The 121896-nt window shown below is 45.6% G+C and overlaps 2 protein-coding genes across 7 annotated transcripts; one reads left to right on the forward strand and one right to left on the reverse strand.

Moving 5' to 3' along the window:
* Positions 1 to 9268: 9268 nt before the first annotated feature.
* CTBP2 (C-terminal binding protein 2) lies at positions 9269 to 48556 on the forward strand. Its single transcript, XM_082855065.1, has 9 exons — positions 9269 to 11096; positions 34398 to 34552; positions 34913 to 35057; positions 39987 to 40193; positions 43703 to 43917; positions 44394 to 44533; positions 45043 to 45170; positions 45603 to 45720; positions 47659 to 48556. The coding sequence occupies exons 1-9, from the start codon at positions 9425 to 9427 to the stop codon at positions 47837 to 47839; spliced, it is 2961 nt and encodes a 986-aa protein (XP_082711191.1). The 5' UTR covers positions 9269 to 9424; the 3' UTR covers positions 47840 to 48556.
* Positions 47867 to 117543, reverse strand: ZRANB1 (zinc finger RANBP2-type containing 1). Of its 6 annotated transcripts, none has more exons than XR_014326760.1 (11): positions 96437 to 97325; positions 94273 to 95123; positions 73985 to 74172; positions 68064 to 68217; positions 65835 to 65906; positions 63131 to 63329; positions 55812 to 55932; positions 54159 to 54288; positions 53824 to 54053; positions 49798 to 52653; positions 47867 to 49185 (listed from the first exon to the last, which is right to left on the reverse strand). XR_014326760.1 is itself a non-coding variant. In XM_082855066.1 (11 exons), the coding sequence occupies exons 2-11, from the start codon at positions 96475 to 96477 to the stop codon at positions 52435 to 52437; spliced, it is 2205 nt and encodes a 734-aa protein (XP_082711192.1). In that variant the 5' UTR covers positions 96478 to 96611; positions 117371 to 117442; the 3' UTR covers positions 48691 to 52434. The 6 variants fall into 6 exon arrangements, 4 of the variants coding, with proteins under 4 accessions (XP_082711192.1, XP_082711194.1, XP_082711195.1 ...); XR_014326761.1 differs by having other exon boundaries at positions 47867 to 48464; positions 49070 to 52653; XM_082855066.1 differs by adding an exon at positions 117371 to 117442 and having other exon boundaries at positions 48691 to 52653; positions 96437 to 96611.
* Between the last annotated feature and the right edge of the window lie 4353 nt (positions 117544 to 121896).

A 121896-nucleotide genomic window follows, 5' to 3' on the forward strand; every position in this document is an offset into this window, starting at 1 on the left:
AAACCTTCCACAGCGGCCCTTGGGGTCTCTTCCTTCTGAACCGCAGTCCCCTTGTGACCCGGCCCATCAATCTTCATGTGCCCAGAATCTATCTGCACCTTTGCGCCTCTAAGGGGATGTTTCTGCTCGAGATTAAGCAAAGTATAGAGGATAGCTTCGCTTCTCGCCACCCAAAGTCTTCGGGACTCCATCCAACTCCGTTAGAATAATGGTCTTTCAAGCTGACTTAAAAGCCAGATGTTTTTCTTAAAGCAATCCTTCTGTTTTGATATTTGTAATTTGTTCTCTGATCTTTCCTGATGCCTAATATCAAATAATCCTAGAGTGCTGTTGTGTGAAGGTTTTGTGGAGCAGAGTCTGCGGATAGACTGGTCAGACCAAATTGCAGTCTCTTCTTTTTGTTTTATAATGTAGGTCTTGGTTTTCCCCTGTGTTTAGTTTGCTGGCATAATTGAAATATTGCATTTATGAAATGCACCAGTCAGAGAGTTTTAATACGTAACTGCATCATGGCAGAGCTGGTTTGATTTGCCCCAAGTATTTGTTGGCCAGAGAAGAGGGCTTGCTATCCCTCATCACTGCGAAAGTAACCCAGAAAAGCATTTTCTGGAGCCTAGGTTTGTAGAACTGTAATATACCACAGTGGGCTTGCTGATGACTTTTTGTTACAACACCTTATTGTGTGTTATGGTACAATACATCACTAAACACCATTCTTTCCTGTTGCTTTTGAAAACGTAATTTGGAAAAAAAGTAGATATTTCATCTTCATTTTGCTTGAATGTCTCATATGTGTGGAAAAAAGGTCCTGAGGATTATATCAGCTGAGCTGTAGTCAGTCCCCTTCATCACATAATTCAGGAGAGGACTTCTTTCCTCTGCAGGAAAAAAAGAAATGGTATGAAACTCCTTTTAAATAAACAGTCGAATTCAGCATTCCTTACCTTTGGGATGTTCTTATGAGAACAGAGAATAAGAGGCGGTGAGGAAGATGGGCGGGTTGGTTGGATGGATGTGGGAGAAATAGAGGCCAACCTCTATTGTCTATTAAATTGTCTAATAAACCGGTGTCTATTAAACACGTAGTTATAAATCCTGGGAATCTTTGTCCCCAAGAGGACGAGAAAAGTCAGAAAATGCTGCAGGGATGAGGTGGAAGAAAACTTTTTTCCCAGTGTCACTGTGCTCTTCTTAGTGGGATGAGCTCGCCATTGTGAAAGTACATCTCAGTGGACCGTTCCCCCAAGAAAGTTCATTCATGGTCCCAGAATATTCAAGAAGCAGAGATGTTGTCTAAGAGCTTCTAGGTCGTCGAGGTGGTGGAAGTGGTGAGGGTGTCCAGGCCAGCTGTGTGCTCCCTGCAGGGAGGACTGGGGTGGGGGGCGGATCTCATTGCCTGGCTCACACCCATCAGAGCCCACAGGGCAGGACTGACCTGTATTTCCCCACGGGAAGAGCATAATCTGTAGACTCAGGCCAGGATCATTTTGTCTTTTATTTGTGTGCTTTTTGTTTCACCCGTCTTAAAAAAAAATGCATTATAGAATCACTACTTGTTTTGTTTTTTAAAGCACTCGGAGCACCTTACCACGAAACAGCGTTGAGATCATCTATAGGCAGTCCACAATTATTTCTAATAAATGTCTTTAAATAGCCCCAAAATGTAGATCTTAAAAATGGGATTCATGATGTTGCTATACATTATAATTATATGTTTGGATGAGGCAATTATGTACATTTCCAGTAATTACGTGATTAGTGATAATTACATTAGCTATGTAAATATACAATAGTCAACCAGACATGACTTAAAACTCTGTAGTATAAATGAATATAATGAAGCTGTCGTGCTCAGGTAAAGGATCAGAAAAGGCGGGGGGACGGTCATGTTGAAACTTCGTAGACATTGTTTGTGAGGGAGAAATATCAGGCCCTGGTTTTAAGATAAATCTGGAGAGCGGCGCCTCCCCTGGGGTTCCCGCTGCCACCTAAGGACTGGGCCCATCGAGCACCCACACCCGGCCCTCAGCTTTCTGCACATGAGAGTCAGGTTCCAGGTTGTATTATTTCTCCATTGTTCCTCATCTGTGAAATGCAGATTTAAGCTACTCTTTGCACTTGTGGACTTGCCGATGGGCTCTCGCCTCGGTTGGTGGATTTTTTTAAACTCCCCACATTTTTAAAAGCAGCCTGTTAAGGCAGCTCTGTTTCCACTTTGGGGTTTGGGGTGTGGTGACTTTAGTCCATGGCCGGGTGTGGGTGTTTGTCAGTGTCTGGGTTTTGTTTTGCAGCTGTTGCTCTGGCTCTCGCGCCCACCGGGGAGGGTCACGCTCTCCCCCAGGTGGGCGACACCTGTCTCTGTGCCCCTGGGGATCACGCCTCCCGAGTGTGAGCTGCCTGCCTTTGCTCAGGGTGCGTTTCATTTTGGTCATTTGCAACTTTGAGGAAAGAGGTCTGCTCCAGGCCTGACGAACGCCTCACAGGGTTCCAGCACCTCCAGGCCAAGCCTCCTTTGTCAGAGTAGGTCTGAGGACAGCAAAGTGACCTGGCTTTGCAGAGCTGGAGGCCTGCAAATGGTGCCCCACATGCATTCAGAGGCTGTCCCACACAGCTCAACCTAATCACAAGTGTTTGGGGTGACCGTGATGCCAGAACTCCAAGATGTGCTTTGCTGCCAGCTTCCCGCCCTCTGATCCCTTTTCCAGAACCTTACAAATGACAGGCGTGGAGTGAGCCTCCTGTCCTGACTGACTTACACTCAGCTCACCAAACCATTATTTGATGAGCGTCCTGAACATTGAGGGACTCCCTTGCTCTAGAGCTCAGGCATGCCCTCCGTCTCCAGAGAGGCCTCGGGTGGCCCTTTTGAAATGCGGGCTCCCCTTTCAGGTCCGGGGAGTAACCTCCTGGGTACCAGTAGTGGGGCTGTGCAGTAGCCGGGGGAGCATGTTCTGGACATCGCTGTGCACCTGCTCGCCGCCGTCTCCACACTTTCTGTCCTTCTTGCGTGGACAGCAGAGGGGCTGGAACACCCATCAGCTTGTTTCTCAAGTCCTGGGAAACAAGAGGGTCCTCCCTTCCTGTTCGCACTCTGGAATGGGTGAAACAGACAGCGAGGACGATCAGTCCTTTCTCGTCCTCAGAAGGTCTTTAAAGCCTGTCTTCTTACTGTACAATCAGGGCCCCGGGTGAGAAACAGCGCTGCGGGCCGGGACAGTGTGGGTCCCTGCCAGGCAGTGTCGGACGTTGGGGGCTGTTGTCTTCCTCTGCTGTCTCTGCTCAATGCCCACTGTGCCCAAGTCCTTGCAAGTGAGGGGCTGTGCTTGCTTCAGCCTGGACCTGGGCTCAGAGGCTGGGGCGGCCGTGGGTCGGGGCTCCCTGGTGATCGTGTGCACCTCTCTGTCCTTTTCTCCATCACAACATACTCTCCTTGAGGGCGAAGACTGGCTGTTGCCACCAAGTCCTGTTCCTCGTACAGAGTCCTGTTCAACAGGTCAGTTTTTCCAACCCGTGGGTCAAACAAATGAGCTCATGGTGAACGCAAGAAGGACGCGCCAGGAGGGGCCAGGGCTCTGCCACCTTAGCCAGAAAACCATGGGATGCCTCTGCAGGTGGATTCATTCCGTGGATTATCTGGTACTCTTGCCTTTGATAGGTGGCAGATTTCTTTGGACTGGGGACAGAGTGACAGCGGGGGGGACTGAGGAAGCGTCCTGGAGGTGGGTTATTTGAGCTGGACCCTGGCGGGTGGAAATGACTGGGGCCTCAACCAAGGTGAGAGGAAGCCATTCCTGATACTCAGAACCCGACAGAGATGAGGAGTCATAACACAGGAGTGTGTTGGGGTGAGAGTGGCAACGTCAAGGGGAGTCGGGTCACCTGAGATGCTGAGACTTTGCAGGAAGAGCTGTTATTGGAGGGAAGCAGAGGTCACTGAGCACCAGCCTGAGGCGGACTTTGTGCCAGGTGCTGTCAAGGATCCAGGAAAGCCTTTGCAGGTAGATGCTGCCCTGTGCTTTGCCCAGGCCCTGCGTCCGACCTGGGGTCTCAGCTCACACTTTCTGCTTCACTGGCACTTTCAAAACATGCCAAAGAAGGGACTTTTTAATCCCATAACATGTGGAAATCAAGCCTGATTTTCATAACGCGGCTCTCACTAAGTTTTATCATCCAGTCAAGAAACCAAGTCAGGAGCGATGCGCAAGCCTTTGTTTTCGCTGAAAATGGCTAAATCGTGAGTTACGGGAGGCCTGGGGCTGTTCAGAGGGCAGCTCATTGGGTTGCAAGGCCCCACCTCGCAGCTTGGGTTTTCTCTGGAGGGCTGTGCTGATAATGTAAATTATCCAGGTGGGAAATTAGGAGCCCAAATCCTGCATCCAAGAGCCTGTGATGCCGCGTCAATCCTGGGATGCCTGAAATGTCTGGTCGGTTACGGTAATGTTGTCTCTGTACTCACGTCACTTAGACGGAGGCTGTCTTAAAGCCTGCCAGACCCTATTTGCTGTTTTGCTAGTGTACTTGGGGTTTGTGTCCCCCTCTCTGATTCAGACTAGCCAAGTAAGTTGCTTTGGTAGGGGACACTGTGGGGACAGAAGGAAAGAAAACTTTTTTAAAGGCAGAAAGCTGTTTTTAAACATAAATTCTAAAGCACTTGACAGAAACAAAAACCCAACACAGCCTGTACATATTTAAAAGTAGGAAGTGGGATGTCATGGGCCTATTTTGGGCCGTCTCTGCCGGAAAGCAGAGTGTAACCCACTAACCTCAGCAGTGTCCCCCAGGAGATGCTGCCCCGTGGGGGGCAGAGGGCGAGCGCACTGCAGCGGCCTCGTCCTGGCAAACAGCAGGCGCAGGGAGGCATCTCGGGGGCTTTCTTATTTCCGCCTTTGCTTTCAGAGCTGCCTTGGGCTCCTGGCCCCAAGGACTGAAGAGCCAGGGGATGGAAAGCCTCAGGCTAGCGTTGGTCCGGCACGGGGAAGGCCGGCCAAGTAATGCTCCAGAGCCTCCTCCTAAGAAGGGGTGAACATCGCTTGCCGCCAGGCCGGCGGAAACGGCACAGCTGTCAGGGGCCAGGCAGTCAGACCCAGTGACCTTCATGGGAGTCTGGCCTTGAGATTCGCTGAGTCCACCATATGCCTGATGGTTGTTGTTGTTGTTGTTATTTTCTTTGTTTTAAAGAAAGAAGTGAGGACTAGACCCCAGAGCAGTCCTTCTATTTCCCATTCTTTTCAAGCAATTTCCCAGGTCACCGTGTTGATCAGAACATGACATGCTTGTGGGCAGTCTGCCCGAGGACTGCTCGGTGGAAGGGGTGAGAGTCGTCCGCCTCCTGGATTTCCTTCCCTGCTTTTCTGGAACTGTCTAGGTCATCTCAGAGTTTTCAGGTCTCTACAGTCGTGAACTGATGCCTCATGTTGCCCGGGGAATTCAACAGTCGGCTTTGAGGGGTGTTGCTTATAGCCTTGAGGTTCCTGTTCAGACGATTCTATAGGATCAGCTTTACCTTGGGTTTATTTTGTCTGCAAGAGAATTTGGATTCGCCTGTTCCTCAGTTTTCAGAAGGTGGCTCTTTCCTTTATGCAATTTTCTGTAGTGAGACTCTTTGCAGGATTAAAAAGTTAAGTCTGAGAGACTCATTAATCTTTCAGATATTGGTCCCATCTCGCTTTATTTAGTCAACATGAGAGTTTTCAGAAAATCAGCCCTTTCCTAAAGACTGTGCATGAGCTTTAAAAAATAAAAAAAAAAAAATCCGCCAGAGTGTTTAGAAAAGTGCAAGTCCAGTTACAGGTGTTTTTACCTAACACAGGAAAACATCTGTCATAATATTTGGCGGATTGCAAAGCTGAGGCTGCGTGAGTTTGGGTGGCTTCCAAGCAGAATGGGTCGGAAATTGATGGAAACGAACCTGGGCCTCCTCGTTCTGGGGTGGAGGGTGACGCCTCCCTGAAGCTTCTTCTGCTCACTGCTGTTCTGCCCCTGGCATTACACCTTCGCACCTTCTCAAAAACCTGCTCCTTGTTTCTTGGGGGCCATGGGGTATGCATGCTCTTAGGTAGTCCTGCTGAAGTGGAGGGCTCGAACTGCTTCAGGTCATCCATAATCTGGGTGAGTTACCAACAGCTACCCCGCGGCAAAAAGATTCGGCACAGATAACTTCTGAAGGGACATGTCTGCACCACAAGTGGCGTTCTGTAGCATTAACGCCACCCCATGTTGTGTTTCTTTATGACAGGAAGGAAGAAGAAGGAAGCATGGAGATGGTATAATACCGATGACGCCTTAGGCTGGTGCCGTCTGTTGGCTCAAGTCTGGGGGCCCTGACTCTGGCGAGGGCCCACTGCGCCTCGTTTCGAGAAGTTGAGGCAGTTGTCTGTTTAGGAGTTACTTTCTGATACTCAAGTGGCTAATTTTATAAGTGACATTTATATTTGGGGTTTTGGGGAACCTTAGGAAAATAACAGAATTACTTTGTTAAAGAGGTTCCCCTTGTCCAGCACCAGCAGGACTGTTACCCCAGGTCGGTGCGGGGAATTCCAGAAAGCAGAGCGTTGGCTTTTGGAGTTTGAGCTGGGTCCTGTGCACCGTGGCCCTGGGCCGGGTACCCAAGCTCTGCATCCCAGCACCTGGGATGTGACATAATCACTCCTGCCTGTAGAATCGTTTATGGGCAAAACACCCAGCATGAGGCTGGGTACAGACTGAACAAATGTTGAAGCCCTCTAATGAGGGTCTTGTAAGGAAAAGAGGATGTCAAAGATGCCCTGTTTTCTGGTCACCTCGAAGGGTCAGGCAGGACCGCTGCAGCCCTTCCTGCCCAGCTAGCTGTGTTCTCTGACCAGTGGTGGAAGGAGGGAGGTGGCAGGGAAAGCGACAATGGGATGGAACCCCCACTAGGAGGCCTCAAAGGCCGCTCTTGGCCAAAAGAGCCAAGACCGGGAGAGGGGCTGACAAGGCAGCGTGGGCTGGAGCTGCCGGAGGGGTCATCAGGTCAGTGTCTTTTCTGGGGTGAAGGTGTGTCCCGCCTGATGCGTACACCAGGCTTGTTTTCACACAGTCTTGTCTGCTTGTCGTCCTTCTTAGAAGGGTTACCGCCGAGACTGCCCCATCTTCCTCCACCCTCCCTTTTCCGGAGGGGAGGAAGCTGCGCCTGGCTCTGAACAGTGCCCCAAAGAGAAAACCCGTCTGCCCAACAGAGCCTGGAAGGGATCTGCTGTAACCAGATAGTGCTGTTTCCATTGAGTTTGGGGCTCTAACGTTTTCCTGTCCTTTTTGATGTATCTTCTAAGTGGACACATCCTCAGGCTCTTGGTGAGATGTGTAAATATTGTCTTGTTCGTGGCCAGGCCCGTTGCCTCTGTCTCCTCTGCCCGGGCCTTTCAGCCCATGATGGCAAATGTGCCAGCAGAGGCATTAGAGAAATTGGCACCGGCAGGCTGCTTTCATACGTGGAAACCCAGCGTTTTGCAGTGTGGCTCGTTCATTTTTCTCTTTTTTTCCTGTCATGCATCCTAGGAGACGGAGGGGACTGGGGGAGGATTTGAGTCTCTTTGCCATCTGCCAGGGCTTTTTCCCAGTTCACTTGAGGCCCTATTGGCATTTTTGGGTCAGAAATAGAGGCCATGGTTTGTGTTCAAGCAGCAGACTGGGGTCCCTGTGCTGTGTCCCCCAGCAGCGCCTGGGCCATTTCCTCAGTAGTCAGTTGGAGGTCACAGAGCTCTGGCTTTTGGGGACCAGTGCTCTTTGGGGAGTAACATTGGTTTAAACAGAGCTTGTCCCAAAGTTTAATATATGTATTGCTCAGGATGAGGGGGCACTGCCCTTTTAAACTGTCTTGCGTTACCGTGTGCCTCTAGTTCCCAGAAATGGATTTCTGCCCACTTTCCTCTTCACAGTAAATTTTCAGTATTGCTCATTCAAAAAAAAAATTTTCTTTTTTAAACAGTTAATTCTCTTTAGCTGAAGATTCTAGTTGCATCTTAGTTTGAGGGACGTATGGGTGAAGACGAAACACTCAAGTTTAAGGGCTGCAAATATGCAAATTGTCCCATTTTTTTTTAACGTTCTAACTGCACACAGCCCTTGTAGCCTCACGATTCCCAGCTTTTGTTTCCGTTGTGAATTCTTTGTCGTGGAACCTGCAGGTGGAAGATCCCGGTCCAGTCTGTGGTGGTGCTTCTCGGGGACCTGCCTGTATGTTTAAGAAAATATTTTAATGCTCCTGTGTGGAGCTTCCCTTTATCTAAGTAACTGCTGTTCTTTGCATTATTGCACCTGAAGTCCCCGGAGGGCTATGTAAAGTCTTAATCTATGGGAACATGGAAAATGATCCGCGAGATCTGAGCCAGGCCAAGCTTGCTAGAATTCTGCTTTCCTTGCAGACAGATTTAAACGAAGACACGCCTCAAATGCAGCCTCCTCCCTCCCAGCTTTGCTTCATAATGTTGGGGTCTAGTTGTTGACCTCTGTTGCAGTCTTACAATGATAAATTCTAGATTACACGCATGGGTTGTTGTTCTGTCACCGTTGTTGTTTTTCCGGGCAGTATGAAAGGATCCGTGTTTTACGATAATACGGTAAAGAATCCATTTGGACTCGAGCAATGTAATAACTCGTTTGATTCGTAACCAGAGTCATCTCAGAGCCAGATTTCAATATTGGCAAAGCGTCGGGCTGCAGACCTGGCCCATCTCTTGGGGAATCTCATGCTCTAGAACTGTGCAAGACTTTTTCTTTTTATCCCGCCTGCCTGTTCACATTTAATTTGTTCTTAGCCGTGTGCAATGGATTAACGTTTCATCAGGGTAGATTAAGAGTGAATCGACATTAAAGCAGTCTTTTTCTATTTTCCTCCTGTCACTGTCAGGCGATCAGAGGCGGTGGGGGCACCTTCGGGAGGGGGAGGGAGTACTCGTCCAAAAAGTGCCCTGGTGAGGACGGGGGAGATAAGCCGGAGCTTCAGTGTGAACATAAGTCCCAGTTGCGGGTCGAGAGGCCTGGTTGGAGCCCGCAGCCGGTTTCATCAGTCTAACGAGATGTCACATGGAACAAAAGCTTTCGGGGTTTTATTTAGCTCCTAATCCGCACGCTGAGAGAGCCGCGGTCCATGTGAGCGCACCAGCCGGGAGGGGGGCCCGGCGGGCTGGATGCAGCCTCCTTTCTGGGACTGAGCCGTAAAGAAAAGACCTCTGGCGCTACCATTGGAGAGTGAGGCAAAGTTACCGTGAGTGTTGTGTTTTGTCTACTAAGGTTTCGGAGGATTAATAATTTAGGCCATACTTTGAAATAGAAAACCCACAGTTGGTTGTCCCTGCTGTCTTGGAAGGGATAGAATACAGCCGGGTCTGGGTTTGATGTACGTAATTGAAGATTCGTAAAGAAAGGCTTCCTCCTCTGCCTTGGCCGTAGTCATTTTTTTTTTCCAATGCCGGTTCCCAGCAGGCATATAAATATCGGTCGATCTCAGAGCTGGGATGCTGCCGGGTGGTACGAGGGCCCCTGGGAGATCGCTGAGGCTCTGGGGAGGAGAAGCTCCCTGACGGACAGAGGCGGAGAGGGACCTTGGTACGAGCGGCCGAACCCTGGGCTGCAGGATGTCACCATGCCCGGGGCCGCCGAGCCCTGCCGCTACCGGGAGGCCTTCTACAACTCGGTGGCCGGAAGGAAGAGCTCTGTTCCCGACTTTGCCTTTTACGACAGCAGACAGGCGGTGATGTCAGCTCGCAGGGCCCTGCTGCCGCGGGATTACTACAGCGACCCGGCCGGAGCCGCCCGGGCCCCCAGAGAGCCTCAGCACCATCACGACCCGGGAGCTGGCCAGCCGCTGCCCGGTTATGGAGCGCTGGGCAGCAGGATGACATGGGAGCCAGTGCAAGGCCGAGCCCCTGTCCTGCAGGACACCGGTCACCTGTACCGGGATCCCGGAGGTAAAATGATCCCTCAGGGACAGCGATCGCAGAGCGAGGCCCCATTGCCTGCGCGGTACTCGGGGGAGCTGGCCGACAGCAGGTTTGGGGCGGAGGCGCCCGCCTACCCTGCCAGCCAGGTCTACAGCGATGTGGGCGAGAGGCCTATGGATTCCGCCACCGCTGCCAGGCAGGCGGCCCCCACGTGCCTGGTCGTGGACCCTGGAGCGGCTGCTGCTTCCGATGCCAGCCTGCGAACAGCCCCGGGCGCCCTGAACCGAGGCTACGGACCTGCCCGGGAAAGCGTCTACCCCAGGACGCCTTATGAGAATTGCGAGGCCGACCTGTCCGCCTACCGGGGGCCCGGCGGCAACAAGAGGAGTGCGATGCCCGAGTTCCTGGCCTTCCTGAGGGCGGAGGGCGTGGCCGAGGCCACGCTGGTGGCCCTGCTGCAGCAGGGCTTCGACTCCCCGGCCGTCCTGTCCACAATGGAGGATGCAGACATCAAGTGTGTGGCGCCCAACCTGGGCCAGGCCCGCGTCCTGAGCCGTCTGGCCAGCAGCTGCAGGACGGAGATGCAGCTGCGCAGGCAGGGCCGGGGAGGCTCCCTGCCCCGGACGCGCTCCAGCAGCTTGAGCCACCGAAGCGAGCTCCACAGTGACTTGTCTGGTCTGGACACCTCGGCCCTGCGGCCCCAGCCGGCGGGGCCCCTGCAGGCGACCTCCCCGCAAGCTGCAGACCCCACTCGCCGCCCCTCCAGCGCGCCATCCCAGCATCTCCTGGAGACCGCCGCTACCTACTCTGCCCCGGGGGTGGGCGCCCAAGTCCCCCACCTTCCCTCCAACTCTGGGTACAGCTCTCCCACCCCTTGCGCCCTGACAGCGCGGCTGGGCCCTACGTATCCCCTGCAGGCCGGGGTGGCCTTGACTAACCCGGGCCCCAGAACTGCCTACTCCACAGCGTACACGGTGCCCATGGAACTGCTGAAGCGGGAGCGTGGGGCGGTGGCGTCTCCCCTGCCTAGCTCCCACAGCAGCCCCCAGCTCCTGCGGAAGCCCAACCTCCCCCCGGAGCCCTCCACCCTGCTGCCGGCCAGCCAGAGCCTCCACACGCCCCACTCGCCCTACCAGAAGGTGGCCCGGCGGACGGGGGCCCCCATCATCGTGTCCACCATGCTTGCACCAGAACCAAGTAATGCACCCCCTCCCTGCCTTTCCTCATTTGGGACGTGGAGGGGACAGTGGGGGCAGAGATTTGAGCACGGGACAGTAGGTCCTCGTGTTCCTGTTGCTCTCTGGCCAAGCCCGGAGAGACCAACCCTCCCCTGGACTTGCTCTCGCTTACACACACACTCTGGCGAACCGGGCGCCACGGCCAGCTCGCCAAGCGGCGAGCGTTCTTTTGGGTGAAATAGATTTGTGGTTCAGGCTGACCCACTGGGATGGCATTGCCTCCCCTTTTCTCTAGTTGAGCTCAAGCTGATTTGTGGATTTCCCTTTACAGTAAGGAAACACACTGTGTTTATGGGAGAAACCCAGAAATCATTCAGAACAGGATGAAACCCTCAGCTCACGAGCGGTGGCAGTTTCTCCAGTTCACGTTCAGTGGCTTTGGAGAAGGTGGGATATTTGTCCAACACCTCCCATAAATCGTTCATCGTTCACTTGCTGTTAGAAGTGCATTATAGCATGGAAACGCACCTCTGAAGGGTCTACACAGTATCAGAGGTAGAATTAATCGCTGCAGAGCTAAAAACGGGTGTGCTTCCAGAATTGTGTGTTAAACAAAGCAAGATGTTGAAAGCCCTTAGAACTCCCTGTTTCAGAAACAGACTTAGCCTCACATATTGGAAAACACGGTTGGGAATTCTGCTTACTTGTAGGGAAGAATATATTTCCAAGTTGAGGAAAGAGAGAAGGATCCTAGCTGTTCTCTTCAAAACACGAGACGAGTGTGATTGAATGCATGTGTTTCCCTGGGCGTCTGGATAAAGTTCCAGGTGGGCATCCTCCGAGCAACACTTAAGAATTTTTATTTCGACTCTGGAATCCTTCCTGGCCATTTAAGCTGTAAATCAACTTTCTTCCTTTCTTTCCCCCGTCCTCCCCAACATAGTTTAGAAAACTGAATCTTTTTTAAATGAATTTTTTTCCCCCTGAATAACTAGCATTATAGGGTGGAGATGGTGGGACGAAAATCGTGGTAAAAATAAGATGTACCTTTTTGAAAATACCCCTTAACTAGCCATGGGTGGGGGCTGGGAGCCTGATCCTGCAGCTCTGAGATACTGCATTAGGCTTATCTGTTACACTGGTGAAGCCGCTGATGATGTGGCGACTCATAGACTGAAATGGCTGTTGCTTTACATGCTGACCTCCGCACACGTTTCTTTCTTATTTCCAGAGGGACGCTGGTTGGATTTTTCTGTTGTCTCTCCCTGTAGATTGTGGTTTTGTCTCATGTGTGGATTTTCTTTTTAAGTCTTATCATAAAATTTATTTGACTTTTTTTTTTTTTAATCAGTGTGTGACAGGAGGAAAGTCAGACAATATTTCCCAGGCCCTGTGTCTTCCCCTTCACAGTCAAACATTCTTTCTTTGCAACCAACTAATTTGCATGGCGATGACATTTGTTGCTTCAGTAATTTCATCTGATAATGGCTGGGCTTGCAAAGCGGATCTGAAAACATATTCCTTAATTATGTGTTGCTAAGCAACGGGAGGGTTTGGTCATAATCACAGAAAGATTATCTCCACACTGAAGTCCTGGAAAGGTTTTGCTTAAGGAGGACCTGTTAAATTGCCTTCTTTTCTTCTCTTTTTCTGTTTATTTTGCACTGCCTTCTAACAAAAACAGTCGCTGTTATTTGGGTACGAGGGTGAGGGATCTTATTTAAGTTGTTTGGAGTGTGATTGTTAACACACGGTTTTGCAGACCGAGGGATATTGATTTTTGTTTCATTTGCATGGCAGCAAGCCAGTGCCAAGAAGTCTGCAGTCGGAAGTCTGCCAGCAACAAAATTTCTCTGTCAGATGATCTGTCCCGTAGCAGTGGTTCCTCTCATTCCTTCTCGAACGTTCAGTGTGTCATCATAGCCCTCCCCCGAAAACAGTGTGTCAGCGACCGGGGTAGGAGCTTGGCTTCCCCGGGAGCTTTGAGCCTGGGTACATGGCATTTTGTGTGGCAGATTTCCTGAAGTCAATAGCCAGATTGGGATCTGTCGGAACCTACAGTCCATAACATTCACGGTTAAGGAAACCACTGCAGACCTCGGGTCTAGAAACCTGAAGCTCACAGGGGCAGCCCTGCCGCTGCGGCTGCTGAGCTGAAACGGGAGACTGCGATCTTTAAATCCAGATCGAGCCGCCGTGGACATTTGCGGCACAACCAGCATGAATAAATCTTCATTCTGGTTTACGCTTAGCTCACGTGTTTCCCTCTGATCCGGAGGGGCAGGGGATGCCAGGAGTTGGGCTTATCTCCTCTCTCCCTTTGGAGTGGTGAGCTGAGTGTTTGCAGTGGGCGGGTTGTTTGTTTTTAAGTGCTTGGTTTTATTTTTATATGCTTTGGGTGTTTTAATTTTTTCATCTTTTGTACATTTTTAAAAGTGACTTTCCGTTTACAGTTATTACAAGATATTGGCTCTATTCCCTGTGTTGTACAGCGCACCCTGGAGTAGATATTTTAACTTATATTTGCTTTTCTCGGTCCATGAACTACCTGCTTCATCTTGGTTGGCGTTGTTGCTATAAATACCAGGCTCCTGTTTGCTAGTCCGTGGACCGGGCAGTGGAGGGTGACCAGGTGAGGATGGGCCCCAGGGCAGCCCCCAGCCCCCGTGATGCGGGATGAGTGGGGCCGCATGTCAGACCCACGGGAGTATCGGTACCCAGTGGACCTGCTGTCGTTTACACACTGACCTGCTCGACTGGGGCACAAGCTGCGGAACCTTCTGGCAGCGGCTCTAACCCAGCGATGCCCCCTCCCCCCCATGTCACATGGTGTTGACCCCGGCCAAGGATTTGCCGTCGCCCGAGTCCCCCCTGTGCTGGGTGCAGCCGGGTGCATCGCGTGAACAGTGCTGCAGCCATCTTCACGGTTTTGTCCTCCGCGAATACAGCGCCACACGTGGGCTGCAGGGGCCTCAGAGCTTCCAACGTGAGAGATGCAGCCCCAGCCCGCTCTCCTTCTGGCCCTTTTCAGTTTCCCTCCAGGCATTTTTCTCGATGAAGTACATCCGTGACCCCCATCTAGTTGCCGGGGGCACTGCCCAAAGACCCTTCAGGACAGGACAGGGCAGGGGTGTCTGCAGCCCATTTATACTGGGGGTGTGGGAGAGAGGCTGGTGGTGTCACAGTGTTATCTGTCACCAGAGCTGGTCACTTGCGTGGCAGTGTTGGATGTGATACTGATATCTTGGCACTGGTTCCCAGCACCGTGGGAGTGCGTGCCGGGTCTCCTGGGTAGGAAGTCCCATCAGAATCAGAAGGAGGATTGTTCCTGTCGGGCCCACGCACGCCTGGTGATTCTGCCCGTGTCCTTGCCTTTGGTTTTGAAGGTCCCTCTGCAACGAAGATCTGTGCTGGGGAATGGGGTCCAGACGATTCACTGGTTCTGAGGGTCATGACCCTCAAACCATCAGCCTGGAGGAGGCCACCATGAGGCCCCAGAGACACCCTCCCGCCAAGCCACCTGATCACACCCATTCCCCACCCCCAAAGCAGAGCCCGCCCAAGAAGGGTGGGCTCAGCCAGACCCCTGCCTGTCAGTATGTGGGGACCGTGCCCCTGAGCTGGCCCTGCAGAGCAACGGGGTGGTGACACCAGCTCTTCCGTTGTCAGGATCCTGCGGCCTGCCCAGGGAGACGTGTAAAGGAAGTAGACCTCTCCCGGGCTGCGGTCCAGGGCAGGGTTCCTGAGCACAGACCCCTGGGGGCTGGTCCCCTCAGCACTGCTCCAGCCCCTGCCGTGTTCTGGGCTTGGGGTCAGATGTTTGGTGCTCACAAGTGGATGCACCCCAGCCTGGGCTTCAGGTGCATCCCCCCCCCCACCCCCGCCCAGTTAATACATAAAAGAACAGTTACTGCAGTGTGAAACAAGGGCCAGGATAGGGACGCACGTTGCGCTGGGGCTAAGGGAGAGGACGCTGCCCAAACCAGCCCGAGGGTGGTTGTACGTGTAGGTGTAGCCCGAGAAGGCTGTCGCGGTCCTGGCTGTTGCCCAGTGACTCCCTGGAGCGGGCTTTCTTGAAGAGTGACGTACCTCCACGGTCAGGAAATCCTAGCCACGTGGAGCTGGCAGGGGACTCGTCCAGGGTCACCCAGCAGGACTCGCCGCCTCCTCTGGCCGGGGCCCCTCTCCCCAGCAGTCTCCCTTCCAGATGGAGCCCGGGAAGGAGCCACGTACTTCCAAGGTGCTGACAGCTAGGCCATTCCAAGTAAAACACCTGAAATAAGTCCAAGGTCGATAAAATCGACAGGCTTCTGGTTTGCTTTTGCACTTGGAGGGTCTTTCGGGCTGGCCGCTGGGTGCGGGTTTAGAGTCCAAGGTCGCCCTTTGCTTGGTTCACGCTTCTTCCCTTCCTCGCTCAGGGTGCCCCCCTTTGCTGGGCCAGCGTTGAAAGTGGTGCTTTTATCACTGTCATTGTTCCTTGGTTACTTCTCAGGCCGGGAGGCAGGACTCTGGCTTTGGCGCACTCGGCTCAGAGACCCTGGGCTTATCCCACAGCGATCTGTTCCTCAAAGCGGCCTGCTCTGACCTTTTGGGTGTGGACTTGGTCCTTCTGTCCATGGAGGACGGCATCTAGGTAAGCTGTGGCCTGGTGGCCTGGAGGCGTCCCAGCTGCTATCTGTGCCAGGGCAGAGGGCCACGCTGCCAGGCCTGAGTCACAGAAAAGCTTAACGGGCCTTTCACAGAACTGGGTATCTGGCCCCTTTGGTCAATTCGCCTCTTCTGTGGCACCCCACCCCTAACCCTGACGGCTCAGACCCCCTCTGCAGGGGTGTGTATCAGTGATCGTACAAGGAGTGTGATCTTTGGGACTTGCGTTTGGGCCCCAGTTCTCTGCCTAATAATCTGGGAATACCCCGCCCCTTACGGGTGAAATGGGCTCCCGGCCACTCGGAGGCTCTGAGGTCATTGTAGGTTTTCTGCCTAATGTGATGTGAGATGCAGAGAAGGTGGTTAATGAAGCTATTCCTTGCTGTGCTTTCCTGCGAGTTAGTTTAAAGGAACTGATCTGTGTTTTCTCAGAGGAAGATGGGGCTAAGACTGTTGCTGGACACCGGCCAGCTCTGCCCGAGCTCCCGTCACCAGACCCTCTTCGTGTGGCCTGAGCAGCACCAAGTTGCCCGGCACAGGCCGGCCATGCCCTCTCACCTCTGGATGGGCGTTGGGTCTCCCGGTTTTACAGAGTGGCTCTGAGTAATAGAGAGCGGGGCCGCACTGGCCTCTGCCTTCAGGAAGTGGACTGTCGGATGTGACATTGGTCTCTAGGTGACAGTTCTGTGTATTAGTATCTCTTTCCAACCCCAACTCCTCCAGGGATGATTGCCTCTCTGAAATGCTTAGAAGAGGTGGCAGTCTCGTCCACAGCGCCAGTTAGATTTTCCAGGGGACACAAGTGCCTGGGCCCGATGCACAGGTGGGGCGAGCCTTGGTGCATTTATCTGCCCAAGAAAAGGCAAAGGCAACAGACCCCCTCGCCACATTACTTCTTCACATGACCCTTGCCCTTGAGTGTCCAGTGTCCACTGGACACTGGGCTTCTCTAACTTACATTCTACTGGGTGGGCCTGGGTGGGCCATGGGGCCCAGGAAGCAAAACCCGAAGTCCTCACTGGCTTTTGGTATCAGACACCTGATTAGCAAACATTTTCTCCCATTCTGCAGTTGTCTTTCTACTTTCTTGATATTGTCCTTGAAGCACAGAAGTTTTCATTATCATGAAGTCCAGTTTATTTTTTTTCCCCCTCTGGTTGCTGTGGTTTTGGCGTCATCATCCAAGGTCATGAAGATTTGTGCCTCAGTTTTCTTGCTAAGAGTTTTGTGTAGTGTTAGCTCTTACATTTAGGTCCTTTTGAACCATCCTGAGTCGACTTGAATCTGGAGTAAGGTAGGGGTCCCACCGCATTCTGCTGCCCGCGGATACTCAGTTGTCCCAACACCGTTTTTAAAAGAGAAAAACCAACATATACTAACATGGAAGATTTTCAGGTGTTTGGAACCTATTTCTTGTCCCTAAGATTACACAAGGCAAGAATTCTGAAGCTATTTGACAGGCTCTTTGCTAGTACATGGGTTTTTTTAAGTTTAGGAAAGGGAAATAGTGCTTTAATCCGTAACTGATTAGCCCTCGTTAGCAATATAGAAGCTATGTTAACTCAAGTGCTGCTTAAGTTAATGTGCTGCTGGGTGCGTTTTACCCACCTCTGAGGCTGGCTTTCACAAAGGACTTTTTTAGTTGTTTTTCATGTAAAGGGGGAAAAAAACCCAAGACTGTGGACTTTTACTTGCTCCCTCCTGCTCAAGGAACAGGAAGGTACATGGCAGTTAAATTTAGCCAAACAGTGGTGCTCAGCCTATGAATAAAACACCCTTTGCCAAATTGTTCGGAGAGCATAAAATCAAACCTGTAAACACTCGTCCCCACTGAGAGGGTGGGCGGTTCCTGGGGATGCGATCTGAGTGCGGTCGAGAACTGATCCCAGGAAGAGTTTGCAAATGTGAGCGGAACAGCGTCTTGTTTAAACGTGGGAGAGCTGGGTGAGAAAATCTGGTGCAGAGTTTGTACTAGTAAATGAGGTCTCTGGGCTGTGCTCCCGGGGACGGGAGGAGAGCCCGAACTCACTCTGATGCCTGTGTTCCAAGCGCAGCTGTGTGCAGTGCTGGTGAGGCCGACGGGGAGCGAGTCCTCCCGATACTGGCTTGGTAGGAAAAGGTCGCCCCCCGCAGGGCTCAGAGGGAGCCCCTGGCCCCAAGTTGCCCCTGATACGCCTCTTGCTCTCTACCAGGACTGGGGCTGGAGAAGCCAGCCTTGAGCGCATCTAGGGCTTAACCAGCCCAATAAATAAGAAGAGTAAATGTCACCATTCTGCAGCATTTGACCACAGTTGTCTCATCTGAATTCCCAGGAAGACTGTAGACATTTCCCCTTTCAAGATGAAAATTCTGAGGCTCAGAGAGGTTAGCACTCTTCCCCAGGTCACACAGCAGGACAGGGATTTGGGGCCAGCCTGTCTGACTCCAAACTTGTGCTTGGTCGCTGTGTCATGATGAACCACTAAGCACAGCATGTTAGGACAGCATGGGAAATTCAGCAGTGGTATGAAGTCAGGGAAGGGCGGGGGACACCAGCCCATGCTGGAAACCAGGGTCCATGTCAGCAAGAGGAAGTGAAGAGGGTGATTCCAGAGTAGGCGTCCCAAGGTGCTCTGAGGCTCACTTCCCCAAGTGTGACATTGGGAAGATGGACCTACTTACCCCCTCAGAGAGCTCTGAGGACCACATCCCATGGGCTGGCCCAGGCTTTGCACATGGGTAAGCTCAGTGCTTGTGTGGCCCCAGGGGCACCTACTGGTGCTTGCCTGTCCCTAGCTGGTGCCCTGCAGGACTGCACTTGGCTCCATGCTGTTCTTTTGCAGAGCCAAGCCCCTTTCCTCTGTACTGTGCTGCCCCCTGGGAGAGTCAAGGAAATTAATTCTTCTGTGTGATTAAATGGAATGTAAAATGTTCTTTGGTCCTAAGAGGATTTAAGCCTGGCTATCAGGAAGAGCTCTAACACACACAAGGGTAAAACTGAGTGGATGGAAAAATAAGAACAGGAAAAGATGAAGCTGGGTGATAAGGCCAGAGCTCGGCACTCTGCAGCCCTGTGCACAAGGATAGGTGAGAATTTCACTCTGAGCTTCCTAGCAACCAAAGTAAAGAGGGAAATGAGATCTCTTGAAAGATTCACATTGCTCCTAAGATGGGACCAATGAGCCCTTTGCTCAAAAAAATCCTTTTTCTGAGCGATCACGAGCTGAATTTCTCCCGCCCTCAACAACATGTCCAAAGATTCAGCATCCGCTATAGATGTGCAGTGTTCCCTCCCCATCATGCTTCAACCTACACCCTCCCATTCACAGGCTCTACTACCTTGTGACAGCTTCCTGCATCTCATCTAAAAATTCTGTTAAAATTTTTACCAGGGCCTTATCCAGTCGAAGTTGATAAGCGCACGGTGCAGGCTTGGGGCCTGGCTGGGCTTCTCCTGCAGCAGACAGCTGACTGCCTTTCCAGGGTGTCTGCTGCTTCCTTGGCCCAGCCCTTGGTGGGCATTGCCAAGTCCACAGGGAAGTGGCGATTCTTCTCAGTTGAGGGGGCTCTGCCTGGGGAGCTGAATGCTCTCGCCAGCAGCCCAGCCTGAGCCGGTCCCTTCCCCCTCCATCTACGGTGCGTAAAGCTCACCTCTCAACCTAACCGGCTTTTCTGCTGGGGAGTTGGCTATTAAATGCTTTATATTTGAAGGAATAAATATGACTTCGTGATGGGTTCTAGTGTTTTCCTATGTACTGGGCTTTGAGCCTGGATCGCTTTAGACATAAAGTTACAGAGGAAAAGAGCAGGGCGGGGACGTCCAACCAGCTGTTGCACTTGGGAGAATTGGCTTCCTGGCTGCTCTGGGGCCTAAGGGCAGCACGCTTGGCCTCTGGCCCGCCGGACAGCAAGCCTGTTAAAGGGTCCTTAGGAGTCACTTTCCTTTTGGGTTTTAGAGCCACAGGAAAAACTAAGTTATCTGAAAGCCTTGCGCTTCTTCCGTCTCCATCCCGGCCTGGTGGCTGCCATAGCTAAGAAGCAGGGCGGTATTTTGTTTTTATGGGCCTTTGGTCCAGGCAGTACAGTTAGAAAAATAAGCCTGAGTGTGCGAGGCTCTTCCAGTGGCCTTTAGGGAGAAGGGCATCTTGTCTGTTCCTTAGCGGCCCTGGTGGAGTCGGTCCATCTGATTCCAGGTGGCTAGCCAACCAGAGAGGCAGCAGCCCAGGAGGGCTCAGGGCGTGGAGCACGCATAGGCCTACCTGCTCTCCTAGTGACGCGTGTGCTGTGGCCCCCTGTCGACCTTGGCCCGGCGAGCCTGGAGGGCCAGTGTTGTTCCACTGCTGCTTCCTGTGCTTTGGAAGGAAGGGCCCTTCCAGGCACCAAGAAGAGTGGGGTGTCCTCGGCTTGGTTGGGACCCCCTCCAAGGGGTTCCCTGGCCCCAGTCTGTCCCGACAGTGCTGAAGCCCACCTGCTGGGTGCCAGGCCCCTCCAAATGCTCACCTGGAGAGAGGTTGGGGCAGGTGATTTATGCTGTTAGTGGGTTGACTGCAGCCTCCACTGGTCCCACCAGCCCGGCACGAGCCCATCGCGAACAAGCTGGTGGCGCCCAGGCCAGCGTGTGGGCCTGCAGCACCTGCGTCTGCCCGACTCCTGGCATCCGTTTGTTCTTTTCTCATCTTTATTTCACTTTATTTGTCTTAAACATCCCCTTCTGTTGTTGCCATGGACACATTTTTAGAACTTGAGAAATAACTCAGGTGAAATACCCAGTGGCCTCCGCTGGCGGTCCCCATGCCGTGGGCAAGGCCTTCCTGGAAGTCCCCGAGGCTCAGAGGCTCAGCGCATCCCTTCTCAGCCCCCGGCCAGGGGGAGACACCAGTCTGGGCTGCTCGGCTTCCCCACCCAGTGTCGGGGCTCCAGGCAGGGCGCGGATTTCTGAACACCTCCCGCTTGGGGGAGGCTATGGGTGGAGAACAGACTTTGTGGGCCTCGCATGTGGTCCTTGGAGTTGCTGCTGAGTTTGGCGTTGATAAGAGAACCAGCGATTGCTCCCCCATCCAGGACGCTGCTCTCAGGGCGGCAAAGCACCGTCTCCTCTTCCGAGAGGAGACAGTGACCCAGCAGTGCCAGCACGGGTGGCTTTTCCTTTGGTGTCGGCCACACACTCACGAGGATGGTCTCCCACTGCGATGCCCTGGCGTCCGGTACCATTAATGAGCTAATTGTTAAATGAATCTCTGCGCAGTAACGGAAGAAGGTGGCCGAGGAGGCTGTCTGGGCAGGGCTCTGCGCGCAGGCCTAGCGAGATTGCCCAGCACTTGTGGTGAAGGGCGTGGACCGGGTTTTTCCCCAGGCTGATTGAAACCTCAAGGAAACAAACATGGTAACTCGCTACACACTGCGGGTGTTTTCTAGCAAGATGCTGCCGTGGGGAGCTCTGTCCTCTGACGAGGCCTGATGGCCCGACCGTCTCTGCAGTTACTGTTTAGAAGGGACAGACCGTGTCCTCCCTCCATCTAAGGTGGTGACTGGCTGTGAGAGGCCCATGACACCGAACAGCTGTGGGTCACCTGGGCCCCGGCCCTGTCTGGTCCACATGGCCCAGAGCTGGCCAAAGCTCAGGCCTCTGAGCTCACCCAGCCCCGAGGCCCTGAGGCTCCAGTGCCGCAGCCCTGCCTGGCCAGAGGCCACGCCAGGTTGCTCCTCATAAGGACGGTCCCGGAAGGCACGTGGAGTCCTGGCTTAATCCTTTCAGGGGCAGAGCAGAGGTCAAGGGCCAAGCTGACATCTTCTGGACCAGGTTTCTTATCAGCTGGGCCCCTGGGTGTAGCTGGGTCTTAGGACTTTACAAAGTGAGTGTGTGTCCCCGAGAGTGGCTGGGGGAGGGGCCGTGTACTCAGGGGTCACGTTCCCCCTGTGGGGGCTTTGACTTGCCTGCATGTAGCCTTCCCGTCTCCACGGTTCTGCGGGCTCCAGGGGCGAGCAGCAGACCGGAGGGGCTTGGGGTGGGCCCTGGGCGCGGCTCAGCTTGGGAGGAACGAGTGGAGGGTGGGGGGGCTTTGCTTCTTCCCTGGCGCCACAGGGTTACATTGCATGGCAGTTACCACCACAGCGATGGACCCTTAAGGCCTCAAAATCCAGAGTGACCCCCAAGGGAGAAGGTCCGTCTACCACGAGAGACAGCAACCGATGGTTCTTGACTTATGATTTATGAATTCCCAGCTGAGCATCTGTAATTGGTAGGCAAGCCAGTGCTGGGGTCAGAAGGGGCACCTGGAGACCTGCCTCAGCCTCCTGAGGTGAGAGCACCTGTCTGTCATCACAGTGGGTGGGTCCCAGGGCCGGGCAGGTGGCATCTGTCGCTCTGTCAGTGTCAGGCGGGTGCAGTTTGATCCCCAGGGAGATGTAGGAGTGGCATGTGATCGTCCGCGGTGAGCCCTGGGGTTGAGGCTGAGCCGCTGAGGTGAGACGGACCTGGCCCACCACGTGGTCACTCTGTGACCTTGGATGAGCTGCTCTCACCGCACAGTCTCTGCTTCCTCGTTGGCAGTACAGCAACAGCTCTCAAGGAGTTTGTCTAACACAGGGTTTGAATAAGTGCAAGAGAAGCACCCAGCGCAGCAGCCCTTCTAAACAGGCGAGAACCCACGGGACTGGCTTCACCTCTTCGTCCTGGTGCCCCGTGGACAGTGTCCTCATACCTGCTTGCCGTCTCCCAGCTACCCAAACCTGGGGTTGCCTGCGTGGGCGGGTTTGGGGTGTGTAGGTGATTGTATTGATGCAATGAAAGATTGCAAGTCAATTAAGGAGAAATGTCTGAGGGCAGCGGAGCCAGCTGCGTGACCTACTACTTTACATACAGCCTGAGGCTGGTCTCGGGTGTTTCCCAGCTCCCAGGCACGTCCCTGTTCATTCTGGTCTGGTTACTGTGGTGGAGGGACCCCTGGGCTGCAGAGAGCTGTTTTAATCTGCAGGTGACGCTGACCCAGAATCTCAGGGTTCCTGGCTCGTAAGCTGGGACCAGAGTGGAGCCGCCACCACGGGGGAAGGGCAGGCCCTGGACGCCCACCTCATGGCCAGTCTCCGCCTCCTGCTGTGGCGCTGGTGGCCAGTGGCTGGGGGTAAAGGTGGGCCCTGACCAAGGAGCAGTGGGTGAGCTTGGCTGGCTGAGCCCTATCTTCGGGTCAGTGCCCTTGAGGAACACTGAGACGCACAACGTTGAGGATCCTGTCAGTGAGTGGCCTGGGAGCCCCCTTTTGCCCTTGAGAAGTTCATGGCCTATTAGCTGTGGTCTAGGGCGAGGGCCTGAGGCTCCTCTCTTGGACAGGCTCAGAGGAGCTGCCATAAGGAAGGAGGGCCTGGGGAAGGCACAGGCCACTGGGGTGCCTTCTGACTCCTGGCAGTCCCGGTGGAGACAGGGCAGTCCCGTAAGAGAATGAGTGCCAGGGGATTCTATCGGAGCTGTTTGTTGGAAAGGAGGTGCAGAGCATGTGTGCTCCCGGCCAGAAGGGGCAGCCATGGTTGTCCCCCGCCCCAGGCATAAGCTACCGGTCACTTGCCCCTCCAGGGACTGTCCCCCTGTGTTGAGAAGCATGCAGAGGTGTGGCCTCACCTGGACGGGAAGCCAGTGGGTCCTCACACCTGGGGATCTGCTGTTCCCCAAGCCCAGAGCCTCCAGCCCTTGCACCCAGGCCACGTCCCTTTATCCCTCCTCCGGTTCTGCAGGGCCACCCATGTGAGGCTGGGCCTTTGAGGGAGAGCAGACCATATATCACGTTTCCCCCGAAGCAGAAGCAGGGCCGAGCGTCCTCAGCTGCTTTGAAATGTGTTCCTTGGCGGTGTATTTGCTTTTCGGTGACGCCCTGCATGTTTCTTTCTGGCCCGGTCAGTTGGGAGGGAAAGAACCTGGCCTGAGTGGGTGCTGTTTGCCCTGCCCCCAGTGGGAAGCACCAGCTTTCCAGACAACATCAGGCGCTTCTTCAGGGCAGAGGGGTTCACCAGGAACACAAGAGGCTCCCTTGGGACTCGGGAGGGTGAAGGAGCCCAAACACTGACGACCAGGAGCCACCCTGGAAATGGCGCATCCGCGCGGCACAGGGGGCGCGTGGGCTCCAGGCAAGCCCGCCCGGCCAGCGTGCAGGTGTCTAAGAGAATGGGTTTAATCAAGAGATAAAGGGTTCTGGTTTTGTTTTTAAGCTCTGCTGGGCAAAGGAAAAGTATCGCTCACTTATCTCTGTTCCGGTTCCCCGGTGTGGTACGGACCCTGCACCGTTCAGGCTGCCGGGACAGTTTCCCTGGGCAGCTCTAAGGAGTCAGTTAAAGTACAACAAATGCTTGTCTTTCTGGAGGTACAGAAGTTATACTTTTTTTTTTTTTTTTTTTTAACTAGATCATGTGCTTCCCACAAGTCTAGACCTCTGCTTAAAGGACACACCTCACGCGTGCACGCTGGGTTAGCAGTGTTCACCCAGCAAGCCTTGAGTGGGGAGGGGGCAGCGGCCGGGGCTCTTGGGAGCCTGGGAGCCAGCTGCCTGCTCGGCCGGCTCTCTGCCCAGCTCTTACCTGAGCTACATGGCCTGAGAGCATCTCACTTGGAGGCCGTGACTCGTTAAGATCCATGTTGTATTTAGGAAACTAATCTACTTGTCAGGGCGCTCTGTAGCCATCTGTGGACCGAGCCTCCAGCTGCTTCTGCAGAGAACACTAAAATCAGGGCTGAGGAGTGGCTTCAAACCAGCTGCCCCCCCGCCCCTGCCCCCATGGAGCACACCCAGCCTTCCGGGAGCCCCCTTAGCGTGGGTCACCCCCAACAGCCCAGCCCCTGGGTGCTCAGAGGGCCTGGTGAGGCCACATTTCCCCACACTTGTGTTCTTTCTTAATAGCTTTGTTGAGACGTATAACTCAAACGCCGCCTATACCATTCACTCAACGTGCCAGTGTTGTGGTGATTAGCGTATTCACAGCGGAGTAGGGGAGCCCGGCTTCCGAAGACCAAGTAGCATTCAAGTTGCGATAGTCGTAGTGAGGAGAGGGCTGCGTGTGCAGTGACCGCTGGGCCTCCTTCCTACCTGGCTGTAACACTCATCATGGGGGGCCTGTGGGCAGCGCCTGCACAGGAATACTTAAGAGGTAACTTGGGTTCTGCTCCAGACCACCACGATAAAGCAAACGTCGCAAATAAAGCAAGTTATACGAGCTTTTTGGTTTCCAGGTGCGTACACAAGTTCTGTCACACTATACTGTAGTCTGTAAAGTGTGCAACAGTGTTGTCTTCAAAAACAGTGTTCGCACCTTAATTTAAAAATATTCAGGAAATGGTGACAGTAGACTTACTCAACACGGGGTTACCACAAACCTTCAGTTTGTTTTAAAAAAAACAAAACAACAACGCGCTATCTGCAAAGTGCAATGAAACGAGATGTGCCAATAGTTGCTGATAACACACAGTGACGGCACGGCCATCTGCACTTTCGTTAAAAAATATTTCACTCCTTTTTATTCCCCAGTGCTGGTTTTAAGCCAGGTTGTTCTGTCTTCAACCTTTAATCCCGCTGTTTCTCTAGTACTTGACTTGGGGCTAGCGCTCAGTCAGGGTCGAGTGAAAGTTTCCTGCTGGGCAAGGTTCTAGATGGCTGGGTGTGTTGGCACTGCAGAGCTAAGGTTAGCTGGCCTGTGCCCACCCCTCGGGCGCCTCAGGAACCCTGTCACCTTCCCAGGCCTTGGTGCCCTACGTGCGGAGCGAAGAATAGAAAACTTCCTTCCAGAGAGGGAGAAACTGACACGAGACTCCCAGTGACCAGGCCGTATGATTCAGCATCAGATAGGGCTTCTAGGGTGTTCCAGGGGAGAGGAGCTGGGGGTTCATTCAGGAAAGTGAGGAGAGAGCTGTTTCAAAAGGCCACACCAGAATCCTGAAACCACAGTTGCCCAGGCCTTGGAGAAGGGCCCTTGCGAGTGCCGTGGGGAAGCAGCAGCCTAACCCATCACTGGGGGAGGGAGAGCGGGGCTCCAGCCCTGACATAAGGATGCCTGTGACAGTGAATTCATCATTACCGAACTGCCCGCAGCTTGATCCCTGCTCGGGGCACCTACCCTGCACAAGTCCATCCCCTCTGGGATCGCTCACCTTGATCTGTCCTGGCAAGGCCTGGGGCCAGGCCTCGGGGGGTTTCTGCGGCACTGGCGATGGGTCCCTGCTGGTGGAGGACAGGTGGGCTCACCGCCTTGGCCTGGCCTTGCTGGGCACGTCAGCTAGCTATTGCTTTGTGGCTTCCTGGCTTCTAGGCAGCTGAGCTCAGCTGGGACTGGCCTCCCCACCTCAGCTGGGACGGCTGGGCCCCAGCCCCAGGGTCCTTCCTCCCAGTGCCTCCCAGCTCCCAGCTAGTCTCAGGCTCCTGTGTGAATTCGGATGGTGTGACGCTGACCCCGGAGGCCCAGTCTTGGAAGAGGTGCCGCAGCACCTCTGTCACTCTGTGTAGGTCAGACTGAAGTACGAGGCCAGCACATTTCCTGGGGCTGGGGAGGTGGATCCCCCTCTTGGCGGGGGGAGCAGCAGAGTCACATTGGGAAGGGGGCAGGTGTCACAGGCCATCGGGAACAGTGCCAGGTACAGGTGAGGTCTTTGCTGTGAGGGGGTGGGTGCAAACCCAGGCAGCTGCCACAGAGCCGAGCCCCCCTCTGGGGTCCCTCTCCCCTTCCTCTCCAGAAGCCCACCCTTCTCAGCAGAACAGAGGGCTGTCCCGGAGTGACTGAGGAGGTCTGCGGTCTGCTTCTGGCTGCGGGGACCTTGTGTCCTTCCCCTGGGGCCTCCCTATGTCTCCCCGCTTCTTCCCATGCTCACAGTATTGGTGGAATGTGTGGAACATTGACCTTCACCTTCCTTTACCCATTCCAAGAGGAGGTTGAGCGCACTTAATTAAGCTTGGCCAGCAGATGTCAGCTAGCCTTGCAGGGCAGCCCTCAGGGCATTGTGGTCAACAGGGACTCTGAGGCCAAGAGTGCTGGGATCAATTAGTGATGCCTGCCATGAGCACAGAAGAAGAGTGGTTGTGTATCTGCATCCGTCGTCCAGGTTTGCTTTACTTCCTCCTCTTCCTCAGCCCTGAACACACCAAGGTTCATCATGGCCATTCAGCTCCAGCCTGCATTGAATTTCAGGATGTTCCAGTTTCACCTGGACTGTATTAGACAAGTTGACTTCCACATCTCGGCCCTGATTGAAACGGACTTCACGCTGATTCTGTTTTAATTTTAATTTAATTTTATTTTTTGGCTGTGCCGCGTGGTTTGTGAGATCTTAGTTCCCTGACCAGGGATTGAACCTGGGCCCCCGACAGTGAAAGTGCGGAGTCCTAACCACTGGACCGCCGGGGTATTCCCTCATGTTCCAGATTTGAAGTACCTTTTGAGGAGAGCTGTTTCTTCCATAAGCCAGATTCCCTGTGTGTTTAGAGGTCCCTGAGGGAGCATCCACGTCTGGTTCCTCTTTGGGTCCCTAGAACCAGGCCAGGCTCTCACATGTCAGAGCTTGGAGGTAAGGAATTGGGAAGGAATGAGGATGGGGTCTCAGGGTCCACTTGGAGAGGGCAGCCTCGGCCTACACAGCTGACGAGCAACTGGAAGCCCGTGGGCCGACGTCCGCTTCAGTAACTGCCCTTTACTTCCGCCCTGGCCAGGAAGCACGCTGTGATTCTATCAGGTCCTAAAGCCAGAAACTGCTCTGGGTCCTCAGCCTCCGGGCTGGAGGTACACTGTTCCTTGGTTATCACCTCCATCCCGAGACGTTTCTGCCCAAGATCCTGGGCCAGCAAGAAAAGGCTCAGTCCCCCTCGGGCCAGGCAGGGCACAGGCAGGAGGACACCTCCTGGAGCGGGGAGCTATTGGGTGCAAAACAAGACGTGAAAAGCGAGGCAACCTGAGAAAAATCGGGTTCTCTGCTGTGCGGGGGGAGCATATCTGCACTTGACCGAGTTTTCAAAACCAAACTGTGGCCTGGCCACATCCCAGATTGGCCCGGAGGTGTGGGAGGGAAGTGGACGCAGCTCTCTCGGCCTGGGAGAGCTGCCCAGGGGCACCGGAGAGAGGAGAGAGTTTGTCAAATGAAAAGGCAGATAGCAGTGTGGGAACAAAGATGAGATTTCCAACGGTAATTGCATTTTTTTTTTTAACCTTAAAATAGTGCCACACTTAGCACACATTTTTTTAAAAATATCTTTATTGGAGTTTAATTGCTTTACAATGGTGTGTTAGTTTCTGCTGTATAACAAAGCCAATCAGCTATACATATACATATGTCCCCATATCCCCTCCCTCTTGCGTCTCCCTCCCACCCTCCCTATCCCACCCCTCTAGGTGGTCACAGAGCACCGAGCTGATCTCCCCGTGCTATGCAGCTGCTTCCCACTAGCTATCTGTTTTACGTTTGGTAGTGTATATATGTCCATGCCACTCTCTCACTTCGTCCCAGCTTCCTCTCCCCCCGCCCCCCGCCCCCCGTGTCCTCACGTCCGTTCTCTACATCTGCCTCTTTACTCCTGCCCTGCCACTAGGTTCATCAGTACTGTTTTTTTAAGATTCCACATGTGTGTGAGCAGCACACATCTTAGTGCGAATCACTGCCTTGCGGCCGCTCTCTAGACCACCCATTCCCCTTCACCTGCTCACATCGTCCCTCCTGTGAAAGGCGAGGGGAGCTGCTGTGGGGTGGGCACCTCCCCGGGGTGTCTGGGACAGTCATTGCCTTCCCTCACTTTGCAGAACTGCTTTCTGAATCAACTCCAGCCAACTGCAGAACATTTGTTGTTGACAGTTTAGAGCAGTTTTTACAACATGGATAAACATGTTTGCAAAGCATGGGCGATGTCTCACCCCACCATGAGGCTCCGCAGCCTCCTTTCCCAGGCGGGATTCTGCCACCGCAGGCCCTGGGTGGTTGGGTAGACCCCTCAACACAGCCACGTTTCCGAGTTGAAAGCCGAGTCTCAGACAGGGGCTCATTTATGTCCCAAGGTCAGCATCTGGTTCCCGGTTTGGCCCCAGTCACGAGTTGCAGCTCTAGGTCATGGAAATGCAAGCCTGTGAAATATGCCGCTTATCGGACCCTAGATCTGGTTCTGTGTCTGGCCTTCTGTGGATCAGACTGCTGAGCCCAGCCAGTAAGGGTTGAGCTGTGCTGCTTTGCAGGAAGTGGCCTTTTAATTGGGGGAGCAGCTGCATTTGAGGGGAAGCTGTTCTTTGGGTGGCAGGAGACACGAGCAGACCCTTGGGAAGTGGTTCAGGCTAGAGGGCTGCCGCTGCGGGCCTGGTGTGTCCTTCCCTGCCCACTCCGGACCACACCGGGCCTTGTGTGGCTGCGTCTCCTTCTCCCCGCGTGGCCGCCTGCACGTGAGGATGGGAGCTGTGCACGCTGCCTTCCAGGCCACCGCGCTGGTCCTGGGAGCTGAGAATCCGTTTGATTGATTGCGTCCAGAGCCTCGTGCTAAGTGTGCAGGGCAGTTCGCCGTTTGTCTCGGGTCTTCCTAAGGCCCGCACGGGTCTCCCATCTGTGGACCTTTCCAGGTACTTGTTCTGGCGTCAGCTGTCCAGACGACTGGTGCCGCCCAGAGGATCCCGGCAGCTGCCTTTGGGCAGCAGTGAAGATCTTTGGGTGGACTTGGGCTGTGTGGTGGGAGGTCCTTTTCCCTCAGTGGTCCCAGCCCCACGTGTGTGTCCTTTGGGGGCCTCAAGGGGTCCCGCTGTACTTGGTCAGCCCCAGTCAGGTGAGCAAGGAGGTGACCCTGCACAGGTGTGGCCACCCGTACATGTGACCGTCATCCCGTTAGCGCAGCCAGCCTAGCATGGGGGTTTAGAGGCTGCTGTGGTGTTGGGATGCTTCATAAAATCTGGTCCATTGTTAAAAGAGGGCTCTCTGGGGACTTCCCTGGCGGTCCAGTAGTTAAGACTTTGCCTTCCAATGCGCAGGGGGTGCCGGTTCGATCCCTGGTCAGCGAGCTAAGATCCCACATGTCTCGTGGCCAAAAACCCAGAACATAAAAACAGAAGCAATATTGTAACACATTCAATAAAGACTTCAAAAATGGTCCACATCAAAAAAATCTTAAAAACAAAAACCCACAAAAAACCAAAGAGGCCTTTCTGCCTGCTGGGTCAGACACAGTTGTTGCAGCCACTTCCCCTTGGCGTAAAACTGCTCAGTAACTGAAATCTGAAAGCAGCAAAATCATGTCCCTGAGACAGTTCGGTTCTTGAGTTGCAAGCAACGGAAACCGACTCAGACCTTAGAAAATGACGCATGGTTCTGTAGGAAGGATGTCAGCTGAACTCACACGGTGTCCAGAAAGGCCAGAAAATGGGTCTCAGAAACACCACAGGGCAGCTTTGCGTGGCAGGAGTACGTCATCCCTTTTAGCCAACAGCGGCCCTTTCAGCCTGTGTCGCCTAGGGAAGGAGCAGTTCCAAGAAGAAATCTGGTGCTGTTATCCAGATAAGGTGGCATCAAGGCTGGATGGCCAAAAAGTTACCGAAGTCCTCCCTGGGGCCCACCCCTTTCCACCTTGGAATTCATGAGGCCTTTGCACTTGGCATTCACCGGACCGCTGGCCACTCTTAACAAAACTCCGGCATCTCAGCCCGGCGTCGTCTTTGTTTTCCACTGAGTGTGTCTAATTGCACAATTATTTGTGTGCAGCTGCAGCTCTAAGCAATACCAGGTCCGGGGCAGACGTCAGAGCTGGCCTGGAGCTGGGGCTCTGCGTCCCTGCTTGTGCCAAAGGGAGCCTGAAACCAGCAAGTAATTGACACCAGGGGAGTCGGCTGAGCTCTCTGCCCTGCAAAGTTAATGCTGGACAAGTTGTTGAAAGCAGTGCACTGGCACACTTTCCTAGGTGTGTCTAGTTGCAGCTGGAATTATTCTGAAATGGATAGACCGAGTTCATCAACGGAAAGGGGACTGTAGAAAGGGAACGGTCATTTTGACTACAGGGCCACCAGGACCCTCTGGCCCTCATTGGCAGGTGTTTCCTCGGACTCTGCGGGGTCCCTGGTGCTGTTTGAGGCAGTTCTCCTTGTTCCCTTAGCTGGTCTCCTTGACTGTAAAATGGGAATGAGATCAGCGTTGTGTGATTCTTACCAGGCTTGGAGTTTGTGGGGCTTGTTTCTTGGGGTCCTAGCAGTGTCTAGTAGTTGGCAGCCTCGCTTTCGATCACAGCCTCGTTTTGCATGACTTCTCATTAAACGTTGTGCCTTGCTTTTTTCCCTTAAATTCCCTTGACCGTAGAGGAAATAGGGCTTCTCCCTCCAGCCTGAGAGCCAGAGCCAGACCCTGAGTTGGTACCCCATTTTCCATAGTCTCTGAAAGGGTCATTTGCCATCTTAATACCTACAGCTCTTAATCCATAACGTGTCAATTCTGTTCTAATACACTAAAATGTTTTCAAATTGTTAGAAGCACTGAAGGATGTTGATTAACGTGAGGTGAGATAAAAAGTCGAATTGCAACTTCATCTTCCCAGCATTTCCTGGGGTCTTCTGGGTACCTCTGTCCCCGACTCCAGCAAGACTGTAGAGACAGAGGGTGCTGGGCACGGTGGCTTGAAAGTAATTGGATTCCAAGGTGTGCAGGTGGCTGAGCCCCTTCTGGAACTGAAGGAGCATGTATATACGGTATGGCTTCTTTCTTTGTAGAAGCAGACCTCGGCAGTGACCTGGCTAAGCTGTCTCTCATCCTCAGGGCTGGGGGTCTCACGTGGTCCCCGTAAAGCCCGGTCCTCAGCAGCCCCACACTATAGTCCCTGCACCTCATGCAAAACACCTGTGAATCTCGCCCACTCCCACCACCCACCGAGCTGTCCCCACTCAGCATCCTTCCCCAGCCTGAGCACCTCTGAGCAGCGTGATACCCGTTGTTTCTCCATCTCCTGCCTTACCATAAAGAGCTTGCAGCCGGTATCCAAGCTCAGGCCTCAGGAACCTTGGCGTCTTGTGGACCAGCCTCAGCTGCATTCTGCATGCCCAGCCTGAACGAGGGCAAAGGGTGGGTTTCACCAAAGAGAAAGGCGACCCAAGTCGGGGAGGGAGGCGATCGCTAGGCAACCCGGAGTTTGTTTCCCAGGTAACGGGATGCATGCATTGATGCTGTGGATGGACATGTTGTGGTGACGGCCCCTCAGCCTCTCCAGACGCCTGCCTTGTGCCCACTGTCGTTTTCCCATGTGGTTGCTTTTTAATTAACAACTCGGATTTCCAGTCGTGATCATGAACTTTAGAAACGTTGTCTGATTAACCCTCCTGCCAGCAACCCCCAGGGTGAAGTCGGGGTGTTGTCACCCTGTGGGAGGGGCAGCCCGGGGCAAGTGAGCACATCTGCTCACGGTGTCCCGAGAGGGCAGGCGTAGGAGCTTTAGTGCGTCGACCCCGAGTTGGCACCAGCCGCCCCACCTTCCTGCTGCTTCCTCCGGTGACGTACTTTCCACCTTGTGCCTCCATTTCCTCTTCTCTGAGGGGGACGGTGGTGCTGTCTCAAGGGTGAAGTGAGAAGATGGGACCCGTGCAAAATTACTGCTCCCCCCTTCTCCCTCCGTGGGGTCTCCGGGGCTCCTGTCTGAAGCTGTCAGCCTTGGTCTTTGGGGGAACCTTCTCCTGTGCACACAGCACCTCAGCTCTTGTGGACCTGTCGGGCAAAGCAGGATGCTAGCAGGGCACTCGCCAGCCCCCCAGCAGCCCGCCAGCCTTGGTGCCTGCGCCCCGCCTGCTGTGTGAGTTGAGGGCTGGTGAGGATGCGGGGTAGGGGACCCCTGTTCCCACTCAGGACAGAGAATGTTGAGGTTCAGCTTCACTTGGGGATCCAGGTCCTGAGGCGGCAGTGGGGCTTTGGCTGTCACTCGCGGGCTGGGAGGGCCCATGAGCACTTGCAAGGCCCAGCCTGGGGCCGCCCAGAGGTGGCCTGCCCGCCCCCGGCTGCCCCAGCCTGTTCTACTGAGGCCAGGACAAAAGCCTCTTCTCTGCTCCGCATTCAAAGAGATGCTTGTCCCCCGATGCCGCAGCTGTGGCGTGGGAGCGCGCCGTCTGGGGCGGCAGTCGTGCGGGCATGCGGCACTGAGTGTGGGCTCCAGTGGCACTGTGGCCACAGCACCAGACCGGGGGGCTCCTCTTTCAGCATCTAGCCCAAGCGTGTGGCTGACTGGGTCCCGAGCCCTGGTGGCTGAGGAGGTGCCCCATCCAGTCTCAGGGCTGCCACGTGGGGAGCCCTCCTTGCCAGCCGTTCTGAGCTGGGAGGCAGAGGTCCCGCAGATGAGTGTGCCGGCGGCTCCCGCTTTGGCCTGCAGGAGCGCGCTCAAGCCCAGTGGCCAAGGTGGCCCCAGAGGAGAAGATAAGTAGATTCCATGTGTGGGGAAGGAGACACAACGGGCTGAGCCGGGCCTGGTGCAGTGGCCACGATCAGAGTTTATCTGAACATCTGAAAACCCTCCCGTGCATGGAAAGCTGTCTTCTTGTGACTTGTGCTTTGTGACATCAAACACTTGTGATTTGATGAGAAAACGGGAGGTGCCCTGTCCTGGCCACCTCGGTGCTGCGGTTTCTCCCGAAGCCCAGGGGTGTTTCTCCCGAAGCCCAGGGCGGGGGGGTCATGGTGATTCAACATGGGGGCCAAACTCCAAGGCCTTCCCGTGCGAACTTGAAAGGAATGGTTTAGTGGAGGAGGAATTGCCCTGGGCTGGTGCGTGTGCCGCTCGTGTGCCCCTTGTGACGGGTCCCCACGGCGGAGGGCGGACACTCCTCCCTCGTCTGGGTTGGAGGCGCTGCAGCTGCGCTGGGCTGGAGAGCCAGCACTTAGGCAGCGTGGAGGGAGGCCCACCCCGGCCTTTCCCCACCGAGCTATGGGGTCGAGCATCCTTTGTCTCCATCAGAAGCACCGAGACGTGAGACGGCTCTGGCGGGTCCAGGCTGCCGGCAAACCATGCTTACTCTCTGGTCCTTTGAGAAATTCCATTTGGTCTTTTGAGTCCCCGGCAAGCCGCTTGGCCTCACACGCACACCTTCTCCAGCATCTTGGACTCGCTTCCTCTCCTCACCTGGCCCAGGTGAGAGGGCCCCTGAGCCGTGCCCAGGGCGCCTGTCCCCCCAGGGGTTTCCTCCAGGAAGCTCCCATGGGATGCTGGTGCCTCAGTTGTCCCGTTTCATTTTGCACCCTCTGGTGCCTGTGCGGAAGGGCAGTGGGAACAGGGAGGCACAGCGGAGGGAGGGGCCGAGAGGCGGAGCCTGCTCCAGCCTGGGGAGCCGTGGGCCAGGCCCCGCCTGTGTCCCAAAGGCCTCTGGGCCTTGGTGGTCTAGGGGCACACAGGTGGTGCTGTCCGTGGTGGCAGAGGCAGGTGTGGGCCTGACCGGGTCCCTGGGCCCGAGTTCCATGTGGCGGTAGAGCTTGCGCCGCAGCGCTGCCTGTTAGCTCCATGTGTGCTCGCGGATGGAGGCATCTCAGCTCCTGCGGCGAGGGAGCCGCACAGATGTTGCCGCTCAGTCTCCTTGGCTTGTCCCAGCATCCTCCCCGGAGGGGGAGGCACACGGACGGTGGGGTGCGGTACCTCACTGGGAAGCACGGCCGGTGCGGGAGGCCCGGCCCCTTGCTGCGCTGTGCTGCCCCGCTGTGTGTGGGACGGCCGCTTCCCTAACCCACCCCTCCCGTCCTGTCCCCACCTCCCAGGTATCCGCCCCCAGATCATGAACGGCCCCCTGCACCCGCGCCCCCTGGTGGCGCTGCTCGACGGCAGAGACTGCACCGTGGAGATGCCCATCCTGAAGGACCTGGCCACCGTGGCCTTCTGTGACGCACAGTCCACTCAGGAGATCCACGAGAAGGTGGGTCCCCTCCTCACCCCGCCCGCCGGTCTGGTCCCCCAGGTCGGGTGGCAGCAGCTGGCATTCCACGAGCAAGTGCTTGGTGCCGCTGCTGCCCTGATGGCCCCCCGCCTTTCCACCCTCAGGTCCCCGCTCGCCAGCCCCTATCACCTCCGTGGGCCTCCCTGACCACGCCTCCACTCCCCCCACTCCCCTGGCGTCACCGAGCAGGCCCCCGAGCACAGCCGGGGTGCCCTCGCCTGCGGGAAGCTGTCAACACCCAGGCCGCGTCCTAGCTGGCTCTTTTCCCGCTGGAATCCTCTGTTGCATGTTCAAGGGCAATGGGGGCCTCCAACCTGTGCTCTGCTCACCCCGTCACAGGTTTTAAATGAGGCTGTCGGCGCCATGATGTACCACACCATCACCCTCACCAGGGAGGACCTGGAGAAGTTCAAGGCCCTGAGAGTGATCGTGCGGATAGGCAGCGGCTACGACAACGTCGACATCAAGGCTGCAGGCGAGCTCGGTACGTGCCTGGCGGGTGCCCGTGAGTGCCCAGTAAGTGCGTGCTGGGGCAGAGACAGCAGAGCACACAGTGCCTGCTTCCAGCTGGAGGAAGGGGGTTGGTTTCAAAGGGAACCTAGCCAGGCACGCCTCCGAATACACAGGTAGAAGCGTCCTGCTGGGCTCAGAGGCCTCACCTTGGGACCTGCGGGGCTGGGCCGGGCTGTGTCGCTTGGGAAGGATGCTGAGCCAGACCAGCCCCAGGCCCTTCCCTGCAGAGGGGACGGTGAGTTGCCACACCTCTGTGTCGATCGGCCAGGACCCATCAACCTGGAATGAACTTGTGCTGGGTGCACAGCTCAGGGTTTCTGGGTCTCCTCCAATCCTGGGATGGTGCTGTCTCCCCAAGGGCTGCTGTCCACACAGGAACCTTCCTAGGTCAGGGCCAGTGCAGGTGGACCACTGCACAGCCCCTCCTGCCCATCCCTTGCCATTAGGGGTTTCCAGAGAAGAGCAGAGGCAGCAGATGGACACCCAAAGGCGGGGCTCCCGGCCACTTTCCAGACCCCGGGCCGCAGGCGCCCTGAGGCGGGGGGGCTTGGCGTGGCGGCCTCCCTGTCCCGGCACCTGGCGTGGGCTCTGAGTGTGTGGAGCGTTTGCAGAGGCTCAAGGGGCCACGTTTTGACAGCAGGAGTCCCCAGGCTGCCCTGCTGTCTTTGGAGGGGCCAGAAGGGTCCTTCTAGACTAGCCCCTCTCTGGTGACTGTCCTGCTGTTTTTGAAACATGCCGGCCCTGCAGCCAGTGTGTGGGGCTGTGATCTGCCTGGTGCCCTGCAGCCCTGAGGCTGAGAAGGGGTACCTCAAAATGGTCAGGAACCCAGGCCTTTATGCCCCTGCCTGCTCCCGCCCCAAGCCAGCCTCTCAGCCCCACGGAGCCAGTGCTCCAAAGGCAGGCCCAGTGTATGCAGTGCCCTGCCTGGGCAGCTCAGCACCCTACCTGAGTGTGAACACCCGCAAGCATGTGGTGTGACGGTTCCGGCCGCAGCCCAGGGCACCCCAGTGGGCTGCAGCCTTCCCCCCACCCCTTGAGGTCCCAGCCTGGGGGCTTGAGTGAGGGCTGCGGATTTGTTTTAGCAGTTAGTTCCCCTGCTTGCATCGGGGCTGCACCCAGTTCCTGAACCACGGGGTAAGTCCTGTGGGTGCGCGTGGCGGCGGGCGGGGGGCGGGGGCAGGCCTCAGGGGGCCTGTTCTGAGTGGCGCTGGGTCTGGTCTGATTCTTCGTGATGGTGCCGGGCTGCTCTGCAGAGCGGCGGGTGGCCTGGGAGTTGTGGCACGGCGGGTTGGGCTCGCCTCCCAGGTGAAGCCCACGGATAAGGCAGGAGGTGGTCATTGCCCCGCAGGTGCTGTTCTAACCCTCCCCTGTCCCCAGTGAGGTGCTGTGCAGTGGTGGTTCAGAAGATTGATCCTGGTTTTTCTGGGTCACCCCTGGCTGGTCTCCATCGTCTCACCCCCTTCCTTGGGGGGGGGTCGCTTGACCCTGTACAAGAGGAGAAGGGGTTATGACAGCGGTGGCTTCCCACGTGCACCCCAAGCCTTTGCTTCCAGCCTCAGCGTCACTCTGAGCCCCTCTCTGTCGCCACGGAGAACCTTGGGAGGATGCGAGTCTTCAGAAGCGTGTCTACTGTAAACTCAAATTCTCCAGTTTTCCCTGGCACTGAGAGGAATGTTTTTGTTTGGAAACAAATGTTCTTTGTGCTCTTGATAGAGCTGAAATCTCAAGTTCGAGCGGTGACAGAGAATGTGGCTCGACACCCCGGGGGGCTCGCGATCCTTTCCCTTCACCTACCTCCCGTCTCTGCAGCATCTGCCCCTCGTGACACCGCCACCCGCAATGTGTGTGACATTGGGCTTCCTTGCCAGGACCCGGCCACCTCTCTTGGGGGGCCAGGGAAGGGGGGATGCGGGGGGAGATGGGATTGGAGGTGCCCGCGAGGGAACGTCCCATCTCTGCAGTTGTAGAAGCTGCCTCGCGGGCAGACTCGGGACCCGGGTGGGGCGGCCGTGTCCCCAGAGTCCCCCCACAGAGGCCCGCCGGGGGCCTGCGATGTTGAAAGATGTAAACGGCATGTCCGCGGTGGCCTTTTCGTTGATCCTGGTCCAGTTTGATAAGGGAGCTGCTTCGGGGACATCTGCTGGGCCGTTCTGAAGGCAGTTTTCAAATGTGGGCTCTGCAGAAGGAAAATGGGCCCCTGTCCAGCCGTCCTTTGTCTCCAAATGCACTTCACAGCTCATTCGGTCAGCTGACCTGTAATGAGGACAAAAGAGCAGGTGGCTCAGGTCTCTGCCCCTCCTGATGACGTCCGGGCCCACGGCGTGTGTTCCTGGGAGGGCAGCTCCCCTCCAGCGTTCCCTGGAGCCCCGTCCTGAAGGCTTCGGGGCCCAGGGCACCTCGCCTCCGGCCCTGACATGATGGGCGAGGTGCTTCCTGTTCAGAGCAGGGAGGGGCTGTGGGCCGCCGGCCGCAGGCAAGGACAGCACCTGGGCAAGTAGAGGGGTCCTCCCCATCTGTAGTGTCACCCCAAGATCCAGGAGGAAGCAGTGGGAAGTTGGAAGGTTGCTGGAGAGAGCTAGGGCCCAGACTGAGCGCCGCGCACGGTCATTCCGTGAGCCTTTCTGGCCAAGCTTGTTAATCTGGCGTCCAGCCTGGTCCAGCTCAGAAGGCGTTAGAGCAAAGAGCAAAAGCGCCAGCTGAGGGGAAAAGCAGCTCAGCTCTTGGGCTCGGACTTCGGGTCCACGGGGGCTGCAGCCTTGCTCTGTGGGTGCCAGCAGCTTGTCCCCATGGCATTTGGAGAATCACCCTTAAGGTATGAAGAACAGATTAGGAGTTTCCCCTCAAGAGGGTGGTCAGGGCTATAGAGTTTCAGCCATCAGGGCAGGACATCTCAGGGGATGCCAGCAGCACCTCCTCCCAGGCCTTGGGGCACCCCACGCCCATGTATCCTCTTTCCCAGGCCTTGGGGCACCCCACGCCCATGTATCCTCTTTCCCAGGCCTTGGGGCACCCCAAGCCCATGTATCCGCTTTCCCAGACCTTGGTCTTGGGGCTCTCCACACAGGCACAAGAGCCAAGGAGCTAAATTTCAAAGTTCTAGTGCGAAGGCGGAGACATGGCCCCACTGCGGTCCCTCGTCCCGTGGGCGGGCTGGTGCGGTGCTTTATCTCTCGTGGACGCACAGATTCTCTCCTCCAGCCTCATCACATCTCGTCCCACCTCCCAGGGTGCAGGGGGGCCCCTGGGCCAGGGCAGTGGCTGCGTCTGCAGCAGAAGGTCCACACTGGGCTGTTCTGCTGCTGGACCTTCCCCCTGGGCTTCAGGCAGAACAGATCAAGCCCCACGAGGAATGGAAATTGTCCCAGCTGCCAAAAGATTTTCTTATACCACTGGCATCTGCCTCCGTCTATCCAGACTGTAGTAATCCTGACTTCTAGTCTAGCCCCAGATCCTGTGCTTGGTCATTTCAAATGAAGTGGGTGCTGCAAGACGACTGACTTGCAGCTCGTGGAAGGTTTGTCAGCCTGGATCTCAAAACCTCATCCCCTGGCAGGTGGGGCAGCACATGGATGCTTTCACCCTGGGGGCTGTGTGTCCTCCTGAAGGGGTCGCTGAGACCCTGGACCTCAGGGCAGCCCTCGTGGGGTGGCGACACAGCTGCTAGGAAGGGGTGCTCCACGCATTTGGTCCTGTTTTCTGTCCGGTGGAGCTGCAGGTGCTCTCTGCCCAGGCTCCTGACCCGAGAAGATAGAGGAATGCAGGCGCCTTACAGGTGGCCTGGCCCTGCATCCCTGGCTGTGACTCCGGGGGTCCCAAAAGGGACGTTTTGAGCTGGGCCAGCATATGCTCCCTGGACACCTACGTCCCTCCTTGGAAAGTGGCTGGACTGGCAGACCCCAGGCCTCGCCAGGGGAACGGGGCTGGATCTAGGCCCGCCGGCCCTCTGTGTGCCTGCCCCTCCCACATCTGGCAAACATTCTTCCCCAAAACACCCTCCCACTGAGGAAGGTCAGTGCCAGGGCCCTTCCTGCCTGAGACTTGGGGCAGTTCTCCCTGCAGTCCTCAGCTGCCGGCCTCCTGGTGCTGGGAAACGCTAGCCCTTCATCTCTATTCCTCACACAGAGTCTGAGGGATCATCTTCACCAGCTGTTCTCAGCCCTGAAAGCTCTTTCAGAAAGCAGGGCGGGCACCTGTCTGCTCTGTTGTCTGTCAGAGCGGGAGGGTGACTAGGGTCCACTGAGCAAATGTGGGGCTGGATTCAGACATCAGCTCCATCCTGTCCCAGCCCACGGGCCTGGAAGGTGTTAACTTTCTAATTCTTCTGTCTTGCCTTTAAAAAAAAAAAAAAAAAAAGAAGAAGTAATAACATGTTCATTGCATTAGACTCTTAAAATACCATAAAACAAAAGGCCGCTCTCCATTACCCCAGCCCCGGCCTGGGGGGAGGATCCAGGAGGTTGCATTGCAAAGAGCCTCTGGTTTCCTGGATCCCAGAGACCATCAGGAGGGGGCCCTACACGCTAGCTTCCTGGCGCTGGATGGGGATGGTGGACGGAGCTGGACCACCAGTCGCTTCCCAGGGACGTGGGGCCTGGAAGCACTGGGTGGGCCGGACATGGGGTCAGCAGGGGGCTGGGGGGTGAGCCAAGCCCCGGACAGAAGTCCTCCTGGGACGGCTACGGGGCTGGAGGTCCCTGGGCCTCAGAGCCAGACGGTCTGTGTCCTCTAGGTGACAAGCAGGCCTCAGAGACCCACACCTGCCCGGGGCCACACACATAGTCTGTGGCTGAATGGGCCACCTTTGCCACCCCTGCCCCTCAGCTGGGTGGACTGGGAGCCCTGGCGCTTCCCCACAGAACTTGGGGTTCTCATCCCAGCGCCTGGCTCTTGTCGTTTCCAGGGATCGCCGTATGCAACATCCCGTCCGCGGCAGTGGAAGAGACGGCCGACTCCACCATCTGCCACATTCTGAACCTGTACCGGCGGAACACGTGGCTGTACCAGGCGCTGCGGGAAGGCACGCGGGTGCAGAGCGTCGAGCAGATCCGGGAGGTTGCCTCGGGGGCAGCCCGCATCCGCGGGGAGACGCTGGGCCTCATTGGCTTCGGTACGTGCGCCTGCTCCGCAGGGACCACCTGGGGGAGGCAGGCCTGGCCCTGGAAGTCGGGGTGCGCTGCAGCTGTGCCTGTGGGAGGAGCTCGCTTGGGCCGGAGGAAGACCCTTGCCCTTCGCCGAGCTGCCTGGGGTGGGAGGTCAGAGGTCAAGACTGACCAGGGAACTCGCCCAGAGGTAAGATCTGGGCTGCTTCTGGAAGAATGGGTCTGACGTCGGCGGGACGGCGCCCCCAGGAAGGCGCCGTACTCCCTAACTGCCCTGGGTAGAGAGTGAGGAGCTGGTGGCTGAGTGGAGACCCAGGCAGTGGGCAAGGCCCACCTGCAGGCGCCAGGCGGGGGTGGCAGTGGAGTCGCTGAAGGATTTTTGCGCCAGAAGGTGGCGGGGTCAGGTCAGCAGCTTGGAAAGCTCCCCCAAGAGAGGGGGCATGGTAAGGCCTCCCTCTGCGGTGGCACGGTGGGCGGCCCCGGGAGCGCCTGGGGCAGGTTCCTCAGGAGGAGGTGCGCCGCGGTGGAAAGCGGCCTGGCTGCCACAGCTGTTGGCGGCACTGGGCCCCGAGTCGAGCCCGACTCGGCAAACGGGCCGACCTGGGCTTGCTCGTCGCTCAGCGGCTCCGCGACCTTGAGGACAGAGCTCGGCCTCTCTGCGTCAGTTTCTAATGTGTCAGTTGGGAACGAGTGTTACACGGTTGCTGCCTGGAAGCACACGGGTGCGTTGTGACTGCAGGGCTTGGCTTCCAGAAGGCCCCCCAAGCTGCCGGTCAGCCGCCAGCTTGGAGCTCTGTGTTTCCGAATAACTGAGGGCAGGACCTCTGGGACGGCCACAGTGCCTCCTTGTGCCGCAAGTTCCTGTCCAGGAGGCCCGGGTACCGGCTGGAACAAGTAGAAGGAGCTGGGCTTCTTCCAGGAGCGCACATCTTTCCAGCACCCGGGTGTGGGTGCTAAGAGCCCAGGTTTCAGGGGTGATCACACTCAGGGAGCTAATCCTTTCGCCAAAGAGTCTGTCTTCATTTTTCTGGAGTGGAAGATACAATATGACTCGAATGCCGGTGCTCTGTGAGCCGCAGCGCCCTCTGCTGGTGCCCGCGGGGCTTCCCACCGCTCTGGGAAGTGGGTCTTGGAGACGGTTCTTAGAACAACGTGCATTCTTAAGCCGATGCACAGGCCTCGCGTGGGCTCCGGCCAGGGTGCAGAGCCTCACCTTGCGAGTGGCCCGGCCACGTGGTAGACCACTTGTTTCCAGGGCGTCTGACCGCAGCCATCCCAGCAAGTTCTTACGGGGGACGTTTCTTCGGCTGCACCCTTTGCCATCCATCTTTTGAAGGCCGGTCCCGTGAACTCCAGCCCTGTTTACTCAAGACCGTAAGCCAAGCATTGCCACAGTCCCGGAGCCCCCCGGCACGCTAGGTTTTTCCTTGCTACCTTTCCTGGTCTCTCTGGAGCCTCCCAGAACTGTAGGCAGAGCTGAGGCAGGAGGCGGCATGGTCATACGCGGCCTCACGCCTCTGCTGCCGCCCTGACTGTTTGGGGCTGAAAGCGTCCGCTTGCCCAAGAGTCGGCCGAGAAGCAGCAGCAGAGCCCGGAGTGTGGAGCAAGTTCCTCCAAACCCAGTTCATGCTGCCGCGCAGGGGCCTGGACGGGGCGCTGTCGCGAGCTTGACCCCAGCCCGGGCTGGTGGTGGGTACTGCTCCAGGCCAGCCTCCGAGTTGGGAATAAGCATGAAAAATCTGAAGGGAAAGCGTGCCAACAGTGACAGTATTTTTATTTTATGCTTTTGTTTGTTTTTTGGTTTGTTTATTTTGCGGTACGTGGGCCTCTCCCGTTGCAGGGCACAGGCTCCAGACGCACAGGCTCAGCGGCCATAGCTCACGGGCCCAGCCGCTCCCCAGCATGTGGGATCCTCCCGGACCGGGGCACGAACCCGTGTCCCCTGCATCGGCAGGCGGACTCTCAACCACTGCGCCACCAGGGAAGCCTTATTTTGTCTTTTTAAGGCCAAGGCAATTAGGTTCTCCTCTCTGAGGCTGGGTTTTGATCAAGTCAGTAAGAGTATTTATCATCAGGTCTTGCAAAATTTAGTCAGGAAAACCCCATGGCTGAAGTAGAGCCAGTGGAAAGATGAGGGTTCGTGAATTTATGAAAAGCAGAGCCATGGGGAAGGCTCTGGTGACCGGCCGTGACTCCGCCCCGGGCACTGCCGCCGGGACCCCATCTCCTGTGAAAGTGTGTTAGGACGCGGGGGGGAAGGAGGGCAGCTAAAGGCCGGCAAAGCAGGGGGTGGCGGATGTGCTGGCGTTGGCCGTGAGCCCCAGCCGCCGCGTGGTGGGGGCGCTTGGTTCCGAACCTCGGGTACGTCAGAGGGGGGTCTTCGGGTCACTGCTGCCCTTCCCGCCCCTGCCGTCGTGCTGGCTCCTCTGCAGTGTGGCTGTACTTCCTGGCTCGCCGTGTCCAAGTGGTGACACTGAAGAGGGATGGCACGAGGGGTGTGACCACGGGCGACCCCGCAGCTGTCCCTCCTGATCAGAATGGCCTTATCAGAGCTTTGCCTCCAGACCATGGCGGTGGTGGAACTGCCGCCCATTTGGATTGCACTTTCAGCAGGAGGCGGTGGCGGTCCGCCACCCCACCGCCCTCCCACGGGCTTCCCTTCTTCCCTTCTTCCTCTTGCACATTTGAGTAATGGTTTTCGAGCCAGATTTATTCTGCGCTCTCCCCAAATCAGCCCCTCCAGGTATCATTCACATCATTTTGTGTTCAAGCTGAAAACTGCTCTGGGAAGCAAGAGGTGCCATCTATGGGGTCAGCGGGTTTGCGCAAATGACGGCCACTCAGGAGTCAGGGAAGCCTTCGCGTCCTGTTAGGCGACGTCACTGTCTAACTTGCTGGAGGCCTGACCCACGCTCCACGTGTGCTCAGAGCCCCACCTCTCAACCAGAGCACTTCCCCACATCCATCGGTGCTCAGTGGTCAGCTTCGATCACTGTTCATGAGCAAACCTGGTGGCAGTTACACAAGAGAACAGTCCCTGTTCGACACTGAGAGCAATAAAGAGATGAAGCTCAGGTTAAGAAGCCCACTATATCAGCAAACAAGTAGGGGAAAGAGAAATACGAAGGAGATGATATCGGTGATGGTTGGGAGCTGGCACGTGGAGTTCCCTAGATTGTTCTCTCTAGTTCTGTCTATGTTTGAAAATGCGCCTAATAGGAACCTGAAAACAAAACAACTACTCTGGTAGCAAGTACAGGTGAGAAGCGCTGCCCTGCTCACCCAGAAGCGTTGGCCCGGCTCCGGCCCCAGTGACCTGGGGAGAAGTGCTGGCCTCAGATGGCACCAAGCCCTGGGCGTTCGGTTCTCCCAGCACCACCACAGACTGGGTCCAACTGCCAGAAGTGCTGGAGGCAGCAGAGCTGCAGCTGGGCACCACGCAAGGTCCCGGCCTCGGGACGAGCGTCGGCAGGAGGCGCGGGGGCCTCGCTCACCTGGACGCTCTCTTTCTGCACAGGTCGCACGGGGCAGGCGGTTGCCGTTCGAGCCAAGGCCTTTGGATTCAGCGTCATATTTTATGACCCCTACTTGCAGGATGGGATAGAGCGGTCCCTGGGCGTGCAGAGGGTCTACACCCTGCAGGACTTACTGTATCAGAGCGACTGCGTCTCCTTGCACTGTAATCTCAACGAACATAACCACCACCTCATCAATGACTTTACTATAAAGCAGGTAAATTGAAATAAATGGTCTCAGACCCTGGAAAACGTCTGTCAAAACCAAAGGGGGAATGGGAAACGGTCCAGTGGACACACCAGTGAGCGGAGAAGAAAGTCCCCCGAGGCATCAGCAAGGAGCTGGGCGGGGGCCCCCTCCGTGAGATGGGCCGTGGTGAGCGGGGAGGGGCAGAACCCGGCCCAGGACCCAGCTCTGACCAGGCCTGGCCTCCAAGACAGCCAGTTGACAGGTCACGGCTCCCGCTGCCCCAGCTTGCAGCCCTCTCTCTCGGGGTCAGCGGGAGCGGCCCCCCGGCCCCCCGCTGTCACCGAGGCTCTGCGCTCCCTTCCCCCGCAGCCGCTGCGCGCGCATCAAACACCCAGACCCACTACCATCCACTGCCGCAGCTCCCTTCTTCAAACCTGGGTGCAGGCTCCTCCCAAGGCGGCAGCGGCGGCACCCGTTTACCAGCTTTTCCCTCCCCCTCGCAGATGAGGCAAGGAGCATTCCTAGTGAACGCGGCCCGCGGCGGACTGGTGGATGAGAAAGCCTTAGCCCAAGCCCTCAAGGAAGGCAGGATACGAGGGGCGGCCCTCGACGTGCACGAATCGGAGCCTTTCAGGCAGGTTTGGTAGCTCAGGGCTCGCACAGGAACTCGCAGGAGCCCCACTGTGACCTCGGGGCAGCTTCCCAGACGGGTCCTGGGTGGGCACCTGGAGACCAGGTTTACAGCCTCTGCTCTTCTAAGGTCTGTGCTGTATTCTCACCAAGTATAAAAGGGCCAGAAGTTCCCCCAAAGATGATCAGAAAGGGGACAGGCAGGAAGACAAATGGCGGTGAAGAGCAGGCTTTCCCCGTACTCTGGATTGCTCTGGTTGGAGGCAGGCTAGTCGGCCCTCCCTAGAATTGTCCCTTCTTTCCGAGTCCCTCGTGATGCCTGACGCTAATTAGTTTTATGAGTATGTTCTTACAGTCCCAACCCTTAGGAAACAGACTGCAGATGCCCCCCCCCCCCCGTGGTTTTATCTGTGTGGCTAGCATTCCACACGGCCAAGGGCTCCCTTTTGACGAGCAGGGCAGGGAGTGAGAGTGACGTGCGTGGTTTTCCTCATCTGCTGTGTGTTTTGTATACTCATCTAGCTTTGCTCAGGGTCCCCTGAAGGACGCACCGAATCTCATTTGTACACCCCACACGGCCTGGTACAGTGAGCAAGCCTCCCTGGAGATGAGGGAGGCGGCCGCCACCGAGATCCGCCGGGCCATCACAGGTGAGCCCTCCGCCACGCTGGCCGCCTCCGATCCCAGTGACGGACACGCGGAAGGGGGCGTGGGGCTTTGCTGCTGGCAGAGGTGGTCTCTAGGCGTCAAGTTGAAGAAATTCGGAATGAGTTGGGCCCCATTTCTTTCAGGGGAAACCAATTCCCTTTTGTATTAGCCAGTGCAAGTCTCGCAAACCTGGAAGGGGAGGGAGCCCCAGGGGGAGCCGTGGGCAGCTCCCTTCTGTTTGGCTGGAGCCCAGTGTGGTTCAGGCCCTGGAACAAGTCATATGTTGTGGAAATACAAGGGAGGGCCGGCCCTTGCTATCAAAGAGTAAGAGACTTGCATTGTAGCTTGTCCCCGCATAACAGAGAAGTATATAACATTTAAGTCACTGTGACCTTGAAAAATACATATGATTACTTTTAATCATCTTATTCCAGGTCGCATCCCAGAGAGCTTAAGAAACTGTGTGAACAAGGAATTCTTTGTCACAACAGCTCCCTGGTCAGTAATAGATCAGCAAGCAATTCATCCAGAGCTCAATGGTGCCACATACAGGTGAGGAGAGGAATGGGCTGAGCCCTGCTCCCTGGGGGAGGGCGGAGACGGGGGACCTGGGGACGTTAAGCCAACCTGAGCGCTAGTAAGAATTACACACTGTCCTCTCCTCTCAGTTCTTCCATTCCTCATTTCCGTGGAACAAACATAGTTTGGGGACAGAGCCGAGAATTGGAATTCCTATTTTAAAGGGGGTGCGGGGTACGGGTGGGTTGTGCATTCCCCAGCGGGTCTGAATCACTGTTCATTCCGAAGCCACTGGAAAACCAGAGGGTTTCTAGGTGAAAAGGTACAGAAAAGGTCATCAAGGAAGAGGGCCTGATTTTGTTTTCTAACTTGAACTTTCTGTCCAAGGAGAGCATTCTGGCCAAAGCCCAGTCCATTTGACCGGGGCGGGGGGCGGTGTCTTTGTTTCTCCGTGAAGCAGGAAGTTTGACCCCAGGGGCACGTGACAGTGACAGAGTTTGGGTGGGACTGAGGCAAGAGAGCCTGCACTGGGGACACGAGCCAGGACCCTTGGAAGGGACCAGGGGTTTTGTCTGTGGTAGTTTTCCATGGTTCTCTTCCCCCAGCTTGGCCGGTTGCAGGGAAATAGCTCCTCCCCCATAAAGGAGAGAAGCTGCAGCGTGGAATGCCAGAAGGGACCTTTTGTTCTGCTTACTCTGACCCAGGACTGCCCCACCTTGGCAGTACTGGGCCAGATGGCCCGCGCATTATAGGATGTATAGTGGCAGCCCTGGCCCCCACCCGCTAGATGCCGATAGCACCTCCCACTCCCAACGGTGACAACTAAAAACGCCCCCCAGACACTGCCCGAGATCCCTGGTTTTGAACCACTGCTCTAGGGGGCGATTAAATATAGTCTGTGTAAAAGGACCCATACATGAAAGCTCCTACTCTGGGCAAGGAAGCTAAGCGGTTTCTTCCCAAGTCACATGGCTTTATTTACATGCAGCATGTTCTATTAAAGTCCCACTTGTGTTTTACCCTCGTAAGCATTTTCAAGCATCACTTGGGCCCAGCCCAGCACCAGATTGGATTCCCCTGTTTGTCCATGTTGGCGGCCTACCCTTTAAGGGCCACATCCTAATTATTCCTCTAGACAGAGCAAGGCTCCTTGGCCCCTTGGAAAACTGCTTGTGCTGGAGGGTTGCAGCTCACAGGGTCCTGTTCATCAGAGTCCTCCTGGACAGTCCCTGACCAGCGTCACTGTAACAGGCCGAGACCCCGTCCCCTTTACCGCAAGTGTGAAGGGTTTGATAACTTGGAGAGGAAGGCTAATTCTGAAGCCCCTGCTTCATAAGTATGTTTTGTCCTCAGTGTTTAAATACACGAGTCACACCTGTGCATAATGTCCATGTGCTCGGGCGTGCGCGCGCACACAGCCATTCCTGTGCCTGCAGGATAAGATGAGGCCACGTTCAGGTGCCCTCCAGGTACCCTCAGAGGGCAGGCATCCTGCCCATCACCAGCTCACCATCTCCCCTGCTGCTGTCCTGTCCCCACCCACATCTCAGGTTACGGGAGCCGGTAACTAACCAGCCTAGGAAGTCACACTTCGCAAGCGTACTTCATGCCCTCTGTTAGGAAATCATTAAAGCCTTTGATATAACTGATGAATACTTTCTAACGCAGCCGGAAAACTTGGAATTTATTTTGTCCAAAACGTTTTCCAAATGCGACACGGTTTCCCCACACACGATTAATTAGTATAGTCTATTGCTGTTGCCTAAAAGCTACAAAATTAGTGCTTTGATTGGACTACCTAGGCTTTGTTGTTTATGAATTAGATGTCCATGTTTAACTTTACCATGTAGACTTCTCCTTGCTTTTGGAGGTAGGAGGTATGACAACCCACCCCATAAACAGAGCAAGAGCTTGGCAGCTTCTGGGGCCTGAACTTAACCGGCCCTTTCTCTTGTGCCCGCCCCTCCCTAGATACCCGCCAGGCATCGTGGGCGTGGCTCCGGGAGGACTTCCTGCAGCCATGGAAGGGATCATCCCCGGAGGCATCCCGGTAACCCACAACCTCCCCACGGTGGCACACCCTTCCCAAGCTCCCTCTCCCAACCAGCCCACAAAACACGGGGACAGTCGAGAGCACCCCAACGAGCAATAGCAGAGAGTGACGGAAGGTAACCATTCAGATACACCTGGGACCAAGAGACAGTGAAAAATAGATGAACTAAGAGAAAAGGAATCTGACAGTCTTTTTAACTGATTCTGGACATACGCATCATTGACGTTGCAGTGTTAAAACTACAAAGGAGCTCGAAGCCGAGACGTGGGAAAACTGAAGATGTCGTCTGCTTGTGGAAGCGCTGAAAAAGACTAGGACGTGATTTATTAACGACCAACTTCTGTTATTGTGTGTTAAGTTTTTCATCTGTGCATCAAATCACAAAGAATAAATAGATCTTTTTCCTTTATCAGTCCCTTGGACACAGCAGGTCCTGAACACCTTGCTCTAGAATGTTGCATCAGGAGTTCCAAACATCAAAATAAAAAATATTAAGAGGAAATCCCCATCCTATGACTCTAGTCCCTTCGGTCCACGGGGGCTGGTTACCTCTTTTGCTAATAGGAAGATTAAATTACTACAAAATGGGGAGAAAACTGTTTGCCTGTGTTAGACAACCGCGAGCATAGGATTGAAGACAGTACAGGCTCCTGTACAGAGAAGTCTCTCCCATCTGAACTGCATACTGAGCGGGCAAGTTGGTTGTGAGTTCAGTAAAAACCCTCTGATGATGCAAAAAAAAAAAAAAGTATTAAGTTTCACAAGCTGTTTGTACTCAAATATATTTTCTCAGTTTCAGATCCTCAGCTATTTTATTGAGTGGAAAGTCTTGAACTGAAAGGGTTCAAGAAGAATAATGTTGCATTTCCTTATGTCTCAGGAAACACTTTTTATGGTAACTTGTCAGATTGTCTATGAACAAACCCACTTTTTTAGACATTGATAAAGTCTTCTTTTCTTCACGTGATATTTTATACAAGAACACTTCAGGTGTGTTATTAGATGTGACTGATTTTAACAAATCCTATTAGATTTGTATCAACTAGTTACATGTTATATTCATAGTCTTTTGTGAATCATCGCCTTTTTGTTTAAAAGATGGCCTATTTTGAGCCTTTGTATAGGTACATTCCTGTTTTTGTGACAAAAAAAACCTTTAAAACTGTCCCAAACAGAAAAATAATGGCTATCAGAAATATGTTTTGTTTTAGTGTGAGTTACCGTTACTGTATTTGTTTATTGTAAAGGTGGACATTTAGCGTTCAGTGCAGTTTTCAATAAAAAGTAATAAAAATTTCTGTTAAGCTCTGAAATTCAAGTACAACTCACCAGTGTAAAAGTTCTCTCCTTGAGATGTTTAAAGGCAACTGCATTTTCAATTAGCCAGTTTCCCAACTCTTGTTATTCCGAGGGTCAAAGATTTACAGTACTTTTCTGTCATCTACCTATTCCATAACCAGACGCAAGAATGTTGATAATTACTTCATGTGATAGTTTAATTGAAAAAATCAAAACTTCACATAAGTCCATCCTTATCAAATCATGCCATCCCTAAGATGAAATAGTGGGTTAGAACTAAGTCAATTCAAGAAACAAAATTGGTCAAGTTTTAGAATTTTGATTTTAATTTACCCAAAAGCAAAATTATCTGGCTCAAGCATTAATGCAGGAAGGGAGGTGAATCTCAAAAAAAAAAATTTTTTAATGATATTTACAAAGAAATGTTGCAAATTAATTAACATCAGCCATTTCCATAGGTTAGGAACTTTCCATTGATTTTATGGGTCTTCCTTCTCAAATAGCATTAAACCCCTTACTACTAGCAGTATCTGCAAATGTCAGTCACGTCCAACAATTCCAGGTACCAAACTCCTTTTCAGCCGCCTCCCCCCACCCTTTCCCATTTAAAAAAAGAAGTCATGACAACTTAAAGCATCAACCTCCTCACTCATTTTAAGGTGGTGGTCCCATCCCAACTCTCCCATGAAAAATTACACTGAAACCACCTGACACGGATAGAGAGATCCTGGACAGAGATACAGCAAATGGTTACTGACCTATCACTCCGGGGAGCAAAGTGGCAGCTCAAGATCATCTTCACGACCACTTGTCAAACAGGCAATCAGTGAGGGGGTGACGTATGCACAAAAAGGAGACCCCCAACCGACTATGCACAGCAATAGTCCCTTAACACAGACTAAGTCTGTGACACGATGAGCCTAAAAACCAAAAACAAAAAGGCCCAAATCCATATGGTGTACTTGGGTTTTGACAGAAAACACCACCCTGTGTTCTCCCTCCCTAGAAAAAACCATAAAGTCCATACAGTTAAAGGCATTACTGTCCGGAGTCAACCAAAAGACATACAGTATCTGTCACCCTGCCATATATGATCTGAGAAAGGACTGCAAACTCTATCTTGGGACAACAGTTATGGCTGTTTGATAGTTCAAGAGCTTAACATAGCATTGATTCACCAAAATGTTGGCCTTTACCAGCCAATCTGCTGTGAAAACCATTTAAAGCCCCATCCCTGTCTGGAGCCTAAGAAATGGAGTCATATATATATATATATATATATATATAATTCTTTCCCACAGGGAAGAATGCTGTACCTGTTAAACTAGATGTGGTCAGGGTCACTGATCTATAAATAAATAAATAAAGAGGCACCTCAGGGGACACACCACACAGCAAACACAACACACGGAGGCTAAGGCTAAAGACCGAGCCTGCAGTTTTCTAAACAGCACTGACTGTAATGTAGACCGTAGCAACTAGATGCTTTTCCCTCAAACATTTCTCTTCGGATTCTTCAACTGGGAGAGCAGTTTTTGCTTAACAGCAACTAGAACAGGATGTCTGGCCACTAAAGAATTCTCTCCCTATATATGGAGAAAAGTTTATAGGGATGCTGTGCTATGTAATTAGAATGGCAGCCTTCTAAAAAATTAATTCTGTCCAAAATGAAAGCAAACCATAGAGTCAATGTGTAAGAAAACATTAACCATTTGAAACAGTAACATACACATTACATCAAAATTCATTCATATGGAATCAAATTGCAAATATTTTTCCTGCAAGTTGTAGCATGCAGCAAAAGCGATCATCCTGGGAACACGTTTCAAGGAGTGTTCAGAGAGGGAAGAAAGAACTAGAGAGATGACATCTCATAGGTAATTTTCTATTTTTAGTATTCCAGCATCAAATCTGAGGTTGTGCACATTTCAATAGCATCTAAACAGAACTTAGAAGAAAACAAGAAGTAAATATTTCAAGGTTTTCACAGCCTTTTCATCAAAGGGAAGGAAAAGTGTGAGTGAGTGAGTGTGTGTGTGTGTGTGTGTGTAGGGCTTCTTGCCAAATGCCTTGCCACATCAATAGTCTACAAAGTGCTTACCAGGACACTAAGTCTTTTTGTGTTCCTGAGATAGGTCTGAAATTTTTACCCAGTTTTGAATGTACACCTGAAGTGGTCAAATAATACTTTTTGTAGAAAGTTTTCCTACCTAAGATTATAGTCTTAACTTTAAATAAGAATGGCCACAATTAACCAACATGCACAAATTCTCAGACTACTCACTGAGAAATTCATTATACAATGCATTTACCACCTTACTGCGTTCTTAAATCTTTATTCTATACTGAACTGATATTCCCAATTAGCCCAAGCAAAGGCATGCCTTTCTAACACAATTTGCTTAAAGCAGAGTTGATGATAAAAGACAGTTAAGAATCCACAGACTCTATGCATGGCAACCTGGGAGAGTATAACATTGTCAACAGAGTCAAGTGGGCGAATTTCACACAATTCATTCAGTTACATACGAGTGGGCCGGCTCCCCCGAGCACCCCCCCGCCAGCACTCCCCTCACTTACATCCACCGAATAACTATTCACAAAGAGACTGCTGCCCAGAGTCTGGTAGAAGAAGCCCCATCTTAAGGGCACTCTTCCAAACAAATAAATACCTAAACACTGAAAAGGGGCATTATCAGAAACTTTTAAAAAGACAAAATAATAGAAACCAAAACCCTTTCCAAAACAAGGGAACGATGTCTATGCAAAGTTCACTCAATAAAAAATCCTTACTTTTCTTACAGTTTGTTCCTTAAAGATTTTATTTTATTTTATTGGGCACAACAGGAACTAAATTATTAATAAAAATAAAAGCTTGTTTTTATGTTTTGCTGTGGGTAATTTGTACAAAAAGTTTCCAAATCTCTAACGAGCTCTAGTGAGATATAATGTAAAACGGATCTTTTAAGATGCAAGTAGAATGCCAGGTTCTACTTAAAAAAGAATTATCTCAAAGGAACAAAGAGTGATCTGCCATGTGCTTTTGGAGGTGCCCATGCTGGAAAAAACTTCTCAATAATATGAAGATGCTGGTACAACTTTTCCTATTACACAACTTCTTACACAACCACATGCGTTACATTTATAGACAGATTTACAATTTGAAAGGAAAAAAGTTCTGTCTTAATAAAATTCATTTTTTACAAACTGTAGTCCAAAGTTCTGTCTCCTCACAGCAGATGCATCATCTCCACGGGGTGTGGATCAGAAAAACCCTTCCAAGCAGATCCTGCCAGATCTGCTTCATTCCATGCCGTGCACTCTGCCTGGAGCACCGCAGCAGCGTGGAGGTCACTACAGAGCTGGTACCTTGCTCTTCTGCTCTTTGATTATTTTCATTCATCTTCATCATCTTCGTCTTCCTCCCCATCAGACAGGGATGTACAAGGCCGGATCTGTCGGTAGCGGTCAAGCCATTTTTCTACCATTTGCGTGACCAGAGGGTGATTTCGCCGCCGGGAGCTCTTCTGCATGGCCACGAGAACTCCTCCCTCAGTCACACAGCAGTCCAGCCACTCCCTGAGCAGCTTTTCTTGCTGTTCCTCATTACCTAGCTTTTAGAGGAATGTGAAGAAGAGGGAAAATAACACAACAGATCACAGACTTGACAGGAAAAATTTAACAGAAACCTACAGCTGGTATGATTAATGAAAAAGGCCAGAGCAACGAAGTGTTTCAACATGGTTTCCACCTCTCATCAATTTTATGTTTAAAACCCAGTTTCCTGTGGTTAAATAGAAAAAAAATCTATGGGAAAATTCACAGAAAAACCTAGAGGGAAGAATAGCCTAGTAATAAGTTAATTTGTTTGATATAATAGCAAAAAGCAAATGTTATCTAATAAGCTGATCCTTGCAGCTTCAAACAGAACAAGGTAAGTTTACTCAGAAAGTTATGTATATAGGCTCAAGGAACAAAAATTATCTGAACTTTTTTCTTAATATCATGGTTATAAAAAGTTTATAATTATTACTAGTATATGAAATAAAAGACCAATAATTTTATAAGAATTTGGGCTGGAGCGCTCTTTTACACATTCTCGCCACCTCCCCTGCCTGGCGTGCACCACCTGCTCCCCCGCAGCTCCAGTGACCTCCCACCTGCTCCTGTTCCCACCACTGCCCAGGTATCGAGTCTCAACCGAGTTGCCAGTATTCCTCTTCTGGGCAAACTGGCTGTTGGCTCCCCAGCTTACCCAGAATAAAGCCAAAGATTTAAAAGACCGTTGATGACCCCATGCCACCCCTTAACCTCTCAGCCTCGTCTCTCCCCGCTTGCCCAATCCCCACAAACCACACTGGCTTGAACTTCCCTCTACCTACAACTCTCTTCCCCCAGATTCTGCAAGACTCCTTCCTCTTTCAGGTCTCAATTCAGGCGTCACCTCCTCAGTGATGCCTTACCTTGGGCCCCCGGTGGCCCCCTCATCCCCCCCTTTCCCCCTCACCCCATCTTTTTATCTCCTCAGCACTCAGCACTACCTGAGGGCTAGGACTTTGGTCTTCACTGCTTTATCTCTGCAGAACACATCCTACACAGCAATTCTGAAAAGATAAATTTCAAAGTCTGTCTGACCAGGATTTATAGAAAGTGACAATTACTACAACCTAGTTCAAAATTGTAAGTGGTAGTACAGATAATACCACACCTGAAAGACACACTAGGCTGGGTTCTGGTACAGTGCTGCTACTTTAAGTAATTAATACAAGAAACAGGCTTCTTACCTCCTGAGCAGAAAGGAAGTGCACATGGAGTAACTTCCTTTCACTGTCAACCAGAGGCAGAAATGTAATGGTGACATCGTCATCGGTGTTCAGGTTAGCACCAGCACCTCGGTTACCATAGCCATCATTTTCCATGGCAACCAAAGCAGAGAAGTGGCCCCTTGTATAGCCCAGAGCAATCGGACTTTTCCAACAAAAACTCTGTTCCCACAACAAAGGCAAATACACACCTGGAAAGAGGGAAGAAAGTCACAATGAGATTTTCAGGATGTGACTGCAATGTGCATTAAAATAATAAACAAGAAAGCTCCAAAATACTCATGATAATGGCTTACCTTGAAACCGAGTATATCCCAAAGTTTCTCCCCGGAAACTTTTATAATATTTTACTCCATAAACTATAATTGGTCGTCTAAGAATATGTGCAAGTACAAAAATGTGGGTCTGTTCCAAACTTGCTCCAGGCTGTACAGAACAAAATAAAAGAAAGCAAATTCTCTTTAAAACATTTATTACCACCCCGGAAAACTGATGTGTATAACACAATGCTACCCTCCTTCATTATTACACTACCTCAATTCATTTAAAAAATATAGTAATACTACTGTCCAACTAAAGAGTTTGATTCCTCAAATAGCAAAGTCCAATAAAAGAAATCTGCAAAGTTTATGTACAGGTATCCTTCATTATCCAAACTCAAGAACTGAACAGATTTGTTTAAATACTGATTTCAGAAACAAGAGATTCAGACAGCAAAGGAAGCTTGATTTATATAACTGCCTTCTGGCTAAGTTACTTGTGAAAGTACTACCTACAACAAGGTCCACCCGAAGTAAAAAGAACTTCGTTATTTCACACAAACATAAATGGCTGCAAATGGCTGCATCACCTAAGGCAAGAATATGCAACAGGTCTCCCTTCCCCCCATAATGATTCTGACAGCACCTTTACAGGAGGTACATGTCTCAGATGTAAAACAGTCACTGTGAACCCTGCCCAAATGACCCAAAGACAGAAGGTACTTCCCTCAGAGGGTACTAATGAATTATGATGCTTTCTGCAAAGAAAAGAAGTGGTTTGTTGTGCATATATTTGAAGTTTATAGTTAAGTATATTAATATGCTTCATAAAATAAAACTAGCATGAGTGTGAGGGACAGCCCTACACAATACATCTATAAAAGTTCATTCCCAAGTTAGTTAATCATTCCTGTCCACGGCACCTTCTCCTTGGCCTACGTCACGTGGACGGAGGCTCCTCACCTGGGGAGCCTTGTGAAGATCACAACTTGATCCTCAGGGGCCTGGCAGCTCAGCATCAGCACCCACCACTAGCACAGAGATCTTGAGGAAGTGTCCCCTCGGACACAGAATGGGAGCTAACCCGTAGGTAGGTAAAACAGGCATCAAGCCACCACTTCTTAAAATTTTTAATTTATTATTTTTTAAAATTTTTATTGGAGTATAGTTGATTTACAATGTTGTGTTAGTTTCTGCTGTACAGCAATGAGAATTGTTATACATATACCTATATCCACTCTTTTTTAGATTCTTTTCCCATATAGGTCATTACAGAGTATTGAGTAGAGTTCCCTGTGCTACACAGTAGGTCCTTATTAGCTATCTATTTTATATATAATAGCGTGTATATGTCAATCCCAAAAAGTCACCTGAGAGGACAATATAACTGAAGAGTAATCTGAGGAAATATTTAAGAGGTTAGAATCACCAAGTACAACTTTCATTTGGACAGTTTTTTAATCACTTAATATAAGAAACATGTTGCCCTCCCTGTGCTGCAGCGAGGACTTGCCTATGGTCCCAGAGCTGATAAACAGCAGTCACTAGAACCCAAGTCACCTGCTGCCAAGTCAAGCGCTCTTCCCTTCATGCCACACTGCCTCCAACATGGTCTTAGTGTAAACCAAGGCATTTAGACCAGCTGCCTCACTTTTCTCATAGGAGCAACATGCCCTGAAGCATTCTTACCTGACTAGCAAGAGAGAGTATAAATGCCCAGTCTTCTTGCCACTGTTCTTCTCTCAAGGAAAAATGTAAACCAAAGCTCTGAGAATACCAGGACTCCCAATCTTTCCAACGTGTATAAAACCTAAAAGCAACAGAGTAAAACAGAAGCCTTTCTATAAACAGTTCATTTAATGTTCCGATCATTTATTTAATGTAGTCTTTAAGCAATTCAAATGCAGAGATTAATAATTAATTTTACCTGGCTTGCAGTATATTTTTCCAATTAAAAATGCCTCCTTTCTGCTAGCAGACATCTTTTAACATATCCTCAGACATAATCTGATTCACCACCCACCAAATTTTCATCAAAACTACGAACACTAGTGATGAGAACGGTTGATTTCAATTGTCTACTATTGGTTTACGAATAAAAACTAAAAACACTCAAAATCATCTGAGAGGTTGGATAAAAATCAAAGACACTACATTTCTCCATTAATGAATAGTTATCCACTACTTGGTCACAGACTAGAAATAGCCCATGTGTTTATAAGAATATCAAAATCACTTCCTTGAGATTTCATTCATTAAATAAAATTATTTGATTATCACATGACAATTGAAATAAAAAATCACTGTAACTACAAGAACAATCCCTTCTTCATGCTTAATACCTGTTTAAATACTTCGGCCTAATAAATTATGAAGACTAAAAATCAAACTAGGCCACTGGTAGACTGAATTACTAAAAGCAAAACATTCTTTTTCTTTAGATCAAGTATACAAATAAAGCCGGATATAATTATGCTCAAAACTGTGATCCACTGTCTTACAAAACAAACCAGCAAAGACCTCTGAAGACATTTAACCTGTTTGTAACATTACATTCCTCTCACATGTAGTGAACTATCAGAAATCCCCAATACTTTTATGTATTTGAATTCTAGGTAAAAGAATCAAAAGATCAGAAAACATTCTTTTGCTGTTGTTGAAATGTTAAGGTATTAAATGTCTTAGTGTCACACGTTTCTTTAGAGTAACTTAATGCAGGGCTCCGTGAAAAGTAAATTAATATATTTTAGATTTAAAAAAGAAAGTTACGGAGGCTTAACTCTTGTTTGATTAGAAAAAAAACTTTTCTATGCCAGAGAACCATAGGTTTTCTCTTTTTAAATCAGGAATGTAAGTTTCAATGCCAAATGTTTAAAAATAAAATATGGGTATTCCTCTTTTAAAATACCTAAGATACACAGAAATATATTTCAATGCACCAATGACAAAATACATTGTTTTAATAAATTCGAGGAAAAATATCATGAAACACAGAAAGTTGCTGCAGTTAAGAAATTTCTTGGTTGCTGCCTAGGATCGTTTTATTGAATGAGACACCTAAATGTGCCAGAAATCAAATGATGACTTCACTCAAAACTCAAGAAGACTGCAGAAAAAGGCTGTTCAAATATATTTTAAAAATAAGCATGTTCAAATAATCACACCCACCACACAAAGACCTAAACACTCAAGCTACCTGGCTCACTGAAAACAGACAAGCAAACCAAATCCAGGAATACGAGGCCAAGCGGGACAGCAAGTTTGGCTTTAACACTGAGAAGTCACTTCGGGGCTTCCCTGGTGGTGCAGTGATTAAGAATCTACCTGCCAATGCAGGAGACACGTGTTTGAGCCCTGATCCAGGAAGATCCCACATGCCACAGAGCAACTAAGCCCGTGCACCACAACTACTGAGCCTGTGCTCTAGAGCCCGTGTGCCACAACTAATGAAGCCCGTAGCCCCCGCTCGCCACAACTAGAGAATGTCCACGAGCAGCAATGAAGAACCAATGCAGCCAAAAATAAATAAATTTATTTTTAAAAAAATCAATTCCACATTCATGGATGAATTCCACATTCAGTGCAATCTCTATCAAAATCTCAGAGGACTTTTCTGCAGAAGCTAGAACCTAAAATTTATCTAGAAATCCAAAGAATTCAGAATAGCAAAAAGAATCTTGAAAGAAGTAGTACAAAGTTGGAAGACTTATACTCCAGATTTCAAAACCTACCACAAAGCTACAATCATCAAGAAAGTCTAATGTCAGCATAAGGACAGACATACATATCAACAGGAAAAAATTGAGAGTCCAGAAATAAACTTTTACTTTTAAGGTAAAATACTTTTTGACAGAAGTACCAAGGCATTTGAATGGGAAAAAAAAATAAACAGTACTGGGACAACTGGATATCCATGCAAAACAGATGAGTTTAGATCTTTACCTCACACCTTCAATAAAAATTAGCTCAAAATGGGTCACAGACTTTAAATGTACAAGCTAAAACTATGGAATTCCTAAGTGAAAACACAGGAATAAAACTTTAAAATTTTAAATTTAAAAACTGTAAACAACTATAATAAGTATGCTAAGGGATCTAATGGAAAAAGAGAGCATGCAAGAACAGATGGGCAATGTAAGAAGAGAGATGGAAATCCTAAGAAAGAGCCAAAATGAAATGCTAGAGATCAAAAACGCCAACAGAAATGAAGAACATTTTTGATAGGCTTATAGTGGACTGGATACAGCTAAGCAAAGAACCTCATGAAGATACATCAATACAAACCTCCAAATCTAAAAAGCAAATATAACACACACAGAAAAAAAAAGTGAATTTCAAATAACCATGGGACAACTACAAAAGGTATAACATACAAATGTCAATAATAGAGGGAGAAAAAAGAAAGTAACGGAAGAAATATTTGAAACAATGACTGAGAATCTCACCAAATTAATGTCAGACACCATACCACAGATCCAGGAAGCTCAGAGAACACCAAGAAGGAAAAATGCCAGAAAAACTACACCTAGGCATATCATATTCAAACAACAGAAAATTAAAGAAAAAGGTCCTGAAAGAAGACAGAATATAAAAAACACCTACCTGGGACTTCCCTGGTGGTGCAGTGGTTAAGAATCTTCCTGGCAATGCAGGGAACACAGGTTCAAGCCCTGATCCAGGAAGATCCCACATGCCACAGAGCAACTAAGCCTGTGCGCCACAACTACTGAGCCTAAGCTCTAGAGCCCATGAGTCAGAACCACTGAGCCCGTGTGCTACAACTACTGAAGCCCGTGTGCCTAGAGTTCGTGCTCCACAAAAGAAAAGCCACTGCAATGAGAAACCTGCACAATGCAATGAAGAGTAGCTCCCGCTCGCGACAACTAGAGAAAGCCCACGCACAGCAACGCAGCCAAAAGTAAATAAATAAATAAATTTATTTTTAAAAACCCAAAAAACACCTGCCTATGCAGAAACAAAAGATAAGAATTATATCCGACTTCTCAGAAACCATGCAAGCAAGAAGAGAATGAAGTGAAATATTTTAAAAGTTGAGACAAAAAAAACACCAACCTAGAATTCTATATCCTGTGAAATGATCCTTCAAAAGTAAAAAAGAAATAAAGTCTTTCTCAAACAAACAAAAATGGAGGGAATTTGTTGCCAGAGACCCGGTTCACAAGAAATGTTAAAAGAAGTTCTTTAGAAAGAAGGAAAATAACATAGATCAAAAATTTTGATCTACATAAAAAAAGGAAGAGCATTAAGAAATAAATTGAAAATAAAATTAAAACTTTTATTTTTTATTCTTAATTGATCTAACAGATAATAGTTTATTCAAAATAATATTTGATTATGCATACTTATGTATATATATATAGTGTGTGTGTATGAACGTGCGAGCGTGTGTGCAGGTATGCGCTTATGTATGCTTACATATAAGTGAAATGAATGACAATAAAGATACAAGGGACAGAAAGGAGGAATTAGGATTATTTTGTTATTATGAGGTAATGACACAACCCATGAAGTGGTACAGTTTTATTTGAAAGCGGACTTGGATTATTTGTAAAAATATACTGCAAACTCTAGGGCAACCACTAATAAAAGTTAAAAAAATAAGTATAACTGATATGCTAAGAAAGTAGAGAAAATAGAATCATAAAATGCTCAACTAAAAACATGAAAGACAGGGGCTTCCCTGGTGGCGCAGTGGTTGAAAGTCCACCTGCCGATGCAGGGGACACGGGTTCGTGCCCCGGGTCCGGGAGGATCCCACATGCCGCAGAGCGGCTGGGCCCGTGAGCCATGGCCGCTGAGTCTGTGCTCCGCAACAGGACAGGCCACAACAGTGAGAAGCCCAAGTACCGCAAAAAAAAAAAAAAAAAAAAAAAAAACCCGAAAGAAAAAGAGTGAAAGACAAAAACAGGAACAAAGAACAGGGCAACAAATAGAAAACAGTTACAAACATGGAAGTTATGAATCCAACTATATCAATAATCACTTTGAATGTCAATGATCTAAATGTAATAATGCTGACAACATCAAATGCTGGCAAGGATATGGAGCAACAGGAATTCTCATTCATTGCTGGTGGGAATGCATAACAGTACTGCTACCTTGGAAGATTGATCAGCAGTTTCTCACAAAACTAAACACATACTCTTATTAGATAATCCAGCTATTATGAACTTTGGTGTTTACCCAAAGGAACTGAAAATCTATGAACACACAAAACCCTGCATATGGAAGTTCACAGCAGCTTTATTCATAACTGCCAAAACTTGCAAGCAAAGTGTCCTTCAGAATGGATAAAATTCATCCAGACAATGAAGTACTTTTCAGCATTACAAAGAAATGAGCTATGTAAGCCATGAAAAAACAGAGGAACCCTAAATGCACATTACGAAGTGAAAGCAGCTGATCTGAAATGGCTACATATTATATGACTCCAACCACATGACAGTGTGGAAAAGGCAAAAACAACAGAGACAGTAAAAAGACCAGTGGCTGCCAGAGTTAGGCAGGAGGAAAGGATGCAGTGGCAGAGCACAGAGGATTTTGGGGCATTGAAAATACTCTCTCTGATACTATAATTGTAATCCTCTGTTCAATACTATCTATATAATGGTGGACACATGTCATTACACATTTGTCCAAAATCGCAGAATGTATACTAAGATGAACCCTAATGTGAGCTATGGACTTTCGGTGATAAGAATATTGTCAGTGTCGGTTCATCACTTGTCACAAACATACCACTTTGTGGGGGATGTTTGTAATGGGCAGTTATGCGTGGGGGGACATGGCAAACAACGGTGCCTTCCTTTCCATTGTGCTGTGAACTAAAACTGCTCTCAACCAATTAAGGTCTAAAAATGTATACAGAGAGGCACAACAATAAGTTATCCAAAGCTGATACTTCTAAAAGAACTGATTTTTCACTGATTTTTCCCCCTATTTATATTAATTACTCCCATTTGGCTCTCTATTTGGATTGACATGTCAATCAAAGGCAAGTACAACATTCCATCTTGAGCACTTGAGCCGGATCAAATCATAGGCACCCAACAGAAGAGCACGGCTACCACCACAAAAAAAATGTCCTATCTTTAAGTGATAGGAGGAAGGGTTTAAATAAAAGAAAATTACTTTCTCAGTTCTCATTTAGATATTTTATGACTTAAAAAAAGTCTCATCCTACCTGACTTGGATTATGAGCAAAGGAAACCCTAGCAAAAAGCTGATTTAAAAGGAGACTGCACAAGTGATATACTGGCTGCTCCTCTCCTGACCTAGGACAGGGCCCTCTCATTCTACCTTCTAATAGTCATATAAGAGCCCAGTCAACAAACTTGTCACAACTCAAAATAGTCAACAATTTAATCGTTATTCAGTAAGGCTAATATATTTGACCCACATCACTGATGCCTTGAATCTACGGCAACAATGCTTCCTCTCTCCTCATTTGATAATCTTCATCCCCTCTCCACCCCAAGATAGTGAAAAGGATGTCTATGTGATCACTACAATCCTGGCAGCTCCCTATGCCTTAACTGTAAAACATCAGGTGAAGACCCTGTATGGCAGGGACTGGAGGAGGTGGCACCAAGGCACTCTTTATTGTAGAAAGCCTGTTCATACGCCAGCGAAGCATCCTTTTAGAACCAAGGCCTCCACTACCAAACGACCTGCCACAACAGCACTTACCAGTGGCTGCACTCATACAACCTAGGTCCTTCTCACTCTCAATAGCCATCTAGCCCATTTTCCACCTCAGATTATGGCAATCTTTTTCTTTTTCCCCCTACTTTCACATTAGACTTTTGAGACTTCAAATGACTCAAAACTAGAATTTCAGTCCTAATACAAATGTAAGTGACAACTCCAATCCAGAAGATTACCTACTGCCAGCTTTGAGAAACGGGTAGCATAAAGTTCCCAAACTATTAATAGCCACCAATGTCTTTTTCTTTTTAAAGCCCTCACAGCTAGGAAAAGTAGATATCACCTGCTGAAATTTACAGTACACTTTCAACCTTACAACAGGGTCAGAATATTACTGTCAGAGGAAAGGCTAGAGCTGCCTTTTAAAAAGGACTTATAAAATGGTAGACTTACCAAGGTCCAGATCTAGTTTCCAGGCTGAGCAGCTAGACCTCATCCACACCCAGAGGACAGATCTATCTTTCTAAGGGCAGAGTCACATTAACTAAACCTACAAGGCAAACCTGTAAAACCACAATATCCAAACCTGTAAAACCACAATATCCAAAAGTCAATGTTGATTTTCTTAGATGTGGTAATGAGGATGTGGTTGGGTAGGAGAATATCCTTGTTCTTAAAAGATGCATGCTGAAATACTGAAGGGTAAAGCACCAGGATGCCTACAATTAACTGGCAAAGGGGAGTGTTTAGGTACACAGAGATGGAGCACCTGTGGCAAAATGTTAACAATTAACAACTGGCCAATCCAATGAAGGAGATGTTGGCATCCCTTGCACTGATTTTTTTTTTTTTAACTTTTCTGTGGATTTGAAAATTTGCAAAATAAAACATGGTCTTAAGACTACCTGTCTCAGGAAGAAAAACTCGTAATACACAATCAATATAATCTCTTAAAGTTGAACAGAAATACGAAATCAAAGCTACTTTAAAATATGAGCACTGGAGCTGACCAAGACACGAAATACAGCGTATGTGTAGTTTAAAATTTTCCACTAGCAACACTAAAAATAAATAAACAGGTGAAACCAGAAAACTAAAAGATGAGCAAAGACCCTTCTATATTTAAGACACTCCTACAGCTTCCAATGTTTCTATTTTAAAGCTTAGCAAAAAGATATAAAAACCACTGAGATGTTCAAAGTGTCTCAGTGCCGAAAAACCAAAGGTTTTTCCCCCTAGCTTCCACAGAAAATATAACAGACAAAAAGTATCCCACCACTGTAAGGAAATGATTCAGCCAGTGTACTCCTGGATTCAAAAAGGGAAGGATGTCAGCTCACCAATGTGAACAGTCATGTAGGCTGTCATGCAGGGCTTTCCGAAGCACCGAGTCCTTGTCATAAATGCCCCAGGTAGCTTGTAGTACTGAATCAAGTAAGCAGTCTCCTGCAGTCCGGTTCCAAAGTGCATACAGTCGACTGTCCAAACGTGTAGCCAATTCCAAGGACCAGTTTATAATTGGAGATTCTTCTTCTAACTCTATATGAAGAATTTAAATAACATGTTCATATAAAACATTAATAAAGGAAATTGAAGATGATTCAAAGAAATGGGAAGATATCCCATGCTCTTGGATTGGAAAGAATTAATATTGTTAAAATGGCCACACTACCCAAAGCAATCTACAGATTTAACACAATCCCTATCAAATTACCCATGACATTTTTCACAGAACTAAAACAAATAATCCTAAAATTTACATGGAACCATAAAAGACCCAGGATTGCCAAAGCAATCCTGAGGAAGAAGAATAAAGCAGGAGGTCTAACCTTCCCAAACTTCAGACAATTACTACACTAATCAAAACAGCATGGTATTGGCACAAAAACAGACATATGGATCAATGGAACAGACAGAAAGTCCAGAAATAAACCCACACACCTATGGGCAATTAATCTTCAACAAAGGAAGCAAGAACATACAACGGGAAAAAGACAGTCTCTTCAGCAAGTAGTGTTGGGAAAGTTGGACAGATGCATGTAATAAAGTTAGAACACACTCTCACACCACACAAAAATAAACTCAAAATGACTTAAAAGACTCAAATACAAGACATCACACCATAAAACTTCTAGAAAACGACACAGGCAAAACATTCTCTGATATAAATCGTACCATTTTTTCCCTTAGGTCAGTCTCCCAAAGCAATAGAAATAAAAACAAAAATAAACAAATGGGACCTAATCAAATTTACAAGCTTTTACACAGCAAAGGAAACCATAAACAAAACAAAAAAACAACCTATGGAATGGGAGAAAATATTCGCAAATGATTTGACTGACAAGGGCTTAATTTCCAAAATATACAAACAGCTCATACAACTCAACAACAGAAAAACAAACAACCCAATTGAAAAATGGGCAGAAGACCTAAACAGACATTTCACCAAAGACATACACATGGCCAACAGGCACATGAAAAGGTGCTCAACATCACTAATTACTGGAGAAATGCAAATCAAAACTAGAATGAGATACCACCTCACACTGGTCAGAGTGGCCATTATTAAAAAGTCTACAAATAACAAATGCTGGAGAGGGTGTGGAGAAAAGGGAACCCTGCTATACTGTTGGTGGAAATGTAAGCTGGTACAGCCATTATGGAGAACAGTATGGAGATTCCTCAAAAAACTAAAAATAGAGTTGCCATATGATCCAGCAATCCCACCCCTGGACACATATCCAGACAAAACTATAATTCAAAAAGATAAATGCTCCCCTATGTTCAAAGCAGCACTACTCACAACAGCCAAGACATGGAAACAACCTAAATGTCCATCAACAGATGAATGGATAAAAAGATGTGGTACAATGGAATACAACTCAGCCATAAAAAAGAATGAAATAATGTCATTTGCAGCAACATGGATGGGCCTAGAGATTATCATACTAAGTGAAGTAAGTCAGAAAGAGAAATACAAATACCATATGATACCACTTATACGTGGAATCTAAAATACGACACAAATGAACTTATCTACAAAACAGAAACAGACACAGAGAACAGACTTGTGGTTGCTAATGGGGAAGGGGGGGTGGGAGTTTGGGGTAAGTAGATGCAAACTAGTATATACAGGACGGATAGATAACAAGGTCCTACTGTATAGCACAGGGAACTATATTCAATATCCTGTGATAAACCATAATGGAAAAGAACATAAAAAAGAATGTATGTATAACTGAATCACTTTGTTGTACAGCAGAAATTAACACAATATTGTAAATCAACTATACTTCAATATAAATAAGTAAATAAATAATGTTCATTTTCATGCTTCTGCAATTAAGAAATATTCAGTGGGGCTTCCCTGGTGGCGCAGTGGTTGAGAGTCCGCCTACCAATGTAGGGGACACGGGTTCGTGCCCCGGTCCGGGAAGATCCCACATGCCGCAGAGCGGCTGGGCCCGTGAGCCATGGCTGCTGAGCCTGTGCGTCCAGAGCCTGTGCTCCGCAACGGCAGAGGCCGCAACAGTGAGAGGCCCGCGTACCACAAAAAAAGAAAAAAAAAAAAGAAATATTCAGTGGAAGAACCTATTCTCTAGAAGTTAATAGATTTAGTATGTAATTTACTAATAAATTTATTTACTAATAAATTCTGATCAATTGAAATATAAACCTTTGAGTAGTTGAAACACCTTAAGGCTCTAGAATAATCACCTTAAGGCTCTAGAATAATTTACTCCATTTTTAAATTCTTCATGATTTTCTAAAAATTTTTAATATGAAAATATACTCATTCTAGAATAGGAAACAGATAACCAAGGTTTAAAAATGTTTATACCTTTATTCACTCTACCACAGTTAAGAGCTATGAATGAGCACTTCTAACAGCACAATACAACACTGTTCTTAAGGACTTTACATTTTCAATTTAAAGTAGAAATAAACTATGTTGACCATACACCAAACTATTCCAAACCTGACAAAGCAAAAAGTTTATTGAATCAATAAAAGATAAATTATACTCATTAATTCCATGCTTACCTTTTTGAACATCTCTATCAAGCACCTCATCAAATAATTTTTCTTGGACTGTTGGAGGCAAGTCTTCAATATCTACAAAGAAAAACCAGATTTAAAAAATCTTTACATGTCTCATAACTGAAAAAATTCGATGCCAGCATCTAACAGTAACCTCCTCTAAAATAACTGCCTTTCCACCGAAGGCTGTCGAATAGCTTCTTTTAAAAAACATGCATGTTATCTCGTGTGTGTGTGTGTATGAGGTGTAAAATATTTCCTTTCTGTACTTCATTATCAAAACTGTGATCTATCTACAAACAATAAAAAGAAAATCATTTGGACCACTAATTATATACAGCTATTATCAAAACAACAAGAGATAACAAATGCTGACAAGAATGTGGAGAAAAGGGAACCCTTGTGCGCCAGTGGTGGGAATGTAAACTGGTGCAGTCACTATGGAAAACAGTATGAAGTATCCTCAAAAACTATCATATGATCCGGCAATCTCACTTCTGGGTACACAGCCAAAGGATATGACAACAGGGTATCGAAAAGGTATTTGTACCCATGTTGGTTGCAGCATTACTCGCAATAGCCAATATATGAAAACAACCTGAGTGTCTATCAATGGGTGAATAAATAAAGTAGATGTGATACATCTATACAAAGCAGTATTATTAAGCCATGAGAAAGAAGAAAATCATGCCATTTGCAACATACAGAAGGACCTTGGAGACATTATGCTAAGTGAAATAAGCTCAACAGAGAAAGACCAATATTGTATGGTATTACTTACATATGGGATCTTAAAAAAAAAAGTCAAACTCATAGAAACAGAGAGTAGAAAAGCAGCTGCCAGGGGCAAGGCAGGAAGGGATTAGGGAGAAATTGCTAAAAGAGTACAAACGATAAACCATAAAATGAAGACAGCTAGGATTAAATGCAAAACATAGTAACAATAGTCAGTAACGCTGTATTGTACAATTGAAATAAGACAACAAAACTTAATGTTCTCACCCAAAATATAAATAAATAGATAGATAAATAAATGTGAGGTGATGAATGTGTTAATTAACTAGATGGGGGGAATCTAGTTAATTAACAGTTAACTTTCACAATGTATAAATCAAATCACCACAAAGTACACTTTAAATATTTTACAATTTTCTATGTCAATGATAATTTAATAAAGTTGAAATAAAAGAAAAAAGAACAGAGCTATCTAATATTCGAGTTAAAATAACAACAACAACAAACAAACAAATTTTTGTCTGTTCTCTTTCCCCCACACTCTCAACCTCTGCTCAGGACTGTGATTTTCAGACTTCAGAATCTCCTTATACAAGTTACTGAGCCATTCACTTTGGCACGCAGATTTCTGTTTTCCTCACCTTCTCAAATTCTCTATGCTCTCTGTTCAGTTTACTAATTGAGTAGTCTAGAGTAAGAAGCATTACCCTTACAAAAATGTTTTAACCTTAGAACTATTTTCAACTTAAAATCTAATCATCACTTGAAGTACTAAGTTTAAATATACAGAGTGCATTTCAAATGAAATTTATCTGATTTTTAAAAGCTTAGCTGTTATTTTCTACCATTTTGTAAATACCTCTGTTCATATCTCAATATAAAAAAAGCTCAAAACACTCAAAACCAAAATATAAGTTTTATTTAGAACCTTTTGGTGTTTACTGCATTTATTCAATGCCAACTGACAAAAAACAGCCTGGAAGACATTTCCACTTGTCATGGAACTGAAAAATAAAAGTTGCTTCACAAATATAGTAGAAATTAACGTAGTAAGTGAAGAAAGTAATGACACTTTCAAAAGAATGCCAGTATCTTTGACTCAAATAACTTGACTCTACCCATCAAAAACCCATGTTCTGATCTTATCTCCTAATATCAGGTAACCAATAGTTATCTATGAAAAGAAAAAGAAAAAAAGCAGACTGATAATATTCTAAAATAAAAACAAAGAGAAAAATAAATGGATAAAACAGACTTTTTAAAATATCTGAGGCCCACAAAGAAGTCACTTATTATCAGCTGCTGTCTTCCTATCAGCTCTAAGGCATTAGTTTATAAATGGCCCTTGTACTGGTCACTTCCAGTAAAACAGGGTAATCAAGTAATTTAAGATCCACATATAGTAGCTATCTGTTTTCTAACAGAAACATTTTCATTCAGACATTAAAAAATTATAATAAAGTTTAAATTTATTTTCACACAGAGATTTGGAGTTACCTGCTGGCAACGTAAATGTTACAAGGTCAGTTAGGAAATAGCAAGCAAAATCCCCCTTTCTCTGATGAAGAGAGGCAGCTATCTCACGCCGGATTTGCTCTGTCAGTTCAGGACACACCATTGCTGGAATACACTTTGCGGCTTGCTGAGACACCTTAAATACAAAAGAAACTTTCCTCTACATCTCATTTATCATCAGTGGAAGCAGAAAACAACAGTGTATAAAAGAAATTACCAAAAATTCCCAGTAACTCAAGGTGTTTTTGTTTTTGTTTTAAATATATGAGGTACTGGGTGTTATTTCCTCAATAGTATAAGTATATATCAGTACAACTTCCCTGGAAAACAGTGATAAAAATGTTTTACCCTCTCAACTCAGCAGTTCTACTTTCTAGTGGAGTTTATCCCAAGGAAATACACAAAGATGCATATAAAAATTTATGTAAAATGGAGTTGTTCGCAAATGTTCATCATAGGAGGGGGAGGGAGGACAAAAAACAAAGTAAGAATAACCATCATGCCCCTAATAAAAACATTCTTATTAAAAAACAGGGAATTCTAGCTCACAGAGAAAGAGGAAAGTTACAAACACTCTTCTGCTCTGTTAAGAATATTTCAAGTACTTTGACTTAGAGTAAAGAAAAGCAGGTTTTTTTAAATAAATTTATTTATTTTTAGTTATTTTTGGCTGTGTTGGGTCTTCATTGCTATGCACGGGCTTTCTCTAGTTGCGGTGAACGGGAGCTACTCTTCATTGCAGTGCGCGGGCTTCTCATTGCGGTGGCTTCTCTTGTTGCGGAGCACGGGCTCTAGGCACGCGGTCTTCAGTAGCGCGGGATCTAGAGCACAGGTTCAGCAGTTGTGGCGCACGGGCTTAGTTGCTCCACGGCATGTGGGATCTCCCTGGACCAGGGATCAAATCCATGTCCCCTGCACTGGCAGGCGGATTCCCAACCTTTAAAGGGTTAGTTCCCAATGACTTCAAATCCCTCCCCACTTGTTACAATTCTGATTTTTTTTTTTTTTTCTGTTTTTTGGCCACACCACACAGCATGCGGGATCTTAGTTCCCCGACCAGGGATCAAACCCGCAACCCCTGCTGTGGAAGCACGGCATCTTAACCACTGGACCGCCAGGGAAGTCCCTATAATTCTTAATCTTTTAAAAAAGCATCTGGCTTCTCCAAGTGTAAAACAGACAACCAATCTCTGCAGTAGTACAATTCGACGGGAATGAAATCTGAGCACCGGTGTAGAGAGCACTACCACAGAGAACCTCTAAACAAGGAGGCGGCTAGAACTTTCCTGTCCTTTTTAAATGATGAATAACAACAAACGATGAAAAGACATTATCTTACATTTAACTTGTACTCCTTTTGTGGAGCTCAAGAAATCTATATACAGAGAATTCTGAAATCCAAGGTGAGTATCTGCTAAAGAGGAAATGAGTCTGGTGTGACCCTGAGCGAGCCAGTTAGCTCTGTCCTCTGCTGTCACTACAGACGCAGCCACTAACCTGGACGACCTTCCTGAATGCAGACTTCCAGTCACAAGTGGGGCTTGGAGCAGCAGATCTTCCAACAAGCCACACAAAGAATAAGTTTTACTGATAATGTCATCTACATAACACACGTGGACAGCTTAATTGTAATTACTATTAAGGTAAGTAAACAGTATTTCAAAAACCCTGCATACCCAACGCAACCATTAGACATCCTATTCTGAAAACTACACAAAAATTCAATTCTCCTAAACTTTACTAGCCAGGATTACCAGTAACAATGAAATTGTCACCACATCTTATCTCCATAAGCCCAATCTAAGCAACACTAAAACTGTGGAAAACCAAATATTAAATATTTTCAGAATATAACGGACTATTTCTCAAGTCAAAGCATTAAAATGCATCTCAAAAGTAAATTCAAAAATAGCTTATCTCAATGTGCTAACCCCCCGCCCCTTTCCAAAATCCTGGGAAGATTTTTTTCAAAAACTACTTGGACTGAAACCTGAATATTGCAAACACTCCAAGAGAAACCTTACAGCTGGTGATTGGCCTCTAAGCTTCCTTCTCCCGCCACCATCCTTAAGCATATGTCCCTGAGGCCTGCCTCCCATCTTCTAGCCCAGGGGTCCCCAACCCCCGGGCCATGGACCGGTACCGGTCTGCGGCCTGTTAGGAACCGGGCCGCACAGCAGAAGGTGAGCAGCGAGCGAGCCATGCTTCACCTGTCGCCCCCATCGCTCTCATTACCGCCTGAACCATCCCCCACTCCCGCCTCCCCTCCCCACCGTCTGTGGAAAAACTGTCTTCAACGAAACCGGTTCCTGGTGCCAAAAAGGTTGGGGACCGCTGTTCTAGCCTCTTTAACCTGAGTCTCAACCATCTCCTTAAGCTACTGGTTAACCTAGGGTCCATGAACTTGGGAAGGGACCATGAATTAGAATAGGAATTTCAATCAAATTTAAATCCTTCATTTTCACTAACCTCCTGCCTACATTTAAAATGCATTTTCTTTTCTTTTTTTTTTTTTTTTTTTGCTGTATGCGGGCCTCTCACTGTTGTGGCCTCTCCCATTGCTCCGGACGCACAGGCTCAGCGGCCATGGCTCACAGGCCTAGCCGCTCCGCGGCATGTGGGATCTTCCTGGACCGGGGCACGAACCCGTGTTCCCTGCATCGGCAGACACACTCTCAACCACTGCGCCACCAGGGAAACCCTAAAATTCATTTTCTTTACATCACGTATATTTAATATTCTGATAACTATTTCAATATAACTGATTTCCTTTGTAACCCTATTTTTTATTTTATACCTTTAAAAACAGTATTTTGAGAAGTCCACAGGTTCCACCAGACTACAAACAGTATCCATTATCTAAAATCCAATTAAACCCCCGGCCCAGACACATATTCCCAAAATGTAATGTTCTCCTGTTCCCATCCCAGAAGTACTTGGCTCTGTGCCCTGTCTGCAGACACATCCCTTAGTCCAGACTCATACTCTCCCCCTTCCAGTCTCCCTACTGGCCCCTTCAGTTCTGTCCTGTAGAGTGCCTACTCCATTGAGACTAAATTCCATCACTGACTTTGTTCTTCCCCTAGAACAAGCCTCCTTTCCACCTCCCCCATCTTGTACCAGGGTGGTCTCTGTGTACCACAGAATATAGCAAAAATTAGAGTATATCGCTTCCTACATTAGGTTATATAGAAAAGACACTACAGTTTCTACTTGAATCATTCTCTCATGCTCTCTCCCTCTCTTGGATCACTTGCTCTAGGTGAAACCAGCTACCACATCACAAGCAGCCCTACTGAGGGGCCCACGTAACAAGGATTTGAAGCCTCCTGCCAACAACCAGGTGAGTGTACTTGGAACCAGATCCTCTAGTCCCCGTCGAGCCCCTGGCAGTTTGTAACCTCATGAGACCCTGAGCCAAAATCATTCAGCTAAGCTGCTCCTGGACTCCTTACTCTCAGAAACTGTGATAACAAGTGTTTGCTGTCTTAAGCTGCTAAGTTTTGCAGGGATTTGTTACACAGCAGTAAATAATAAACACACTGGGGTTCTACCGTCTTCCTGCTGTTAGTCCCCAGAATGCTCTTAGGAGGCCGGCGACTTACACCAGTCCCTCCAGAACCTTCTCATAGTCCTCTACCAGCCTGAGAGAAACCTATGTATCCCCTAAAGACTTGAGCCTTGGTTCACAGCTGCCTTCTCTCTCCTGTCTCCAGCCACCACCAGCAACTATAACTCCACATGCCAGCCCTTCCAGTACACAACTGGGCATCACAACACAAATGTAGCCAGACCTCAGATACTACAGGAACTACTTCTTACTGTTCCATCCCATGTTCCAGAACTCTGGTCTCTCTAATCACACAGCTGCTTTTCAAACAGTCCCCTTCTCCCTTATCCTCAATAAGCCTGCCCTTTGTTTTCAGCATGGCTGTCTCTCAAGCCCTCCTTTGCTCTATCAGGTGCCCCTGGTTACACTAGACTCTTACCAAACTAAACTCATGGCTAGCCATCTCAATCATGCTTTCATCTAACGTTCATAATTATTAATCCCCTCACCCCATGCTTTGTACATAAATGTTCCCAGATATTGGCGAACTTAAATGTGCAAGTAAGCATACACAGGAGTATACTGACCAAATTGGATTTGAATCCACAACTGATCTAACTCTCTGCACTTTTACCCTATTTCTCTTATCATTAAAAAAAAATTACCTGGAGACTTCCCTGGTGGTCCAATGGGTGAGACTCCACACTCCCAAGGCAGGGGGCCTGGGTTTGATCCCTGGTCAGGAAACTATATCCCACATGCATGCTGCAACTAATAGTCCGCGTGCCACAACTAAGAGTCTGCATGCCACAACTAAAAAGTCCACATGCTGCAACTAAGATCCCGCATGCCTCAACTAAAGATCCCGCATGCCGCAAATAAGATGTGGAGCAGGGGCTTCCCTGGTGGCGCAGTGGTTGAGAGTCCGCCTGCCGATGGAGGGGACACGGGTTCATGCCCCGGTCTGGGAAGATCCCACATGCTGCGGAGCAGCTGGGTCCATGAGCCATGGCCACTGAGCCTGCGCGTCCGGAGCCTGTGCTCCGCAACGGGAGAGGCCACAGCAGTGAGAGGCCCGCATACCGCAAAAAATAAAATAAAAAAAAATAAAGTGAGCAGCCAAAACACAGTCTGATCTTGTCACTCCCCTGCCACTCTACCTAACCCTTTTTAAAGCCTTGTTCTGCCCTCAGAATAAGTTTCAAATTCTTTGGCCTAGAAGATCCTTCACACTGCGTCCCCTACTTGCCTCTCTCACTTCCCCTTCGCCATCACAACCCTGCTGAGCTACCTGCAAGTTCCAAATTCGCCACAAATACCACCACCCTTGCCTCTGAATAAAATGTTTCCTCAACTCCCTTCTCTCCACCTACTGTTTGAGGCTAATTCCTCCTACTCCTTCCTTCATTTTACTCTCAGCTAAAATGTTACCTGCTACAGGTAAGAAGGTAAGATACCTCAAAACACTTTCTCAAGCACTCTCCACAGCACCTGGCATTTACATCTCTGAAACTGCACTCTGGGGATTTCCCTGGTGGTGCAGTGGTTAAGAATCTGCCTTCCAATCCAGGGGACACGGGTTCAAGCCCTGGTCCGGGAAGATCCTACATGCCGCAGAGCAACTAAGCCCAGGCGCCACAACTACTGAGCCTACGCTCTAGAGCCCGTGAGCCACAGCTACTGAGCCTGTGTGCCACAACTACTGAAGCCCGCATGCCTAGAGTCCGTGCTCCGCAACAAGAGAAGCCACCGCAACGAGAAGCCCGCACACCACAACGGAGAGTAGTCCCCGCTCACCACAACTAGAGAAAGCCCGCTCACAGCAACGAAGACCCGAGGGAGAGAGGGAGAGGGGGAGAGGGGGAGAGGGAGAGAGGGAGAGATGGGGAGATGGGGAGAGGGGGAGAAAGAAAAAGGGAGAGAAAGAGAGAAAGAAAGAAAAAGTTTTTTTGAAAAAAAAAAAAAACCCTGGACTCTCTATAGAGTAACTGTACCTGGAGATTCATTGAAGGAAGAGCCAATGTCTTCACAATTATAGCCCTTTTATGCACAGTGCCTGGCACGTAGTAGGTACTCAATAAATGTTAGTTGAATGAGTGACAGATACATCCCAGTTTTTTTAAAATCAAACACATGACTCAAATATTATAGCAAAATGTCCTGTTTTAAAAACACATATCCTTAAAAATTATTTACTTCTGTTGAAGTCTAAGTTTAATGTCATTTTTAAAAGAAGACAGAAGATTGAATCTAAAACATTTAAGAACTGAGAAACATTATAACATCAAAAATGAAAACTAAAGAACACATTTCCTTCATATAAAAGAATGTTTAATCAAAATGTCACACTCACCTCTGTAAGCAATATTGCTAGCATATCCTGCCTCTGAAAACGTATAGCCAGATGTACCAGAGTATAGCCAACATCGAAAGCCGAAGGACGGTTCAGCAAGCGCACTTCATCTGCAGTGAGCTGACGGGCAATGTCCCCTCCTGATGATTTGTATGCTTCTATAGCAGCTAAATCACCTTCTACAACCCCTAAAACAAGCATCAAGACAGAAAAAAGTTCAATTTTATTTTTCTTCAAAAAGCATAAACCTGTAGCATTCACTCTAAACTCTGATTCTCTGTGCTTCCTGGATCCCGGGGCATCATTTAAATGTCCTATAGAATATAAGGAAAATTGGGCTTCCCTGGTGGTGCAGTGGTTGAGAGTCCGCCTGCCGATGCAGGGGACACGGGTTCGTGCCCCGGTCCGGGAGGATCCCACATGCCGGGGAGCGGCTGGGCCCGTGAGCCATGGCCGCTGAGCCTGCACTCCGCAAGGGGAGAGACCACAACAGTGAGAGGCACGTGTACCGCAAAAAAAAAAAAAGAATATAAGGAAAATTATAGTGTATTCCTTTCCATTTCCTTCCAGAATTAGAACTGCCTAGTTAGGCACTTACCATCACATTAGTGCTGGTTCCATGCTCTGGTAATGTTTAGAGAAATTATTAGAATATATTAATTGGATCAAAGATCAACAATCTAGTGTGAGTAACTAGACTTCACAAAAGACACTAAGTTCCTGTTCTGGTCCTGGCTCTGCAGAAACCAAGGAGATAGGGATGTGCTTCCCGTTGGTGTTGGGCTGCTTTTGCCCTTTATTCTGTCTTTCTTTTTTTTGGCGCACTGGGCAGCTTTGCGGGAATCTTAGTTCCCGGACCAGGGATCAAACCCGGGCCCACAGCAGTGAAAGCACCAAGTCCTAACCACTGGACTGCCAGGGAATTCCCTACGCTGCACTTTTAAAACTGGATCAAAACAAATGCTGAGCCTTCCACACTACTGTTTTGTTAGCCGGAGACGACTTAGAGCAGTCAAAACTATTTTTAATGTAAGTAAAAGTTAGCAATATTTTGATTTCAGAATTTCTCTTAGCCAAGTCTTCCTTACACCCATTAAGAATTATTAATACAGTAAAACTTGAGCTAGATGATTCTGAACAGAAACAGGCTAAAATAAGACACTATAAACCAGTTGGGGAGTAGAGATACAAAACAAGTATCAATTTTTCCAAATCTATAAAGAACTTTCCATTCCCACTGAACCATGCTATTATTCTTAACACAAATTAATGTTAGGTAATGACAAAAATCCTATTTATTAAGCAGTACAGTACATCTATGGATAATAAGTAGCCTTGGCAAAAAATGAAGGTGTAGGTTAGCTTCAAATTTACCACAAATAGTATTAAACACACACACACACACACACACGACTGTAGGACTAAATAAGTTTGTTTCCTAAATTACATCAAGAAAATTTTGTTACATAAAATGCTACTACTAGCTAGAAATATTCTTAGGGTACTTTAAAAAAAAGCATTTTAAACTGCTATCTTGAATTAGGAATTAGATAAATAAGACCTATTCCTTAGATTATTACAGATTGATACAATGCAACAAGTTCCCCTGTTATTAAAAATAACAAAGCTTTAAAATGATAATTTCCACATTCACCGAATGCCCATGACACATAAAGCAATATGCTGGGCACTGTGAGAAACATAAACACAGTAAAAACATGATTCCTATACTCAAAACAGTCCTTCATCACATTTGTGAGCCATAAAAAGCCAGTGTCCAAGTTTTCCAACTCTGGGATCAAAGATCCCTTCTGCAAAACTAGATCCTCTCACCAGAAAAATGACCCCCTCCCCCTGAAACATATATTTTTCAGGTTAACAATCCATGATTTCAAATGAGAATACCTTACAGAAATTTTTATTTTCACAGCAACGTAGGTTAATACATTCCTCAATATAAACACCTAAGGACAGCTATAGCCCCCACTGCAATACATAAAGGACTTCAACACACCCTTACAAGGCTTAGTGCCCTGGGGAAATCATCAAGGCTAAAATGTAATATAGTTGGCATGAGATAAGGGTAGGTGAACCTTCTCAAAAGGGCAAACCTGAAGAACAGACACACAAATCTAAAATCTGCTTAACTTGTTTTAATGAACAGATGAGAATAATCTAGTAGAGCTCATAACTTTTTGAATAATTTAATGCTGTATATTTTTTTCAAACTGAACATGCCCTACTCCATTTCCTTTTGTGTGTATATATTTCCTTATGAAGGCAACTATTGTTCACTTCAGTTCTATCAAAGCTATTAATAACTTTCTAGGTGTGTGCAGTATCACCACACCTTTTACAGTTCTTAGCTTCAACCTAAAAATATATATTTATAAAATTTCTTTGTATGATGTAAGAAATGTTCTAGGCACTTCCAAAAGCAACACAAGGACCAAAAGGTCTGATTTACCTGAAAAGATAAAGAGGAAGACCTGCACAGTACATGTATATGCGTGTGTGTGTGTGTGTAAATACACACATATTTTTTTGTTTCCCAAAGACAAAAATGAAGTAGTCTAAAGGTAAACGTCAACTAACTTTGTTCTTTTGGTTGGAGGAAGGGGAGATCTTTTAAATCACTGTCTTCACTATTTTTAGCTAACTCATGAAATAGCTGATGTCTGAAAGAATCTCATCTTAGAAATACTTGCTTAAGAATTCATTTCCTCTCTAATGTTTCTGAAGGATTTCTGTAATTAGAAACTAATTAGCTAGCCGAAGGTGGGGAGGATTACAGACCAAACAGCACAACGAAGTCAGCAACTGTGCTTTGGAATTATGATTTACAGTCTGCCTTCAAACTAAACGTTTTTAATAAAAACAGAACTTCAAATGATGAACTGCATGGTACGTGAATTGTATCTCAATAAAGCTGACATATACACACACAAACTGGACTTCTATTTGGCCTAATCCAAGACATAAAAAACAATTATTTCCCCTGACCACAAGCTCTGCACTAAACTGCAAATAGGGAATCCTGCCCCGACTAGCATGGAATATACACAGGAGGGCAGAAAATGAGGGTGAACAGAATAGAGATTCTGTTCTCTATTCATCACAGCATAAAAAACCTCCAAACTTTCCAGAACGTGAAAAACACAAATTTAAGTATAGGGACAAAATAATATTTAAAAGAAAACTATTTTATTGTCTAATGTTTGGGAATATGTAATTCCATTCTTTTCATTAACCATAATTTAGAGCTCACAGTTTCAGTTACTGGTGAGTTTTTGGCTACAAAGATGAGTAAATTTACAAATCAAATTTCATGAGAATGTCAATGAACTGTCCTAATTTTTGTTGTATCTCTATTACACACTGCTCAAGAGGAGCCAGTGATTAAAGTTTCTTCACAGATGGGTTTTCACTGTAAACATGGTGTCTAAAGAATGTGGCCTATACTGAGATAATTTAAGTTTTAGCTACCACATGTTTTGTACTTGAGGGGGGGGAAGCATCAGAATATATGCAAAACAACTTACAAAATGTCTTTGAGTTCTTCACATAACATTACGTTTTTACCACCTTTTAAGATTACGGAATAAAACGGAAAGCAGAAAAAAACTAAAAGAGTTGGTAGGTAGGAAAATACAGTAAATAAATCTAAGTGGTAAAACCTCACTTAAAGTAACAAAGATCAGGAAAAAGCGGGAAAGTTCCAGCAGAAGAGAAAGAGGTGACGTACACATGCTTTCTAGGTTACTGACATATCACACTATCTCCAAGAGTAACTAAAGCATCTTAATATGTTGTTTTGAAAATTTAACAAATGTTAAATATTACATGTTCTGTCCCTTCCTCTTCCATGTTATGAAGGCAAATTAAAAAGACAGCTGAGGGCTTCCCTGGTGGTGCAGTGGTTGAGCATCTGCCTGCTAATGCAGGGGACACAGGTTCGAGCCCTGGTCTGGGAAGATCCCACATGCCGCGGAGCAACTAGGCCCGTGAGCCACAACTACTGAGCCTGCGCGTCTGGAGCCTGTGCTCCGCAACAAGAGAGGCCGCGATAGTGAGAGGCCCGCGCACCGCGACGAAGAGTGGCCCCGCTTGCCACAACTAGAGAAAGCCCTCGCACAGAAACGAAGACCCAACACAGCCATAAACAAATAAATAAATAAATTTAAAAAGAATAACAACCCAAGCCAAGCTGTAGGATGTTATTTGAAATTCAAAATAGAGTCTCAGGAAGATAAATAAACCAAGTGCCCACTGTTTAAAAAAAAAAAAAAACAAGACAGCTGAAGGCACTCTAAGAAGATTAACTTTATAAAACTAATCTGCTGTATCAATATACATTCAAAATTGAGTGAACTACACAACTAGCTAAGTGGTGGTGCATAATTACAGATAAAGGAAAGTTAATATACTTTAAAAGCATAAAGACCTGAGAGTAAGTGAAATTATTAAAAAAAAAAAAAAAGCTCATCTTGTTCTATAAGCTGGGCCAGGAGTAGAATTTAACATATTTTGAAGTCACGGGTCACAACTCACTGGGGACACTTCACAGCTACTATGGAACTCCGTTGGTTAGAATATGGAGCTGGCTCATAGATGTTTAGAAAACAGACTTATTTTTTCCCCCATATATGGCACCGTTTTCAAAGTTTTGCCTTGTTTCTTTTGACATAAAACCATAATGGTAACTAACTTTGAAAAGAATGCCAAATGGTAAAAAAAAAGCCAGGACTTACCTGAGCCCACATGGGCCAGCTCAACACTACCCTGGAGTTCTATGGTAGCTGTGACATCACAGCATGGTTTATGCTGTGGGGTCAGGGTGGACTTGGAGTCAGCTGGCACAATTTCAGGAGCCCTTAAAGAGAAAAGTTAGTTTTAAGTGGTAATGTTCAGAATGTCCTTTACCATGGTCAGTAGAAAGATGCAGATGTGGTGGCTACGAGGTCTGGGTAGTTTTCCTCTATTCAGAGTTTAATTCACTTAACTGTCTTTGCATATTAAAAAGGAAACTATACCACCCAGTTATACTTTTTCTTCATACTCCTAACCATTTGGCTATAGTTCAAAGACAAACTTGGCTTAAGACAGACACAGCAATCTCTTTCAATACTCAAACATGACCTTCTTTTTAAATAAAATGACCTCAGTATTTTTAAATGTATCTTAAGTAGACACAAGCTATGGCAATCCCAAAAATAGTTTGAGCAGACCAAACAAATCACCTCCCAGATGCATTTTTTACATAATAACCAAAGGCTACAAGTTAAAATCTACCATTTCTATTCCTAGAATAGTGCTACTGAACAATAATCTTTTCAAAAAAACCAAGAGATGAAAACCACAAATTGGAAATAAATTCTTAATCTAATCTATACTTTATCACGATGGGTTTCTATTCAATTCATTCAATAAACTTACTCCATTATGAAAACATTTATTGATTGACTGATTGACTGCCACACCGTGCGGCTTGCAGGATCTCAGTTCCCCAACCAGGGATTGAAAGCAGTGAAAGCCCAGAATCCTAACCACTAGGCCACCAGGGAACTCCTGAAAATATCCTCTTCAGAAAAATTAAAAACTCAAATTATAGGGAAGTCACAATAATCTCTAAATAAGGCCTTTAAATGTTCTATTATTAACCATGACAAACTATGCCAAATGTAGCTTATACTTTGGTGCTCTTACCTCCTTAAATCTTTGATCAGATTGTTAACAACCAAACTGCTGTGAAAATATAAATCCCCAAAGTCATGAAAAAAAATACCTGAATTGATAGAGTACCTTCATAAGAAAGAAGATCTTGCCATGCAGGAAGAATTACTGCTAAAAGCACATGGAAGGATATAAAGGAACATGTCACAAAGTTATCTTTGGGAAGGTGATCAGAGATGAGGACCAGTGTTAATGGGTTAAAGATGAATGTGAGTTACAATCAGAAAGGTTACTTAAAATATTGCCAAAAAGTCAACTGAAGGGATATTAAAGTTCTTAAAATCTGAGGTTCTGGTCAAATAAAATAGTATATGTCAAAACCACATTCTGCACTGAAACCAAGTCCAAAAGTTTCTGACTTCAGGTAAAAATTTCATCTGTCAAGTTATCCTGGCCAAATCTGAAACCAAATATTAGACTTTTAGAATTATGCTATTTTAGATTGGCCTTCTAAGAGGAACTGAATAGTCTAGCCACTCTCTTTTACCAGTGAGAAAATTAGAGGATAAATAAGCATTTTAAAAGGGACAAACAGATAAAGAAGAAAATCTCTCACAACATAACTTTATACTATTCAGATTATGTCCATATAACTCTTCTTCTAGCCAAAAATACTGATAGAATTAAGACAGAGAATCATCAAATTGGAAGAGATATTTAAAAGTTAGTGCATCTTGATGTGGTCCCCAAGTAGAAGCACAAATCAAGAAAGTCCCTATAATTCGCTACTGCAAGAGAAGGTTCCACAGCTTCCGTTAATGCTCATGGCCCCACAACTATCCACATAGAACTATGGATCTACCACCAAATGGCAGATGCTTCCCCAAAGAGTTTCAGGCCCATACCAACAACCCATCAGAATCCTCACTATGGCATGTCTAAAACTGATTTTCATGTTTTCTACATTTAGGAAAAAATGATACTGCTATCCAACCCAAGTGTCCAAACAAAAAACCTGGGTATCTTTCTTAACTCTCCCCTCAGCCCCAATATCAATTCTTCCAAGTTTTATCCAACCTACCTTTTTAAAGTCTCTCTCAAATACATCCCCCTTACCCCATTTTCCACTGCCTCCACCTTAGGTAAGGCCGTACTCTTTCTCACCTGGATTGCTATAATTTCCTCCTTAAAAGGTCTGCTTGCCTCCACTGCTGCCCCCTCCCAATCTAGTCTCTAGGCTATGACCAGAGTGAGCTCCCCAAACCACAAATCAGATTAAGGCAGTGTCCTTCCCAAATGTTTACCACTGCCCTTACATTAAGAGCGAAAATCTTCAACCAGATGAACAGGCCTTGAAAGGTCCAGCATTATCCTGCAGCTATTTCTCACAGCTCCCATTCTATACTCCAGCCCTATAGACTTCTTTCAGTTGAATGGATGGGCCATGCTCTCTTGCCTCTGGAGTCTTAACAAATGCAATTCCCTCTGACAGAAGCACTCTTTTCCCTCTTCTAAGGTTTTGGCTTAGATGTCACTTCTTCCTGAAAGCCCTCTCCAAATGTCCAAATGAGATTAGGGTACATACTCCTCCTCTGACACCCTATACTTCCTCTCCTGAACTTATCACACTATTATTGACCTGTTAAATTATTTCTTCACTGGACCACAAGCTCACTGAGAGCCCTGACTTCTTTCCCGGTGCTTGGAAGCACACTCAATGATTGTCTGAATGCATAAATGAGTGGACGAACAAACAAATAAAAGGTGAAAATGAAGGCAATTCTGAAAAGCAAGTGGAGGGTGGAGCAGGTTGGACATTTGTCTTTTGAGATTTTAAGATATCTAATAAAGCCATAATTGTTTAAGCAAAAATGTGATACTGATGTAAAAAAAAAACACCAAACTAAAGAGCCTCAAAACAAACGAAGCAGCACCATTCTCTATGCGACAGAGCCGCCCAAATCAACGGGGAAGAGCGCAATGAAGCGTATTAGCGGGGATTATCTGTAAAAAAGATTTTAGTCCTTAGTGCAATCGAAAAAACTGTGAAAAACAAAGATAAAATGTTATAACTCTCCCCACAAAAAAAAGGTAAAGAAAATGTGCAAATATGTCTGGTACATATCTTTAATATATACATTATTTATATTCATATAGACTTGATACAACTTGATAAAATCACGAAGGAAAATGGACAAAAGACATAAATCACCAATTCACAGAAAAAAATACAAATGACTAATTAAATGAGATAGCTTGCCTCCATTAATAACAAACATCAGCAAAGATACAGCTATACAGGTACTCTCTTACACTGATGATGAGAATATAATCAGTACAGTCCTTCCAGGCAGCAATTTACCAACATGCACAAAATACCTCTGACACGTTTCCATCATTTGATCCTGTTACCCCATTTCTGGGAACCTAAGAAAATCATTAGATATGCTGACGATTTTGTTCATCAAAACACTATCAGAATAAAAAATTTTTAAATAACCCAAAGACCAATAATAAGGGCTATATTAACTTAAAGTACAGCAACTCGAAGTCATATTACACATTCATTTTTTTAAAGATGAAAATATTTTAATTACTTCAAAATGTAAAATTCAACAACAAAAAGAATGTACATTATTTCCGTTACATAAAAATAAATATTAAAAAACTGAAAATACAAATATGAGATTTCCTCTAGATAGTGATATTATAAACTATATTTTTTCATAGCTGTTCTCACCTCTGACATACTCTGCAATGAGTATGCTCTGCTTTTATTATTTAAAAATTAATTAAACCCTTATATACTGTTATAGGAAGTCAGTATATAATGCCAAATTTGATAAAACAAGAAATACTGCTATGTCCATCAACAGATGAATGGATAAACAAAATGTGGCATATAAGTAAAATGGAACATTATTCACACTTAAAAAAAGGAAGGAAATTCTGACAGTTACAACATGGATAAACCTTGAAGACATTACACTAAATGAAATAAATAAGCCAGTCACAAAAGGACAAACACCACCATATGATTCCACTTATATGAGGTACCCAGAGTAGTCAAATTCACAGAGACAGAAAAAAGAATGGTGGTTGCCAGGAGCTGGGAAAGGGGGACTGGGGTGTTACTGTTACTGTATACAGTTTCAGTTTTGCAAGGTGGAAGAAGTTCTGCACACAGATGGCTGTTATTGATGATTACACAACAATGTGAATGTACCAAAGCCACTGAACTGTACATTTAAAAGCAGTTAAGATGCCATATTTTGTTATGTATGCTTTACCACAATTTTCTAAAAGGAAAAAATGATAAAAGGACAGTACTCAGAGATATTAGAGGTCCTGCTCCAAATATCACCTATGTAGTACTCCTCCCTCCCACGAGAAAGTAAATGTTTAAATTTCATCTAATCACATCCAAATTGAGACTTATTCTGTAAAACGAATGGCCTGGCCTCTGAAAATGTTAATGACATGAAGAGTAAACAGGAAAAAAAAAACCCCACCTGAGGCACTATTTAGATTAGAAGAGATTAAACAGATAAAACAACTAAATAAAACGGATTATCCTTGATTGAATGGGGTTGGAGCAATAGCTATTAGTGAAACTATTGGTGAAATTGAATATGGACTTCAAATATTAGAGTTTCTGGATAATTGTATTGTGTGAATATGTAGGGAAAATGTGTTTTTAAAACATACAAGGCTATGGGCTTCCCTGGTGGCGCAGTGGTTGAGAGTCCGCCTGCCGATGCAGGGGACACGGGTTCGTGCCCCGGTCCGGGAAGATCCCACATGCCGCGGAGCGGCTGGGGCTGGGCCCGTGAGCCATGGCCGCTAAGCCTGCTCGTCCGGAGCCTGTGCTCCGCAACGGGAGAGGCCACAATAGTGAGAGGCCCACGTACCACAAAAAAAAAAAAAAAAAAAATACAAGGCTGAAATATTTAGGGGCAAAATGTCATGACATCTGTAGCTAACTCTCAAATAGTTCAGGAAAAACTCATACAGAAAGACAAATAGAGCTCGCAAATGTGGCAAAGTACTAACAATCGGAAAATCTAGGTCAAAAGCATTTGGTGTTCAATGTATTATATTTGTAACTTCTCTACTGGTTTTGAAATTTCTCAGAATGAAAGGCTGATGGGGAACAGCAGTGGTTACCTCCACAGATAAGGACTGAAGGTGGAGGGAAGAAAAAGAAACTTGCTTTTCTTTATAAACTCCTTCTATAACTGCTTGATTTTTATAACCCTGTGCATAGTTTAATTAATGTTTAAAGTTAAAGTTACTTTATGGTAAACAGTAAAGGTCTCTGGAGTCTAAATACATCTTTTTATACTTAATATTTAAACGATACTTTTGGATTTCATAATTCAATATGTTCATTTAATATAGTGCTTTTAAAAAAATGAAAGCCTTTACTCAATCAATGATGCATATTCAAATGTCACTGTCATACAATCGAGACTCACCACACATATTCCTTTTCTCAGCATTAGGAGGCACATTATTAGTTGGCAGGCCTGTGTAATCAATCATTTCTAAAAGCCAGGAATTATGTCTCAGGCAGACTAAAGGCAACCAGAAGGATACTGCAGGGGCTCTATTTCTGCCACTGCTATCCATTTGCCTTGACACACTCATTCCTGGAAGCTTCTTTCATATCCCAGATGTCAGGAAGCACTTTGAAAAGCCAGACTAAACTGGCCAGGGGGAATAAAATGTGTGTGTATTCTCTACAGATTAGAATCTTACACTGCTGAGAATTCCCACAATTCACTTAAAAACCATGACATAAAATGTTATTTTAAATCCAGAGTTCCAAAAGCACAAGAGGAAATCCTTTGAAACTTGAAAACAAGACAGAACTAGCTGAAGGTAATACTCCTTTCACAGTGCTAAAAATAATTCTATTACCTGTAATATCAACTACCTTGGACAGGAAGGAGATTCACAACCAAGAATGTGTATGGAGTGAAAAGGCACCGCAGTTTTTATAGCTACACGCACACATCCCATGTAAGATTATCACACAAAGTTAACCAAGGACATACAAGGCATTGCCAGCATTCTAGCAGCTTACTTTCCTTTTATGGATGCAGTGCCAAAGATTTGCTGCAGGAGTCCACGTATATTTTGGATTCTATTAAAAGCTTTTAATAGAATATTTTAACTCAAACCATTTTTTTTTAAATGTTTTAAAAAAGTGCGATGGTTTTAAATGTCAAAGACTAAGAAGACTTTTTTCAGGCTCCACATTCATTCATATGTAAAACAATATATGAAGGGAAAAGGGACACTAAATAGGAGTATCTTTTAGTAGGACAGTCTGGTATCAATATAAAATCAAATTCATAATCAAACAAAATGGCCCAGCATACAACCATAACTTAAAATGAAGCAATTCTACAGGGCAGGAAAAATTCTGAAGATGGAAAATATTGTCCAAACAGCTAAGGTATACCAAGTATAAGCAAACACAAGTAAAGCAAACAGAACAAATACTAGAGAAATGCCATACTAAAAATCAAGCCCAAATAATGTGGCTTAGCTATGGAATGATGAGAAATATTAGCAAGTGATAGATTACCTTGGGACACAGCAATCAACTTCACATAGGCATACTTATTTAGTTGACTTGGAAAAAAGGACTGAAAACATTAATATTCATAGGCATCAAACATCATTCAAAAGTTCCAGCAACAGTATTCCTTTCAACCATATCAAGCAAGAAAAACCACTGTGAATAAGAAATATATGGTCTTCATCTACTGTTTCTGGCACATACCTCCTAAAACCCTTGCAATTTCCTATATAAGAGCCATAAGGGTGTCTTTTGTTGTAATATTTAGTTTTGTTCTCAGTCCCTAAATAGCTCCAGAATGATAAAGATGAAATAAATAGGAGTCTTTTGTTGCTCATATAGCAAGCCCCCTTCAAGCACCTCTGAGTTTATGTTAATGAGGTTAACTTCTGGAAGCCCTCTAAGGATGGAGGCTGGTTACCAGGGGAACAAACCCAGTGATGAGAAGGTTGTATCTTTCAGCCCCACACCACCCTCACCTCCTGGGAGGGGAGAGGGGCTTGAGGTTCAAACAATCACCAATGTCCAATGATTTAATCCATCTTGCTCCCATAAAAATCCCCGATATGGGGTTTGGAGAGCTTCCAGGTTGGTGAACACATGGAGGTGCTGCAAGAGTAGTGGCCAAGAGAGGACACGGAAAGCTTGCCCTATGCACCTCTTCCACCTGGCTGTTCCTGGGTCACATCCTTTTATAATAAACCAGTAATCTAGTAAGTAAAATGTTTTCCCAGGTCTGAAAGCTGTTCCACCAAATTATCTGAACCCAAGGAGGTGACCGTGGGAACCTACGATTTATAGCCTACAATCAGAAACACAGCTGACAACCTGGACCAGCAACTGGCACGTGAAGGGGGTAGGGAGGAAGGGAGGCAGTACTGTGGGACTGAGCCCTTAACCTGCGGGATCTGATGCTACTTCCAGGTAGAGTCAGAATTGAGTTAAATTGTAAAATGCCCTGCTGGTGTCTGGAGAATCTGAGAATAGCTTGGTTTGGGAATCTGCCCCCACCTTCCCCCCCGATACACATACATACATTTGGTGGCCATTACTGCTATGAATGTAGTGTAAGGCTAGAGACACAAAGAAGTGAGTTTTTACTTACAAACACACCTATATACCACCTTTGTCTAGAAAAGGATAACAACATGGCTACATCACACTGAGTCAGTAAGCCTCTCTGCGCCTCAGCTTCTCCCATTGTATAAAATAACAAAACAACGACTCGTTTTGTCACAGAACCAGTGAAGGTTAAGTTAAAATTTTCTGAAATTGTCAAATTAAGATGCTATTTGTAATTTTTTAAATGTTATTTGTATTAATTTCCTATTGCTGCTTCAAACAAATTGCTACAAATTTAGTGACTTAAAGCAATACAAATTTTTTATCTTAAAATTTGGGAGAGGTCAGAAGTTCCACATGGGTCTCACTGGGCTAAAATCAAGGTGCACTCCACAGGGAGGCTCTAAGGTAGTTTTGCCTTTTCCAGCTTCTAGAGGTTGCCCACATTCCTTAGTTAAGGGCCCCCGCATCACTAAAACCTCTGCTTTTCCACCGTCACATCTCATTCTCCCATCTCTCTCCTTTGCTGATTAAGGACCCATATTACACTGGGCCCACCCGGATAATCTGGGATAATCTCTCCATTTCAAGGCCCTTAATTACATCTGCAAAATCCCTTTTGCCAAGTAAAGTAACAAATTCATAGGTTCTGGGGATTAGGATTTAGACATTTTGGGGGGCCAGAGTGCAATATTCTACCTGTCACACTACTTAAATCAGTCATGTAAATCAGAGAAAACCCAAAGGAGGTGGGGAGAAGCGCCTACAAGGAAGTCAAGTACTGGGCAAGTAAAACATACAAATTTGGACACTACCTCATCATTAATATTGTATTTTTCAAGATACCTAATGTTTTGTGTTTTCTGACAAGTCATCAATAAAATACCTCTGTGGAGCAAATTAATAATTTTTAAGGCTAAAGGAGTACTTACTGAACTAGAAAACAAGTTTCTTCTAATTTTTTCTTTACAATAACTTATATGCCCTGAGTTACCTTTAGAGTTAAAAAGTCAGCCACAAAGATATCTGAATAAATGTATAAAATCACCATTGTGTCTTATGTCAAGAATTTCCTTTTCTGTTTTGTTTTGATGTGGTAGTTTTCTTGGTATAAATCAACTTCTTATCATTCCAGTACACAGTACTACTATCTCTCAAAAACTAACCTATGACTTTTTCTTCCATTGAAGTTAATTTGATTCTGTTTGGGTTAGTGCACAACACTCCTTTCATTTGACCAGACACTATATCTCAAAACTAGGAATTTAAAAAGTCATCGTAGAAGATTACACACTGCAACAGATTTTTCTAGATGCAATATTGTGATTTATAGGAAAAACTGTCATTCAGATGACCAAATATATATGTTTGATCTTCATCCACAATTCCTGGCTCACAGCTTCCCAAAACCCTTAGAATTTCCTGAGTGATAAAAGTAATGGGATAGTATCTGGTTTCTGGTCCTCAGCTCCTGAAAACACTTCATGGAAGGTGACTTTTGGATCCCACCCCCAGGGTGGGAGCTGGTTGCCAGGGGATTAGAGGGTTGGGACTTTCAGTCCCACCCACTATGCCACCCTGACCTCCAGAGAGGGGAGAGAGGCCAGAGATCGCCAGTGACCAGTGATTTAATCAACAATGCCTATGTAATGAGGCCTCCATAAAACCCCAAAAGGACAGGGTCTGGAGAGCTTTCAGGTTGGTGAACACACAGAGATTTGAGGAGAGTGGCACACTTGGAAAGAGCATCATGGAAGCTCCATGCCCTTTCTCCAAACCTTGCCCTCTATACATCTCTTCCATCTACATGTTCATCTGTATCCTTTATCATAGCCTTTTATAATAAACCAGTAACCTAGTAAGTAAACTGTTTCTCTGAGTTTCGTGGGGCGTTCCAGCAAACTAATCAAACCCAAGGCAGGGGGTCGTGGGAACCTCTGATTTAGAGCCAATTGGTCACAAGTACAGGTTAACAACCTGGGCTTGTGACTGGCATCTGGCATCTGAAGTGGAAGGAGGTCTTGTGGGGCTAAGCCCTTCACATGTGGAATCTGATTCTCCCTCTGGGTAGACAGTGTCAGAATTGAGCTGAATTCTCGGACACCCTGCTGGTGTCTGAGAATTGCCTGTTGGTATGAGGAAGCTCCCCACCACACAGACACGCACAGACACAGACACACACAGACACAGACACACATAGACACAGACACTCACACACACACACACACACACACACATGCTGGAACTGGGCCTGGGAACCCTTTTCACCAGAGGAAGAAAAGTAACACTAATACAACCTTAAAAATTTACTTCCTTGAGAAAAACCATCCATATACATGATCTTTTTTTTTTTTTTTTTGCGGTACGTGGGCCTCTCACTGTTGTGGCCTCTCCCGTTGCGGAGCACAGGCTCCGGACGTGCAGGCTCAGCGGCCATGGCTCACGGGCCCAGCCGCTCCGCGGCATGTGGGATCTTCCCGGACCGGGGCACAAACCTGTGTCCCCTGCATCGGCAGGCGGACTCTCAACCACTGTGCCACCAGGGAAGCCCCATATACATGATTTTTAATACCAATACCAAAGTAAATTGAAAAGAACATTTTAAAATGTAATAAGCCTATACATTGCTAATTTTGGTTAAAATGAAAAAAGTGTTAATGAAACCAAATAAACAAATATCAATACATTCTGACATGTTTAACACCATGCAAGTTTTAGATATTTCTACAGTTATATCTGACACTCTGGAGTGGACACCTATACATCACACTGTATACAGCTTTCCAGTAAGGGGGCCAAAATACAATTGGCATCAATAAACAACTGCCACAAATATTAATTTTCAACAATTATGAGAAGGGGGGAAACATTAGATCAAATATAACAATATTTTTGTAGACCACATGCAAGAAAAAGTTAATTCTAATGTACTGCCTACGTTTTAAGAATCATATATATTTTTAGACCATCAAAATCTTGCTCAGTAATAAGACTACAATCCTCATGACTTCATTTCAACATGCTCCTTGATAATGAGATTCTGGTTAAGCTCGTAAGTCAGTGATTCTCAACAGGGTATACCAGTACATACTGCGGGCCCCCCAAAGCTTGGGAGCAGTGGAGATGTTACTAATTCATATGTTCTCTATAATGCCATTGCCATGGGGCAAACTGAACATTTCAGCATAAAAATTCCAGTTTCAACGTGTACTCGTTATATGAGCATGATTCTTTTCCCCCTACGCCTTCAACAGCACTCCCTCCCGCTGCCCCCCAATCTCAAACCCTTCTCATCTTTGTTAGCAGGATCACTAGACAAGCTAAATGGAAGAAAGATGCAGCTATTTAAGGCGAAATGCCAAACAGGAAGCAACACGTCCAATGACAATTGAATAAAAACTTTTCAAGTAAAAACTTCGATTTAGGACTCTAGGTATAGAAAACACTACGATTTTTTTCCTTATATATTCATCAAGTTATCAAATATTCATCAGGAAGACGGAGAAATTAAATATAAAGAAATCTGACTTTAGACTCTTCATATCCACAGACTGCCTAGTGATAAACTGAGGCCTCTCTACTCTTTCCAATAAAACCCTATGGGACCTACTTGCTCTGTCTTCACCTGACAGGAAGAAGCCAAGTTGGCTCCCAGTGGGTTGAGCTCCAGGTAGTCTGTAAGGTGAAAAGTACAGAAAGCTAGGAAGAAGGCAAAGAATTAAGAAATTTAGGAGAAAAGCAAAAAGGTTTATTTGTCTTTGGAAGGTCTATTTGTCTATTCGTCCAAATTCCAGTTTCCACAAATGTTTATTCACTCATTAACAAAAATTTCAATGCCTGCTATATATAAGGCAATGTTTTAGGTACTAGCAAACAGCTGTGAACAAAACAGACAAAATCCCTGGCCTTCAGAAAGCTTAAGTTCTAAGCAAGAGAGAGACAAATAAGGTGACTTCTAATAAGTGTATTAGAGGTAACAAGTGTTGTGAAGAAAATTAAAGTTGGGGGAAGAGAGGACAGGACAGGGCTGAAATTTGAGGCCTCACAGAGAAGGTGACATGTGAGAAAACACCTGAAAGAAGTAAATTAGCTAATCCTGCAATCTAGAGAAAGCAATCCGGGCAGAAGAAAGAGCAAGTACAAAGCTTGAGGCTTATTTGCAGACAAGAAAGGTGGCTAGAGGGCAGGAGTGAATGAGCGAGGTTGAGAGTAACAGATAAGGTTAGAGGGAAACGTGCGTTTGTACAAAAGTGGGGAAAGTAGGTGTGGGATAGAAAGCAGAGAGAGCCTATAAAATTGGCTTTTACTCTGAGCAACACAGCGAGAATCACTGGAGGGTTCTAAGCAAAGTTTTAGAAGAGTAGCTCCTATTCAGAGAACAGTTTGTAAAGGACGACACGGACATAGAGGGGATCGTGGCTTGGACCAGTGTACTGAGAGGTGGCCAGATTCTGGGTATATTTTGAAGACAAAGCCAGTGAGAATGGAGTATAAGAGAAAAAGAAGAAAACCAAGGATGACCAAGGCTCTGGACGCAGCAAATAAAACGATGAACTTGCCATCAACTGAGATGGGGGGAGTGAGACAACAGATTTGAGAGACCAGTTCAGTTTTTTAGCCTCACTGAGTTTGAAATATTACATATTCAAGAGAAGATGTTGTATAGGCGGCCGCTGGATATGAGAGTCCAGGGCTCAGGCATACAAAAGTTATTATACAGATTTAATTTGAGATTCTTATCTGACCCTGAAACTTTTCAAGGGATCAACTTGGGATCACAAATTTAAATGTTCTTCTAAAGGGCAACTGATTCAATACAACAGCAGAACTAAAACGGTATGTTAGGTAGTGCTGCTTTATCTCTAGAGACATTATCATCTGTCCAGTGGGAAAGTTAGACCATGATTAGCACTGACATGACCTCCCAGAAAATAACCTGGCACCACACTGCTGACACTCCAGAGACAACAGCACATTTAAATTCACACCTCTGCCATTACCATTTCACTCCCACTCCCAGATTCCATTTTTACTGGTGTCAGGTTTTGGCACCAGTAAAACGTTGGACGTTGGACGTCCCCAACTTCCTCTCATCACGTAAGATAATGTGACCTATGTGAAATTTATACCCAACAGTCATGTAAAAGATACTTACTTAATACTGTGGAAGCTTTAGCTTTACCCTTCTCAATACTGAATCTTCCTCATTCCCATTTTACCAGGTACAAGGCTGAGGTTGATTTTTTTTTATTTCAATTTCAAATGGGAAAGTCTCACATTTTATACTTAGTATAAATTTTATGCACATTTATACACTTTATACTTAGTGTATGTACTTTGGAGATGATTTTTTAAGTATATGTGCTGCCAAAGCAAACACTAAGATAGTTTTCTTAAATGCCTAACATCGATAAACCATAATATACCATATCTAATGAAATCTGGAGAGCAAAAGACAGGTAGAAAGGGAGAAGTAAAGAATACTTTTCGGAGACTTCCCCAGTGGTCCAGTGGTTAAGACTCCGCCTTCCACTGCAGGGGGCGTGGGTTCGATCCCTGATCGGGGAACTAAGATCCCACACGCCGCACAGTGTGGCCAAAAAAACAAAAAAAAAAATGATTAATTTTCAATACTTGTGGACTTCTGTTAACCCAATACAATGTAAACAACTAAAAGTTTTTAACATATTTCAAGGATATTTACAAATCAGGATATGACTACCAAATAAAGACGGAGCCATAATCTTTCTACAACAGTTGAGAACCATATTATGCAGTGAATAGTCAAAAATATTTGCTGATAGGAAAGACAGAATCCACATTACCAAGAACCAATTACAATCAATCCTTGGCCCTAAGAACCTAGAAACTCTGGAGTATGTGGGAATGTGGATTTAATGACAAAGAAACTGTTTTATAAATGAAATAAGACCAAATTTAATATCGGTCCTACTGGGAGAAGTTTTTGTTCAGCTGTAAGAATGCAAAGAGGTACAAGGATGGTTATCCAAAAGAAGTAGATATAGGTAAAGAAATAAAGGCAGCACCAAGAAGACACAATAGTCACAAAGACAAGAAATAATAGCCATAAAGACAAAGATATATTGATTGGTCTAATGTGTGTGTCAAGGGGAGAAAATAATTCAAAGCAAGAGTTCTTAACATACGATACACTAACTTGAAGAAACAGTGACCCCAAAAGAGGTTAAAAATCACTGCAGTGTAGTTCATTACCATCTATAAATTTACATGTACTATAACACCACCTTGTAGTTAGCATGTACGTAGTACGCTACTGCCTGCAAAAATAATTTTAAGAGTGTTCCAAAAGGCATACAGGTAATTAAAGGACAATCACACCTAGATACAAAAGATCACATAATGTAAGATTCCATTTATATGGAACATTCAGAATAGGTATATCCACTGAAACAGAAAGCAGACTGGTGATTACCAGGGACTTGGGGGAGGAGAAAATGTGGAGTAACTGTTTAAATGGGTATAGAGTTTCCTTTGGGGTGATGAAAATGTTTCAGAACTAGACAGAGGTGGTGGTTGTACAACACCGTGGATACACTAAATGCCACTGAATTGTTCATTTTCAAAATGATGAATTTTATGTTATGTGAATTTGACCTCAATTTTTTAAAATTCATAATAAATAGAACCCTTTTGTAGCTCCTGGTTTAAAAAAAAAAAAGACATTCAGACCATCTGTGGTACCTCAATTTGGGGAGAGAAAAAAATCAATGTGATGTAATGGAACAGCACAGATGGCTGAAGACAGCTCAGTGTGCTTTCATCCCTCGTCCTCAGGACAGGAGAACACTGGAGCTAACAGTTACTAAGTGCCTGCTGTGTCTGGTGTTCAGAAGGGCTCATCAGCTGGGACTTTTTTTTTTTTTTGGCCAGGACAAAACTAAAATTAAAAAACTGAGATTTCTTGAAATCTATTCTTAGGACTTGCAGGTTCATATAGTCATGTATTCCATATTCTTGGGGCTATATTCAGGGTGATAAACAAAAGAAATTAGTACTGAAAAAATATATATACACAGCTAAGCCATGTTGAAGGCTTAGCTATTGTTCCACACAGATTTAACTTTAGTAGTTATTCAAAATTTTCTTTACAAAACTTAATGTCAAAGTAAGCACCCCATCCAAATAATTTAAATCACATAATTCAAATAGCTAACCTATTCAAAAAAAAAGAGAGGGGGAGGGAAAAAAATACAGAGGAGTCAAGCAACTGCTTCTATGAAGTACATCACGAATAACTAACTCACAAGGTCAGTAACTGGAGGAAACCTTACTCTCTCAACACGTCTCTGTCCCTGAACAGCTCTGAGCCAGAGACTGAGACCAATATCCAGAATTTCCTTAGGAAAGCACTAAAACACAAAACACACAAATCATAATTTGAACTATGGAATCAGCTGGCCACGTGAAATCAGTTCCATAAAGTTTGCAAATATTCACTACATGACATTCATGTTAAATTAACATCAGTATTTTCAAGGTCAATATTATGTTTGTTCAACTTCTTGGAGTCACACATTTTTGTGATATTTTTAACATCTGACTAAAGCTTCTATCATCACAAGACGCTCACACTGTTTACAAACACTCTGAAGCAGCAGCTGGTGTTCCTCAGTCACATCTTGTTACAATAAATAGAGTAGCAGTTTTAAACTCCAGGTATACGGTTTACTACTGATATGTAAAAATCTTTGCTATAACTTAAAAATTTTTCTAATGATGGAAAGACACATGCACAATGAAATGGGAGGCAATTTACGACGTTATGACAAGATCACAAATACAGAGATTCTTATGCATGCATACTGGGATTATAGCTATCATACTGAATGAAATAAATACTAAATAATACTGACCTTCCTTATATCTTTCATGTCATTTTTAATATCTTTTCCCATCCCATTCAAAAAATGAAGAAACTTACCCACACAAGCATTGAGGAATAGCCAATCAGTCTTTTTCATCCTGTTTTTAATTTGCTTTAGTTTTTTGAAGTCCACTTCAAGTTCCTCCTTGCTGCCAACAGCACCAGCCAACTCAATCCTCTGAAAATCCATTTTCATCTCAGAGTCCCGTTTCGTAGTCGGCGGCGATCTTCTTTGGCTGTTGCCACTGCTACAGCTTCCTCTCCATCGAGCTCTGTCTTGCTCATTTATTATTGAAGAAGCCTCTTCCGTCTCTGCCAACTCGATTGCTTCAATATTATTAGGTCTGGGATGATCGCAAACAACACATTTTTTAGCTTTGGCCCAGTTTTCATATGTGCAAATAGAACAAGTCCAATGCTGGGTCCTTGTGTTCAGTTTATTCCTATCATTGTATTCCTCGCAAGGGTCAACAGAAAAAGCAACTGGTCTTGAGCCAGATCCTGAGGATTGAGGAGATTCTGTGGGACTCCTGGTCCTACGCTGGGATAAACACTGAGTGCATCTGATTGCTCTTGGCCAGTTCAAATATGTGCACATGTGGCATGACCATTTATTCGCATTTTCCATGCTGTACGAAGACTTAACCCTTGGTCTTGCACTGGAGTCTGGACATATCAAAGGACTACTTCCTCCTTCGGTGCCGGAAGGATCCCAATCTCTACCGACATCACTTGAACCACTTTTAAATGGATCTTCTGTAATTATTGTTCCACTAGGTCTCTGGGCACGACACATGGTACACTTGATTGCAGATGGCCAGTTTTCATACGTACAGTATTCACAAGCCCACTTAATTCCACGTTCTGACATTGTGCACTTCTTGAAGTGAGTTATGTCAGGCAGGAAGCTATAAATAATTAGGACATGGTTATTAAAACAATAACTACATAATCCCATCCCTGAAAACATGCACAAAATATAAAAGTACCCTTCAACTTATAAAACCTCAATTTCTCAAAAGATGCATGTAACATTTCACACTCAACTACCTTTTCTTAACATTTCTGGAGAGATACTGGACATAAGTTCCCAAAGAAAAATCTTAGACCTGGGGATTTAATGAAACTGTACTTTGGAATGCAAGAGAAAAGGCAGAAGATAAAGAGAGGTTTATTCTAAGACGGAATGAGGTTAAATCAGGACTCCTCTAACAGAGATGTTTAATCTCAGCCAGGTCATCACCATCAATTTAGAAAAACAACCAATAGTTAAAAGATTCAAAGGGAAGGGACAGAACACAAACCAAGTATCTTAAACACATAACCATTCTCAAATTATGAGCAACATAGATTATTATGCTATCTAGGTATAGTACCACAATGTTTGATTCACTAAAGAATTCAGAAAATCAAACAGTCAATTCTATCATTCTTGCTAAGGGAGAAAAGCAGCCTAAACGTGCTAATTATCCACTGCTCTTAATAAGCACAGGTAGGAAAGAAAGATGTTAAGTAGTAATCCTTACAATTAACAAAGTAACACTGTGAAACAGAGATAAAGTTCCTTGATAGCCTATATCCTCAAAATCTTGTTCTGTCTAGAGTGCAGAACATAAAAACTGCACATCACCTATACTTGGGACAATCAACTGATGAAACATCCCTGACATAACAACTAGCATAATCGCTCCAATATAATTTTGAATATTTATACTCAAAATATTCAATATTTAAAATATACTCAAAATTCAATTCATATTAAAAACATATTAACTATTTAAAAGGCTCCTAGGATTCTACACTGGGCTTCCTAACACTGCAATACAATGAAGACTATAATTTAATGGCAATCATTTATAAATGAAGCAACTTACACAGCAAATGTAATAATAATTTTTTTAAATAGCTTGAATTTAGACACTGGCCACTAAAGCCAGCCTCTCCATTTTCTTAAATCCCTTCTCAACTAAATTAGTATCATCCTGCCACCTATTTGTAACCAGAAAAGTGAAAGAAATTCTAGGCAGAGTAATAGAAGCTTCTCCTCATTCTCAGGGATTTTTCCTGAACCTGGAAAGCAAAATCTTTCACTTTATAAGTGTAGTATTATGTCCCTGCTTGCCAAGTCCTCACCCCTTTTATAGTGTAAACTTTGTTAAGAGGACAAATTCACTGTTAAGAGAGGCTACTATTTAATAGCTAAAATAAAAATCACACTTACTAAGATTTTAGTTTCCATGCTATAGCCTCCACCTTGCACATGGTCAGAATAAAAGTACAGCTTATAAATCAGACCAAAGACAAGATTCAGTCGTCATGGTGGCTCAGATTCTGACTTCCTCAGCAGATACTGCAAAACGTGATAAGTGGTTCTGTATGACTGTGAATAGCTATTCCTGTAAAGGAGACCAAAACTGAATTTCACTTGAAGCCTCTTACTTTATCCAAAAGTATTTATTTTTTTAAAAGGCTTTATTTTAATAAATTCTCTATTTTAATCCTACTCATTTATTTTAATAATGGACTACTATATTCAGAATTTTAATTTAACACAGCAATAAAATCAGCTGATTGGACTGGTGAGTCAAATCAGACATAGGAAAGATATTTTCCCCTAAAACCTTAAACATATGTGTGTGTGAACTATTATTATCATTAATCTTAAATTGGTAGTCCTAATAAATTAATTCCTACTGAATTACTTGTTATTATTGAAGGGGGAAAGGGGGCATAAACCAAGTAAACAGAAAAAGCAAAAATATATAGCTTATATTTAACTCTGAAGTCTTTTTCTCCTTCAGCAACTTTATTTTCCTCTAACCCAGGTAATTTATCTGCTTAGATTTTTCACTTTAGTTTGTACATACTGATTAAACACCATTTGACAGCAATCTGAAAGTGTGTTGAAGGGCAAAGACTATAATCATAAAAGCATCCATAAAATGGACAACTGAGATTTAATGGCGACTTTCATATTCATTAGGCAGTTTCTTCCTTTGGTTTCTCAGGAATTAAATATAAATAAATTACTTGCTCATGCTATTGTAAACTAAAATGAGCAAGCAGAAACTTATGACAAAAACAAATGACATAATGAACATATCCAAGGCTATAAGTAATTTCAGTATTTCATTTAAAATATTCACATTCAAAAATTCATGCTTGCTTTGTTAAGTCTTACTTTGATGTAGGCTCAACTAAATAGTTTGTGGCGTTACATTAACTAATCTTCATGGAATTAATGTGCCAGCATAACATACTTAAATGTCCATGTCTGACAAAAAACAAACAAAAAATAAAGAATCATTGTCATATATGCCTGGTAAACAGGCTACCCCTCCCAAAAATTCAGGTAACTAAGCAATACCAAAACCAAGCTCAAGAGTTTTGGGACTTCCCTGGTGGTCCACTGGTTAAGATCATGCGCTTCCAATGCAGGGGGCACGGGTTCCATCCCTGGTGGGGGAACTAAGATCACACATGCTGCGTGGTGTGGCCAAAAAATTAAAAAAGTTTTAAGATAAGTGCATTATATTAGATAACGATGTACATGGTACCAACTCTACAGGGAATTAAGACGTTGTCTTAGGATTATTGTTTTTTCATAACCAAAAGCTAAAATTCATTGGAGAGGATTATCTGAGAGAGTCATCTGTACCTGTGGTAACAGTAAATGGAACGGAAGAGTAAAGGTAACATCAGTTCAACTACGTGATTTTGCATTATTGAGGTGAAATTAACACTGAGTACACTTTTTCTACCAGATGTCAAAAAGAACATGAAATAATTTTTAATAGCAAACAGCTCTGAGAGTTAATACTGTGCATTGAAATAAAACAATTACTAAATATCTTTCAAGTTAACATATATTCATATACCCAAGTAAATTTAATTTACAAGTCTACTTCTGCATAAAATACAGATTTCCAAATTCTAGCCAGTGAATCATACTTCAATTAATCGGTACACAAAGCAACAATAAAATCTGTATAATATGGATTTTCTTTAAGCAGATCTAGACACAAGTGCTACTCTTAAAACAAATATTCCTTGGTTCAAATGCAGTATCAGCAGTTCCCATCTTGTGGACCAAAGAGTCCATGAATCTATTTATACATCAACCTCTACCTGCAGACAGACTGAATAATGTCTCCAAGTATAGCAACTATTTTCTAGTATTAAATTCATAACTGCTTTTGATTATATACTTCCCAGTTCAAACAATAATAAAAGCATGAGCATTATGATGTATGGGTTAATGGCTAGGGAAAGGGAGGGGCTCATAACTGAACATTTTTTATACTGTCATGCTTAGTAGTGAATTAATTAGACCATATTTGTGAAGCATTACTAAACAATGTAGAATAAATATACCTATTTTGAAGTCAATTACTCAAAATTGTAGCTACACTACAAATTCCCCCAACCACCTACTAAAACCCTATGAGAGAGAACTAGAGAAGTGAAATGATCCTCACCAAGCACAGACTCCTTGAGAAACAAACTGAGAGAAGTTCAGTTGTCAGTGTCAAATGATGAGCAGTTATCCAAAGGAAGGACTGACAGTCTTTTGGTTTTATATTAGCTTTATTAATATTAAGTCTATATTTAGTAATATAAATATTAATTTATTAATATAAATTGTTGATATAAATATTAATTAGCATAAATCTGTGACGATTTAAAAATGCTCAGAAAGCATTTTAGGGGACTAAAGATGAAAGCTAAAACTAGAAGCGGGGCTTTCCTGGTGGCGCAGTGGTTAAGAATCCGCCTGCCAATGCAGGGGACATGGGTTCGAGCCCTGGTCCGGGAAGATCCCACATGCTGCGGAGCAACTAAGTCCATGCGCAACAACTACTGAGCCTGTGCTCTAGAGCCCGTGAGCCATAACTACTGAGCCCACGTGCCACAACTACTGAAGCCCACACGCCTAGAGCCCGTGCTCCGCAAGTAGAGAAGCCACCGCAATGAGAAGCCTGCGCACTGCGACGAAGAGTAGCCCCCGGTGGCCACAACTAGAGAAGGCCCACGTGCAGCAACAAAGACCCAATGCAGCCAAAAATAAATAAATAAAATAAATAAATTTATTTTTTTTAAAAAGAGCTAAAACTAGAAGCACTGGTGAACCCTCCATCTACAAATCTCACCTCATTTCCGGGCTCCAATATCTTGTCACATCCTATATTAAAATCCTCTTATCTTCCTCTCACAACAAACCCCTAGCCTGATTTCTCTCTCCAGTTTCCGTTAAGGACACCACTAATACTACTGCACCCAGCATAGAAACTCAGACTTATCTTGAATTCTGCCTTCTCCCCCACAGATTCTTTCTAGTGGTTTCTGTCCAAACAGTCCTTTTCTTTCCATTTTAGCTGCCATCAACCCTTTTGCAGTTCAGGTCAGAACTACTATAATAGCCTCCTAAGCGCCTTCCCTCTCTAAATCCATCCAGCTCACCGTTACCAAAATAATCCTCCTAATAACAAGTCCCTCTTTCTGAAGCTCTTCTGTAACAGTATAAACTCTCAACTCCTTACCAGCATACAAACACACCACACACACCCCAGACTCATTCAGGTACCACCATCCCTCCACAATACACACATGAAGGCACTACCTTAGAAAAACAAGCACAACAGACACAAGTTCTGGCGAATCCTACCCATCCTTTAAGGTTCAGTTCTAATCTCATCTCTCTCGTAAAGTTTTTTCAAATCATTTCAAGTACACTCCAAGCAACCACACTTCTATCGACATTTGGCACCTACTGTATGTCTTCTTGGGGCTAGTTTCTGGAACACTGACTTGTGTGTCTTCCCCATATCATTTCCTCCCCTCAATATTAAATGAGGTAGCCAAGCTTTCAAAAACTATGGCTCAGGGATTTCCCTGGTGGCACAGTGGTTGAGAATCAGCCTGCCAATGCAGGGGAAAACAGGTTCGAGCCCTGGTCCGGGAAGATTCCACGTGCTGCGGAGCAACTAAGCCCATGCGCCACAACTACTGAGCCTGTGCTCTAGAGCCCGCGAGCCACAACTACTGAGCCCAACACACCACAATGACTGAAGGCCGCGCGCCTACAGGCCGCACACCTACAGCCCGTGCTCCACAACAAGAGAAGCCACCACAATGAGAAGCCTGCACACCGCAACGAAGAGTATCCCCGACTCGCCACAACAAGAGAAAGTTCGTGTGCAGCAACAAAGACCCAACAGCCATAAATAAATAAATACACACATAAATACATACATACATACTTTGGCTCAGGGATTCTAGTGGCATGGAATGTGGACCAGCCCTATGTTCAGTAAAATCCAGAGAAGAGACCATGTTGAGTGACCTGAACAAAGAAAGGAGTGGAGCTTTTGAGCAATTTCAAGAAAAAGGAGAAATTCTAGAGGATGGGATCCACTCCTGTGCTAAGACCTCAGTACAAAGTGTCTGCCTCTAACACCTAGGTACCAAGGCAAGGCATGCATGAGCTGGTTAACTATTCAAGTCCTGTGGTGTTAACGGCACAAGTGCACAAACCTTTGTGATCATTAAAAGTCCTAAATCTTTGTGAAATTATGTATACATGATTAAGAATCAGTGAGACCCAAAAATATGCTGACCTCCCATACAGAGATCACTGTTATCTATGTCATCTGCATCTAATGAGATTTGCTAAGAAGGCCCCTTCCAAGGAATGTGTGGACAAACTAGACAAAATTAATCTGGTTAAAATAATAACAGTTAAATAACACCTGTCATGGTGACCTTGGCCTTACTGGCACTATGCCTTAATTAACTAAGTCAATTACCAGTACAACCAGTACATCTAACTTCATTCCACCAAACCTAAGTCCTTAAAATATAACAAGAAATACAAAGTTTACATTTCAATAAGTCAACATGGTGTTAATTAGGAAAACTAATAACAGCTACAATGCTAATGATTTTTCTTTAAACCGCTGGATAATTAGTAATCCACTGATCAGAATGGAAGAAGATATATAGACACAAAATTAACTTAACAGTGTGTCAAATCTTACACAAAACAATAGTAATGCTCCTTTTTAAAAATCTATCTTCTAGTCATTTCTGGAGGAATTCTACCTCTTTATATACTAGGGCTTTATCTGTAATTTCATCAACTTCCTCTGTACTCTCCAGTTCCTAGACAGTAACTAGAAAGGAAAGAGGAGTAACAGATAGATACATAGACAGATACATAGATAGATAGATCCATCTTGAGCTATTGTAGAACCCATCTTAGCATGATTTCTTTACACAGTTTCAGAGACATCACAGGTCAATCACGTACCCCAAATTATAATCCCAAACAAAAATAATTTAATGTTAACAACCTATGACAAGTTACTGAAGGTCTACTACGCACTCAGAAACGTGGAGAGATATAACCACGTAGATAAAATACTGTCCTTGTACTCACGACACCTGCAATTTAAGTAGATGAAAGATGACTACGGCTTTCTTAAATGTACATGGAAATGGAGAGATTATCTCCAAGACTGCATATAAAGCCAGCATTTAAAATACAATAAAACAACTTTCGCAAAAGCCGTGAACATACTACTTCATTCAGAATTTGATTTCTTTTATCATCGTATCTATTCTCTGTTCACACTGAACAAATTAGTCCCAATTAACAATATCCACAGGAACCAACCAACAGTCACTACTAAACCTAGTCCAACTAAAGGCCACCTTTTTAACCAAACACTATGTTATCTATGTGACAGAGAAAGGAGGGGTAGAAATTTTTAAATAATCAGTGAGTTCTAATACAAAAGAAAGAAAGAAAACGATTTGAAAAGCAGGCACAAACGAATGAAATATTCCAAGGCAAAACCAATTCAGAGCTACTCTCTTGTCCAAAAACATCTTGTTCCCAACGCCTCGACCCTGTTCAAATTTGTCATTTTCCCTAACATCTAATCCCCTAAAGTTAGATGAATTAAAACACTTATTTTATAAAGGCAAATTATTTACAAGTGTTACTTATTAATAGTATGAAGTCCTTCAATTAGATTACTTTTTTCACAATTCCTACTGTAATGAATAACAGGAAAGTAGGGTGGGGATTTTGTGAGTTGGATTTTCATTGCAGAGACAGGGAGAATAAGTAGGCAAAAGTTTAGCAAAGGGCAACCTGGGAAGGAATGCCAAAGACAGCAGCAGGTTGAAAAGACTGCTTACCCAACCATTAGAGATGGATGTATGTCCAGGCCAACTCTGTCTACTTCACAACTTTGCCAGGGTCAGCCTCATCCAACTAAGAAAAGAAAATAGCTAACACTTAAGCATGTACTGTGTGCCAGACACTGTTCTAAGCACTGTACCTATACATCAGGTAATCTAATCTTCAGAATCCTATGAAACAGGTACTACTATTATCTCCAATTTTAAAGACTGGAAACAGGAAAAGAGAAGTTGAGTAACTTGCCCAAAGTCACAAAGCTACTAAGTGGCAGAGCCAGGATTTGAACCTGGGCATTCTGGCTCCAAAGTCTGTAGCAGACAGACAATGTAATAAAAATACATTTATACTGCAGCCCATAGTCACTTATTCCCACTATCCAGAATTTGGACAATTAATAAACTGCATGTAATGCCTCACTAAACAGTCTTTCCTAGATAACCAATAACATACAATGTCTAAACAAGCAAACTTAAAAAAATAAAAAACCTGTTCACACCCATTTTGCTCACATTTTAGCTTTTCAAAATTACAGAGAATCTTCCCAAAGCTTATCTAGATTGAGTACTGCAAAATGCCTAAAAAGTTAAGTAAGCAGGACCTAAAAAGTTATTTATAAAACAAGATATACTAAATTTTCCATGTAAAATTGAGTGGAAGAAAAAACCACCAATCTGAGGTATTTATCACGACTTTAGACTATAAAATGCCTTAAGTATTTTTAATTTTGGAGGCAATCCCTGGGGAAGAAAATATTATTAATAAAAGTCAGCCTGACTTCTCTTAAACCAATACACTAATCCAGATTACTAAAGAAACCACTGTATGTCAATTAAAATAATAAAGCCCTCCATTTGCATTAAGACAACTGAAAAAGGGAAAAGTCTCCCCAAATGACAGGTGTGTATTAATCACACTACCTATACATGACCTTGTGTTAAAGAAAAGCAAAGAATGACTATCTTTGAGATAGTTAATAAATTATTTTTATCTCTAAGAGCTTCCATTTTCCCATCTGTGAAAAAATAAATGAGTTAAACAAGATGATCTCCAGAATCTCCAAAGTCTCACATTCTTCTATGTAAGGACTCACTTTAGGGGGGACGATAAATTGGAAGGTTGGGATCTATATATAAAATAGATAATAAGAAGCTACTGTATAGCACAGAGAACTCTACTCAATACTCTTTAATGGCATATATGGGAAAAGAATCTAAAAGAGAGTGGGTATATGTATAATTGATTCACTTTGCTGTACACCTGAAACACAACATTGCAAATCAACTATACTCCAATAAAATTTTTTTTAAAAAGACTCACTTTAAAATCTTGCTTATTCAATTTATTTTGCAAATACTATTTCCAAAGTTAATTAAAACATTTTTTAACTTTTCCCTGCTCCATCTGTGACAAGTGACAAACTCAAATTTTAAAATATATACTTAATATTAATGATCACTTAATGTATCTAAGCAGTAACAAAATCCTATTTCTAAAACAAAGCTATATAATACATCCATACATCATACCACCTATGAATTATTTGTGCCAAATAATAGTAACAGTTATCAAACCTGAATGTGATCAAGCTTCTAGATCTAACTACCAGTTTACAGGATCACAGGGGAGAGAGGAACAAACTGATTTCCATGGAGATGCAATCAGCAAATTCCTATGGGTGTGTATATATTAAAACTTATATACATGTTAAAAATTAATTTGAACACTGATTTGATATTAAGAAGTTGTTTAAATGTTAAGGTGTGATTAACAGTATGGTACCTATTTTTCTAAAAGAGTACTTTTCCCTTAAGAGACACATACTGAATTATTTACAATGTTATAAAATGGCTTGAATTTGCTTTAAAATAATCCACTGGGAAGAAGCAAGAAAAATATAAATGAAACAAGACTGGCCATATGTTATTAACTGGGTGATGGATACATGAGAATTCATTCTCCTAGTCTCTCTATATGTATATGTGTTTGGAATTTTTCATAATGAAAAGTTTTAAAAATCTATCAAGAAGGTAACAAATGCTATTACAGACTAAGAATTAAGGCTTAGATTGCTAAGATTAGAAAAGGAGCAAGAAGCAGTATGCTGTATATTGTTAACAGTGCTACTCAAAACTTGGTCCAGGGCCCTGCGATATTCTACAAACTGTTTACTAGTCTGTAGAGAAACTGAGAGTAAGCATTTACAAACTTTTATAGCAATTTTACAGAATAATTTTATGATTGCTGAAACTACAGCGGCGAGGCGGAATCTGTTCGGAAAAGCAGGCAAGTTTCCCCGTGTTACGTGGAAACAACAATGGACACCCAGAAGGACGTTCAACACCCAAAGCAGCAGCCAATGATATATATCTGTGGAGAATGTCACAAAGAAAATGAAATAAAATCAAGGGATCCAATCCGTTGCAGAGAATGTGGATACAGAATAATGTACAAGAAAAGGACTAGGGCTTCCCTGGTGGCACAGTGGTTGAGAGTCCGCCTGCCGATGCAGGGGACGCGGGTTCGTGCCCCGGTCCGGGAGGATCCCACGTGCCGCGGAGCGGCTGGGCCTGTGAGCCACGGCCGCTGAGCCTGCGCGTCCGGAGCCTGTGCTCCGCAACGGGAGGGGCCACAACAGTGAGAGGCCCGCGTACCGAGAGAAAAAAAAAAACAAAAACAAACCTACACCTAACTTAATGGTGAGAAACTAGAAACTTTCCAGCTGATATCAGTAATAAGGCAAGGACGTCCCCTCTCACTACTCCTTTTCAGGAGAAAATTCCTGCTAATACTGTAAAACAAGAAAAGGAAATAAAAATACAGATTGGAAAGTAAGAAATAAAATTGTTTTTATTCACAGATGACATGACTTGTCTGTGAAGAAAATCCAAAAGAATCGACAAAACTCCTGCAGCTAATACAGAATCATAACAAGGTTGCAAGATACAGGTTAAATAAGTAAATTGCTTTCCTATATACCAGCAATGAACAAATGGAATTTGAAATTTAAAACACATCGCCATTTACATTAGCACTCCCAAAACTGAATTACATAAGTATAAATCTAACAAAATATGTACAAGATCTATATCAGGGAAACTACAAAACTCTGATGAAAGAAATCCGAGAACTAAATAAATGGAGAGATACTTCACGTTCATGGATAAGAAGACTCAATATTGTCAAAATCTCAGTTCTCCCCAGCTTGATCAAAAGATTCAATGCGACCCCAATCAAAATTCCAGCAAGTTTGTGGGTACTGACAAACTGATTCTAAAGTTTATATGGAGAAGCATAATATCCAGAATAACCAAACAGTAAGAATAACCAACACAGTACCGAAGGAAAAAAAAAAGTCAGAGGACTAACTACCCTGACTTCTACACTTACTATACAACTACAGTAATCAAAACACTGGTGAAAGAACGGACAAACAGATCAATGGAATAGAGCAGAGAGCCCAGAAATACACCCACATATATAGGGTCAACTGATATTTGACAAAGAAGTAAAGGCAATACAGTGGAAAAAAGAAAGTCTTTTCAAAAAATGGTGCTGAAAGCACTGGACATCCACACGCAAAAAAAAAAAAAAAAAAAAGACTCTTAGACACAGACCTCATACCCTTTACAAAAATTAACTCAAAATGGATCACAGACCTAAATGTAAAATGCAGAATTATAAAATTCCTGTTATGAAGGTAACCTAACAGGAAATCTAGATGACCTTGACTATGTCAATGACTTTTTAGATAAAACACCAAAGACACAATCCATGAAAAATATACTTGAGAAACTAGATTTGTTAAAATTAAAAAGTTCTGTTCTACAAAAGACATTGTCAAGAGAATGACAAGATAAGCCAAAAAAATAGGAGAAAATATTTGCAAAACACATATCTGATAAAGGACTGTTATCCAAACTATACAAAGAACTCTTGCAACTCAACAATAAAAAAAAATAAACAACCTAATTAAAACATGGGCAGAGACCTGAACAGACACTTCAAGGAAGGTATACAGATGGCAAACAATACCTCATTAGAGAACTGCAAATTAAAACAGCAATGAGATACCACTTTACACCTATTAGATTGCCTGAAATCCAGAACACTGACAACACCAAATGCTGATGATATAGATCAACAAGACCTCTCATTCATTGCTGATAGGAATGCAAAGTGGTATAGCCAAGTTAGGAAGAGAGTTCGGCAGTTTCTTAGAAAACTAAACATACTCTTACCATATGTCCTAGCAATTGTGCATCTTGTATTTACTCAAAGGAGTTGAAATTTTATGTCCACACAAAAACCTGCACATGGATGCAGCTTTATTCATAACTGCCAAAACTTGCAAGCAACCAAAGTTCAGTATAAGTGAATGGATAAATAAACTGTGGTACATCCAGACAAGGAAATATTATTCAGCACTAAAGAGAAACGAGCCAGCAAGCCATGAAGAGACATGGAGGAACCTTAAATGCATATTGCTAAGTGAAAGAAGCCCATCTGAAATGGCTATATACTGTTTGATTCCAACTATGTAACATTCTGGAAAAGGCAAAACTATGGAGACAAAGATCAGTGGTTGCCAGGGGATGGCGAGGGGGAGGGATGAATAGGCAGAACACAGAGGATTTTTAGGGCAGTGAAACTATTCTGTATGATACTATAATGGTAGATACATGCCATGCTACATTTGTCAAAACCCATAAAGTGTACATACCAAGAGCGAACCTTAATGTAAACTATGGACTCTGGTTGATAATTATGTGTCATGGTAGATTCATCAACGTAACAAATGTACCACTCAGTTGCAGGATGTTGACAGTGGGAGAGGTATGCATGTTGGGGGGGGGGCGGTATAAGAACCCTCTGTACTTTCTGCTCAATTTTGCTGTGAACCTAAACTGCTCTAAAAACTAAAGATTATTTTTAAAAATCTACTTCTTAACAATGTTTTTAGTCACTATATCCAGGAAACATTTTTTTTAAAAAATCAGTTCTCAAAGAATAATGGGAAGTTTTAAAAAAAGGACACAAGAACTTTTGGTGTGAACCTAAAACTGCTCTAAAAAATTAAAATAAAATCTGAAATATGTTCACACCTAAAATTTTTAATTAAAAAAAGACATAGAGGGCTTCGCTGGTGGCGCAGTGGTTGAGAGTCCGCCTGCCAATGCAGGGGAAACGGGTTCATGCCCTGGTCCAGGAGGATCCCACATGCCACGGAGCGGGCCCGTGAGCCATGGCCGCTGAGCCTGCACGTCCGGAGCCTGTGCTCTGCAACGGGAGAGGCCACAACAGTGAGAGGCCGGCGTACCGCAAAAAAAAAAAAAAAAAGAGAGAGATAGAAATTAGCATGAAAGGCTCACACTGGCCAAATCTGGATCAACTCAAGCATCCACATAAATAACAACAGTAAAGGATTTTTAAAGCACTGACTAAGACAAATATACAAAACTCTACACACAAACTAACAGATAAATAATGGAGGAGAAAGTTCTTCCTTACAACAGAAATCAAACTAATAAATGCAAAATGAATAACTGGATTAGAAATTCACCATTAGGCAATCTCTACAACAGATTCAGAAAAGAATCATCACTGAATGTTGAAACTAGTGGGTGAAAATTTGAGAATTAACAGGATATTTAAATAGTCTCCAAGTATCTCCCAACAATAACTAGTATGTTACAAAACCCGGTAGACACCTTAACCAAGTAATCAAAGTTAACCACACCAGTAATGACATCATTTGCCTCTTGATATGTTGTACTAAGAACAAAACATCACCTCTGTGGCATTCTTGCTAAAAAGTACATACTCTGACTCTGATTATGCAAAAATATCAGAAATGCCAATATTAAGAGACCTTCTACGAAATTACTAGTCCTATATTCTTCAAAAACATCAATATCATGAAAAACAAGGACTTTTTTGTTCCAGTTAAAGGAACCTATAAAAAACATGGCAATAGACTGCAACTCATGATCTGAGATTTTCTTTTGTCTTTATAAAGAATATTAATAGAACAACTGACAAAATTTAAATAAGATTTATAGAATCTTATTCTTATAAGAATTAATCATGCAATGTTAATTTCCTGAGTTTGATAACTCTATTGTGGTTACATAAGAGAAAGACCTTGTTTTTAGGAAATACACACTGAAATATTTAGAGATTAAGGGGTATCAAGTCTGCAATTTACTTTCAAACAGTTCTGGGAGAAAAATACATTTGTACTTATATATGTCCACATCACACAATAAACCTTATAATTTACAAAATACTTTCACATACATCATTGTTATTCTGACAAAAACCAAGAAATAGGTACACAACAGTCTTTTTATATGAGAGTAAATGTGGCCTCCTATATCTAAAAATTTCTCAAGAATTGTCTGTTTTTTCTACCCCTACAACCAAGCCCTAGTTCATCATTTCTCTCAACTATTTTATTTATTATTCTAACTGGTCTTCCAACCTTCATACTCCATATCTCTGCCAGAGTAATCTGTCCAAAAAAAAAAAAAAAAATCTGGTGTTGTTATTCAGCCGCTTTAAAAATTTCAACACCCCAACACTAAGGTGAAAAATCCTAAACAGGACATAAAAGAACCTTCCAAACACAAACACACGTGTGTGTCAAGAATATCCTACAATATTTCCCTTCAGCGATTTACCGCCTTTCACCAAAGCATTACTAAGGGGAAATCTACTTTATTTTACTATGGGAAGATCAGTTCCATCTCTTGTTATTTTATATAGAGAAAAATGTACTGCACTTTTTAGATGTGAGTTCATGTCCCTCTCCACCTCTTACTAAGTCAGGGATATTGGCCAAACCCTTAAGATCCAAGCCTCTTCATCTGAAAAAATTATGGTAATGCCTTTCCTGTCCTTACACGAGGGCTAACACCAATAATGTCAAGATCCACATCCAATAATTAATATTATGAACAAATGTCAGCGTGAAATAACACCACCTTAAATTTTATATGAAGCTTCAGGTCACAGAAAACTTCTATTATTTCACTTCATCTTCGGAACCCTCAGGTAATTTCCTGTAAGGTACCCCAGAATCCTTCTGAGGTACAAGTATCTTCATTTTAATGACAAGGAATATGTGGCTTCAGGAAAGGTGAAATGACTTGTCCACACTTACAAAGCTTTAGGAAGTAAAGCCCAGATTCTGACTCCTGTTTTCTCTAACAAATGCACCACAGCCTTCCAGAGTTACAAAAACTTATTTCCCTAGAACGAAATGTGAATATTAGGTTACAAGATGGACTGACTGTATATAGTTACTGTCTCTATCTACAACAAGACATTGACGCTACCTCCAAAACAAATCCCAAAATCTGAATTTTTCTCCAGATTACCCTACCATACCCCTAGTCCAAGCCACCATCAACTCTCACGATTACTACATAACCTCCCCACTAATCTTGCTGCTTCTATTCTATCCACCATCCTCGTGGATAGAATCCACCAGGTGGATCCTTTAGAAACATAAACCAGGTCACAACACAAGGACTTAAAATCCTCTAATGGCTTCCCAACCCACTCAGAATAAAATTAAAATTCCCCAGCGGATTTTGTTCTGTTCCTTTTACAAGCAAGCTCATTTTCACCATAGGAGTTTTGTATTAGAACTCTCCTCTGCCTAGAATTCTCTTTCCCCATATTTTCACATGGTCAGCTCTTGTCATCAAAAGCTAGGTTTAAATAACACCTCAGAAAGATTTTCCCTCACCAGACTGATGTCATTCTCCACCACATTACCCTACTTTCATTATATTATCTGCAGAGCACCTATCACTACTTGGGTTTGGTTTGGGTTTTTTTGTTTTTTGTTTCTATTTTTGTTTTTCCTTGTTTGCTCTCTCTATACTAGAATGTAAATACAAGTAACAGAGACTTTGTCTTGTTTGTAGAGTTATCTGAACATCCAGTACAATTACTTTCTAAAATGCTTAACACTGAACAAGTCGTTACTAAATGTTTTAACTCGGTAGTCTTTGTAACAGTATTTCATGTAATCTACTTTTTTGAAAATCCTAAACAATCTCAGATCACACAGCAGGTGCCCAACAATTATTAACTTAATTTGAATGAATTTCTATAAAAACAAGGCCTTCAGATTTTAAGCTTAATACAACAAATATCCTCAAACAAATCCCCCTACACACACACACACACACACACACACACACACACACACACACACACACACACACACACACACACACACACAGAGACAGAGAACCCTTCCCTCTTCCCACCTGTAAAGATGATCCACACTGAAGAGGATCACTTCTCCTTTCTATTTCCCAGCTCCCTGACAATACTAGCTCAAGGGGAAAAAGAGGATCAGGGACTGGAGAAGGAATAAGGCATTCATATCCAGGTGCTATGAGCACCATTCCAACCTCATCCACATGCTTTAGCCATACTGTACCCTCTGCTGGTCCTTATATGTGGCATGTAATTTTCATATCTCCATGCCTTCACTTACAATTGCTCCTGCACACGATGTTCTCCCACTCCCACCTCCCATTCTTACCTGGTTCTATATATACCTAGAAACTTGTCACTCCTTCTTCAAAGACTAGCTCAAATGTTCCCACTTCTGTAAAACCCTTCTTGACCCAATCCTAATCTTGTGCTAATTTAGTCACTTCTTTACCACTTCATAGTACTTAGTTTTGTGGAATAAGGTTTCTTTCTAATGATCAACTGAAAAATTCACTTTTACGTCTCTATAAACAATGTTTGCTATAAAACAGTTGCTCACTAATCATTTAGACAATAAAAAGCAATTCAATATTCTCCTGGTATCAAAGGATAGTATTCCAAACAAAGATTAGTCTAAAGTTCTACAAATTCCTGTCGTTTCCCTGTTTAAAAACAAACTTTAACTTCATTAAATACCAAAAAATGAAGTTAATTACCCACCCCAACCAGAAAAGGATTTAAAAGTGGTTTGTTAAAAATTACAGAAATGACAGGCCTCACGGCGAGAACAACAACCAAAAAAAACCATTACAGAAATGGTCTTGCCTTCAGAATTCCAATCACAAGCGTACTGCTGCAACTTAATGAGCAACACTCAGTAGAAATCCTTTTCTCCATCTGCAAAGTAAGGATAATTTCTTCATACATCCAGGGAATACTGTCTTGCAATAATCAATTGATGGCTGAGAATAATTATGTTACTAAAGCTAACTGAATTTCAGCAAATGATGCTGGGACAACTTGACAGCCCTCTGCAAAAGAATAAATTTGGATCCCTATCTCATACTATATACAAAACTTAACTCAAAATTATCAAAGACCTAAATGTAAGAGCTAAGAACTGTAAAATTCTTAGAAGAAATGCAAATCTTCTTGACCTTGGATTATACAATGGCTTCTTAGAGATGACACCAAAAGCACAAGTGACAAAAGAAAACAGATAAATTGGACATCAAAATTAAAATCTTTTGCGTTTCAAAGTACACCATCAATAAAGAGATAACCTACAGAACAGGAGAAAGTATTTGCAAGTCATCTGACTTGTGTCCAGAATATATAAAAAACTCTCACAACTCAACAATAAAAAGACAAATAACCCAACTGAAAAATGGGCAAAGGATTGGAGTAGACATTCTCTAAAGATACACAAACGACCAGTAAGCACATGAAAAGATACTCGATACCACCAGCCATTAGGGAATGCAAATAAAAACTAGGAGATTCCACTTCACTGAGACAGCTATAATAAAAAAGACAGACAATAACAAGTGTTGATGAGGATGTAGAGAAATGGAACCCTCATACATTGCTGATATAAATGCAAAAATGGTACAACCACTTTAGAAAACAGTCACAAAGTTCCTCAAAGGTTAAACACAGAGTTACCATATGAACCGGCAATTCCATCCTAGGTATCAATATATACCCCCCAAAAAATGAAAACTTATGTCCACACACAAGTTTGTACACAAATGTTCACAGCAGCATATTTCATAAAAAGCCAAAAAGTGGAAACTACTCAAATGCCCATCAATCAATGAATAGATAAATATAAACAAAATGTGGTATGTACCCATACATGGAATATTATTCAGCCATAAAAAAGAATGAAGTACTGATACATGCTACAAGATGGATAAACCTTGAAAACGATAAGTGAAGTGAACAAAGCCAGATACCAAGGGTCATATAAAGAAAGTTCCAAAAAGCAAAACTTGAATTTTCACGCACTGACAACTATTTACATAGCATTTATATTGTATTAGGTATTATAAGTAATATAGATATGATTTAAAGTATACAAGAGGTTGTGTGTAGGTTATATGCAAATATTTTGCCATTTTATATGAGGGAATTGAGTATCCCTAGATTTGGGGATCCAAGAGGGATCCTGGAACCAATCCCCCACAGATACCAAAGGACGACTATATTGTTTGATTCCATTTATATGAAATGTACAGAACAGGTAAATCCATAAAGACAGAAGTAGATTACTTGTTGCCAGGAACTGGGGCAAAGAGGGAATGACTGCTAATGGGTACAAGGTCTATTTTGGGGGTGATGAACATGTGCTGATGGTTACATAACTTTGTAAATATACTAAAAACCAATGAATTCCATACTTTAAAAGTGTGAATTTTTTGTTTTATGAACTAAACCTCAATTAAGCTGTTATTGTTAAAAAATTTTTAAAAGACGGAGATATATGCAACTGATTTCCAACAATGCCTCATCCACTCGAATATTTTTTATTTATGTAAATTCAATCCACATAAAAATCTGACTTGCCAAACTGTACAAAATAAAAAGCCAAAAGTGTGACGGGCTTCCCTGGTGGCCCAGTGGTTGAGAGTCCGCCTGCCGATGCAGGGGACACGGGTTCGTGCCCCGGTCTGGGAAGATCCCACATGCCGCGGAGCGGCTGGGGCTGGGCCCGTGAGCCATGGCCGCTGAGCCTGCGCGTCCGGAGCCTGTGCTCCGTAAGGGGAGAGGCCACAACAGTGAGAGGCCCGCGTTCCGCAAAAAAAAAAAAAAGAATAAAAAATAAAGGAAATTAGTTTTTTCATTACTAAAAAGTTCAATTCACTAGGCACCTGAAAAATAAATTTTATGTTCCTGACCAACCTCCACTTTAAAATTCAAACTAATGACTCTTTTCAAAAATTTAATCTTAACCAAAATACGACCCTCCCAGAGAGCAAAGAATGAATGCTTACTGATCCAGATTTCTCAAGTGGTGAAATTACTGATGTAATTCTGTGAAAGTCCCTTTTACAAATGCAAGTAGCCTAAGTAAAAATGCTTAGTATTTCTGGAAAGTTAACAGATTAATTTTAGCTTCAATTATGCTAAAAAGGTTTCTAAAGCTTAAAAAAAAAGCTTTTATGTAAACTAGTTTCTAAAAACCAGTCAATTTCAGGGGAAAAAAATATTTTGATGAACTGGAGGAAGAACACAAGTTTCCACAAAGATGCAGTGGATAAATCAAGATGATTTACTGCTAGGAGACTATGTATCCATAAAACATCAGGCCTCTCACTCACACATACAACACAAGAGGAACGTACACACCTGTTCTCCAACTACATCAGCAACCACCCATGTGCTACATAATTACACGTAATTATCCTTGGGATACAAAAATACTATGGATGGGCTTGTTTGTGTTTCTTCCAACAGTGTTGACAGGTAGCAGTGAATCACACATTCTCCTGAGTCTCATCTGCCTCATGATCAATGACACATGCTGCCAACATCTGAGGTTAAGGATGCAAACTGAGACTGCAGATTACTGTCTCCTGCCCATGATGCTAAATGTTACCTATGTACAAATATGGCATGACAACAGTGCCACTGGTGCCAAACTCAAACCAAAGTAACCGCCCCAAACTCAAATCTGAAGTAAACTACAGATCTGTAGTACTTATACCATTATCAAAATGTTGAGCATCCTCTACAGAAAGAGAACCATGCTGATAATAGATATAAACATACTGGCCAAAAAAAACTTTTTAGAGACAGCCATGGTTTCAAATATTTTGTCTCATTAAGTCATCAAAGCCCGGGCTTCCCTGCTGGCTCAGTGGTTAAGAATCCGCCTGCCAATGCAGGGGACACGGGTTCGAGCCCTGGTCCGGGAAGATCCCACATGCCACGGAGCAACTAAGCCTGTGTGCCACAACTACTGAGCCTGCGCTCTAGAGCCCGCGAGCCGCAACTACTAAGCCCGCGTGCCACAACTACTGAAGCCCACACGCCTATAGCCCGTGCTCCGCAACAAGAGAAGCCACCACAATGAGAAGCCCACGCACCGCAACAAAGAGTAGCCCCTGCTCGCCACAACTAGAAAGCCTGGGCGCAGCAACGAAGACCCAACGCAGCCAAAAATAAATAAATTTTTTTTAAAAAACCCATCAAAGTCCAACTTTGAAATCAGCAACTCCAATACTCAGAGGAGTACAAACTTCATATTCTAGAACAACTCTATAACCAAAATACTTTGTCAACGTATTCATATTTTCAGTGCTTAATATATGGTCTCCACAGATACATGGTTTAGGATTCATACCCACTCCTCAAAGGTCTTAAAAATCTAACTGGGAAGCCGAATAAAGACATAAAAAGATAAACTGAAATCCAGGCTAGCATATGCTAAGAAAAAAAAAAAGAAGAAGAAGAAAACAGTCCCACACAGGAGAGGTATGAATAGATCCCTTGGGGTTGAACTAGTCAAAAAGGCTTCTCAAGAGACTGGGCCCAGAGTAAAGGGAGTATCCGTGAATACAAGCAGAAAAGAGTTTCAAACAGAAAGAAAGGCACAAAGAAAGGCCAAGAGGAGGGACTTCACAGGAACAACAAACAAGTTAGTTTGGCTGGAACTAAAGATTCACAAAGGGAAGAAATGAGTTAAGACTGAAGAATGGATCAGGGCCAGATTACAGAGAAACCTGAAAACCACACCAAGGAGCTTAAACCTTACTTTGCATGTAACAAGGAGAGTTCCGGAACTTTTTATGTTGTGATGTGAGAAGGTGAGTGTTAAAATGTGCAAGATATTATTTACCCAAGGCATTAGCGGAGCACAAATAGTCCAGGTGAAACACATCACTGGGAGAAAACGTATTCAAAGCCCAGGTGCAAAAGCTTGTTATTGGGGAAGGAGGGAAGTGAGCAGCAATGCTCAAATAATGACGCTGAACCAAGTTAAATAAAAAGCCCCAGGTGTCTACTTTTGCAGCTCCCATTTATTTAAAGCCTCCCTCTACTATAAAAGCGACACAAGTATAAAGCACATTGAAGAGCTCTCACTATATCAGTTACACACAGGAGGCAGTTTACCTCAAATATCCTATATCTGGATCAGGAGTTCCAAAACTATGCTAATCCTCTGGCTTTAAATGCAATATGCCAAACCCCTATCAGCACACAGAGCTGGATCAAGGCCATAAGCTACCATGAATGAGTTCATCATACTAACCCAAGCACATTTCAAGAGTAAATAAATGGGTGTCTCAATGTTCTGAAGCATTAACAAAAGGTGTTGAAACATCAACAGAAATAAAAATCCCTCATGACATTCAAATAATATCCTCCCCAAAGATTAAAATGTGCCATTACTGTCCTCTCAGTCCCCGACAGCCTATAAAAACAATGTTATGAAACTTTAGTATAAGAAGGTGACTGCATATCATAAGATCCAGAAATCAAGGGGGAATCAGGATTCTAGATTTCTTTACAACTGCCTCACCTAATTAATAATATTAATAACCAGGAGGAGAGATCCAGCTTAATTTTTCACAAACCTAGTTTAATGACTTTCCTAAGACCCCTGGCACAAGCCAAGATCAATATTCCTTATGGTTTCCCCTGGCTTATGGTTTGAATACTGAGTCATCCACGTTTGATCAAAACATGGGTACCCTTGAGGTCGCACAAGTGATAAAGAAGTCAACTAAAAAGAGACTTTAGAAAAAACACTCATTATATAACGTTTCCATGAGGTAAAGATTTCTCTTCAACTGTACATTAAATTTATTGACAACAACATAACAGATCATACGGTGAGCAAACAGACCAAAATATTGGATAGAGAGGACGGCGTTTAACCTCATAGCCTACGGAGTTACGGAATCAATTGACTGAAATACCAAATTCTCAGCCAGAGTTTCAAAACACCAGTGTTATCTCAAAGATAATGGGCCGGTTCAAACTTCCAGGCTGAACCTAAACTGCTGGTCCCTTGTGCTTAACGCAAGTATTCATTACAGTCCTTTTGTCTGTGAAACGACCCACACCAAACCACAGCGGAGAAAATAATAGAGAGTTGCACGGAACCATCGTTATCGCGAGCGAGAGAGCTAGACGATCTTGCCACGAGTTCCAGCTCCTCCTCCCCAGCCCACCCCCGTCGCCCCCCATCTTTCTAGGACAGAAAAGGCAACAACGGAAGGCCACCGCGGGAGGCGAAGAGGAAGCGGCCAAGGGACCGAAGTTTGGGGCCCAGTACCAACTTGTGGCGATGGACCCAAGTATTTAGGGCCTACCGCAGAGCGCGAGAGAAACCCCACTCCCCAGCCCGGAGGTGGCAGGAAAAGAAGTCGGGGGGAAGGGGGGTCATCTGGCGGAAGAGAGGTGGCAGGGCAGGCGGCGCGTCCAGCCGCGGCTGATCCATGGTCGGTAAACAAGCCGAGCGGACCCACCCTCCCACAGCCCCGGGCCTGTCCCCGCATCGGGAAAGCCCAAGATGGAAGCGCGGAGGAGCCAGACCTTGCCGCCTCCCCTCTCCTCGCCTGCGACGCCTACCCGGGGGTCGCTGGCGGACGGCCCGGGAGACCCAGCGGCCTGGGCGCCATCAGGGAGCGAGGGGCCCGGGCAGGCCGCGGCGGAGCCGCGAGGGGCCTGCAGCGGGGCGCCCTCCCGGGGCCCGGTTACCTGGCGGCGGCGGTGGCTCTTCCTCCAGCTCCTGCTCCTCCTCCCCGTCCGACGCTCGGCGCCCGGCGGCCGCGGCGGCGGCAGCGACTCCCCGAGCAGCCCGCGGCGACGAGCCGAGCCCGGCCCCTCTCCGCCTCCCTCCGCGCCGCCGCCCGCCCCGCTGCTGCCGCCTCCGCCCTCTCCCCTCAGTCAGGACATGGTCACCGCGGGCCCGCGCGCGACTCCCGGTGCCGGAGGCGGGGGCAGAGGGGCGGAGAGCAGGCACGGAGGCGGGGGGGACACAGGGGGGGAGGGGGAGAGAGGAGGGGGGGGTGGCCTCGGGAGCAGCGGGCTCCTAATGGCGGCGGTGAGGGGCCCCGGAGCCAAAAAAACCCCACGGCAAGCAGCACAACGTCAAGGCCAGACCCCGCCGCTCGTCGCCGTGTCATTGGCCCCGAGGCCGCCAGCGGCGCAGCCAATGGTCGGCCGCCTCTTTCCGGGCGCAGAAGGCGGGCCGCGGAAGGGGGACGTCACGCCGGCGCCGGGCCCCGATTGTGAGGCGGCGGCGCGCGCCGGCCCCCGGGTCCCGCCCCCTGTGCGGCGGCCGGTTGGCTGGGGCTGCGGGACTTCGGCGACGTGCGGGGCACGCCGGGAGGCGACGGCGCGGCGTGCGCGGGGCACGGGGACGCAGCCGGGGCGGCCGGGAGGACGTTCTTGTGGCTGCCCAGCTCCTAGTGAACGGTCTCGGTTGCTCTTACAGCCGACTTCTAAGTCAACTCCCAAGTCTCACCAAGTGAACTACTTAGTGACAGATTCTGCATCACTTTTTCTTATACAGCTTCAAGCTCTTGATAAGACACCAGGGAAGATAAATGTTTATTTAGGTTGAGACAATTGCATTTTCATATCTTTTTTTTTACAATGTCTTTTTTTATTCCTGTCTTCGAGGCAGCTATCCATTTATATTTGTGAATGTGTAAATTTATAATGTATGTATTACCTAAGTACATGCATATATTCATGATGAAAAGCCATAGAGTTGTATGCCAATTATATCTCAATAAAATTAATTTTTTAAAAAGCCATGGATACTTTGCTTTTCGCTCTCTTTTACTACTTCCTAGCTCTAGTATTGGGTAAACCTAATTTTCTAATGGTTTGCTTTTACTGTAAATTGTAAATGTAAGGGAGAGATTAAATTATAGCCATGGGGGGAAAAAAACTGCCGGGAGAATTACACGAGCCAAAGTTCCAAAGAGAATATGTTATATGGTGATGTTTCATATATTTCTTTTTTTAATGTAAATATAGCCAAGTAGTCTAAATCATTTACCCAATTACTAAAACCCCATGAGTATGTCATATTTTTCAGGCTGGGGAGCTTTGCTTTTCTCAATGAGACTTTGCCTTGCATTTTTCATACTGCAAATTTTATTTCAAGAATTCGAATGACCGTAAAAACACAGAGAGTCTTTAAAAGTTGTAAACTTCTTAGCACTGTCAAAAAGCACTGAGGCGTCTGAAGTTTCGGACGCCTCAGCTTCAACAGAAAGAATGTATTATTCAGAGTTTAACTCGATTTTTAAAACTCGGATGGTGACTTCATTTAGTAAAACTATGCCTGGTATTCTCATAGCTTCACTATGGCCACTGAAGAGAAATACCTGATATAGCTTCCTCTCATCAACAACCTCTTTCCTAATCAGTGGTATATTTTACACTTGCAGCCATTCCTGTGATGTCGAGAGTTTTAATAACCACCACCTTCCCGGAGCAACATTATTTGCTCAAGGACTCATCAACAGAGTTTAAACTGCAACAGTCATTTACCTACAAAACTTAACACACATTCTCAAACATATAATTAACACAATTGTAGATAAAATTAAACCACGTTATTATGTAAGAACAAATGGTTCCACCAACATTTCACTTTGAAAATATTTTAAGAGCCTCTGAGAACCTCCAGCTTGCCCTTCCTGAAGCTCACCAGCAAGTTACCGAGAACCACAGAATCAGGTGTTTTTGTTTAGTTTGAGTTGTAATTCATTTTGTTAAGGAAAAGAGATATTGTTTAAGTAAGCTTGTTAACTCTTCATGAAGTTTAGCAAACTTAAAATCCATGTGTCAAGGAATAACAAGCACACAGAGATGAGTAAGACACATTCTGTGTTTGTGGGAACTACAGCATAGGAAAGCAGACGAGACAAAAATAACCATAATGACAATAGGAGGTGGAATGTGCTGAGTAAATTCAAACGAAAACCATCTTGTAATTGAGAGGAAGAGCAAATCCAAAAGTGACTCTATGGTAAAGCTGAAAAGGCACTTGTTACCAAGCCAGTGGTTCTCAGCCCTGGCTACACATGAGGAGCTTTTCAAAATATACCTATCTGGGCCCTACCCAGACCTACTGAAACCATCCGCAGGAGGAGAGTTTGCATTGGCTACGTTTTAAACACACTCCCCAGGTGATTGTAATGTGCAGCCAGATATTGACATTGTCCCAGGCCCGCAGTTTGCAGATGTGTGAACTAATGCCTAGAGATTTTAAGTGACTTACCAACAGTTTGCAGGTGTGGAAACTAATGCCTTAGCGATTTTAAGTGACTTACCAAAAGCCAGACCATCTAGGTCTAAAATTAGAACACAAAGCTCTTGATTCCCCAGTCAAATCTCCTTCCCAATGCACCACATTTGAGTAAAAAGGATGTCAGCAAATGCAGCAGACAGCACTGTCACAAAGAAGGATCTGATTCGTGCTGTTTGGCACAGAGAATAAATTATTCTCCTTACATATATTTCTGAGAAATATTTCATTTGGGAAAAAAGTATCCACTGTTGCAAAAAAGAATGTTCTTTTTCTTACAACCCTTTTACTAAAGTGTAGGGACATTATAGTTTTGTTGACAACTAGTTTGTTTGGAGTTTTATTTCAGGTGTTTTTCAAACTACCTAGAGAAGATAAAATCCCATTTTACTTTTCCTGCCTTGCTGTGAAGGTCTTGAACGCCAAACTGTGGCTCTGTACTTAATTCCTTCACTAGTAGAAAGCCATGGAATGGTTCTGAGCAGGCAAGAGCCAGTACTTATACCTTAACCTGGAATACCTGTGGGACAAACCAGGGTAGAACTAGAATCAGGGAAAGAGAAACCAATTAAGAGTCAAGAACCCAAAACCAAAGTAGCTGTGGGAATGGAAAGGAGGGGTCAGAAGTGAAATAGGGTGACCATAGAACTTCAGGGTTTTCCGGTGTCTGAATCTGGGGCAGATGAAAGAATTGAAAGTCAGAATCAAAGCACAGGAGAGGAACTAAATAAGAGGCGATGTTGACCGCTGGACGAGGTATGTTGAGATGCTGGGCTCAGGAGGAGATGTGCAGTAAGCAGGGGGAAATGCTAAAAATTTGATAGGCTGGACCTGGAGATAAACATCAGAGAGTTATCTAATGTAGACGTTGCCACTGAAGCCACAGGAGTGGGATAGAAAAAGAGAAACTCCCAAAGGAAGAGAAAAAGATGGGTCAGAAAGCCAGGAGATGAAAAGGTGTTCTGGAAGCCCAGGGGGTGGTAAGCCTCAAGAATATGGTAACAAACAGTGTCAGATTCCACAGACTTAGGAATTAGAACAGAGAAAAGGTCGCTGGATTTGACAAACAAGAGTCTTAGTGACCTTCCAGAGAACAGGTCTCAGTAGGATGGTGGAGACAGAAGCCAGATTCCGAAAGCTGAAGGCATGTGTGGGCTTTGAATCAGTGATTACAGACCAGTCCAAGGCGTTTGGCAAGGAAGGGAAGGCAGGAGATATAAGAATAGACACAGGGAGTAATAACACGAATGAGGGAAAGGTTTTGTTTTCTTTTACACACTTTTTAAAATGAGCATATCTGAGCACTTTTATAAACAGAGGAGAGAGGATGGAGAGGGGAAAAAATAAAGGATTGAAATCCAGGAGGCAGGTAATCCAGAGCGGACTGATGCGTCTTAGCTAGCTAAGGGAATGGGGAGGGGGCGCTTTCTCTCCCAGAAACAGGAGAAAAGGAAGATGTGAAAAATAGAGTTGCAGAGAAATTCTGATGGGAGAACAGGTGATGGAGTGGACTTCATACCCTTTCTCCTCCTGGGGGAGTCAAGTGCGGGTCACCTGCTAAGGGCTGGGCTGGGAGCTGGAGGATAACAGAGGGACTTTGGGACAAAGGTTGTGGGGAAGCAAACCAAGAAGAGTGAAGAAAGAAAAGCAAAAGGAGTCACTTTTCCCAACATGGTTCAGCAGCCCAGAGTCAGGCCTGGAACAGGGGGGCCAGATGGCAGAGGCAACCTAGAGGCGGACATTTCCAAATCAGGGAAGTTAAAGGCACTTAGCTGAAGGAGATGACGACAGGTCCAGCTTTCCCAGGGACTGCTGGGGGAATCTGTGCTTTTATGAAGCAAGTTGTACAAAATTGGTGAGCTTCCCTCAAAAGAAAGGCTAGAAACTTCACTTGTTATGAGAACAAATTCTCAGCTGTATTGCAGAAAATGTCAGTTCTATAAACTACAAAATATCT

This window comes from Leucopleurus acutus (genome assembly GCF_964270905.1).
Source record: "Leucopleurus acutus genome assembly, chromosome: 14".
Classification (NCBI taxonomy): Eukaryota; Metazoa; Chordata; class Mammalia; order Artiodactyla; family Delphinidae; genus Leucopleurus; species Leucopleurus acutus.

Excerpts from the sequence above, each read along its gene's own strand:
- CTBP2 (XM_082855065.1), top strand. The coding sequence starts at position 9,425 with ATGCCGGTTCCCAGCAGGCATATAAATATCGGTCGATCTCAGAGCTGG. Across the intron at positions 43,918-44,393 it reads ATGACTTTACTATAAAGCAG|ATGAGGCAAGGAGCATTCCT; the intron begins GTAAATTGAAAT and ends TCCCCCTCGCAG. Across the intron at positions 45,171-45,602 it reads GATCCGCCGGGCCATCACAG|GTCGCATCCCAGAGAGCTTA; the intron begins GTGAGCCCTCCG and ends ATCTTATTCCAG.
- ZRANB1 (XM_082855066.1), bottom strand. The coding sequence starts at position 96,477 with ATGTGCAAGGTGGAGGCTATAGCATGGAAACTAAAATCTTA. Across the intron at positions 55,933-63,130 it reads CTACATGACTGTTCACATTG|GTTTTATACACGTTGGAAAG; the intron begins GTGAGCTGACAT and ends TGTTGCTTTTAG. Across the intron at positions 54,054-54,158 it reads GGGATATACTCGGTTTCAAG|GTGTGTATTTGCCTTTGTTG; the intron begins GTAAGCCATTAT and ends CCCTCTTTCCAG.